Below are 144,179 nucleotides of genomic sequence, written 5' to 3'. Positions count from 1 at the left end.
ATGTTTATTAAAATGCAGTTTTATGTTTATGCCATAAAAATTTGCTTGTATTTTACATGTCTTCGGATGTTTTTCATTTACTTATTATTCATCATTTTTATTTTACTTTATAAAAGTATCAGATAGTGAAAAAAAATGATTTTTTACCAAAATTAGTTTGAGAAGCACTGGTCTAGACTGTATCTTATCTGTTGCATTTAAAAAATATGAAGAGTTTTATTTTTACTTTCAAGATTTTTCATATCTACTTGTTCTTTTTACATTTGCTTTTTCTTAAAAATTTCAGCCCTACTTTAAAAGAGGTTTTAATTTTATTTTCACTTTAAATATCTAATATATATTAATTTTAAGGTACTTTCCCAGACTTTTAATGAAGGTAATTTGATTTGAATTTGTAAATCCATGATCTGCTTGTTGATTTTCAAAAAATTCTTAGTATTAGATATTTTGGAAAATTGTTTTCAAGTCTTATTTTGAGTAGAAAATTTCCTGTGTGCTTGCTTTTTATTTTGTATGTGTTTGTTCATTCTTTCTCAATGAATGCTTTTCTGCCTTTGAGTTTTGTAGTTGTATCCCTCCAGCTCCCCTAGCTACTGATCTAGAATCAGGTCCTAGAAGAGTACATCTGGGATCCTCCACCATCATGGATAATGGGATTATGAAGATCTTATCAAACAAATACACAGCTTGGTTCAACTCCTGATTTTATGCTTTTTGTGTCTTCTTGGGTCAGCATCCTACTAAAACCACAGCAGATTATTTCCAGTGACACCAGTGGTCCTGACTTCAGATTTGACTAACTTTTCTAGCCCTTCTATCTCCCATCCATGAAGAAAACTTCTGAACTTTTCTATCCCAGGGGAACCAAATGCCTGGCCCCAAACACCTACTCCTGAATGCGGGGCCAACCTGGCCTCTCTGCTTTCTGTTCTGCTCATCATTTTAGGTTTTGTTCTATTTTGGAAATGGGCAGTGTTGTGTGTCTGGAATTCCTATTTCATACCATCATCACTATGACAAGAACAAGCAAAATTCAACCAAATTCTGAATCAATAGATCCATTTTGACAAGAAGTCTTCATTGTTTCTCATTGCAAATGTTTTATTAGGAAAGTAAAAGGTCAACTTTCATAAGCCAGCATTTAATATGTTTTTAATATTTCTTTAGTCATACAGATACCATCACCAATGCTACCTGATTCAGAGTTTCATTATTTGGTCTGTGATGATTAATTTAAATATTAAAAAAAAACTTACACCAAACAATGAAATTAAATGAACTAAAGCCGGACCCCAAATTCTATTTCACTACATGCTCTCACACTCTCAATGACTAAAATAATGTAATATGAAAAAAGCCATGACATCATAGGAATTTGTTGTGTTAATTCCTCTTAGTCACATCAGAAAAGTAGCAAAATACATCCTCCTTTTTTACGATTAAATTTGCTTTCAGTTGTTACTAATCTTTCCTTACTGACCTGTATCATCATTTTTCCCCCAACATTTTTCTGCCTATTTTCATGCTGTGATATGAAGTTTGTGGTGCATGTCAAAACCTAAATTTGCTTAAAATAGAGTTGGATAGCTAGAATTTTTCTGTGAATGAGTTATATTGCTACTAAAATGATATTTTCCTTTTTAAATATTAGCCAGTCTCAAAGTGATACGTTCATTATCTATGTTCTATGATCTACAAGATAGATTTGCCTGGTAAAGTCTCTCAAATATATTTCTTATCTACCTTTCAGTACACTTTAGAATACTTCAGTGATTCTGTGTATTAAGTATATTCAGAATAGTTCAGTGGTTCTCCTTTTCACGTGGAGACCTCATAGCCCCTCCACTTGCTGACCTCCTATTACCCCATTCCCTTCCCTCCCCTCAACCAGTCCTCCAATTCTATCACCATTTCACCCTGGTTTTTCTTCACAAGCCCGTCTCAGCCTTGTCCCACTCCAGCAGGGCCTTTTTCAGGTTCTTACCCTTCTCTTTGCTCTTCTCTGAGTTTGTTCTTGTTATAATGTAATTTAACCTTGACTCTGATTCTATAGGGTGATTCACATCCTTGGACTTCCATTGTCCTTTTTTTTAATCATGCTGTTTCCCCCTTCTTTTTTTTATTTTTTAATTTTTTTTCCATTTATTTTTATTAGTTGTAGGTTAAATACTTTACAATATTGTAGTGGCTTTTGTCATACATTGACATGAATCAGCCATGGATTTACATGTATTCCCCATCCCGATCCCCCCTCCCACCTCCCTCTCTACCCAATCCCTCTGGGTCTTTCCAGTGCACCAGGCCCGAGCACTTGTCTCATGCATCCAACCTGGGCTGGTGATCTGTTTCACCCTAGATAATATACATGTTTTGATGCTGTTCTCTCGAAACATCCCACCCTCGCCTTCTCCCACAGAGTCCAAAAGTCTGTTTTGTACATCTGTGTCTCTTTTTCTGTTTTGCATATAGGGTTATCATTACCATCTTTCTAAATTCCATATATATGTGTTAGTATACTGTAATGATCTTTATCTTTCTGGCTTACTTCACTCTGTATAATGGGCTCCAGTTTCATCCATCTCATTAGAACTGATTCAAATGAATTCTTTTTAATGGCTGAGTAATATTCCATGGTGTATATGTACCACAGCTTCCTTATCCATTCATCTGCTGATGGGCATCTAGGTTGTTTCCATGTCCTGGCTATTATAAACAGTGCTGTTTCCCCCTTCTATGAGCTTTTAATTATATTTCCTTTTATATTCTTGTGTTAATTTCACCAGGATTAACTGCATGCATGTTTGACTTATTAGAGCCAAATATTTTTAAAATTGCCTTTATCATTTGCTTTTATCATTAACTCCCTTTATTCTTTGACCTTTTCTGTTATCGTTTTCATTGTATTTCATTCCTTCATTGATTATAATCTGCACAATAAAACATTATCATTGTTTTATGTTATAAATATTTGATTTACACATGCTTTTGAATTCTTTATTAATCTTATTCTTTGTAATGTTTTACCCTTTCCTTTGGGATTGTTTATCTTTGCCTGGAGAATTCTCTTTATTATTTATGTCTTAGGCTGTTGATTGGTGATGCTTTTTCTTAGTTTTTTTTTTTTTTTTGGTATGACAAAATGTCACTATTTTATCTTTACTTTTGTAGGGTATTTTTGCTAACTCTAGAATTCTAGATCATGAGCTAACTTTCTTTCAGAGCTTAAGAGATCCTGTTCATTGTGTCTCTATACTATGCTTACTTTTAAGATGTTCACTTTATCTGTTGATCAATTTTTAAGGTGATGAACCAGCAGCAGCTTTCCTGAATCTGTGACATAAATTTTTTTTTAACTGATTTTGGAAAATTCTTTGTCAACATTTCTCCCCAAATTGCTTCTTCCCCATTATCTCTATCCTCAACTTCTGGGACCTCAATCACATGTATGTTAAACTTTTCTACTTTCTCCTCTATTGGGGTCACCAAAGTACAGTTCCAGGACTAAGATGTGCTCACCACATCTGTTTCTAAATGAAGGTTGTTGGAAGACAGCCACACCCATGTGTTTATGTGTTGTCTATGCTGCTTTTAGGCTACAACTGAGGAGCTGAGTAGTTGTGACACAATAAAACCTAAAAAGAAAAATTTGACAAACCCTGTCTCCTAATACTGTTTAGCATATTTGTGGGTGTTTTCTACTTTTTTTTTTTTTTTGCTTTTGTGTCCTTCAGTTTGTATATATTGGCCTATCTTTCAGTACACTAATCCTCTGATCTTCTCTTCTGCTGTGTCTAATCTATTGCTGAATCCATCTATTGAGTTCTTAGATTCAGTTATCATATTTTTCAGCTTGGGAATTTCCATGTAATTCTTTTTTATATATTTTTGATTTCTGGTAAAATGTTCCATTTTGTAACTTTTGTTGGACATATTAATCACAATTATTTTAAATTTCATATATTGTAAGTCAATATCTGGTATTATAATATGTATGGAACTATTTCTATTTTCTGTTTTTTCTCTTGGCTTTCATTTATTCTGCTTTGATTCATGGCAGTTTTTCTTCAAATGCAGATAAATAGTAGTTGGAAAAGTGTAGAGATACTCAGACTGGTTAAAATGATCTTCATTGACAGAGAAGTTTCTGCTTGGTGGAAAAGATTACTTCAATCCAGAATGGCATTAAGCTTGTTGGAAACTGGTCTTCAGACTTCTGTTAGAGTTGGTCCATTTTTAGGTAATTTTTATCTTACAGTGTAGTTCTTCCAAATGTCCTAGTTTGGTGCCCGGGGTATATACCCCTTCCTTCTTTGTGTATACTGAAATGAATGTGTTGTCTCCTCAGCTTCATGAAATTTCCAGTAGTACTGCTCAGTTTCGCAGTCTTTCAGCAGCCACTTTCTGATCAGCTTTTCAGTCTATCCAACTATTGATAAATTATCACAGAAGACAAGGCTGCATAATATTAGCTGTCTCCAATGAGCATCCTTTTCCTCTGTGACCCTTGTCTGCTTAAGTCCTATTTGACTTAGTAGGTTTCTGGTGGCTTCTAGTAGATTTTTTTCATGTGTGTGTAAATATTGTGACCAGCTTTTCTAGACATTCTTGGAAGGGTGGAGAGGCAGTCTGTAGCAAAGCGCTATTGCTCTCAATGAGCGAAATCCTATTATTTTTAATGCCGTTTTCCTCTGTCGCTTATTTCAGTGGATTTGGAACCTTAGATTTCTGTCTTTGGCCACCCCTTCTGGAAGAAAATCACACTAGGGTAGGTTTTTTCCCTCTGTGACTCTGTTTTGTATTGTTTGCCTGTGGGGGACATCTGTTCTGGAAAGAAGCCACACCACAGTTTGTTGATTTGTTTTAGCCTTAAAGGAATTCCTGTTGCACTGATTTTGTTTGTTTTGGCTACCTGCCCCACGGCCTGCCTTTACCTTGCCAAATTAGGGATTTTATATACAGTTATTCTGAGATGCCTCCATTTATTTCTCCAACATCCCCCTTTCCATATTTGGGGAGTTTCGAGTCATTTAGGTTTCCCTCCTTCTACACTGAACCATGAACCTTATATCGTGAAGAAAGTCCTCAGAGTTCATGGCACCCATATACCACTTTCCCCCACTTCCACTGGTCAAACAGCTTTCTCTCTGATACTGCATAGCTTTCTTCTCAACATACTGTAGATCCTTTGCTCAAATGTTGGTTTCTAAGTGAAGCTCTGTCTGATAACTTCATTTAAAATAGCAAGTGTTCTTCCTACAGACAACCAATCCCCTACTCTATTTATGATAATACTTATCATCATCTGGCTTGCTATAAATTTATCTACCCATTTATTATCTGTCTACCTCTCCTCTTCCCAATTGTTATATCACTAGTACCTGGAAGGTTGTCAGGCACATAGTAGATACTCATTAAGTATTTGCTGAATGAATGAAGGGTAGCATCTGAAAAATTAAATGCATATATTTCAAACTACTATATTTTAAACAGTGAGAAAAATCAATTAATTTCAGGGATCACTGTCCTTAATGGTCTGATGTTCAGTGTCTTGAAAACTGTTGTTTCATATATTTTTCCATTTTATGATTGTTCCTGGTGGGAGGTTAAATTGACTGCCTATTACTTCATCTGGGTCATAAGAAGGATTTCATGCTTTATTATTTATTTATTTGTTTCTCTTCATACAAATATGAGCTCCCATTTTTTTTCTTTTTTTTTTTTGTGGTTAACACTTGAAATACATTTACTAATTAAGACAACCAACACTTTTACTTTTATTTGCATTTATTTTCTGCAGCATTTATTCCTGGGCCATAGGTTTTTGTTTCTTCAGTTTCTTCTGGTATATCTTTTTCTTCGGTGCAACCTCCTCTTCTGGTTTAGGAACAATCTGTTCTTTTTCAGTAAGGATCATCTCAATGTAGCAGGGAGAGCTCATGTAGGGGCTGATCCGACCGTGAGCTCTGTAAGTCCTGTGCCACATCTTGGGGGCTTTGTTCACTTGGATGTGCTCAATGACCAGAGAATCTACATCTAAGCCCTTAAGCTCGGCATTACTCTCTACAAATATGAGCTCCATGAAGGTAGAGGATTTTTCTGTTTGATTTCATGCTGATTCCTTAGGGCCTGGAACAGTGCCCACATATAGCAGAGACACCATAAATATTTGCTGGATGATAAATGCTTATTTATTAAATAAACATTTCTTATTTCTTCCATGTCTGTGAAATAAAATATAGGTTAATATTCAATGTATTTCTGACTATATCACAAATATGACATTTTTATGACTTTTCTATAGTCTTATTCTTCCATCAAGATCTGTCACAATGACTTGTTTTCATATATATTCTATGTAACCTATTTTGTGTAATGCCCAGTTATCTGGCCACTGGTAAGATTTTTCTTTGGTACAGCCCTGAGCATATGACAGATTTATGTACTGAATCTAATTTACATGTGAATATATTAATCTTATGTGGCAGCAATGGCTTTAATCTTGTAACCCTCTTTCTCCTGGGCTAGGTGATTAGAAAGGGAATTAAGGAGACTTTATTTCCATCATATTGCCAGGACTAAATTGAATGGGACTTGCCAGTATCTTAGAGCCATCACTGTAAAATCTTTGCACAGAGGGATTTATGTTAAAAAACCTAAAATGGAAGAGAGAGCAATCTGTTATTTTGTTACTAAAAAACAGTGTGAAATTCCTTACTGCTACTGGATGCTTGGTTTATATAGTTGAACCTGAAATATAAAATGTAACAGTCACCTCACTTATGAAGTCTGTAAGAGTCAGTTGTAATCTCTTCATTTGGAAACTTCATTCAACATGTTAGTACAAGTCCATTTAGATAGCATTATTATATCACCATCCTGTAGCCACACTAGATGAGTAAGCGGCACTCCAATTGTCAAGGCTTCAGTTTTACTGCTAGAAACTATGTAAGTATAAAACTAAGAATCAGGAAACTTTCAACACATACTAAATTTATAGAAATTTCCCACCTGAATGTTGATTTTGAAAAAAAAAAAAAAACCAATAATTTAGATAATTCATTAAATCAGTGCTTACCTACATACAAGAGTTATGTTTGCTGAAGGACTCTTCTGAATCCTGTGCAAAACAAAATAGATCACTTTGAAAGGGAACACGCTACTTTGGAACATTAGACATATGCTTTGGGGTTTGGGAGACATGAAGCTTGGCAAGATACTTCATAACTCAGGCCTGGAGCTGCCTCTTTAAATGCGTGGCTAGTCTTTATTTTTAGATAACATATTGCTTTTTCAGAAAATAAATTTTAGGTTTCATTCTTTTTTGGATGCTGAGCTCTGGTTTCATGATGTTGATTATGAAATGGGTGACCTTAAAATTGTCTTCTGCATGTTGCCTAAGCCAGAATGCCAGCTGGATAACAGGAGTGTTGTGATTGCCTGGTGGTGAGGTGGTGAGGGTAGGCCTGGTGGTGCCTGGTAGTGGAAAATGGGAAACTAAGACCCTCACTGATGCAGGAGAAGATGTAGACTGCAAAGATGGTCTGATCCTGACATTTACACCTGCAGGGGACATCATGCACACACTCTGGAGTCTACTGGTGGGGAGCACACCCTCCTGATGCATTATTGGCTATTTTGCCCAGCTTTCAGTAAAGCATTTCATTTTTTTAGGATTCTTATCTAGGTAATGAAGGATTCTTAGGCATTTGATGATAGTATATTAAGCATTTATACTACTTAAATTACTTCTAGATAACAAAAATCTTTGCTTAGAGAAAATAAGGTCTTAAGACGTTGTCTGGAGTATATCCATTTTATATGAGAATAAGGTAAAATAAATTGCCCAAGACTATAGAGTTGATAAAGAACATGGAGTTTATTCAAGTACATTGTCCTACTTAGTCTTCTTAGCATCTCTGTGAGGTAAACAGTGAAGTTGGCCTAATTAGCATTTTACTGGAGAGAATATTTTGTTTCACATATTTCATTGCCTAGCATGAGAGGCACAATCAGTTCTTGAATCCAGAGCTTTCAATTCTCCCTGCAGTATTCTGTGGCCTGGCTTGTACCCATATGCAGGATGTTAATAATACTGGCCTATCTAAGCTTCCAACTGTTGTTACTAAGCCATTACTTTCCTTTCCTTGAATGAAACTTGATGCATCAGCTCACAAGATGTTTGTACTGTTATCCCATCTCTCTTGTTACTGTAATCAACAAACTTACTCTTATCAACAAGCCAAACCAACAAATAATTCTTGGAAAATTACTGTTTTCTTTCCTATCCTAATTTCCATTATCATTCTTTGTAAATTAAGTATCCATACAGATGGCACTACTGTCATCTCATTTGTTCTTGACCTTTAACCCTTCAACTTTTTAACCTGTTCTGACCACATATTGGATATTAGTTAACAGTAGGAAATCTCTGAAATCTCATGATAAGATTGGGCGCATCCAGAGTGGTATTGCTGTAGACAGAAATCTCTGAAATCTTAGAGGGAGAGTGATGCCAGACAAGAATGGAAAATGCAGGTGCAAGATGATCAAGGTCAGCATAGGTCATGTTACCGATTTTGGACTTATCCATAATGCAATAGAAAGTCATTAAACTGTTTTAAGTAGCAAAATTATAAAGTCAGATTTGCATTTAAAAAAAATTACATTGCTGTCTGGAGAACAAATTGGAGAGATACAAGAGGGAATTTGGAAACCCAACTGGGGAGTTATTAAAACCGATGCTAGTAGTTTGGATTTGGGTGATGACAGTAGGAATGGAGAGATTTTCAGATGGTAGAATCAACAGGACATGGTCATTGGTTAAACACAGGACTTGAGATAGAGAAAAGAATTAATAGAGACATGAGTATTAGTGCTTAAGATACCACAGTTGATTGTGGAACCATTTACTGAGATGAAAGGACTGGGAAAGTTCGTGTTGGGGTAACCGTGAGGGACAGTTGGAAAAGATAGTAAATTTAGGATTTGGCATATTGAGTTGTGGTAATTTGGAAAAATCTGAGTCCTGCAGTGATTAAGGCACATGAGACTGTTGTTCAGAAGAGATGATGAGAGGAAAAGGAGAACCAAGAAGATACTGCATCTCAAATGCTGAGGGTGGAGCAAGTGGATGTGGTAGAATGAGCCAGATGTGAAGTACAGATCCATTGGGTGTTGCAACGTGGAAGACAGAAATGTTTTAGTTTGAGTTCTGTCAATAGACCGGTGGAGGTGGAATCGAGAATTAAGTGGGATGAGGAGTGAAGGTAATATGAGAAAATGGAGGAAGTGATTGCAAATATTTTTTTTTAAGAAGTCAATAATGTAAGTGTTAATACAAAACCTGAAGCCTTAAAACTGCTCCTTTTATTTCCTGGATAAAATCAGTCACCAAAAACTGGCTGTTTTAACTTTTTTCAGATGTACCCCCACCATCTCCACCAGACTCCCTTCACCCAGGCTCTCTTAATTTTTACATGGGTCTCTTTACTTTGAGCCCTCCTTTAGTACATAGTTCAACAGCCACCAGAATGATCTTTATAAAATTCAGATACTACTCAAAACTCTTGTATGCCTCCACTAACCCTGACTGATGACTATTTATCTGTCTCTCTAGCCTGATCCCATGCCATCCCTGGCTTACTCAATATTCTAGCTACAGCACACTATGTAAGCTTTCTTACTTAGGGTATTCTGCTTGCTTGGTACATGCTGTTTATTTCTGAGAATGCCTTTTAATCCTTCCCTTTCCACATCACTGGGCAGATTCCCCCCTAATTCATCAAAATTCAGCTCAGATTTCACCTCCTCCAGGAAGCCTTCTTGGCTTAACCCCACAATCTACATTAGATGCTGCCAATGCACATGGTGTGCTCATCAATTTTAATAAGAACTGTTTGCTTATTTGGATTTCATGGGTTTACCTCCAGGACCTTGTACAGAATTAAGACTCATTGATATCAGCATACTGATTGATCAGCACATTGATATGTGCTGAAAGAATAAACGTATGCTTTGGAGACAAAAGGTAAAGCAATGCAGATGACCTATCATGCACCCTCCGCCCTGCTCATATTATTAATTTATGCATTTACTTGTCTAGTTTTAAATTCAGGTGAATTGAAAGACAGGATAATTGGTCTTTATATATCAGATAAATAAGTTAGTGTTTCCAGGAATACTGATACACGCATTCCAAAGTAATGTTTATGAGGAGTGAAAATACAGGTTTCATCTTGGGCAGAGTTTGTAAATCAATTAAGGTAAGATCCAAAAATAAGTATGAGGATTTTTATTCTCTGCCATCTTTTTTCATAAATGTTGAAGATTTTTCTAGACATTTATATTTTAAAATCCTATTAAAACAATGAGGCTTGGCGATTAGTTCTGTCCAGGATTAATTTCATGCAGGAATATACATCTGTAGGTTTAATTTTACGGATTTATACATACACACATACCTAGCTTAGTGGTTCCTTTGTAATTAAATAGATTATGTAGGCAATGTGAGGACTCGCGAATACGTCTCCAGTTGTTACCATGGAAACAGAATTTTTAGAGTTGCTCTGTAGAGTGGTGTGATGCTGATTAAAGAGTTTAAGCACTTCATTTTAAAATTAGTCGAAAGAGTCAGCTAGGAAGAAGCTTCGTCCTGCTGGGTGGGTGGGGCCACCCATGCCAGGCTGCCACAGCCATGGTCTAAGGCGGTCAGGAGGTGATTTATGGCATGGTGGCTGTGGTGACCCTTGCCGAAAGGTTACTAGTTATGAACTTAGCAGTTGAGAAATGCAATTATGAAGTGCTCTGCAGCTCAAGGAGGATAATATCCTGGCATTTTACATCTTGACACGAACTTCATAACCATTAAGAACAAATGCTTGGGAAATTAATGGCTGTTGGATCTTTATTAACTTGCAGTGAAATATAATATTGCTTTCATTAAACTGTATCAGTGAAAAATGATGGTGAAAAAAATGTAATCTGAATGACAGTAAAGCTGTGAGAAAGCCTAGGGCTGCTTATCTGATTACCATGGCAACTGTGATAATACACGTGCACACACGCACACACATACCCCATCCGTGTTTTCTGGTTAGAAACTTCCAAAGTATAAATATATTTGCTAACTAATTTCAAATTCATACTTTTTAAAGGAAGGTGTTATTTTTAACCTTCCTCTAAAACTGAAATTTTAGACTTTTCTTACGAAGACAGATGCAAAGTGACTGCAGGACAATTAGAATTCAAAATAGTCTGAAAAACTTTTCTGCAGCTGATTCCCACGCCCTTACCTCTGAAAACCTTCCCTTTGCTCTCTTCAGTTTCTGAAGAATATAGCAGTGTGTAATTTATGAAAATTGCAATATTTGTTGCTATGAATCAAAGAAGTGATACTTGATAAACCATTTAAAGAGAAGCTAATTCTTCATAGTTTTCATCTTCATAGTTTGTCATAGTTTTATTTTCATGGCTTTAAGGATCCTGAAAACTGTGTTTCTCAGAACATCCAGGGGTACAAGTGTATAATACCCATTTCTTCAAACATGGGTGGAAAGGTCAAATCAATCAGGATTTTTTTCTATCTAATATTTCACTGCTAAATCAAGCTGTCTGTCAAAAAACAAACAAAATGATATACATATGAGTATTTATAAGTGAATATAGACAGAATACATTCATGCTGAGGCCTTTGCCAGGGGTAAAGTAGAGTAGGTTGAACTGCATACAGCTGGAAATATACTGAGCTGAATTCATGCATTTATTTAAACTGTTTATGTAGACACTACTATTTCTGTGGTGTGTGGCAGTGATGTCAAGTGGAAACAGTCTTGCATACAGACACAATTCATATGCACACACATTCCTTTACTCCATGACCCCATGAATGATGAAAACTATGGTTCTTGTGTTGAAATGAAAAATGTTTTGGTTCTAAGATCTTTCAATCACATGTACTCTATGGTTGATTAATTTTATTTTTTTATTTTTTATTTTTTTTCTGGAAATGAAAAAGATTTATTTTTGTGTTTATACATCATTCTCCCATTCTTGAAAACACGGACCATCCCCCACTTCCCTCCCCCTCGACCTTCCCAATTTTGAGACAAATTACTGACAGAGACATGGTTTGGTGTGGTTCATCTGTCCTTCCAACCCCGGGTCTAGAGTCTCTGATTAATTTTAATGATGAGAAAAAAATTTTAAAAATCTATAGTTTCTCATTTTTTTTTTGCCTAACTCTGCTCAAGAGCTTGATGTTTTCTAATTAGAGATCAATAAAAACATTGATTTTAATCTTCTTTGAATAAATGAAAAAGAGCTACTCCTTATTTTTGTCCTACCTTTAATCTGCATTTATTGTCACCAGAAATTTTATTTTGCAAATCCTTTTCCAGTGAGAAGCACCTGCTTGTTTCAAGATAATTTGTTTCATTTTCTCCTCTTGTTCCTCCTCCAGGTCTCCCTATCTCCCATTTCATCAACCTCAACAGCACATGGTTTCAAATGTCAAGGTAGGGACATGCTTCCTGCAGGTGTCTCTGGCCACACCTTAGGTAGTATCTTTTCTTAGAGCAGAGGAGATTGCCATCATCTTCATGGGAAGTTCATGTTTAAAAATATGTGAATACAATACGCTTATCAACTAGCTCTTTCCACCGAAAGCAGAACCAGGCTGCATTCTCAGTTTATTTTGTGTGGCTTTTACCAAAAAACTTATTTGAGACTCAATTTAATGATTTAATATCTAGTAGTGATACCAATATTCACTGACCTGGGTTGTTGATACAGTTGGACACAGGTGTATATGTGCCTGATTAAACAAATACTTGTTTCTATCTTTATAGTTTTTTGAGTTCTTTTTCTTTGTTTCTATAATCAAACAGTATAGCCCTTATTTTTTCCCATGGTAAGATTCCAGTAAATGTAGGTACAGTAGACTTGGCATGGCAGCTCAAGCCAGATAGCATCTATTTTTTTATGCACTGCTCTGCTTCGTGGTTAGTATCTTGTCTCAAAGCCACATAGCCATTCTCTAATTCTAGACATTCCTGTCCTTTGAAGGGAGAGAGAGGAGGGAGATGCAAAAAAGTAGCATCTAGTTGCATCTGTCCCCCATTATTTACATTTTTTTATTTTGAGAGAAATTCTAGCCCACCAAATAGTTGCAAGTACAGTACAAAAATCTTATTTTCCCTCAGAACCATTGAAGAGTAAGGTGCTAATATGATGCCCAATCACCCTTGAAAACTTTAGTATGTATTTCCTACAAAGAGGACTTTGTTCTACATAACTAGTACCTGACCATCATAATAAAAAAAAATTAATGCTGATACATTACTACCATCTAATTGTCAGACTCCATTAGAATTTACCAGTTGCACCGACAATATTCTTTATAGCTCAAGGGCCCAGTCCAACATCACATACTATATTGAGTTGTCATGCCTTGTAAGTCTCCTCCAGTGTGGAGCAGTTCTTCAGTCTATCCTTGAGTTTTATGATGTTAGCAATTTTGAAGATTATAGGCCTGTTATTTTGTAGAAGAGCTCTCAATTTGACTTTGATGTTTCCTTATGATTAGATTCAGGTTATACATTTTTGATAGCAATACCCTGGAAGTGTTTTACGTATTTTTGACCTATTCCGTTATAGTGACAGTAGTGACAGTCAGGCTGATGAACTTGTTCAGAGTGGTATCTGCCAAGCTTCCCTGCCGTGAAGTTACTCTTTTTTCCTTGGCAGTTAGTTTGAGATCATGTACATATCCTACTTATTGTCAAATTTAAGTGTATTTATTTATATAAGTGTAGATTTCTATTTAATCTAATAGGCTGTTTTCCATTATTATTATTAGTTAGTCAATGCTCAAAGCGTCCTATATTTGGCTAGTGGAAACCCGTTCAGGTGGCTACTGTGTGTGACCCTCTGATATAACCCCATTGTTCTTTGAGCACTTCTCTACTTTTTCTACTTTCTGGAAAAAACAGATGTTCTTAAACTATCTTGTGCTTTTCTGCCCAAGCTGTGGCATCGACAGTTTCTCCAACAAACTGTGGTTCTTTTCAATATAAATGTTGTTTAGAAACTTAGATGTGATCATTAAGTGTGCTTTGTTACTTGGAAATGACTGTTCCAGCATTTCTCAGGGACCAATTAGATAATTGTTGTAGAATGACTGTGTCCCCAACAAGTTCATATTTTGAATACTATCTCCCAGCGTGATGATATTAAGAGGTTGGGTTTTGGGAGGTAAGGTTAAATTAGATGGTATCATGAAGATGGAACCTTCATGAAGGGAATTGAAGCCCATATAAAAGTCACGACAGGTTTTGCTGTTGGCTCAGGCGGTAAAGAATCTGCCTGCGATGCAGGAGATGCAGGTTCACTCGCTGGGTTGGAAAGATGCCATGGAGAAGGAAATGACAATCCACTCCAGTATTCTTGCTTGGGAAGTCCCAAGGACAGAGGAGCCTGGTGGGCTACAGTTCATGGGGTCACAAAGAGTCAGACATGACTGAGTGACTAACACGTTTCTTTCTGTAAAGGTCATGGCAGGATTTGCTTCTTCTCTGTGCCCTCTGCCACATGAAGACACTGCAAGAAATCAGCAGTCAGCAGCCTGGAAGAAGTTTCTTACCAGAGCATAACCATTCTAGCATTCTGATCTTGGACTTCTGATTTCTAGAACTGTGAAGAATGTGATTTCTGTTGTTTATAAGCCACTTAATCTGTGGTACTTTGTTGAAGCAGCCTGACTTGACTGAGATAATAGTACACATATATATGTGTAACTGTGGATATCTACATTTATGCACATTTACACATATCTACCTCTGTGTGTGTGTGTGTATATATATACCTACACATTCACATCAATGCTTCCAGTTTCAAACCAAAGCCACAAGATTTATTCTAGTTTTCTTCCTTCCCAAAATTTTAGCCCCCATCTCCAACAGTGAGACACTTGATTCCCATCATGCTTACCGTATTTTCTTATGGATCAACCTCCCTGTGTGTAACTAATCTTAGACCATATTGACCCCCCCTACACAGAGGCTCTCCTAACCCTGTTCGTCCCGGATACCCCACATCAGGCCACTCTCCCTCTGACACCCTGTGCCAGCTTGCCCCTCAGGGTGAGTTTCCATCTCCCTCAAAATCTGATATCCTGATCAGGGTCTCCCATGTTCTGCCCTACCTAATAAATTAAACTGTTTTGGAAGGGGAGGAAAGGGAAGCAAAGAAAGGAGAAGAAGAAAAAGGGAACAAGAGCAGGAAGGGGAAGAAGGTGCTTCACTATCTCTGCTGTTTTATTTCTCTGCTTCCCCTCTCAAGAGCTTGCCCTGCTTTGTATTCCTTGCCTATGTCACAGGCATCTTTTATCGTCATTAATCTTATGTTTTTACAAAACTGAAAGCCTCTGTTTCGCTACCACTGTTTTTCTTTGATCATGTTTTTTTTCTACTCAAATTCTATTCAAATTGTGATTAGTTTGAGAAAATTAACCCTGATAAAGGTGGATGATTCATAATATTCTTTTGCAAGTGCAGCTCATCCTCACCTTTATATTCATCCTCATAAACTTGACCAAATAAGTTAGTTGGCCAAAGACTCATAAATAGATTAATTGATTAAAATTATAAAAAGGCATTTTGACTACTACGTTTAGGCTACTTAGACTCCTAAATAGAGAGAGCTGAGAGAAGACTTCTTTACTCCCTTATAAGAAACTCTTTTGAGTGGGACATGGGCACTATTAGATAAGTTATTGTGTAGAGACAAATTATCATCACTTTTAGCATAGTCCTGTCTGTCAGTTCTGAATATGGTCTGTCTCTAAGACACATTGCATTCATTTAGAGGAAGATCCTCACTGGTAGTTTCAAATCAGGAAAATGTGGAAATTTTTACAAGGAAGAATCATTGAATCTGTTGGTAATAAGACAGGAGAGCTTTAGATCAGATTTGAGACAAGGAGGAATAAACTTTGTCCAGAGGCAACCTGGTTCAGAGAGGTCAGCCACATTCCTTGGGGGTGATGTCGGCCTTCTAGGAACACTCATACCTAGTTGGCCTGTTCTGACAATATTAAAGGAAACCAAAAACAAAACAAAACAAAAAGAGAGAGAGAGAAGGAAGAAACTTTGTCTGAGGTTGGACTGGGATTTAAAGGTGATCAGCTAACCCCTGGGTGCTGTTCGTGTTGTGGCAGTGGGGACAAACACGCCCCAGGGCCCTACCTAGGGTAAGAATTGAGACCGCTTGTTCAATCCTTCAGGCTTTGGTAACTGATCCGTCAGAAACTCTTTGTATACTTCAAGTCACAAAGTTGAGAATTTTGTTTTATAAATGAAGCCACTTCTGTATTATTTCCACGATCATCCACAGATATTTAAATGCAGGAGACGAGCATGTGCACACATTAAAAATGTGAGAATCGAGGGGAAGGAAGACATCCTTTCTCTAGAAACCTGCCAGGCTGCGACCTACCCTAGGGTGTCTGCCTGAGCTGCTCTTAGCCTGAAAGCTGTTCCCCAGAGCTTCTTTCTCCTGACTAACTCCTTGCTGCTCACGCCTCAGATTAAATGCCCCCTCTTCAGTGAAACCTCTCTGACTGCCTCAACTGAAACCCTTTGCTGTCTCTCTAACATAGCACATTTATATATTTCCAACTTAGCACTTATCACTTTATTATATACTCTTTCATAGTCATTTATTTTCTGTCTACTTCCACCCACTTGACTGTAAGTACCAAGTGGAGAAGATCTTGACTGTCGTGTTCACTATTATGTTACCAGTATCTCAAATGTCTGGTGTGTCAATATATAATCAATAACTACATTTTTAAAGAACAAATAATAGCAAAGCAAGTGACTAAATAGGTGTATCCTTTTGAGTTGAATCACATCAGACATAAGGGAAAATAGGGATGTAAAATGAGCTAAAGTAGTTGTTTAAACACATCTTAGCAAACTGGTTGTTATAATTTTTCACATTGACCATGACAGGCGGCTCTCTAATTGAACAGGGTTCAGTCAGGAAGGCTCTGTCTGAACAGGCCACCCAAGATGACTGTTCTCCTGCTTTCTGCACATCTGCCGCTCGACCAGCACCAGCTTCATCTCCATCCTACTCACATGACTGACCTTCCTACATACTTGCACCTGCCGGCGACCCGGCTGGTGACTGTTCTAACCTTTAGAACACCTCCACCTGATAGTTTTTCAAAGGGGCGGTGAGGAGCGTCCCGGCTAGTTTCCTTGGTAACCCATGAGCCAACTGGTGGTCAATTCCCCCTATAAATGGTAACCGTCCCCCTCCCCGCCAGCAAATGCTGCCGCCGTGTTCTGCCCTCTCCGCCATCTGCTGCACACAGTGGAGTGTCACTCGAGGATCTTGCTTCAGACGTGTAAGTTTCTCATCCATGAAGCCACTGATGTCTCTTTTGCTGACTCTGGGCTTTATTCCTGGTCTTGAAACTGTGGGGTGCAGCGCAGGGGACCCAGGAAACTCCCGTGAGCACCGAAATGTTGGGAAATAAGGATGAGGAATGGAAAGCTGCGGGGGCGTCCACTAGTTGTTTGGGGCCTGCAAGTTACAGGGGTGATCCCTAAAGTTGTGGGGGAATCCCAGGGTGGCTGTCCACGAGTATGTGGGGCCCTGGGGTGGCTATCCTTGATGAGTGGGGGAACAAAGAGAGTGCAAAGAGCTCATAGACACCTCTAGGGCTACTGAGGAGATATTGGCTACTGTTACAGGGGGGAAAGTGGCTGCAGCTGTGGGTTGGCTGTTTTTGTATTAAGGCCATGGGGGCTGAGCTAATAACTGAAGCAAATGTTGACATGAATGATTTTTGTTCTGAAAATGAGGCATGTGAATGTGAGTGAATGATAGCTATTATTATTGTCTATTATTGTTATTTGTTTACACTGAATATTTTGAAACCGAAAAAAAAAAATCCCTGTAAATTTTGTCAATGGGATTCTTCCTATTCTATAACTGGTTTTCGTATATGCTGTCTTAGGAAGTTAGCTTTCTAGAAGGAATTGGTATGTCTACTCTGCTGCCTTCAAGATGTAAGGGACCTACCTGGGCTCTCAGGAACTTTAACCCCTGAGAATGTAGGCAAAAAAGAGGTCTTTTTAAGCTCTAGTAGGACAACTGAGAGATCTCTGTCTATATAGGTACATGTATGTCTATGTATATGATGTGTCTCTGCCTCCAGATGGTGTTGCCAAGATTAGTTTGTGGATGAGCTATAATTGGTGTAAAAGAAATTAAGCACTTATATAAATTCTCAGAAATACAAAAGAGAGTTTTTAAGAGTTAAGATTATAACCACTCGTAATTCTGATCATTGTAACCAGGTTTCTTTATTGATTACATTGTGATCAGGTGTTTAACTCTGCCTTTTAAAGTCTTGGCATTCATAGACAATTGCTGTTGTACTCTGATGCTTTTGTAAAAAGTGCTTCATCATTAAGGACATTCATAGAAAGGACTTTTTTTCAAGTACGGGTCTCTGATAAATTTCGGATCATACTGCTGAACTGGGTAAGAAATTAGAGAATCCTAATGAAAAACCTTCAGTTCAGTTCAGTCACTCAGTCCTGTCTGACTCTTTGTGACCCCATGGACTGCTGCACAGCCAGGCTGCCCTGTCCATCACCAACTCCCGGAGTTTACTCAGACTCATGTCGATTGAGTTGATGATACCATCCAACCATCTCATCCTCTGTCAACCCCTTCCCATCATCGGGGTTTTTTTCAAATGAGACAGCTCTTCACATCAGGTGGCCAAAGTATTGGAATTTCAGCTTCAATATAAGTCCTTCCAATGAATATTCAGGACTGATCTCCTTTAGGATGGACTGGTTGGATCTCCTTGAAGTCCAAGGAACTCTCAAGAGTCTTCTCCAACACCACAGATCAGAAGCATCAATTTTTTGGCACTCAGCTTTCTTTATAGTCCAAATCTCCCATCCATTCATGACTACTAGAAAAACTGTAGCCTTGACTAGATGGACTTTTGCTGGCAGAGTAATGTCTCTGCTTTTTAATATGCTGTCTAGGTTGGTCATAGCTTTCCTTCCAAGGAGTAAGCGTCTTTTAATTTCATGGCTGCAGTCACCATCTGCAGTGATTTTGGAGCTCCCCAAAAATAAAGTCTGTCACTTATTTCCACTGTTTCCCCATCTATTTGCCATTAAGTGATGGGACCAGGTGCCATGATCTTACTTTTCTGAATGTTGAACTTTAAGCTAAGTTTTTCACTCTCCTCTCTTTCCTCAGGAGGCTCTTTAGTTCTTCACTTTCTGCCATAAGGGTGGTATCATCTGCATATCTGAGGTTATTGCTATTTCTCCTGGCAATCTTGATTCCAGCTTGTGCTTCAACCAGCCCAGCATTTCTCATGATGTACTCTGCATATAAGTTAAATAAGCAGGGTGACAATATACAGCCTTGATGTACTCCTTTCCCAATTTGGAACCAGTGTGTTGTTCCATGTCCAGTTCTAACTGTTGCTTTCTGACCTGCATACAGATTTCTCAGGAGGCAGGTCAGTGGGTCTGATGTTTCCATCTCTTGAAGAATTTTACACATTTTGTTGTAATATACACAGTCAAAGGCTTTGGCATAGTCAATAAAGCAGAAATAGATATTTTTCTGGAACTCTTGCTTTTTTGATGATCCAGCAGATGTTAGCAATTTGATCTCTGGTTCCTCTGCCTTTTCTAAATCCAGCTTGAACATCTGGAAGTTCACGGTTCACATACTGTTGAAGCCTGACTTGGAGAATTTTGAGCATTACTTTACTAGCATGTGAGATGAGTGCAACTGTGCGGTAGTTTGAGCATTCTTTGGCATTGCCTTTCTTAGGGATTGGAATGAAAACTGACTTTTCAAGTCCTGTGTTCACTGCTGTGTTTCCAAATTTGCTTGCATACTGAGTACAGCACTTTCACAGTATCATCTTATAGGATTTGAAAGAGCTCAACTGGAATTCCATCTCTTCCACTAGCTTTGTTCTTCCTAAGGGCCACTTGACTTCACATTTCAGGCTCTAGGTGAGTGATCACACCATCGTGATTATCTGGGTTGTGAAGGTCTTTTTTGTACAGTTCTTCTGTGTATCCTTGCCACCTCTTCTTAATATCTTCTGCTTTTGTTAGGTACATACCATTTCTGTCCTTTATTGAGCACATCTTTGCATGAAATGTTCCCTTGCTATCTCTAAGTTTCTAGAAGAGATCTCTAGACATAGGAAAACCTTATCACATCTTAAAAAGTTAACAGAAGCATTGGTTACTAAATGAACTGTGAAAATGGTTATAATTTTGTCTGGAATATTACTGATTTTGATCAGTGTTTGCCAGAAACAAGGGAACTCTTCCTATCAAGTTGGTTATGACTTAAAGCGATTTGGTAAACTACACCTGTGGCTAAAACTGAAACATTTTTCTTTTCTCTCTGCTTGGTCCCTCCAGAAATTGGGGACTCACATTCTGAGCAGCCTTAACAGGTAAATGGGAAAGACTGTCTCCTGGCAGGAGTTGGGATCTCAGTATTTTGGGGACTTCTAGGAGAAAGAAACCCACGGAGGGATGGCAAGCCTTTAACATGGATTTCCTGGCTTTGGGAATTCAGTCTGAGATTGCTTCTGAGGAGTTCCACTATAGCCGGTTAGGAGGAGCCTATATGGTCAATTGACCAGACTTCTTTTGGAAACAGATTTATCTCAATTTGGCTGTGTTCAGTGGAGGGTAATTTTCAAAAGAAAAATAATGTGTTTTAGTGGATATTAAATTTGAGTTCTGCTAATTGAAGTCTGTATTTATGAACGTTCTTGTGTCAGTCATACTTTTATCCTGATGTTCAGGATGAAAGGAGAATTCTCTAGTGAAGTTGTCACAGAGCACAAATACTCATGATGTGTCACACTGCTTGCTTTAAGTCTACTGCTGAAAATATTTGTGTAGCTATTCGGTGTAACTGATAAAATGTACAGCCTCTGAAATGTTTCCCAATCAGCATACCTCTGAACTTGTTCATGTTATCTGATCACTTTCCCTGCAACGTGTATACCTAGATAAATACAAAGAATGCCTCACATAAAGGGACATGATCTGCACCTAGGGCTGGAAGAGTGCACTCACCCTGGCTTCAAGGGACATGTACTTTGGCCTATCAAAAGGTTTACAATCAAAAAGAGAAATGATGGAAAAATTTTCACATGTGGAGGTATGGGAAAATAATTCTGGTTTACCCAGGGTTTAACTTAAACTCTACTGACCAGAGTAGCCTGCTTTGTGGCCTACTGAACATGGATTATACATCTCCTTTGGCTATTGAGGAGAGGGATTCTAGAAAGTTCAACTGGAGTAGCTGTGGTTTAGATTATTAACATGATTTTAGACACATTCTTGTATTACTGAAAACTTGAGTTTTCTGAACTATGTTGCAGACAGACAGGTGTTGTATTATCTTGGGATGGTGTTACTGCTTGTATTTTGCTTAATAGTCATGATCTCCCCTGTGCTGTGCCTGTTAGATGTCTTACATTTCGTCCCTAGCCTAAGCAGAGGAAATCTATTCGAGGACTGAGTAGCAGCAATGGCCTCACTGTGAAATGAGTCTAATTGCTGGATGAAATTAAAAGATGCTTACTCATTGGAAGGAAAATTATGACCAACCTAAACAACATATTAAAAAGCAGAGACATTACTTTGTCAACAAAGGTCTATCCAGTCAAGGCTTTGGTTTTTCCAGTAGTCATGTATGGATGTGAGAGTTGGACTATGAAGAAAGCTGAGCACCAAAAAATTGATACTTTTGAACTGTGGTGTTGGAAAAGACTCTTGAGAGTCCCTTGGACTGCAAGGAGATCCAATCAGTCCATCCTAAAGGAAATCAGGCCTGGGTGTTCATTGGAGGGACTGATGTTGAAGCTGAAACTCCAGTATTTTGGCCACCTGATGCAGAGAGTTGACTCATTTGAAAAGACCCTGATGTTAAGAAAGATGGAAGGCAGGAGGAGAAGGGGATGACAGAGGATGAGATGGTTAGATGGCATCACTGACTCAATGGACATGAGTTTGGGTAAACTCCAGGAGTTGGTGATGGACAGGGAGGCCTGGCGTGCTGCAGTTTATGGGGTCACAAAGAGTCGGACATGACTGAGCAACTGAACTCAACTGATAGGAAGATGGCACGGTTTTCCTCCTCTGGACTTCCATGAAAATTGACTTGGTTAATGTGACTGTGTGGAGGCAACTGACAACAAGAGGAAAGAACTCTCACGATTTCCTGTCCCACATGCCAGTATACCAGATAGGCCCATACTGGTGAATATTTCTGTCCCACTGATTGCCCATGAATCCCTGGGTTTATGCTGTGTGGAATGGAATAGGTCAGCTTCTTTACACACATGTTCAACTAGTGGTATTAACTCTTTTTTTTTTTTGGGGGGGGGGGAGATCTAATGGGTCCACCCCTAATGGAACTCAATATAACATGGTGGGGCAGACAGGTACTGTGACTGCTGACTCCTGGCTAGGCCACCAGGATGTTTTAAAGCTGGGACCTCCCTCTTCTCATGGTCATGGCTCTGTGAAAACAAGGAGTGGCCTTACCTTCTTTATAACTGGATAGGACACTGCTGCACTGCCTCCCTCTCCACTGACCTAGTAAGTGCTTGGCTCCAAAATTTCCTGACATCCTGGTTAGTGACTGTTCTTAGTATATGAGTTATCTTACTTTTGATACACTTTGGCTGCTGCTATCTGTATTATATTTGTGGTATCTGGTTGTAGTGATCCCTCCCTACATATCTGACCCCAGGGATACCATAGAAGAGAGTTGGACTCAGATTATGAGGGTGGCGCAGGGGGTATGTAGGGGTGGAGTGAATGATCAGGCCACACAGGATGGCTGTTATCTTGCTTTCTGTACATCCCCTGCTCAACCAGCACCTGCTTCACTTCTGTCTACTCACATGGCTGACCTTTCTATATCCTTCCCTGAACTCAGCTGGTAATTGTTCTTAGATCAGAACATCTCCACTTTGATAGCTTTTCAAAGGGGCAGTGAGGAGCGTGCCCCTCGCTAGTTTCCCTGGTAACCCATCAGCCAATCTGTTCTCAATTCTCCCTGTAACCTCTCCCCCAACCCTCCCGGGAGCAAAAGCTGCTGCCATATCCTGCCTTCTGTCTACTGCAGTTAGTGGGATGTTGCTCTGGACCTTGTTGTAGACATGTAAGCTCCCCTATTTATGAAGCAATTAATGTCTCTGTCTCTGGCCTTTTTGGTCTTGAAGCTGGGCCAGTGGGGTATGGCCCAAGAGCTCCTTGGAGCTAAATAATTTTCAATTTTGTTAAATGTCTTGTAGGCATTTAGTGTGTCTAAGATGCTCTCTACGTGATGCATTGTGGGTTGTTCTCTCAGCACTTGTGAAACACTGTTTGCTCGGCCCCACTAAGACACAGGGGATACATTGGTGAACTAGAGAGCATTTATTGCCCTCCAAGAAAACAGTCCAATGTCTGGAGTCAAGAGGTGGATGAGTGCTGAGATACTGCCAAATAGAGAGTGCTGTGGGGTTGTACTGGAAGGGCTTAAAAGGTCATGAAGTCTTTGGTGAGAATGTAAAATCTAAGACAAATAAATTTGTAGGAAGGCTACCAGTTAGCTAATCAAACAGGATGATGATGAAAAGGGCCTGTGATCCAAATTTGTACAAAAGGAGGTGAAAGATTCTAAAGTTAGTTAGAGACACTTAAGAGATTTGTAAATTTGAGCAGAAAACCATGAGAGAATGCAATGAGCAAACTTTACTTATCTCAGTGATTGTCCTGGGGCTCTGTTACACAGACTTTTGTGCATCACTGCATTTTCCAAGGGTTAGTGAGTCGACTTTTCTACTGCAATGAAAAATAAATTCTTGGTGTCACATAACCTATAAAGAAAGACCAAGTAAGTTCACTTGAGAATGCTGTTCAGTTCAGCTCAGTCATGTGTCTGAACACACACAGCTCAGCTGTGTCCGATTATTTGCGATCCCATGGACTGCAGCACGCCAGGCTTCCCCGTCCATCACCAACTCCCGGAGTTTACTCAAACTCATGTCCATTGAGTCGGTGATGACATCCAACTATCTTATCCTCTGTCATCCCCTTCTCCTCCTGCATTCAATCTTTCCCAGCATCAGAGTCTTTTCAAATGAGTCAGTTCTTCGTATCAGGTGGCCAAAGTATTGGAGTTTCAGTTCAGCATCAGTCCTTCCAATGAATATTCAGGACTGATCTCCTTTAGGATGGACTGGCTGGATCTCCTTGCAGTTCAAGGGACTCTCAAGAGTCTTCTCCAACACCACAGTTCAAAAGCATCAATTTTTTGGTGCTCAGCTTTCTTTATAGTCCAACTCTCATGTCCATACATGACAACTGGAAAAACCATAGCCTTGACTAGACAGATTTTTGTTGGCAAAGTAACGTCTCTCCTTTTTAATATGCTGTCTAGGTTGGTCATAATTTTTCTTCCAAGGAGCAAGCGTCTTTTAATTTCATGGCTGCAGTCACCATCTGCAGTGATTTTGGAGCCCAGAAAAATAAAGTCTATCACTGTTTCCACTGTTTCCCCATCTATTTGCCATCAAGTGATGGGACCAGATGCCATAATCTTCATTTTCTGAATGTTGAGTTGTAAGCCAACTTTTTCACTCTCCACTTTCACTTTCATCAAGAGGCTCTTTAGTTCTTCAATTTTCTGCCTTAAGAGTGGTGTCATCTGCATATCTGAGGTTATTGATATTTCTCCTGGCAATCTTGATTCCAGCTTGTGCTTCATCCAGCCCAGCATTTCTAATGATGTACTCTGTATAGAAGTTAAATAAGCTGCGTGACAATATACAGCCTTGATGTACTCCTTTCCTGATTTGGAATCAGTGTGTTGTCTCATGCCCATTTCTAACTTGCTTCCTGACCTGCATACAGATTTCTTAGGAGGCAGGTCAGTGGGTCTGATGTTCCCATCTCTTGAAGAATTTTCCACAGTTTGTTGTGATCCACACAGTCAAAGGCTTTGGCATAGTCAGGAAAGCAGAAATAGATGTTTTTTTTTCTGGAACTCTTGCTTTTTCGGTGATCCAGTGGATGTTGGCAATTTGATCTCTGGTTCCTCTGCCTTTTCTAAATCCAGCTTGAACATTTGGAAGTTCATAGTTTACATACTGTTGAAGCCTGACTTGGAGAATTTTGAGCATTACTTTACTAGCATGTGAGATGAATGAAATTATGCGGTAGTTTGAGGATTCTTTGGCATTTCCTTTCTTAGGGATTGGAATGAAAACTGACCTTTTCCAGTCCTGTGTCCACTGCTGTGTTTTCCAAATTTGCTTGCATATTGAGTGCAGCACTTTCACAGCATCATCTCTTAGGATTTGAAATAGCTCAGCTGGAATTCTATCACCTCCACTAGCTTTGTTCATAGTGATGCTTCCTAAAGCTTGTGACTTCACTTGACTTCACATTTCAGGATGTCTGGTTCTAGGTGAGTGATCATACCATCATGATTATCTGGGTTGTGAAGATCATTTTTGTATAGTTCTTCTGTATATCATTGCCACCTCTTAGTATCTTCTGCTTCTGTTAGGTACATACCATTTCTGTCCTTTATTGAGCCCATCTTTGCATGAAATGTTCCCTTGGTATCTCTAACTTTCTTGAAGAGTTCTCTAGTGTTTCCCATTCTATTGTTTTCCTCTATTTCTTTGCACTGATCACTGAGGAAGGCTTTTTTATTTCTCCTTGCTGTTCTTTGAAACTCTGTATTCACATGGGTATATCTTTCCTTTTCTCCTTTGCCTTTTGCTTCTCTTCTTTTCACAGCTATTTGTAAGGGCTCCTCAGACAGCCATTTTGCTTTTTTGCATTTCTTTTCCTTGTGGATGGTCTTGATCCCCGTCTCCTATACAATGTCACAAACCTCCATCCATAGTTCTTCAGGCACACTGTCTATCAGAAATAATCCCTTGAATCTATTTTTCACTTCCACTGTATAATCATAAGGGATTTGATTTAGGTCATACCTGAATGGTCTAGTGGTTTTTCCTACTTTCTTCAATTTAAGTCTGAATTTTGCCATAAGGAGTTCATGATCTATGCCACAGTCTTCTCCTGGTCTTGTTTTTGATGACTGTATAGAGCTTCTCCATCTTTGTCTGCAAAGAATATAATTGATCTGATTTGCTGTTGGCTATCTGGTGATGTCCATGTGTAGAGCCTTTTCTTATGTTGTTGGATGAGGGTGTTTACTATGACCAGTGTGTTCTCTTGGCAAAACTCTGTTTGCCTTTGCCCTGCTTCATTCTGTACTCCAAGGCCAATGTGATTTAGGAAAACACCTAATTTAGAAGATCTTCCTATTTTAATCATTGGGTGTTGTCTGCTTTCTGCCAGGCACTGTGGTTGGTGCTGCACGTAGGGTGGAGTACAAAACAGGATACACACAGCCGTGGTTTTGGAAGACAGCGCTACTGGAAGCACCTTTGACAAGGACTGTGGCGTTGTTCTGAGAAGCATTGACTGCAATAGCAGGGCTTTATGGGCAGTAACTAGTCAACAGGAATTAGGCAAAAGAGATGTTGCAGATGCCAAGCGGTGGCTGTGGCACAAAGCCTGGGGACCACATACGATGCTCCTCAAGTGCTTCTCAGAAATATTTGATTTTGTCGTAGGTGACTTTGTAATGGAAATGGCTGAGGTTCTTTGTAGGGAGAAAAAAGAATAGATGCATTACTATTGATGTTGAGGTGACTTCACATCCATAGGTTAGTAGGGCCAGATGGTCCATGGATTATTCTTGTGACCAGGTTGTGATGAATCCTGTCAGTTTTGTGTACCATGACACCACAGGTGAGGATAGCACTAGTGCCAGACTTTCCATCACAGGCACACTTGCTGGGACCTGCTGAAGGTTACCAGTGCAGTAATTTTCCTTGGTGGAGTTGAGTGTTCATACTCTGGGTTGCAGTAGGTAGACAACTCCCCTCTCGGGTAGCAAAGAAAGTGAAGCGTGGATGACTCAGCTGATCCATTCATGAGTGTGAAGTTTTTCATAAGACATTAAAGGTTCATATGCACAATTTTCAAACATTAAAGTGAAATAAGAGTGAACCAGAGTTTGTAAAACATGCAAATGTTCATGATAGTATCTTCCTTTTTCTTGAAATCCTAGAAGGAAAGACTGTTTCTAATCTAGAATTTAAAACTTGAAACATATTGAAGCATGCTGGAGCAGCCCCGGGGGTATTTTGCAAGTTTTACTTTACAAACTTTTAAGAAAAATTATATGGCAGGATAGAAAACTTCTGATGAAGAGAGCTATTAGCTTTATTTTACTTGATTGTTTAAATTAAAATCAATTTACTTAGGGGTCTATTATTTAAAGCCTGTCAGTTTGAGCTTACTTGTCATACATCTTTCTCTCTTTTGCTGAAAAGTTCATTGAAAATAAGTTAATTAATTTTAACAAGTGTTGTATGCTTTTAGGAATTGGGGAAAAAACCTACTTTAATTAAATGAAAATACTATTATTATTGCACCTGTAATCATTTCAGTAATGGGAAAATGGTGTTTCTTCAAACTCCTGCTGAGATTTGTGCAGGTGTTTTTGTATTTGCTATAAATCTGTGCCCACACAAAGTTCACTCTGTTGCAGAAAAATAAATCATCTCATTCAGGTGGCAGTGAACTTTGACTCAGGAATATTTCTCGCTTCTTTTTCCAAAATCAAAGCAATGCCTACATTTCCATTGCCATATGCTGTCTTTCTCAGCTGTTGAAGTGCTTATTATATATATTGAGTCCTTTTCCTCCTGTTATCTCAGAGACCTGATATGATCTGGAGCATGGCAATGTTCTCCACCTTATGTAAAACCACCAGATAGGTTGCTTTAGATAGCCAGTGGGGGGTGGCTTATTCCGAAGTCAAGAGGAGCCATCAAGCAGGCCTCTGGCAGATCTTGCTTTCATAGAATATTTTCATTGAAATAAACTTGGATTTTTCTTCTCTAAGGCTTGTAATCACTTTGGTCTTTGATTAAAGTCTTCTCCAGTGGGGGGGAAATGTTTCTATTTTATGCATATTTATGTAGATATTTTTTCTTTACCTATATCTCTATTGTTCCTTTCTCACAAATTTAGCATTATAAGGATAGGAACACTTGCTTTTCTAACTTGGTGGAGGGGGAGGGGCAGTAAGTGAATGTCTATGATTGTTGTCTCTAAATATTTGGATTTCAGGGTGTGAGAACTGAATTCTGGTTTCTGCTTGGTCAGTTATTTGCTTGCAACTTGAGGAAAGCCCTTTGATTTCCTTGAGAAGTCCAAGCTCCCACTTATAAATTTATGTGATTGGAAAGATACTAAAGGAAAGTACAAATAATATTTGAAGTATATTTGAAAGTGTAAAGTGAAAGTATAAAATAATTTACTGAGCTATGAAAACTTGGAACTATCAAGACTGAGAAACCAGGTAATAAGTAGATAAAATCATTTTCTTTATACCTGGGGATCTGATTACAAAGAATCAAAGCCTTAACTGAGCAACACCACCTATTTCAGCCTCCCCATGGGCAGCACCAAGTAGGGCCATTCTGTCTATTCTGAAAACAGGGCACTGTACTCTTCTGCTACTGGAATGTTCAGGGGAACAATGTTCAAGGGAAACTCTGTGTAACTGGATCTAGAAACATGGTGAGGTAAAAATGTTAAAAATTAGATATTTAAACATTTTCTTTATCCATTTATCTGTTGATGGATATTTAGGTTGCTCTTTACCTTGGCTATTGTGAATAAGGCTGCTGTGAGCTATGGGGTACATGCAGCTTTTTAAATTAGTGTTAAACATATTATTAATTTTTAATTTTATTGTGGAATAACCAGGTGATTTTTTTTATTGAGGTACAATTGACAAACAATATTGAATCACTATGGTATACACCTTAAACTAATTATTTATACAAATTTCAAAATTATTACCACAGTATCACTAGTTACCACTTGTCATCTTAACAAAGTTACTACAATATCATTGATTATATTATCTATATTGTACATTATATCCCTATGACTTGTTTATTTAGTAACTAGAAGTTTTTGCTTCTTAATTTCCTTCACATAACTTTGCCTGTATCTTAACTTGCCTCCCCTCTGGCAAGCGCCAAGTTGTTTTCTGTATCTCTGAGTCTTTTTTGTTTTAATTTGTTCATTTGTTTTGCTGTTTAGATTCCATATATACATGAACTCACACAGTAATTTTCTTTCTCTTCTGACTTATTTCACTGGTTAATACCTTCTAGGTCCAACCATGTTGTCTCCCATGGCTTGATTTCATTTTCTATGACTGAGTAATATTCCATTTTATATATATATATAACTTCTCTTTATCCATTCATTTATCGATGGACACAGGTTGATTTTGAATCTTGGTTATTGTAAATGCTGCTCTGAACATTGGGGCACAGGTATGTTTTCAAATTAGTGTTTTCATTTTCTTTTGATAAAGACCCAGAGATGGAATCACTAGATCTTATGGTAGTCCTATTTTTAATTTTTCTGAAGAAGCTCCATACTGTTTTCTATGATGAATCCACCAATTTACTTTCTGACAAACAGTACATGAGAGTTGTCTTTTCTCCACAACCTCGCCAGCACTTATTCCTTGTCTTTTTGATAAGTTATTTTGACAGGTGCCAGGTGATATCTCACTGTGGTTTTGATTTGAATTTCCCTGATGATTGGTGATGTTGAGCACCTTTCTCATGTAATTTTTGGCCATCTGCATATTTTCCTTGGAAAAATGTCTATTAAGTTTTCTGCCCACTTTTTTTCATAGGTTTGCTTTTTTAAAATTAAGCTGTGTAGTTAATTACATATTTTTAATATTAAGCCTGTATCAGATACATAATTTACAAATACTCTTCCATTCAGTAGGTTGTCTTATTGTTTTCTTGATAGTTTCTTTCACTGTGCAAAAGCTTTTCAGTTTGATGTAGTTCTATTTAATTTATTTTTGCATTTGTTGCCTTGCCTAAGGATTCAGGTCTAAAATATATTGCTAAGATTGAAGTCAAAGAGCTTACTGCCTTTATATTCTTCTAAGAGTTTTACAGTTTCAAGTCTTAAATTCAAATCTTTAATCAATGTTGAATGTTTTTTGTATATAGTGTAAGATAGTGGTCCAGTTTCGTTCTTTTTCATGTAGCTTTCCAGCTTTCCCAGTACTACCTATTGAAGAGACTACCTTTTTATCACTGTATATTCTTTCATCCTTTGTTGTAAATTTACTATATATGCAATACATGCATGGATTTATTTCTAGGCTGTCTGTTTTGTTCCACTGACCTATGTGTCTGTTTTCATGCCAGTGCCATACTATTTTGATTACTATGTGTTATTTGCTCAGTTGTGTCCAGCTCTTTGCAATCTATGGGCTATAGCCTGCCAGGCTCCTCTGTCTTTGGATTTCTCCAGGCAAGAATACTGGAGTGGGTTGCCATTCCCTTCTCCAGGGAATCCTCCCAACCCAGGGATCTAGCCCAGGTCTCCTGCATTGCAGGCAGATTCTTTACCATGTGAGCTTCTAGGGAAACCCATTTGATTACTGTAGCTTTGAGATAGAGTTTGAAATCAGGGCACATGATACCTCCAGCTGTGTTTTTCTTTCTCAAGATTTTAGATATTTGAGATCTTTTGTGGTTCCACACAAATTCTAAGATTCTTTGTAGTTCTGTGAAAAATGCCATTGGTATTTTAATAAGAATTGCATTGAATCTCTAGATTGCTTGAGTAGTATGGTCATTATAACAATATTCTTCCAATCTGTGAGGGTGGTATTTCTTTCCATTTGTTTGTATCAACTTCAATTTCTTTCATCAATGTCTAGATTTCAGTGTACAGTTCTTTAGCTTCCTTGGTTAAATTTATTCCTAGGTATCTTATTCTTTTTGATGCAATTGTAAATGGGATTGTTTTGTTAATACCTCTCTACAGAAATGTAATAGATTTCTGGATATTGATTTTGTGTCCTGTAACTTTACTGAATTAATTTATTGGTTTTAATGTTTTGTGTGTGTGTGTGTGTGTGTGTGTGTGTGTGTGGAAGGGTCTTTCAGTTCAGTTCAGTTGCTCAGCCATGTCTGACTCTGCAACCCCATGAATTGCAGCACACCAGGCCTCCCTGTTCGTCACCAACTCCCAGAGTTTACCAAACTCATGTCCATTGAGTCGGTGATGCCATCCAGCCATCTCATCCTCTGTCGTCCCTTTCTCCTCCTGCCCCCAGTCCCTCCCAGCATCAGGGTCTTTTCCAATGAGTCAGCTCTTTGCATCAGGTAGCCAAAGTATAGGGTTTTTTATATATAGTATCATATTGTCTGCAATTTGGATGCCTTTTAATTCTTGTCTCATTTCTGTGACTAGAACTTTTAATACCACATTGGGTTGAAAATAATGAGAGTGAGCATTCTTGTTTTGTTTCTGGTCTTAAGAAGAAAAACTTTCAGCCTTTCATCATTGAGTATGATGTTAGCTGTAGGTTTGTCATAGGTGGCTTTTATTTTGTTGAGGAATGTTCCCTTTTAACACACTTTAGAGTTTTTATCAAATAAATGTTGAATTTTGTCAAATAGTGTTTCATTGGGATGATTATATGATTTTTACCTTTCATTTCGTTAATGTCATGTACCACATTGATTTGAAAGTGTTGAGTCATCCCAGCATCCCTATAATAAATATTTGATGATATTATTTGTGAAAGTCCTATGTGCCCTTTAGAAAGAAATTGTCACTCGTCTCTTTAAGATGCTAGGTTTGAGGTATGTCCATTAGATCTGCTTTAAAAGCCATCATCATATTTATGTCTTCTGTTTCTTACTAATTTGTATCCACTTGAACCATCATTGACTGTGAGAAGTGAATTCAGATTTCCTATTGTTAGTATACTTCTGTTTCTCCTTGTATATTTCCCTTTTTCCCCTTCATGTATACTAATGCAGTGTTATTTGGTACAGATGTATTCATGCTCTTAGATTTTCCTGTGGTTTGAAACTCAACTCTTATCTTCTTCATCTTGTTTAATGCCTTCCGCCTCAGAAATCAATATAATACTAAAATCAAAACCTCTGATATTTACTTACATTTGTCTAGTATGTCTTTTTGATTTCTTATTTTTTAATCTTTCTAAGTAATTTCCTTCATTTGCTCTATAATGACATAAGAAATTCATTTCTAAGTAACATTGCTTTGGCTAACTACTTATGTATAACATATAGTTGAGCTTTATCTTTTGCTATCTATCATATATATAGATAATATAGATGTATAGATATATAGATAATATAGATGTTTTTTATATAAACAAGTGGCTTGGTTTTAGCTCTGTTATCATAGTTTATGTTATGCTATTTTCCTAGCTTGTGTGTGTGATGGGGGGAATAAATGAAAAAAAAAAACTTTGGAGCTTATGTTTTTGTCTAATGATTATAATGATTTAATTTTTATTTTTAGTCATGAATCTATTGATTTCCTACTGAAATGCTGCTGAACAATGATAAAATTGATATATTTAAAGTTTCTTTCCCTTCTCTCTTCCTTTACCCAGACATTTTCATTAATTCATATATTTAAAATTTATTTCCTATTTTAAATATAACTATTGCTTTTTAATAATTCAAATCTATTAATCTTTAATGTACAAGATTAGGGAATCACCATACTTATTACCTCCTATCTTCTTATTCCTTCCCTTTCTGACTTTTGTCAGCTGTTTTATTTCTACTCTGTCAAGGTTTATACTATTTATGTTCTGTTCTATCATCATAATCACCATATTTATTAGAGGAACTTCCCTGGTGGCTCAGATGGTAAAACGTCTGCACGCAATGCGGGAGACCTGTGTTCAATCCCTGGGTCAGGAAGATCCCCTGGAGAAGGAAATGGCAACTCACTCCAGTACTCTTGCCTGGAAAATCCCGTGGATGTAGGAGCCTGGTAGGCTACAGTCCACGGGGTTGCAAAGAGTCGGACACGACTGAGTGACTTCACTAATCCTAGAGTTAAGTGATTTCAGCATTCAGTATCACTCCTCTTTACAGTTGTTTATCAAACAGTTTTTCATTGATTCAAGTGTGTTTTCCAGTACTTTCTTAAAGAGGGTTCATGGAATCTATAATCCATGAAAGTGAAAGTCATTCACTTATGTCCTACTCTTTGCAACCCCATGGACTCTACAGTCCATGGAATTCTCCAGGACAGAATACTGCAGTAGGTAGCTGTTCCCTTCTCCAGGAGATCTTCCCAACCCAGAGATGGAACCCAGGTCTCCTACATTGCAGGCAGATTTTTTTCCCAGCTGAGCCATCAGAAGCAATAATACATGAGCATTACTTATTTAAATATGCTTTCTTTTGTCTTTATTTTTAAACAATTTTTCTGGGTATAAAATTATTGGGTTTTATTTTCTTGTTGACTTTGCAAGACTTTACTCAACTTTCTTTAAAGTTTACTCTGTGTCGGAGAAACTGGACACCAGTCATTCTGGCAGTGTTTTCCCCATATTGTAATCTTATGCCTATTCAACCAAAAGATTCTTTTATTATCTGTGACATATAGTAAATATACTAAGATATGTCCTGGTACTGATCATTCTAAATTCCTGGGATCTATTTCACACTTTCAGTCTTTAGATTCAACTTTTTTAAATTTTTGGAATGTTTTCTTAAAATATATATTTAAATTATTTTGTTCCATTATTTATTTTAGGACTCCAGCTATTAGATTTTTTCCTTTTTGTATTTCTTTGACCTGTAGTTCATGTTTAACATTTTAACTGTATTCCATTTTAAAACTTGACTTCATTTCCTTTTCTTCATTTTACTCAAATCCTGGCCTCTTTCTTTTTCTGTGTTGTCAGTAATAACTCTCTTTTTGGTGTAGATTCAAGTGGGGCCTCTTTTCTCTGATGGATTTGTTGTTCTCCTCAAGTTTTTAATGAGTTCAGCCAGGTTACACATTATAGTTCTACATAGTCTCATCATATTTGCCTGATACCTGATAGTTCTATGTCTCTTTTATTATAGAAGTGACTGTTTCAGTATCTTTTTAAAATTTAATTTTATAGTTACATGCTTATGAACATTTTATTTCTATATTAACAGTAACTTTTAAAAGTTAATATTCATTATTTGCTATAAGTATTTTCCTGTTTCTTTTTCTTCCTTTTGGTTTTAGCATTCAGCTTTGGTCTTATTGATGAACCAATTTGAAATAAGGTTTATACTTCTGTATAGCTATTTACAAGAATAGGGCCATCTCATGGGTAAAAAGAAATTTTATTTACAATAACAGTAATTAGTGCACTATTTTTCAGTTTATTCCTCACTATTCAAGTAAAAGTAGCAGCTATAGGGTTACTAACATTACTGTATTTTCCTCTCTAATCATTTTTGCAATGTGGACTTTTAGTGTTTTCCTGTTAGTCTCTTAACTCATAATCTTTTCATAATCAAACCAGATGTTTGGAGGCTCTCAACAGTAGCTTGCACACTTGTTTTCCATGTGGCCCAAAAAATGTTAATTGTTTTGCATATAATAGTTTTAAAACATGGTTGCACATTCTTTGACACTTCTCTCATCAAGTGTTTAGAGTTTAGGGTTCCAAAAGTTAAGTCTTGTTAGGCTTATGACTGTTTCAACTAATAGAGTACAGTGATAAATGATGCTCTGTGACTTTTGTGGGTAGGTCATAAAAGGTCACTTCTGCCTTGTTTACTAGGACACTTGCTATGAGAACGTTGAAATAGAATGTAAGAAGTCCAAGAATTCTGTGGTTACCAGTGGAGGGACCACATGAGACAGAGTGTGGACAGTTCCAGTTGACCTCAGTATTTCAGTCCTTCCCACAGGGGCACCAGACAGAAGAGTGAAACTATTTCAGACACTTCAGCCAGCTGATCCACCCGGTGGTTACAACCAAATGACCTCTGTGAAGGACAGATGGAACAGAAGTATGATTCAGTTGAAGACTTGTTCAAATTGTTGCCACAGTTTCATGAGATACAGTAAAATGGTTGTGGCTTTAAGCTGCTGATCTTATCTGGAGTGAATATCTTTGTGCTGTTGACTTGGAGACGTGCAGTGGGCCTGATTTTTATTAGATATGTAACTCTAGGTCTCCTTGAATTGTGTTTTTTTATACTACTTTAGACATTCAGAGCTTCTGGAAGCCACTTTCCTATTATTTGTAGTGAGGTTTTAGCAATCCCATGGTTTTAATAAAAATGGAGTTTCTCTTTTTTATTCTCATTTTTGCTTTCGGGTAATTATCAAAGAAGGGAAAATCTACATTTACGCTATGAGGTTGAAACTGAAAGTCTCAACCAACCTATTTTATAGAAAACCGAACTATGACTAGGAGCTCTAAATAATATGAGATTTCTAATAGAATGTTTCTACATACCAGAGCTAATAATGAGAAATCTCAAGTCCAGAATGTGAAGTGACTTTTCTAAAGACATAAAATTAATATTAAATTTAATAAAATGTCAAAATTCCTGATCCTTGTTTCTTTGCTTTTGTTCATTATGCTTTAGACACTATAAAATGTCATAGTTGTAAGAATGCCAGATATAGTATTTGGAATTTATAGAAATAATTTGCTTTCTCAAGTATGAAGCCAAAATACAATAGGAAAGGAAACCCATAGCTCCTGGGAGAGAATAACTTTGCACAGCATATTTATTTTCTCATTTAAGGCAGAAAGGAAGAGGTAAAAGTAGGTACTGCAGTGACTAAATCTAAAAGTGATACAGAGAGAAGCAGAGAGAAACTGGTCTTGATGGCTTCCTTTTCTTTGAAAGAAGATCAAAGTTGTCCATTGGGAGTGGGAGGAAGGACATAAAGACATGAAATAGGGATTTGGAGAGCAGAGTGAATTTAGAGAAGAAGTCGTCCTGGGCTCTGGGAGGGTGATCTGACCAGGAATCTGTGAAGAACCCCTGGATGCAACCAACGGTTTGGGTGAAACTGAGGATGGATGGTATTGACTAAAAATATGGTCACAACCTGAAAGTAGAGAGTTATTCTATTCAGTGGGATCTTTAAGACTCTGAGCCTGGGAGACAGCGTCTCAGTAGCTCTGAGAAAAGTGCTCCGCAGAGGTGTGAGTGGGAGTCAGGCTATATACAAGTTGCAACAAAAGGAGCAGGTGGTCTGGATATCAAAGATCAGATATTGAGTTAAGAAATTTAGTGTTCTCGGTATGGGAAGATCAAGCCTCTGGGCTCACTGAGTTCATTCCTTTCATTTGCACCTCAGCATTTGCATTCTTCCTAGCTCCTCAGCACTCACTGTGGGAGGCAGAGGCAGCTGCTGGATTGCAGTTTTGGGAGCCCTCACTCACATTTGGAGGCCAGAAATCGATGATGACTGTGACATTTGTTTATTGATATGGCAGGATATATTTTCATTTCACAGTGGTTACCTGCATTCTACATCAGCTTTCGTATAACTTGAGATCCTGAATTTGCCTTTGAATCATGATATATTTAGATATAACCCATTTATCACTGAGTCCTGTCAGTTTTACAAATTATTTCTCAAACATTCCTTTGTCATCCTTTTCCAAGGATCTCAAAATAAAAATCCATGTTTGTAGGAATCATTCCGATTATTCCAATATACATATTGAAAAATGCTTAAGTGTATTTGCAGATTATATACCAGTTCAATTTATAATCATACATAAAAGAACAGAAGGACACTCAAATATGCTAAGGCTCAAAGCTATATGTCCAATTTTAGTATTTGAGAAGAAAAATTTGAAGTTAGAATTTGAGCGGACCTGTCTGACGTCCTCTTCTTTCAGAGCTGCTTGTTCCACAGACTATAGTTTAGGGCAAATTACTGAACCTCTCCAGTTACGTCGTCTGCAAAATTAATTGACTCATCTCTTTGTTGTAAAGATGAAATAAAAAAATGCATCTAAAATATCTAACAAGATGCTGAGATGGTAAGATACATATATATGTATATATCATATATATGAATCTACATATTTCTTTATGTATTTTATCTCTCTCTCTCTATATATATATATAATCAGTTCAGTTCAGTTGCTCAGTCGTGTCCGACTCTTTGTGACCCCATGGACTGCAGCACGCCAGGCTTCCCTGTCCATCACCAGCTCCTAGAGCTTACTCAAACTCATGTCCATTGAGGCAGTGATGCCATCCAACCATCTCATCCTCTGTCGTCCTCTTCTCCTCCTGCCTTCAATCTTTCCAAGCATCAGGGTCTTTTCCAATGAGTCAGCTCTTTGCATCAGGTGACCAAAGTATTGGAGTTTCAGCTTCAACATCAGTCCTTCCAATGAATATTCAGGACTGATTTCCTTTAGGATGGACTTGTTGAATCTCCTTGCAATCCAAGCAACTCTCAGGAGTCTTCTCCAACACCAGACTTCAAAAGCATCAATTCTTCGGTGCTCAGCTTATTTTAATTTAAACAAAATTATTTTAAATGTGACTAAAATAAATGCTTCAGTTAACTGAGACATGAAACAAAATTACCAGCTAAAAGAAAGGAAAATTGTGGTGTAAAAAGACTTGCAGTGAGTATTGAAATCATAAACAAGGAATGAAGGGTTAAAAAAGCTAAAATGCAGCTACAAGATAGAAAGCAAACCCTTCTCTGAAGTCACAGATGCAGACATTAGTCTTTCATTGCAACCTTTCATCCTTTTTTCTGAAAGGTGCAATTATTCCTGCTATTCAACCCTTATGTCTTACCAAAACAATTTCATTTTCTCCCTGTATATTATCATTGAATCATTGAGGGCTCATTCAGGTGTGTCCAACTCTGTTACCCAGTTGGACTATAGCCTGCCAGGCTCCTCTGTCCACAGAACTTTCCAGAAAGAATGCTGGATTGAGTTGCCATTGCCTACTCCAAGGGGTCTTCCTGAACCAGAGATCAAACTTGTGTCTCCTGCATTGGCATGCAAATTATTTATCACTGAACCATCTGGGTCCATGTATTATCCATTAGGTATTTTCTATCATGTCTTGTCTTTTCTATGTCATTACTTTCATTATACTTTTTTTTTTTTTTAATTACTGCCTTCTTGGGACTATGTAAAACTGTTTTACTCTAGTGTCTTTCTATCTTGGCCCCTTAGCAAAAACACCAACCTGGATTGATGAATATAGTTATTAATTGCCATTGGTATTTCCAGGAGTTGTAGCTGCATGCTACTGGAGAAAATGTATAAACAAACCAATTGATTCCTCTATTAATCTAATTTTATTTAGGTCTTAATGCCTACAAGATACTCTTGTGATACTACTTTAGTCAGCTTCCTTTTCCTTTCGACACAGAAAGGCACATTTAAACATTTCTCCTCAAGCCTTTGGTTTCATTCTTTCCTTAATCTCTCTCAAAAACTTTATTCCTCTCTTACTTTACTTAGAAAATAGATGAGAACATCCTCTTTACACCATAAATATAAATCTTTTGACTTCCACAATTATCCTTTCCTTCCTTGGCCAAATCTCAGGGGGGTTCTAATCATCTACTTCAGGGTCTGTCCCCTTTCTAGTCTCTCATCTAAATTCCTTTCATATCCTTTGAGCATAAATGTGCCCAAGGCTCCCATCTTAAAAGAAACAAACAAAATCTCCACCTTTCCTTGGTAGTCTTTTATTGATTCCATTTCTGAAGTTCACCTTCCTCCCACTCTTCAGTCTGGCTGCTGAATCCACCATTTTACAGAGACAACTTTAGACACTGTAACCCCTAAATCCATGTCACCATATCCCCAGGAGAATGGTTGAGCGTTTTTCATACTGTTTCTCAGCAAGATTAAACACAGATAAACAAATATGACCTCCGTCGCCTCTCCCCTTGTAATTCATGTTAGCAAGTTCTGTTGATTTTCCCCTTGCTGACTAGTTTTTGATTTATCCTCATTCCTTCAATATTGTCATTTCTCCAGGCTGGGCCCTAAGCTTTCTGTACCTCTCCATAGGTGACACAATCCATACTCATGGGTTCAGTGATTGATTATATGCCAACCACTCTCATTTCTTATTTTCTAGTCCAGGCCTTTCCAATAACGCACTTCATTTGCGTTTTCACTGGTTTTTCAGTCCAACTTTTCCAAAGTGAAATTCACTTTTTTCTTTTGCCTTTTCCTATTCTAGTACCTATCATCTCATTTGTGTCACTACTGGGGCAGGAGGCAGAACTTGAAGATGTCCCCACTCAGGTGTAATGCTTTGTATAATCCCTGGGATAGTGAGCATGAGGGGTTGTATTCCCACGGTTGAGTTCTGTTATATGGCACAGTTGACTTTAAGTAAGGCAGATTATCCAGATGGACCTAACTTCATTACACAAGCCGCTTAAAAGCAGAGAAGAAAGCACGAGAGGGATTCGACACATCATCACTGACTCGAACATAGGATTAGTGACAAGGATTGTGGATGTCCTCTAGGAGCTGAGAGCTGCACACAGAACAATGACCAGCCAGGATAAAAGACTTCAGCCTTACAACCTCCAGGAACTGATTTACCAGTAAGAATGAGCTTAGAAGAGTATAGCCATATTCAAACAAGAATTCAGCTTAGCCATTACCTCGATTTCAGCCTTGCGATGTTTTAAGAAGAGATTACAGCCATGCCATGCCTGGCTTCTAATCTACAGAACCATGAATGAGTAAGTGTATATTGTTTTAAGCCAATAAATTTTTGATGATTTGTTGTACAGCAGTAGAAAAGCAAAACAAACAAAACAACAACAACAACAACAACAACAACTATTTGAGTCTTGAAGGTCAAAGAATTCCAGAAATAATTTTTATTTTATTTCCTCTAACTTGACATGGATTTGATCCCTGAGTCCAAAAGATCCCCTGGAGGAGGGTATGGGAACCCACTCCAGTATTCTTGCCTGAAGAATCCCATGGACGGAGGAGCCTGGTAGGTTACAGTCCATGGTGTTGCACAGAGTCAGACAGGACTGAATTGACTTAGCATGCATGAATTCTCAAGCTCAGTTCATGAGTCTTGTAGATTGTTTATAATTTGAATCCACTCATTTTTGTTTATCCCCCTGCTACCATCCTAGTCTGTCATTACTTTCTCTTGAATGGATGCCTGAAACACACTCCTTATTTGTTGCTCCCAGTTCATATCTGCCTCAATTTAATCCATTCTTCACAAACCACTGATCACATTACGCTCTGCTCACTGTCTTCATCTCACTGTTAGCAAGATAGTGTTGGTTACATCCTAAATATTTCACTGATCTGAGAGGCACTGTTTATTACATCCCCTGTTGTTTCATCTAGTATCACCTTTTATCACCATGTTCTTTCACTGCCTGCACTGCTGCGTCGAATGCTTTATTCCAACTTCTAACTCCTGGTGCTGTTTTCACCGTCAAGCTCAGACAGTGAGCTGCTTTCTTCTATGAACCTTCTCCCACCTCTACCCTTGTCTAGCTAATTCATGGTCATTCCCACGTCTTAGGTTACATATCTTCTCATCAGGACAGCTTTCCTAATGTCCCAGGATTAACTAACCTTTTGAATTTATTGTTTAGCCTTTGTGCTATTAAGTACACTAAATATTGCTTTCTTTTCAGTTCACCAGAACTCAGTAAAAGGCATTGTTAGTGAATATTTATATATGTTACTTTAAGAAAAATAATTAAAATAAGTTGATAGATAACTGTAACCCATTTCAGAAGGAACCACATACTTCTCATATCTATTATTTTAGGATGAGAATTGGACTACATAGATTTTTCTCATCACAGCTCCTTGAGTCATAGGAATGCACTCCAGCCATGTTATATACATCTATGTATTTCATAACAATTTAATATTTTAAATGATCTATTACTTCTGTTTGAGGTAATCATCCTTTATATTTTCTTCAGAGCCAGTATTCTTTATCTGTTACTTCATAGGCCCTGCAATATTACAAAAATCTGCTGGAAGTCTTCTTTAGTTCCAAATGTGTGCTTCATAATCCGCATGGGAAACATTCAAAATGTGAGCTTGGTTGTTCACCAGAAACAATAGTAAGTGGTGCCAAATTGAAATAGAAACAAACAATACATCCTATGTCAGTATTGCATGTGGAAAGAGCAGAGGGAAATTATATACCTCTCAAAGTTAATAACAAACTTTATATTTTTGGAAGTAACAAGACCACTAATAATCATACCATTGCACAAAGCACAACTGAGAAACAGATGTTTTTAAGTGAACATGCCTTATAGCTAAATTTACTAATAATATGTATATTAAAACATACCCTTGCTCCTCATTTTTTGCTTTTCCAGACTGCGTAGATCCTGTTTTTATAGCTGCCATTATGATTCAGAGAATAAAAATGCAAATGCCCTAATGCTTATTATGATCATTTGATGCTGACTTTTTGGAGTTACTTGAAATGCACCTTGGTATGCAATTAATGCAGTGTGCATGGAGATAAATTTGACACCAGTTACGTTGTTGCTCAGTTGTGTCCGACTCTGTGACCCCATGGACTGCAGCACGTCAGGCTTCCTTGTTCTTCACCATTTCCTGGAGTTTGCTCAAACCCATATCCATTGAGTAAGTGACACCACCCAGCCATCTTATCTGCCTGTCGCCCCCTTCTCCTCCTGCCTTCAATCTTTCCCATCATCAGGGTCTCTTTTAATTATGAAAATTTTTATATTTTTAGTAGATCTTCAACCATGTTTTATCTGTATCTCATAGTTTTTGTAAAAGTTAATAATATTTCAATTTTACTTAACTTTATTTTTTGCACTCATTTTTAAAAGCACACTGCTCTCACAGATAACAGAAAGCTCTTTGGATCTGTATACTATGTAAAAATTTGAACATGCATATGGGAAATAACTAAATTAAAATATTATATTATAATTTGATTAAGAAACATGAAGAACTTTCTAATGTATTTTTAAGTCATTATCCTTTGGTCATGCCAGAGAAAATGTTTAAAGATTGGTATAAATTAGGAAGTAGTGCAATCAGCCTGCACCCTGGAAACATCTGCTGAACTTATTCCAAGAAGTTAGGGATGCCATGTCTGTACTTCTTTCAACATTTGAATTGTTAAAATTTCTGTTGAGTAAGAGTCGCTGGACTAATTGAAAGTTTATTAAAGACTGCTGCTTTATTTGGATGAACTCCTACTCAGAGAGTTGTTTCATTTGAAAATGTTGAATGAGGTCAAATAGAGGAACACTACTATTGGAAGAAACATAAGTCAATCTGTTCTTTGACAAATATTCTTTGTAAAGTTTTTATAAATGTAAATGTGATGGTCAAAGTATGTGCTTTTACATAGGCAATTGGGAATACTTTCCACATTTCTTGAAAGAAGTTTTGAAAGTTGAGGGACAGGTTTAAAATCTAACCAAAAGATTATAATGAGATTAATCATCTGCCGAGGTCTGTGAAGTTCACTGAGTGTGTCTCATCAGGGGATGACTGGAATGTAAGCCCACATTTGCAGATGGTCTTGTGGTTACATGAATCTCATTTGGGCAGCTAGATCAGGAAGGCAGTGGTAAATCAGATTCAAAACCTGCAAATATGCTTGTCCTGGTTATGCATGGATTATCAAAGCCCTGGAAAGAGCAGAACAAGACTTTTTCATTATCATCTTGTGCAGTTTTTCTGTGCAGACCGGTCATGCTGACATACTCTATCACTCACTGATTTTTTTTTTTTTTTTTTATTATCTCACAACTAATTTGAAAAGGCTGACAGAGTTTTGAGAAAATCCTATAGTCTATTTCTATCCTGTATTTTGCTAGCAGTAATTTTATGTTCTTTATATTTATCTGAACTCAAAAGTGTGTAAAGTTGTACTTCAACCCAAATTTTAATTTTCACAATTAAAGTTAGCAGTGTTTTCTGCAGTAAAGCATTATATTTCTACTTATACCTAAATTTCTGGGCTTCTACTTTAAAACACTAAGTAGTTTAGTTTATTGAAGTTTCAAACTACATTTTTATGTCTTTATAATTTAATTTTCTAAGTTTTATTTACTTGGTTCTGATCATGTAGTACAAAATAAAGAAATGTAAAGGAATGAAATGGATTACTTTGCCAACAAAGGTCCATCTAGTCAAAGCTATGGTTTTTCCAGTGGTCATGTATGGATGTGAAAGTTGGACTATAAAGAAAGCTGAGCACCGAAGAATTGATGCTTTTGAATTGTGGTGTTGGATAAGACTCTTGAGAGTCCCTTGGACTGCAAGGAGATCCAACCAGTCCATCCTAAAGGAAATCAGTCCTGAATATTCATCGGAAGAACTGATGCTGAAGCTGAAACTCCAATTCTTTGGCCACCTGATGCAAAGAACTGACTCATTTGAAAAGACCCTGATGCTGGGAAAGATTGAAGGCAGGAGGAGAAGGGAATGACAAAGGATGCGATAGTTGGATGGCATCACCACCTCAGTGGACATGAGTTTGAGTAAGCTCCAGGAGTTGGTAATGGACAGGGAAGCCTGGTGCTATAGTCCATGGCGTTGCAAAGAGTTGGACATGACTGACTGAACTGAAGTACCTGTTAATACTTAACACTAAGTACCTCACACACCTCACAATTCAGTTCGCACAACTGAGCAACTGAACTGAATTGAACTGAAAGGAGTGAAATGGATAACGTCTGTCAGCAATTAGTGGAAGCTCAGCACTAACCCTGAATATTTTCGAGTGGATATATTAACAGATTTCAGATCCTTAAAAATTAAGTGGCAAATGGCTAAATAGTCCTCAAATTAGAACTTATAATAGCTTTGATAGTCTCTATTAATTCTTTATTTAATCAGTGTGGGGTTAGATGACTATGAACTAATTTTTTTTATAAGTTTATTGGTCACTCGTACAATTTGTTACAAAACAGACTCGCACTATTCCGTTTGCTTCTATGCCATGAAAGAACCCATGAAAGAACCCCACAGGACCCAGTTAGTCAACTAAAGAAAAAGCTAATGTACATGTTGATGAATTATAAAAGCAGTTGTACATTTCATTTAATTACATTTAACTTAATTTAATTAAATTTAATTTAATAATTTGATAAATGTAGTTTAATTATGTTTACATTTAATTGATTTAGATAAATAATGGATAGTATTCTCCCTTTGAAGACTTTAAATTTTAGTCAAATTGAAATAAGTAGTTGTATAGATTTTGGAGTATACCATTTGTGCTGTAAGAAGGTCCTGGTACACTAACAGCATTTATTTTCAAATGATATGAACAGTTTCATGGTGCAGAACACTTAATAGATTTTTTATAAGTCAGGTTTGTGGAGGTATGATTTACCTAGTAAAATTCACTTCTTTAGATTCATGGTAATGTTCATTTTGACAAATACAGAGAATCCATGTACCATCATCACAATCAGGATACAGATCATTGCCATAATTCCAGAGGGTTTGCACCGCCCTGTTGTAGAGTCACCTTCCCCTGTGTCTACTGGCAACCACTGGACTTTTGTTTCTTCCAACAGTTTCCCCTTGTGAGAATGCCATGTAAAATGGAAATAGAACATGGAGCATTTTGAGTCTGGTTGCTTTCATTTAACATAGTACATTAAAGATTTATCCATGTTATTCATGTATCTGTGGCTTATTTGCTTTTCTTGCTGAGTAGTATTACATTATAAAGATGTATCGCAAAATGTTTATCTATTTACTAGTTGATGGACATACAGACTACTTCCAGTTTATGGCAATTCTGAATAAAATTTATAAATATTAAAATACAAGGTTTTTTGTGATTATGTTTTTATTTCCCTTGCAGAATACCTAGGAGAGGGAATGTTGGGTTGTATGGAGTGATTGCTTAACTTTATAAAAACCTCTCAAACTGTTTTAAAAAATACCTGTGCCATCTTGTGTTTCTATCAGCAGTGTAAGAGTGATCTAGTTCCTCTCCTTTATCAAGATTTAATGTCATTTGAAAAATTTTTGTCATTCTAGTAGGTGTGTGTATCTAGTTGTGGTTTTATTTGTCATTCCTCAAATGACTAGTGATGTCAAGTATCAATGTGTGTAATTGTCATCTTTGTATCTTTTTTTGGTGACAGGTCTGGTCAGAGTTTCGGTGAAAATTTTTATAAGGAAAGAGTTGCTTACCTTAATGTTATTGAGGTTTAAGAGTTCTTCATTTAACCTGGATTCTAGTCCTCTATCAGATGTATTTTCTGCAAATACTTTATCTTAGTCTATGTTTATCTTATCATTTTCCAAAAAAATGTCTGAAAGAATGGACATTTTCAATTTTGATGAAAACAGTTTTAAAATTTCTTTGTGACTCATGCTTTGGTGTTGTAGCTAAGAAATCTTTGCTTAATTCAAAGCCACAGAGATTTTCTCCTATGCTTTCCTTTAGAAGAGTCTTAGTTTTAGAGTCTGTATTTAGCATTAAGAGTTAATAATACAGCTTAAGATACATCACATTTCTTTTTTTGAAAAAAAAAAAAAAAAAAGAGAGAGAGAGAGGCCATTTGTTGAAATCAATTGGTATCCTTCTCCATGAAATAACCTTGACATTTTTATCAAAAATTAATTGTTCATATATGTGGGTCTGTTTCTGGGCCATCTGCTCTCTTCAATTGATCTGCCTGTCCTTTTACAAATTCCATTTTCCTTTGATTTCTGTAGCTTCATGGTAAATGTTGAAATCAGGGGCAATGAATCCTCTAACCGTATATTTTTTTCAGAAATCATTTGGTTATTCAAATTCCTCTGCTTTTTCAACTTCCTTTGCTTTCCCTATAAACATTAAAATTAGCTTGTCATTTTCTATAAAATTATGCAGAATTTTTATTATAATTACATTAAATGTCTAATTTTGTAAGAGTTGATAATATTGAGTCTTCTCATGAACATGGTACAGATCTCCATTTAGTTACTGTGTTTGATTTCTCTAATGTCTAGTATATATTTTTTAGAATTGTATTTTTTAAGGCCTTGATGTTTTTGGTGCTAACATACCTATGTTTATTAAATTTCCAAGTATTTTTTGCTGGTATGTTAAAGTGCAGTTGATCTTCCTATATTGACATTAAAACCTGCAACCATGCTGGACTCACTATTTAAATCTAATAACTTTTTGGAGGATTTTTCAAGATTTTCTATGCACACAATCAGATCTCAATAATGCGCTTTCATTTCTTCTTTCCTGTCTGTGTGCTTTTTATTTTATTTTCTTCTCCTTGCATTGGGCAGAACCTCTAGTATGCTGAATAGAAGAGGTAAGAAAAAATGCTGGTCTTGTTGTTCTTTCACCTTTAAGCATAAGGTTAGCTATAGGTTTGCATAGATGCAATTTGTTGATAATTATATTGAGGAAGTGGCACTTAATGTCTAGTTTGCTTATTCTTTTTCCTTTTTTAATAAAAAGTATTGGATTTTGTCAAATACTTTATCTGTTGAGATCATTATATGGTTTTCTTTGAAAGTCTGTTGGTATGGTGAGGCATGTTTCTTGATTTTTTTGATTTTAGAACCAAATTTGTATTTTCAGGATAAAGCTCAAGTTATGAGGTATATATACTCTTTACGTATTTCTATATATTTCTGTATTCAATTTGTTAATATTGAAAATTCTGAGACACGTTTTTTTTTTTACCATTTTTGTTTTGAATTTCATTTTTTTTTCTGTTCTCATTTTATTTATTTTCTTCTGCTTTTAATTTGCTCTTCTGTTTGTAGTTTCTGCCACACACCTTGATTCTGGGCTCAATATATCTTTGCTTTGGCCAGTGTGATACTAGAAGATGAAGTGAAAGTCACTTAGTCATGTCCACCTCTTTGTGACTCCATGGACTATAGCCACCAGGCTCCTTTGTTCATGGAATTCTCCAGGCAAGAGAAAACCCACTGGAGTGGGTTTCCATTTCCTTCTCCACAGGCTCTTCTAGACCCAGGGATTGAACCTGAATCTCCTGCATTGCAGTCTGATTCTTTACTGTCTGAGCCACAAGGGAAGTAAATTATCTTTTGGCCATGCCATGCAGCATGCAGAAGCTTAGTTCCCTGACCACGTATCGAACCTGCACTCCCTGCAGTAGAAACTCAGAGTTTTAACCACTGGACCACCAGTGAAATGTGATGAAAGCATAACCTAGAAAAAATGTTTCCATGTTTTTGCTTTTATATTTTCCTCTGTAATCACCATGAAATCACGTCTGGGGCAGCTTTCTAGAAGATGAGATTCATAGAATACATTGCTGAGGCCTCATTATTTAGTCTGCTGCTGCTGCTGCTGCTAAGTTGCTTCAGCCAGGTCCAACTCTGTGAGACCCCATAGACGGCAGCCCACCAGGCTCCCCCGTCCCTGGGATTCTCCAGGCAAGAACACTGGAGTGGGTTGCCATTTCCTTCTCCAACGCATGAAAGGGAAAAGCGAAAGTGAAGTCGCTCAGTCGTGTCCGACTCTTGGCGACCCCATGGACTGCAGCCCACCAGGCTCCTCCGTCCATGGGATTTTCCAGGCAAGAGTACTGGAGTGGCGTGCCATTGCCTTCTCCATTGCCTAGTCTCCATCTGACTAAACTCTCATGTCAAACACATTTCAGTAGAACTACCCAGCAGACTGGTAAACTTAACAAATAATGACAAACAAGTGTTATTTTAAGCCATTGTTTTTAAGTGGTTTCCTCTTGCTTATATAGTTTTTCTTGTGCTTGCATCTCTGAAATCCCCACAAAAACATAGCCAGAGTTACATGCTGAGAATATCCCCAGGTTAGCCTGCAGAGCAGAAAGTTAAAGGAACAGCACAGTTGCCACAACCAAAATCATCCTATCCCAGCTGACCTACAGTTGATCTGAGATGCAGGAGTGAGTGAGCTCAGCCTAGACTAGAAGAACTTCCCAGCCGACCCCAGCCTCAAATACTGACCTGAGATCTGTTAGCTACTTAAATTGCTATTGTTTTAACCCCACAAAACCATAGCTTTTGGGGGTGTTTTGTTATGTAGCATTATTGTGGCGACAGCTTGCTGATGATACAAGCTAATTGTCATTTGCTCTGTGTTAAAATATGAGAACTATTGCAAAGAAAATGGTTAAGGATTGTCCTACATTTTACATGATTTCTATAGAGCAGTAAAGAAAAAAAGGAAACAGCAGGGATGGTTGAGTTGGTATAATCATATCTTTCTTCTCACTCTGCTTCCAAAACTGAAAGAAGCTATAATGCAGATTTTAATGACATAAAGGTTACAAAATGTAGTGTTCATATTTTATTAAATCTTGTAGCATCTCTAATTCATCATTTCTGGTATTTGTCATTTAGTATTTTTTTAATAATAACTGTAATTCTTTTTCATGCCTTTTTGGATACAAATTTTACTCTCCTGGAGGAACACATACTTTCCATGGAAATACATTTGCAGTTTGATAATGAGAACCACTGGAAAAACAGGCCAGGCATGCAGTAATTTACCTGTAGGCAATTATTCTGGGACATAGTTTAACAGAAATTGAGAAATTCTTACAATACAAAATGAATGCCATCTCCCTAAATTTGCATAGAAAGCATAAGGTTGAGCTTTCCTTCTGATTAGATCCTTTGCAAAAAAGCTCTTTCTCCCAAAATCTTAGCAAATGTCATAATACAAAAAGGTGGTTAGAATGTAGGAACTCAGTTGTAGAGTTTAACTACTGCGTCTCATTTTTATATAGTGATATTATTATTAATAATTGCAAGAACTTTAACTTATTTGCATAAGAGAAAAATCTTTGGGAAAATGTAAGTTTAAAGTTTTTTTTTTTTAAAGAGAAGCTCAAATTGTGTATTTGTTTCTTTTTATATTTATTGTATGAGCCAAAAATAAACTGAAAAAAGGATCAGTTTATTAAGTTTATCTTTGGTGTCAAACAGCTATGTTTTGACAGATTAAATTAATTCTATATATTTGTATTAGACCTGGCCTTTCTAAACTTTGTTCCTTATGCAAAGTTATTTCTATTTTACTTAGGCAAATTTTTGGTAAAACCGTAGTTTCCTTTTCCTCATACTGTTTTATGTGGATCATTATTCTCTGAAAAAATTTTTGCAGGCTTACTGGATGAGCATAGCAAAAGCATTGGGGTGGTGTGTTCAGTGCTGCTGATATTAAAAGCACAGGCTTATATTGTAAAGGAATTTGACTTCAAAGAAAAAGTGCAGTTAAGACTAAGTTGAAAGATCTGGGTTTGAATCACAGCTCAAAATTTTACTAGCTGTGTAATAGTTGGAGATTGACTTAATTTCTCTCATTCCTCAATTTTCTGATATGAATATGGGTATAATGGAGATATCCTTTTCAAAGGATTAGTTTAAAGGTTTAATAAGGCAGGATTTAAGCTCTTCTGTTAGATTCACGGTGGGTGGCTGGGGTAATGGTAAGATGCTGGAACTTTAGGAGCCTGGGAAGGCAAGAGAGCTGCATTGACCATAGAGCAGGGAATAACCAGAGGAGTCAAGAGTAGTCACAGTTAGGGACAGGAAACAGAAAGCCTTTGTGAAGTATTCAGTAACAACAATAATAGAAGAAATAATGCTATTGTGCCAAATTTAAATAAATATATTTTCCCCTTTAATCCTCACAAAAATCTCATGAGGTGGATAGGACTATGCAAATGAGAAAATTGAGTAAGAAAAAATGAAGTTTATCTCACAGCTATCAAGTGGTGGATATGAAATTTAACCCAAGAAAAACCCAATCTTACAATGACCCCAGAGTGAATGCTTTCAGCCACAATGCTATCCTGACTTCATACGAATACAGAGAGGTTCAGACAGAGAAGAAAACCTGAGCCCAGTCAAAAGTGAACAAGTAGGATTAGCATTTTAAGTAGGTAGGATGAAGTGCCCATCCATTTATTCACTCAGTTATACATTCAACACATATTTGCTATGTATTATAGGCTAGGAATAAAGCTGGGAGCGAAAAACAAAAAATGGAAAATGTCCATGGCCTCATGGAACTGCATTCAAGTGGAGGAAACAGACGCTAACCAGGGAGGTAGTTTCATTTCAGAGTGTAGTTAAGTATTAAGCGTAAAATACAGGAGAGGAAGGGGTTGGAGAGGGGCTATACTATAGAGTGATCAAGGAAGGCCTCTCTGAGGAGATTCACATTTGTTCTGAGTCTGAATTGTCAGACAGACCCTTGTATTTAAAGGGTTGTGAGGAGACCTTTAGCAGAGGGAACATCGAGTGTGAATCCCTGGTGTGAGAACAAGGCAATACACGTGAAGCACTGGGGCTGAGGAAAGGGCTGAAGATTAGCAGGGCCAGGGTATGGTGTGCTCATGGGAGTCCGACAGAGAGTCCTGGGGATACCTGAGGAGACAAAGAGCCGGGCCCTTTGTTATAATGGTCCTGAGGGGGAGTTTCTGCCATGGGTGGGAGGGACTGTTAAAGGTGCTCAAGCACTTAGAAGGTTGTGAGAGTTGCACTGACATAAGAAGTATGTTATCCAAGTCATCAGAAGTATGTCATCCAAGTGGTAAGAAGTATGTTATCAAAAGTCACTTGTTTACTTCTCGTGCCTTATTTATATTTTTGACAAACATTTATTACCTAAGTAAAATGAAGTGGACATTGTCTGTAGATGCCACTACCAATTAGGTGCCTGATGCTGGGCGAGTAATAGAATTTCTTTCCATCTTAGTCTTCTCATCTGGAAAACAGAGGCAGGGTTTGGATTACTTGTTATCTAAAGTGCCTTCACAACCAAACTCCTGTTTTCCAAGTTTCTGAGATCAAGACAGACAACTGAATTTACCTCTAGAAAATTCACTTATTTTTTCTTTAGTGAATAAAAAAAAAAGTTAATGCTTACAGCTCTCAAGACAGCATTGCCACAAAGTACAATGGATGCACAAACAGTGTACATATTCTATTAATTGTAAACTTCTTCCACATCTTATGTTTTGGTTTACCAAATACTCCCTTTTATTCCAGAAAGCAAGGTGTGCACAAATTTATCTGGGAGCCTCTGATACATCCACTTTGGTTTCTTTCTCAACGTGATGCCATGCAGGTTTACTGGCCTTCTGCTCTGCTTCATTCCACTTACCTGTCATCCAGTTGTTGGTTTGTTATTAACAGGCCCTTGATGACAAGGAGCCCTACCTTTTCTAGGGACAGAAAATTGAACAATGTCTATCACAGGGAATTAAACCTCTGAAAACCTGTCACCTTCACCAAATGGAGGATTAAAAAGAGCTTTAAAAGTGAGTTCCCATTGATTAGATAGAGGATTTATATTAGTTAGACTTTTGTTTATTTGAAAAGTCACCTTTGACAGAGTGTCAGAATATATTTGGTTAAACTTCAGGTATGCCCATCAGATACTAATTTGAAGCTTGTTTTTAAAGAAGAGGACTTTGGTTTGTTAGATGTTGAAGAACACAGTGGCATCTGCAATGTCATACCCTTCTCCCAGAAGGATCTCCTCTGGAATGAATTGCATTTCTGAAAAGCTACCTCTTGTTGGAATTGATTTAGCTCGGTAGGAGACCTGTTAGTATTCTTGGTAGTTGCTTAGCCCTGTGGTGTTTTGTGAGGACTGGTCCTTCATCAAATTTTCTAGTGAAAGTGGGTTCCAGTGTTTATATAGCTGGAGTGTATCATCCATTTACTTCCAACTGGAGCACTAAACATTGAAAGATAGCAGTGTTCCTGAATTTTATTTTGGTTGCGTTATCAGTGTATATCATAGTCAACTATATTTGTTAGCAAATCAGGTTGGCAGTTTCTTGGGAAATTAAATCCAATTTGGAATTTGAATAAGTCTTCTTTTTAACACTTTTAAAAACATTTACCCAAGAGTTAGCCACACTGATTTAGTGCACACCACCTCCCCTTCTTTACCACTCCCTTCGCTGGGAAGCCCAGGTGGTGCTCATGGTAAAGAGCCCACCTGGTAATGAAGGAGATGTACAAGAGACATGGGTTCAGTCCCTGGGCTGGAAAGATCCCCTGGAGGAGGGTGTGACAACCTACTCCAGTATTCTTGCCTGGAGAATCTCATGGATAAAGGAGCCTGGCGGGCTATAGTCCATGTGGTTGCAAAGAGTCGGACACGACTGAGCACACACACCCCCTCCCCATTCTGTGCTTTGTTCTGGATGGACACAGAGTTTGGAAACTTGAATTAAAAAAATAGGAAATGTGCTGGATCTTAGTTGCAGCGTGTTGGATCTAGTTCTCTGTGCAGGGATAGAACCTGGGCCTCCTGCCTTGGAAGCACAAAGTCTTTCTGGATCACCAGGGAAGTCCCTAAAGGAACGTTTTCTACCAAGCAGATGCTCTAAGACTTAAGGGGTACCTATTTTGTTACACATTTTCCTTTGATACCTCATCCATTTTCTTTTTTTTTCTACAAAAGATTATGTGATTATTGTCAAATTAGCCTCCAACTAATAAAAATAAATGGAAAGGAAAAAAAATAAAAAAAATAAAACTACACATAAGCTCCCAGAAAAAAAAATTTAAAATATCCCAATGTCTTTTTAACTTAACAAAGCACCTAGTGCCTGGTGGATCAGATGGTAAAGAATCCACCTGCAATGCAGAGACCTGGGTTTGACTCCTGGGTTGGGAAGATCCCCTGGTTAAGGGAGTGGCTTCTCATTTCAAAATTTTGCCTAGAGAATCCAATGGACAGAGGAGCCTGCTAGGCTACAGTCCATGGGGTCACAAAGAGTTGGACATGACCTAGTAACTAAGCAAACAACTAAAAAACGATAGCATCATCTGAAGCTCCCTGGGTACCCACCCCTTCTCAACTAGAGCAGTCTCACTTTTATCTGTCTTACCAGTCAGGTGCTGTGAAAATAATTTTTAAAACTACTGTACTGGAAGTAACTTAATAGACTGATAGCACAACACCTAAATTCAGGAATCACACAAACCCTGCTGTTCTTTGATGTTGTCCATGTTCCCACTTCATTCTCCCTTGGAGTAGTCTGATCCCATATACTGCTTGCTTTCGTGACCTCATTCAATTTTTGTGAAAATAAAATACAGGGAGGTTTGGTTGCTAGGCAACTTTATTTCACTCTACAGTTTTCCTTGATGAAAACTTTAAGACCAGTTAACTTTCTTCCTAATGTTTGAAAACATCTAGTGCTTCTGTCACCTGATTTCCATAAATATGCAATTGGATTTAGTTTCTGTTATGTTTTGTATATACTAGCTGGCACTAAACTGCTCTTTTTTTGCACTATTTGTGCATTAGTTTCTGTTTTCCTTATTCAAATCTTTTCCCCCTCAAATACACTTATTTCTAAGGTACCATTTGAATTTGAAGGCACCAATATGCCATATTCACATTTTCCCCTCATCATTTCACTCTCCAGGGTATTTTTTGTGGTCTCACTCTTCTGTTCAGGGTCCTCTCTTCTTCACGTCTGTTTCTTCTGTAGGTTCAGTGCTCTCAAGTCTGTGCTGTCCATCTGGCTCAGACTCTCCATAGCAGACCCAGTTTCTGCAGAACCCCAGCGGTACTTGTACTGTCCCTGAATTCCTGGAACTCGGTTAAGACCTTGCAAACGATGGTGGAGATTTTGCAGTGAATGCCACCCGGCAAAGGCAGATCTCCAGGCCTCTTCACTGGTTTGACCTGCAGGGCCTCTGGCTTTCCTACCATCTTCATTGAGAATACAGATGTTGTACTCAAAAGTGCAGAGGAGTAATATGCTGCCTCGATAAGAGGACTTTGATGGAAGCCAAGGACCATAGAGAGCCAGCAGATAAATATTTTCTCCTGGCTGGTCTGTTCTGAGTGCAATAGTTCTTATGGCCTCTCTAGAGACATCTGCAAGCAATCAGCTCTTCAGCTTCATAATATCTCCCCAACATTTACTTTTTCTTTCCCTGTTTCATCTCCCTTTCCTGTTTATTCCTACTTCTCTTGCATTTTATTCCCCAGTAAAATGTAAGGACCATATGCTTTTGTTTCAGGCTTATTTTCTAGGAAACCTAGTCTAAGATACTCCCACATTTGTATTTCTATCTTACTCCTCTGTGTTGTAAAGCCATATATCCAAGTGTCTGTGTGGTTTCTTTATTTGGACCTCTTATTGCAACTCAAAGCCTAGGATCCAAAACACTCCCTTCAACCTTCCAGCAACTATAACATTTCTTTTTTCAGTGTTCCTATCTTAATAAATGATGTTCTCAAACATCCAATTACTGGAAGCTGGGAATCATTATTATTTTGCTGCTTAATTTCATGTATATGCTCAGTCGTGTCCAATTCTTTGTGACTCCATGGACTGTAGCTCACCAGGCTCCTCTGTCCATGGAATTCTACAGGCAAGAACACTGGAGTGGGTTGCCATTTCCTTCTCTAGAGGATCTTCCTGACCCAGGAATCAAACCTTGGTCTCCTGCATTGCAGATGGATTCTTTACTGTCTGAGGCACCAGGGATGCCCATAACTAGTCCTTAATCACTATTAAATGTATTTCTTAAATATCTCTAACCTGTTCATACATATTTATCTCTACTGCTGCCACAGTAATTCAAGTACCATCTTCTACCCTGAGTAGTGTAGTAGTTTCTCAATTTGTCTTCCTGAATCCATGCTTGTGTCCTTCAATTTATTCTCCAAATGGTAGCCCGAGTGCTTTTGTAAATAGGATGTACTAGATGACATTCCTATCTACAAGCTGTCATTAGCTTCCTCGTGCCTTGGAATAAAATCTTAAGTCCTTATTATGCTGTCCAGGGCCTGACATGGATATGGACTCAACACATAAGTAACATTGTCTCACCTTTTCTTCCTTTCCTTCTTGCTCTCCATACTCCAATCATACCAACTTCTTTTGGTTTCTCCATCAAATATGCTTTCCCTCATCAATATCTTAATAATACCTTCATGCATACCTTCACCCTGAAATATTTATCCCCATCACGTTTTTCTGGATAATTCTTATTCTTTCAGATCTCAGATTAAGTGCTAATTTATTTGGAAAGAGTTTATGAGCTTCCAGTTTGTATTCTGTGTGTTCACACTCAGTCACTCAGTTGTTTCCGACTCTTTGCAACCTCATAGACTGTAGCCTGCCAGGCTCCTCTGTCCATGGGGTTTCCCAGGCAAAAATTCTCAAGCGGGTTGCTGTTTCCTCTTCCAGGGGATCTTTCTGACCCAGGGATCAAACCTGCAGCTCCTGCACTGGCAGGTGGATTCTTCACCACTGAGCCACCTGAAAAGCCCTTTTAAAGGGGATGTGAGACAGAATTTTTATGAGAGTCTCAGGAATGTATGTATGTTATCATGTCTGCAATTGTCGTCATAAAGCTTTTATATATTAGGTCTGAGGAAATGCTTCTCTTTTAGAGTGTTTCTGTTCGAGATTTTTAACTCCCATATCATACCAAACTGGTTACTGTATCACTTATCATACTTTGGATCTTTTGCTTAGTTTCTGTATTTGCAGCTAGCTTGTAAAGTTCGTATAATCAAAGACTGTATTTTGTTCATTGCTATATTCAGGCTGGCTAAAAGTTGTTCTCCATCCTGTTCCCTCTGGCCATGCTGCCACTGTTTGGTGGGGGCAAGTAAAAGAAAAGATTGAGTGCTAGGCCAGGCAGCTAAAACTTTGAGAAATTTAAGTACTCATAATAGCTACCACAAGAATTAGATCTGACATTACCTAGGACATCTTTTGATTTGCTTTGTTTTACTTTGTTTCATTTTTTATTTCATTTTTGATGGGCTGAAGAGACACTTGGGATAGATGAGTTCATCTCGAGGTCAGAAGAATCAGAGCAGAAGAAGAAACCAAGATAAATTCCAGCTTGCTAGCTCAATGCACTCTTTTAAAATTTTAACTCAAAGCATTCTCCCATCTGATTTTAGCATCTCAGCCATCATCCTTCTTGCAAACTCTTCCTTACTTCCACTCCAGTTCCTCCCTCTTTCGTGTTTCATAAATGTTAAAGCTATACTGTCTCTTTTTCTGTATCATTCTTACATCTCTATCTTGCTCAGTGAGATAAGCTCCTTTGGTTTTATTGTTCAAATAAAACCATTTCTCTAGGATTTTATTCCTCAGTAAAGTGAAAGGACATATGCTTCTGTTTCAGGCCTTTTTTCCCCCCCAGGTAACCTAGCCTAAGCCATTTCCAAATTTATATTTCTGTTTACTCCTCTATACTCCAAAGCTATATATCCAATATCAAACTGTGTTTTTGGTTTTCTCCACTTGGACCTGTAGCTGCAACTTAAACTTGTCCAGAACACCTTCACTCTATCTTTAACCATAGAACAAAAGATACAGAATGTTAAAAATATCTGACTTTAAACAGTGCCTTTTAAATGGCCCTTTTTCCATTCATATTAAAGATATTATTTCTTTAAATTTCTGTATTATTAGTGCTAATTACCATTTTGCATATTGTCTTACTGTAAATAGTATTTGAGAATAAATACATGTATATAATATTCAGTGATGATGAAGTAATAGAATTCCTATCAGAATGAAATAGCCCCTTGTCCCCTTCCTCTCTTCAATTCAGTTATCTGTTACTAACTGCAGATATTCTTGGGTTTTATGAAGTTAAATCAAGTTATGTAGTAATGTAGAGGAAAACTGCTGAGGTATTTTCCACATTGATAACTTTGTTTGATAGTGAATTTTATTGTCTTAGTATACTTTCTCTTTTTTCCTTATAATTTCACATGTGCTCCTCTCAAAGTAATCTATTAAGTCACAGATGACAATCCTCAAGGATATAAGGGAAATATTCTTTAATACATAGTATGCTAAAATGTTAAAGAATCTACTCACAATGCAGAAGACCTGGGTTCACTCCCTGGGTGGGGAAGATCCACTAGAGAAAGGAATGGCAACCCACTCTAGTGTTCTTGCCCAGGAAACCCCACATACGGAAGAACCTGGTGGGCTGCAGTCCATGTGGTCACAGAGAGTCGGACATAATTATGTGACTAACACTTTTCTATAGTATAAATCCTCATAAGAATCTTAGTGATATATAGTGGAGCAATTTGTGAATAGTCAGGACATCAGTAAGATGGGGAAAACTGAAAGGGAACAGGTCTTGATGGAGTATAGAGAAAAAAGAAATCTGGTTTGTACATTTTAAGATTGAGAAACCAATTCTATGGAGAAATATCACATAAGGAGTTAGATAATTGAGATGAATGTTCTTGGGAAAGCTGAGAGCTAAAAGTATACATTAGGGAATTGTTGACCTATAAAATTGGCTTTTGAAGTCGTAGGATTTAATGTTTCCATTTAGAGCATGAATTTAGTTAGAGGAAAGTCTAAGATATGAACCCTAGAGCCTCCCAACTCCTAGACATCAGGGAGAGAAGGAATATCCAGAAAAGGATACAAGGAAGAAGTGATCAGTGAGTTGGAAGGAAAACCAAAAGTAACAAAAAAATGTCCTGGAAGTAAAGATAAGTAATCTGCTATGTCACATGCAAGCTGATGGATCAAGTGAAGGGAGGAATGAGAACTGGCTCTTGGATTTTTTCAGCTGGAGGTTGTGGGTGATCTGGGAAAGTTTCAATGGAGTGAGTGATGGAGGTGTTAGTATGAATGAACAGTGTTCATGAGATAACAGGAGAGGAAGAGTTGAGGACAGAAAGAATAGAAAACTCTTTCAGTTTTCATCTAAAGGGGTTCAGAGAAAGAGATGGTAGCTGGAGGGGGAAATATGACTAAGAGAGGGTTTTATTCGTAGTTTCAAAAACAAGGAAGTAATGTACACCTGTAATTTACAGGTCTTAAAAATACAGTCCACTTAAATTTTGATCAGTGCATACACTCATGTGACACACACTCCTATCAAGATATAAACTTGTTCCTATCAGCTCAAATATTACCTAGTGCCCATTTCTGTCAGGGATAATTACTATTGCACTCACCCTCATCAACTACACATGAAGCAACAGTTACTCTGATTCTGTCACCACAGAATACTGTTGCCAAGTCCGGGAGTTAATAGGAATGGAATCACATGGTATGTCCTATTTTATATCTGTCTTATTTCAGAATGCTTTTGAGATTCATGTTCCTGTATGTACCAATAGATCATTTCCTGTTAATTATTGAGCAGAATTCAGTATATATTGTATGTATCATAAATATTGATGGCCATATCATACATTGTTTCTTCATTCTGCTACTCATAAATACTTATGTTGAAGTGGGGTTTTCTGTGGTCATGAGAAACTTATCCCATTACTCTAATAGCTCTTATTGGTAAATAGTTCTGTCTTGCATAGAGGAAAAAAAATGCATTTCACTACAACTTCTTAACCACTCATCCTAGTTACATGCCCTGAACCCAAATGGAAAAAATTATTTTCCTCATGTTTCCTCATCCAGTATTAGCTTCCTCAGTTCTTTCAAATGTTTCTGATACAGCATTCTGCTGCTGCTGCTACTTCATCACTTCAGTTGTGTCTGACTCTGTGCAACACTATAGACTGCAGCCTGGCTGGCTCCTCTGTCTGTAGGATTCTCTAGGCAAGAGTACTGGCAAGATCCTCCTCTAGGGAATCTTCCTGACCCAGGGATCGAACCTGGGTCTCCTGCATTGTAGGCAGATTCTTTACTGCTGAGCCACAAGGGAAGACCCTAATATAGCATATGACCCTTCAAATCATCTAGGTTTTGCTCCTGAAAACGTGACGATGTATGTCCCTTGAAGTGGTAGTGTTAAGACTAACCAATATTAGTCATTAAATAAACCAGATATAATTTGGTCAATAAAAAGATTGGAACTATCACCACTTCTTCTACCTAGTATATTTTTAACGTAGCCTAGAATCACATTAGGTTTCTCTTAGCCAGATAATTTCTTTTAAAATTTTGAGATTATTTTAAATAATTGTATTTCAATGCATATTCTCTTGTTATATCTCCTAAGTTACAAATTTTTAAGTTCGTTTATTTGAGCAAATAGTGACCCTTCACCTTTTTCCCTTCTAAGCTTATTTAGATTGATCGAATAGTTCTAATGGGTTGAGTCTTTTTCAGAATCGTAATTATCTTACACAATGTGTTTTTTGTATTGTTCGATGTTATACATGTAATTGGTACTTCATGAATATACTTATCAAAATCATTGATAAAAATATTGTATAGGCTGCGTGGTACACTTAAATGATCTTCTCAAGATTCAATTCAATCTCTCTTCAGTTCAGTTCAGTTGCTCAGTCTTGTCCAACTCTTTGCAACCCCATGAACCGCAGCACGCCAGGCCTCCCTGTCCATCACCAACTCCCAGAGTTTACCGAAACTCATGCCCATTGAGTTGGTGATGCCATCTAACCATCTCATCCTCCATTGTCCCCTTTTTCTTCTGCCTTCAATCTTTCCCAACATCAGGGTCTTTTCAAATAAGTCAGTTCTTCACATCAGGTGGCCAAAATATTGGAGTTTCAGCTTCCAATGAACACCCAGGACTGATCTCCTTTAGGATGGACTGGTTGGATATCCTTGCAGTCCAAGGACTCTCAAGAGTCTTTTCCAACACCACGGTTCAAAAGCATCAATTCTTTGGCTCTCAGCTTTCTTTATAGTCCAACTCTCACATCCATAGATGACTACCGGAAAAACCATAGTCTTGACTAGGCAGACCTTTGTTGACAAAGTAATGTCTCTGCTTTTTAATATGCTGTCTAGGTTGGTCAGAACTTTCCTTCCAAGGAGTAAGCGTCTTTTAATTTCATGGCTGCAGTCACCATCTGCAGTGATTTTGGAGCCCCCCAAAATAAAGTCAGCCACTGTTTCCACTATTCCCCATCTATTTGCCATGAAGTGATGGGACCGGATGCAATGATTTTAGTTTTCTGAATGTTGAGCTTTAAGTCAACTTTTTCACTCTCCTCTTTCACTTTCATCAAGAGGCTCTTTAGTTCTTCTTCACTTTCTGCCATAAGGGCGGTGTCATCTGCATATCTGAGGTTATTGATATTTCTCTCAGCAATCTTGATTCCAGCTTGTGCTTCATCTAGCCCAGTGCAATCTCTGTTAAGCACACTTTGTTTTTAGCCTTCAACAATTTCAAATTCAGTCGTTTATACTATTAGTTTACACACATTTCTTTAGTGTATCCAGTGAAAGATTATGCCTTTTTGGTGTCCAGGTTCATGATTTCTGAATGTTCCTCTATGCTACCTCTTGAGCATCCTTGAAAAGTAAACAAGTAGAATTGTTTGGAATTACTTAGAATCAGCAAACTGTCTTCTACTGATCAGTAGTTACTTATTCCAAATGTTAAGGAATGTTTTAAAAAAGTATATGTTTTGGAATCTAACCAAGCAACATGGTATATAAACAGCCTTCATGTTGTAGTGAAGATAAGGGAAAGGCTTTTTAATAAAAACAGACCTGATTTCAAATTCCAGCTATATGACCTTGAAAATAATTTGAATTTTCTTTTATCTTCAGATCTAGAATTAGGATAATTATTTCTACCTGTCAGTATTCCATTCAGAATTAAGTAGTAATGGGATGCAGAGTGAATGTTTGATACATGTATGGTATTGTTATCTGTGTCTGTCCCCATGTCCTTGGTTACGCACATACATCAGGGACCACCAAGGGAACATAGAGTCTGTGAGGCTGCTTAGGATTTGTAGTTGGATTTATTTATGACACAGGACCTAAGCCTTTTAAAAGCAATTTCCTAGACTCTACACTTTACCACCTTCACTTAATTTTTGAACTTCTGTTTCCTTATGCCAATACTTGTTCTATGGTTTTCAAACTTACTTGTTTCTAATGTTTTTAATGCTTTTGTCTAGTGATTGTCATTTATTTTTATATGTACCATGAGCCAAACTTAGTAGTTCACATTTTATTACAAATAGGATGTATTTCAGACAGCATAGCATATGCTTAATTGTTTATGGTGGAAAGAAAAATGCAGAGTTCCTACACCATTAGACACATCTTGTCACCTTAACAGAAAGTAATTATTTCAATAGTTTAAAATCATTAGGCCCATGGGAAATGATGAAAACTTATGGTAGAATTTCTCATGAAATTACTTAGAATTTCATGCCTCTTTCGCTTATGGATTCTCTGCTTAATTTGTACTAAAATCTTTACAGTATTGGTCAGATTTGAGACCTTGTTAAAATAATAATGTAAACAATAGCTATTAATTATTGAGAGACAAATTCTAATAATTTCTCATAATTTACCTGATTTAATTCCATTAGAAAACCTATGAGGTGATTACTCATTTATTCTCATTTTACAAAATAGAAAATTGAAGCACAAACTGTTAAAGTAACTTTCCCATGTTCATATAGCTTGTAAGTGGTGAAGTTGAGATATGAATTCAGACTCTGAAGGTTAGCCTTATTTGCTGCTGTTAAAAGTAGTGAAAGAAAAAGCTTTCCAAAATAAGATATAATTAGGAAGAAAAATTGTGGTTGGTAGTGGGTATAACAGCTATGGAGTAAATTTGTGTGGATCTCTGTTTCCATGAAGAACTGGCTCCCAAAGCTGACTCATGAGGTCTGGAATTTTGGCACACATGCATCCATGCACCATGGTTTATACACTGGCTATGGTTCTGTCCTGGTAAAGGAGGAGTGCTCCCTGGCTTCTCCTAACATCCATCGATGGAGCCAAGATCCTCACATGCTAATTGTGGATGAAACTATCCACCAACCCTTCCTAGTGACAGGAAGGTGGAGAGCAAAGACAGTATCACACACCCTTTTGGGACACCCTTACAAAGTATAAAATCCATGTATGGTTTATTTCACAAGACTGTCCAGAAATTTTGTGAAATTAATCCAAAGTAGTTCAAGGGTGGGCTGCTTATTTGTGGCGATGGTTGAGGACCTTGGGAGCCCACATCCAGTACTGTAAATGTTACCCATCAGCCATGGGTATAAAGGAGACATGCCTTTTCCATGATTTACCTTTCTGTCTTCAGATTAAAGTCTCTATGAGCTTGAATTGCAGACATGTGACCTTATTAATGTGGGTCTTACCTTGCCAGCATAGGTGGCCGCTTGACATAGGCCTGTTACGATAGTCTGCTTGATACCATATATTCACAACTGCTTGTGTGGTGTTGCTCTTGTGGGCTTTTTACCCCCATCACTAATACACACACACCCACTCCCCCAACACACACACACATGGCAGAGTAAATGTAGTCATGTAGGCTCTCAGTTGAAGCCATAACATTTATGGTAGAGTCAAATTGCTTGTGAATCCCATTCCAAATAAAGAGAAATCAGTAAGGCAAGTGGTTCCTTTGTTTCCATTCAGTCAGGTAAGCTTTGCAGGGATTTTAAAGGCTCTTTATCTTGCTAAGCATTTCTTTATGACACATTTCTGAGTGAATTAAATTACATAAAGGGAAGGATTTATTTCTCATACAGATCACTATTTGAGTGAAATGTTCAGTGCAGCCCTACTGCACATCAGATATGTGTATATTTTCACAAGGTTAAGTTTTTATAGCAATTTTAGTATGAAATGCAAGATGAGGCTTTCTGCTTTACTAGAAATGTGTACTAATTTCCTTTTACTTGGTAATTTGTCAAGATAGAGAAAGAAGGAATCAAGTATTTTGAGGACAAAATTGAGCCTTTAGTAACAGGCAGCGCAATGACTCACAATTTTGCAGATAGTAATAGCTTATCCTATGCTTTGATGGATGGATTAATCACGAAATACTAAATGTCAAGACACATTAAAGAAAAATAATCTCTTATTTGGTTTGATGTGATGATGAAAATTCTATTTAAATCAGTTAAGCCAGTGAAAAGTTGTCCATCTTATAAAAAGATTTTTGCTGGTTTGCTATTGGGTGGTTGTGGTTTGTTGAAATCATGTGTTCCCTGTACACTGAGTCATGGTCTGTTGAGTCATTTGTGAGTGATGTTCAGGTAGGCTAAATTATACACCTGCATTAGATGAGGTTTTATGTGTAAAATGCCTCAGAAATAGGGAAATATTAAATTTCATGAGGCAATATATGAAGATTCTTTTATTTTCAACCATAAAGATATGGAAATAGATTTCCATTAAAAAGGGAAAAAAGAAAATGCTACAATTTACCATAATTCGAGAAATTAGATGTCTCTTGCACTTAGCCAGTAGTTAGCAAGATCAGGAGTCAATTTGAAAAATGATGTGATGATAAGGAAAAAAATGTCTCTCTTGCTATGGCTTATGAAAGGATTCTTTTCTCTTTTTATCTCTCTGCTACTCTTGGTATGCCACCCTGAAGCCTCCATAATACTCACATTCTCTGATCTGTGCAGATTCAGTACAGAATGATTTGGCTGCTTTGAATGGGTCTTCTTCTAGAAAGGAGACAGCATCAGAGTGGGTAAAAGTGGGTGAAAGGAGATTCTGGGTCCTATGGAAAGCTTTTATTTTAGCAGGCAGTAACCATATTCAGGTTTAAGATGTGGGGCTTGATGTACTTTTGTGGACTGTGGTTCAGTGGTTTAATTTTCAGGGCCTTTATGGGGTTGTCTGGTCTGCTGCTCCCACTGATCCTCACTGGCATGTCGAGGAGGAAGAAGTTCCCCAGGCCTGGCTGTCAGGAGCCTCCAGTTGGGGGATGGTGTCCCCAGACTAGGGGGACAGACCACATGTTCTAGGTTGGTCCCCCTTCTGTGGTGGGCTCCCTCTTGCTATTGCCATCCTGCATCTCTGGGTTTGGATGGAGGCCCTCAGGAGAAGGATAGCACTGGCCCTGGTTCTTCTTATCTGCAGGGCCCAGTGAACCCCGCTCACTTGTTCTGCCAGACCTGCCTGGTGTTTCTAGCAGGAGAGGAGTGGGCCTGCTTGGCCTATCTCCTATTGCTGTGCTGAGGGTCTGGGTACACCAGGCCTGGATAGTCTTCTTTGAGGGTGAGGGGTCACAGGATGACCTATTGTTACCTTGTTCCCCCCAGTCTTGAAGTCCCTATCCAAATCACTGCCTTCTTTTCCCTTTCCAGACTTTTCCTTTGATTGTCTCTTGCATTATTTGCAGGGCTTCTAGTTGTTCTTGCCAGCATAAAGCAGGTAGAAATGACCCCCTGCCATCTTATGTAGACTGAAAGCTTACTATAATTACTTTTTGAGTGAGATAATAGTATGTCAATATAAGATTACACGATTTTAGTTTAAATGAATTTTTAAATAGGAAAAATTCTCATCTAGAATTTCTAATCAAAAAATAAAAAAAACCCAAACCTCTTTTTTATTCTTCTCATGTCCAATTAGGTTCTTAATGCTTTAAGAATTTTCTAAGGTCGAATCAATAAAAATTGACTGGCAATATACAGACTCTACTGATGCTTGTCATTTGTGCATGGAACACATCCTTTTGTGAAACTGGATTAAATGGACAGAATGATTTTAAGTTGTATGAATTAATCATCTAGACAGTTGTCTTAATTTTTCACACATCTAGTTCTATCTCAAGCCCCTTTATTCAATCTTGACCCCATTCCAAAATGCATATACATAATTCACTGACATTGACTGTATCACAGTAGCAAAAATTACCTGGGAAGACTTTGAAAAGGAAGCTATTCTGTTATTTTTATTTTTAAGCAGGAAGAAATAAACTAATTTTAGTCTTTCTCATTAAATATTTAGCCGTGTGACTTTTCCCTTGAATCATAAGGATTTGACAGATACTATCAAAGCTTGTATTAATTTACTGAATGTCAGAAGTTTATGTGGGACTTTGTGAAAGGAAAAGATGAAAATACTAATAAGTTTTCATTGCTAGATTCTCCTGTGCTTTCAGTGTTTCACTATTTGGGATTAGCTTATAAGAGCAGAATGTCACCTGACCTGTCATTTCCATGGTGTTGCTTTATTTCCATGATGGGATTGTGGATATGATGGCAGGGAAGCTTCTGTATCCAAAATCTTTGGCCAGTGATAAGGCAGATCATCAGGACCTACAGGCTGGAACTTCTTCAATCTATAATGTTTCTTCTTTAAAAATTTCAAATTAAAATTTTACATATAAATATTATGTATAATACATACTTTAGAAAGCTTATGAATTTTTGCCTCACTAAAAAATTTATGATGTTTTGATTCCACTTGTTTGACTAAGTATGAATAGAATGATAGATTTCTAATTTATGTTCACTTAAAATTGATACAATCTGGCATCTAGTATTACAGCTAAAAGCCTGGAAAGCTTTTTATCTTAGTGACTTAAAAAAAAATGTGAATTAGGCTTCAGACTTCTAATCCAATTCTGAGAATATAAAGAAATACTATGTTGTAAAACAAACAAAAAAGGAAATTAACATGTGATACAGTATTATTAACTAAAGTACATATTTTGTTCAAAATGCACAAAATTTTATGCTAGTGTCCATTATTTGTTTTCATACCTTATTCAAGATCCCATGTTGTTTTTAGTTGCATTGAGCAGCTTCTGTTGAATGCAACAAATTCTGGTAAATTCTCTTTTCACGCTATTCTGTTACAGATAGTTTCTAATTTTCCTTGTATTGGCTTATTAGACACAGCCATCATTTAAAAGTGGACATTTAATTTCCAAAGTCTTGGGGTTTTAAAAGTATCTTTGATACTAATTTCTCATGTTGATATTAACTTCTCATTTAAATGCTTTCTTCTCTGCAATCGCCCTCTGTATTTTTTTCAGTCTTTTAACTTTATCGAGATTTTCAATGGCCAAGTCAAAGATCTCTCTTGGTAAATGTCACATTGCACTTGAAAATATGTGGGTTGTTTTCAAATATCTTTTGATACTGATTTCTAACATAATTACACAGTGATAAGAGAACAGACTGTATGAATTCAATACCTTTAGACCATGAAATTCTTGCATCTTTTATGTCCCTGGATATGTTCCAGTGTCTCCTGGTTTATAGTCTGTGGGAACTTGAATAGAATTTGTATCCTCCTGTTGTGTGAAAATTGTATAAATTTTAGTTATGTTGAATTTGTTCAAGGATATGAACCATATCCTTCTACTTTTCTGTCTATGCATTCTATTAATTTTTGAGAGTTTGATATTGTAGCTCCGACTAAAAATCTTAATTTATCTACTTAAAAAATAATTGTAACATATAGTGGAACTGTATGTAACTTTGTCCTGTATTTTCCAAGACTCTTGTAAATGTGTTGTCATACTTTTGTAATTTAAAAATAAAAAATTCAAATTAAATCAAAACATTATATAAAATATGGCTATAAAAATGTTATGACAATACTTTTATCAAATGAAGTATAGTGGATAAAATTTGTATTAACTATATACCCTATATACCACTATTAAACCATGAACACACAAATAATTAGAGTGAATGTATCAAATTTTAAGTGATTTCTGTATAGGATGTGCTTGATAATTCTGTCCTGCTGGATGAAAATTTAGGAATAATCCCAACAATGTTTATGGTTGTAAAAGACTTGCAAAAAGTTGTAACACACAGAGGTTTCACGCATGTGATTATTTTAAAAATGTGTGTGAATCTATTTTTAAAGATGTTTCAGATAATTAAAATTCAGGAGTGACATTTGAAATAGCTCTTCATACTGTATGTATGTTATTTGTGGTTCTGTGAAAAATAACTTTGTTTGAATTGACTTCAGATTGGTTTGACAAAAATAAATTGGCCTATTTTGGCCTTTTAAAAATTAAGCAGAATACATCAGTATTTATATTTATATTTTCACAGGCACTTTTTCTTCACTGTTATTTTTCTGAAAGAATGAAACAGTTTAGTTTTAGAACTCTACTAATTATAAAGGAGTAGAAGAAATGATAATGACCTTATTGGTCTTAGAACATCAGTGTTTCCCAAAGGTTTCCCAGCAAAGTGGAAGATAGTGCATGAGGACTGTATGGAGAAACTAATAGGGAGATATTTATTAATGTTCTTTGGAAGCTTAAAAGTTTACTGAGGATCTGAAGAGCTGTTAGCATGTCTCTTAGAGACATCTGACCCTTATTCTCATTCTGAGACTCTTCAGTAAAGTGTGGGGCCTAGGATATGTCATCCTGGAAAGGACGAGCATGGTACATGAGCCTTGGTTCATGCTCAACTATTGCATTGCATCCAGGTGTACTGTAAAAGCCTGAGACTTATCAGGTCTGCCTGGCTCAGGTGAAGCAGCCTCTGATCTACGTCTGGTCTGGCTTCCATGCAGAATTACTAGAATTACTATTTATTAAAAATGCAATCCTGGGCTTCAACGCGGCCATGGAGCTTCCAGTGGAACTTGCACAAGTTCCTATGTGATCCTTATTTAGATGCTATACTCTAGAACCATATACCTACCTGGTGAGGACTGGGTGCTGGAGTGTTAACCTCTATTTTCTGTTGTAACTTCCTTTAGATAAGAAAACCCTATTTAACCAAGTGGGCTTCCCTGGTAGCTCAGATGGTAAAGAATCTGCCTGCAGTGCAGGAGACCTGAGTTCAGTCTCTGGGTTGGGAAGATCCTCTGGAGGAGGACATGGCAACCTACTCCAGTATTCTTACCTGGAGAATCCCAAGGGACAGAGGAGCCTGGTGGGGTTGCAAAGAGTGAGATACAACTGAGTGATTAAGCACAGCACAGCATTTAACAAAATTGGAGTCTCTATCTACTCTTTCCAACAGTCGGCATCTTCTACAATACAGTAGTGCTGCATAAATCATACTGTCTGTTCTAGAGTAAAGACTTCACTCTTTTTTACTTAAGTGATTTGCCATCGGATCCAGCTCTGCTTGGTGTTGTGTCACAGTGAGATTAAGATTTATTGATTGACAACCCTTTGAGCAAGCAATTAGCAGAATATTACTCAAAGGACTAGAAATGCAAAGTAAGACCAGACTTTAATTAAAAGATGATTAAAATTATTATATACTCCTGAGATAATTAATATAAGAGATAGAACTTATTCATAATATATTTAAATGAATGAGCCTTAAAATATAGGGTATGAAAAGATGCCTACTTTTCTAGTTTTTCAAATATTTTTTAGACTTAGTTATTTAAGAATTTAAATTATACTCTCTTAAGTACATAAGTATCAAAGCTATTGGAGGAAATATTAGGTGATTTATAATGCATTTTTATTCATTTTCACTTGCAAAACTATGTAAAAACAATTACTTCATGATACAAAAAGATATTTTATCAGTTACTTATTTATAATTTCTAGCTAAATTATAACTTTTTCTCTTAAATTTTGTCTTTCAAATTAGTGAAATTATCTATGACCCATACTCATTTGATTTGACTCAAGTTCTGCAGCATGTTTATTCAAATGTCTAATTAGGTTTAGGAGAAAACCAATATAACTTTCCTGAAAACTTCATAATTCTTAGCAGGGAGTAATACTCGAAGATGGTGATTTCATGTGCTCTGATTGAACTTACATTTCACTTACTTACATTAATATGTTACATGCAGTGATCTATATCTTGTGACAGCATATATTCATTTATAATCTCAAGCAGAAAGAGTAAATCTCATATTTTGGGAGTTGTGACTTATGTATCTTATAATATGTATCAGATGCTTTAAGTCCTTATTTAACTATCCATTAGTTATGTTTAATGTTACCATTTAGACAAATACTCTGAGCCAATCAGAAGAATTGTAAAGAATGCCAAGGATAAAATAATAATAGTTAATATTTACTGACTACTAACTGTGTCCAGCACAGTTCAAGTGCTTAACATGTTTGTCTCTTGGCCGCTACTCATTCTCTAGATACCACTGAATGACCATAGGCAACCCCAGGGTCTCTGAGAACAGAAATTCAAATGCTGACTGTTTGGGGGGCACATAACGGAGATCTTCAGCGGGTGTGAACTGGGGTGGAGGTAGCGGTTGTGGCTATAGAGTGCTCCCGAGTGAATAACGGGGGATCTCTTACAACTCTGTCTCTATATGCCTTTGCCATACGTACACCCACTGTTCTCCCTACCAGCCTTTCTCTGCTGGGCTCACTGCCCAGAAGCCTGCCTTCTTGGATGAGATACCAACAGGCTGGCTCAAGTCCAGACACTGGTATTAGGCACAAGAGACAGACACATCCTCTGCTTTAGTAGAAATCCCACAGAAGACAGATGCCAATGCCAGCTTCTAGAGGGCACTCTCAGTCTCTCAGTGTGGTTCTTGGGTATGCTCTTTCCATTGACTTGAAGTGTGGAAGGAAAATTCACTAGATAGCCTGTGAGGTTGGGGATTCATAGAGCTGACGATTCCTTTTTTTCCTTCTGCAATTTGCTGCTTAAGTGGATTTATGGGTGGTGGGTGTAGGTGTGTGTGTAGGGTGTGTATGTGTCGGGTGTGCAGATTATGGCAGGGAGGTTCACATCTGAGTTGCCTTTATAAAGGGAAGTGCTTGGTGGCCCTTGTTCCCAGCTCTCAGCCCTAGTCATCAATTCCATGGCAACAGGAAAACGTCACTCACTGTCCTGATGCACTCTTATAAGGATAAATTAGCGAGCTCATGAAGAGGACTAGTGGGAAAGTTTATAAGTTAGATTGAATTTAGATCACAACCCAATCTTGAAACTAGTTCAGCCTCCATGATATAAACAAATGAAAGAATAATATTACATTTTGTTATGTTAAACTCTGAAGTCTGGATATTTTGCTCTTTTCTGTGATGGTGATGTCAAAAGAGAGTTATCTCTGTTTTGTTCTATAGTAGGTCTGACTTCTCAGTATACTGTTAGTTTTGAAAAGATAATGTGTCCTCCCGCAGAAGTGTGATTTCTCTAAATGTTATAATTGTAGTTCAGATATACAACTAGCTTATTGAAGGACTATTACTGACTAGAATTTGTGTCTCCTGAAGTTATTTTGTACAAGTAGTTAGAGAATGGTACTTAAAAGACCACCAAATTAGTGGCAGGCATGATGAATCACTGCATTCTTCTGGGTGCAGTACACATTGAGAAATTCATTTGCTCTCATTAGAAGGCAGAATCAAGCTTTAGGATCTCATGCTTGTTTATTTCTGTTTAATCACGTGGTCCAGGTGGTTCAAAGGTGATATTTGTAATGTTAATTAAAATTGCAATGGTTTGTCTGAATTTGTTTGTTCCCAAATCATTTTTTCCATGTAGTTGCTTGGGAAGATCCAGAGGCTTTAAACATGAGGGAATTTAGATTTCAAATATGAATAGCTTGCTTCTATATAGCAGATAATATCTTTCAGGATAGTTACGCAGAGTTTTGCACTTGCTGCCCAGACTACAGTACTTCCAGCTGGGACTTGCCACCATGACAGAATCTCATTCACAGTCAGAGAAAACCTTGATTTGGCTTTTGGACTCATGTCATTCTGAAATCATACCATTCTGAAATCATCTTAATACCTCTTCCAGGTGTTTTTCTTTTAACTTTTGGCCTGTTTATAATTCCTCTTCATGGGGTGTCATGAAATTCCTGGTTCAGATCTTTTAAAATTTCTAACCTCACAAATTAAACAAATTAAATGTAAAAGAACATGGAACATAAAAGGAAAGTAAAAATGCTCATCAGAGGAGCCTGGCGGGCTACAGTTCATGGGGTTGCAAAAGAGTCAGACATGCCTTAGCGATTAGATGACAACAACAAAGCATAGTTTAATGCATTCCTTGTAGTCAAGACAAAGCAAGCATGTACTAGTGCTCAGAAAAATAGTATGTCAAACATATAACTCACTAGTTATCAATTTAAAATCTCATCCTTTTATTATAAAAATGCAAACATTAAATATGACAGCCAGGTGGAAGCTCTGCCTTCTCACCTCCTCTTTTAGTTTTCCTTAAAGACAAGAAGGTAAATCCAACTGGCAAAATTTCAGGGCACTGCAGCCCTTTTCTTGAAAGTAAGTAGTCTGTGTGTCTCTCTCTCCACCACTTTCTCTCCCTTCCTTTCTCCCTTCTGCTCCTACTTTCTAATACTTCTCTGATCTTTTTCCAAGTAGGAGAAATAACCTGTTCTGCATGGCGAATTTTTGAATAGATGAATAGAGCTAGTCTATTTCTCCTTAGCCTTCTTAAAGATAATTTCTTTTAATTTTTTCTTTTGTCACTGGCTGTAAACCTTTTACAAACATGATTGCTTTATTTATACACATTCAGAACTATTAATGTTTCTTAGAAACAATTGAGACTCTAACACACTGTATTGGACTTCACTATCAAAGTGAGTAAAGGAACTCTAATCTAGAGTTGTAAAATCTCTAATACTAACATTATATGAGCTCTTTTATCTGCTATAAAGATTGATTTACATTAAATGTGTCAACTGAAAACTAGATATCTGATTAGCCAATTTTTCTTCATTTTCTTTTTTTGCATTGGGCCTTAGAATTGTGTGCTATTTCTGATTCTTCTGCTTTCACGTTATCTTTTTAGTTTTCCAGAAACTTTCTCTTTTACAGTTTCTCAATATTACTGACAATTCCTTTGAGATAAAACCTGTCCTACTAAATTACTACTGTTACCTGGGATAGTTTTCCCAGAGATGGAAACTTAAACTCATTTAATATGCTTCTATATTCACTGACATTCTTTTCACTGTTTTGAATTTCAGTTTCCTCTTTATGCTTTTTATCTTACCCTTCAACTTCAAAACCACTCTTTCTCAAGAAGATGTATACAAACTATTGAGTGATTTTTTTCATTTTCCAAATTTCTTCACATTATTTCTTTTTCTTTTATTGGTATAAACATAACTAAGATCTCTTTCTCTGGCTTTTAGAATTTCCAAGATATCTGGGAATTTTCCTTTTGTTGGACCCCCTTTCATTCACTTTTGTAATATTTTCCTTTTTGAACTTTCATCAGTATTTCTCTTTTTAATGTACATGTATTAAATATTTCAGGCTTACTATAAAAGGGAAGGGGACACCTTCTCACTGAACATGGAAGACTGGTCAGCAGAGGAGTGGGTGTGATCACAGTGGTGCTCTAGGGAGATGAATCTCAGATGGGGGCTGCAGGGTGTCAGTACATCCCGCTGGGAGATTAACTGATGGGGTAGACTGTGGTCTGTGTCATACATTTTCCCACACTTTGAGAATTGTTATGGAAGTATAGACAGGTGTTTGTAGTGCAGCTTGTAATTGGACACAGTGGCTAGTAAAGCACTTGACTAAATACTACTAAAAAGAAATGTATGAAGAAACCTAACCAATCAAATTTCCAGGAAAATGTAGATCAGATGTCAATATAGCAGCTAGTTTTCAGCATTGTATCACTAGGACTCGAAATCCAGCTTTTTAAAATTTTCATGTGTGGGCGTGCTCAGTCACTTCAATTGTGTCAAATGCTTTGCAACCCTATGGACTGTAGTTCACCAAGCTCCTCTGTCAATGGGATTCTCCAGGCAAGATTACTGGAGTGGGTTGCCTTGCCCTCCTCCAGGGGATCTTCCCGACCCAGGGATCAAACCCACTCTCCGGCAACTCCTGTATTACAGGTGGAGTTCTCACCACTGAGCCACTGAGTAAGCCCCTTAAATTGTCAAGTGTCATTTAAAGAAAATTGGGAAATCACAAGCTTTAAACTAGGATTCCTCAGAGGCACTTTTACTTGTGAGAGCTTTCTTAAAGCAGTATTATATTTTGTTTTGAAGAGTTCACAGCTTTCTGTACATGTACATTATCAACATTTATCTACATTTGGGTATGAAGACAAAGTTGACAATACTGCTTTAGAATAAATATATTTTAATATATTTATTTTTTATCTTTCTCCAAAAATATTATTTTTTATCGCTAGATGATTGGGTAATTAAGAGTGATTAATTTCAGATAGTGACCATTTTACTAAATTAGCACACTCTTGTTGAGTAACATGTAAATGATGAAATGGCTTTTTGATTTAAAATGTAGGAATGTCACATTAGCAAGTAATGCACAACACAAAAATACTTGGCTTCAGTTTAATGTTAACTTTCCTTTGGATGTTGTTCACTTCAATAGGTAATAAATGATAAAAGGAGCACTAAAAATTTATTTATTTACTTAAATATTGAGTGTCTATTGTATACACTAGAAATTATACTAACTAACAGAAATGATACAAAATAAACAATTTCTCTTACTTTGCAGTTTGTAATATCCTGAGGCACAAGTGGACAGTTGTAATAAATTATAAATTACTTAGAAGATTAGCAAATCAGAAAAGCACCTAACTGTACTTTGACTATTAAAATACTTCCTAAAATAAGTGACACCAACCTGATCCCTTGAGGAAGGTAAAGAACAGATTTGATGGCGTATAACCAGGCATAAGTCACTGAAGGATTTAAAGCATGCATGATCAGATTTGCATTTTATAATTCTCATCTTGGTTTAAGAGTAAGAAATGAATAGTGATGCTAGTAGGAATTGGAAAGGAGACTGCAGGACTAGCCAAAAGGTCCTTCCAGTTGTCCATGAAAGAGATGGTAGTGACCTGGATTAGGGCAGTACCAATGAAAGGGATGAGTTATTGGCCAGGAAGATATTTTGAAGTTAGAGCTATAGAGCTTGATTCTTGATTTGGTGAGGGCACTGAGGTGGTAAAGAACTCCAAAATACTGCTCTGATTTGACTTGAGAAAATGAATTGGGATTGTGTCTTTTGTTTGAGATAGCAAATGTCAGAGGAGAAACTGAATCTAATCATATAAATCCTCCCCTCTCCTCGCCTCCCTCCTTTATTCTCCTCCCTTCTCTTCCTTTCTTCCTTCCTTCTGCCTCTCCCTCCCTGTTTTCATCCATTCTCAACGTTGAATCTTTAGTTTAAAATTTGCTACCCCTTGAAGTCACTGTCTTCTATGAAGCCCCAAATTATTTTGACAAGGAAAAGTCACTTTAACTTCTGTACTTAAAGCTAATCCTTGGGTAAAAATAACAGCAACCTATCACCTTGCCAAGTCATTTCAGATAGACTTAAGTGCTTAATCAAAGGCGACAGAACATTGATGTATTTAAGGAAAATTGCCAAGAGTATTTTTTGACCTTATTTAAAGTTTGAAGATGGAGATAGGCAAATTATTCAGTGCACAATAAAAGTAACCAAGGAATATGTTGGAAATTATAGGCTGCCGTGTAAATATATTTTTCATAGATTTTTTTACCTTTAGTACTGAAAATTAAGAAAGGAGTTTTTATGCTTTTGTAATGCAGCACTGCAAATGGGAGAAATATGACTTAAAATAGTGTCTACAATGAAAATAGCTGAATTTATTGTCTTTTTAAAAATCCGAGGTGACAGAGTTAAACTTATCTAATGTGGAACTCCATTCAGCAGCTCAGATGGTGCTGCTGGTCTCTTCCTCACCCCGCTTTCTCAGACATCAGCTCTGGTTCTTATTGACTCTGGTTTGTGTTGGCTCTTCTCTCTTGCTACAGATGGCTCTCTCCAGGAGGGGACAAAAGGGTGATGGTGATGGTTAACATTACCTCAGCTAGTGTCCACAGAGGCATGAGAGAATTCTTTGCTGCCAGCAATCACATCTGAAACCCCAGAAGATTCTAATTGGTCTGGCTTGGGTCATGACTCCAATGCTTATTTGGCAGTTGTAGTAAGGAGTGTAAGGAACTGTGGCAACCTACCAGAATTATCTAGTGTCAAGTAGTTCTCCCAAAGGAATGAGGACAGGATGTCTGCTGTTTCCAGTGAAGGGGATGCAGAATACTGGGCAGACTAAAACAGCTGTGTCTCCTATTTTCACCATAAAAATCTTTGCCTTAAGCAGTTTGCCTCACAACCAATTGGCTATAAGGCCATTTTACCGTAAAATATTAAATAGCTATAATTCACAACAGTCTTCAAGAATGTTAGTTATTGATTCTTTAGTTAATTTAGATACAGCAGCAGCTTTTTCTCTAAGGCCATCTTTATTAAACTTAGTACATTCCGGCAATGCTAGATTATGGAGGCAAAAGAAGAATCAGGCTCCTCCTATTCCTCAAAGAATGGCAACTTGATTCCTGTTAAGTACAAGTTTTTTTGAAAATGGTAAACAGTTTTTGGTTTTTAATGGTGTAGAAATTTGGTATTTGGCACAGAATCTGGCTTAAAGGAGTTGGTGAAATATAAGGACTAGGCATGTGATGGAAGATTTAAATGTAGTCTGTGCTATGCGCAGTCACTTCAGTCATGTCCAACTCTTTGTGACCCCTTGGAACATACCTGGTCAGGCTCCTCTGTCCTTTGCATTTGCCAGGCAAGAATACTGGAGTGGGTTGCCATGCCATCCTCTGGGGATCTTGCCAACTCAGAGATTGAACCCACGTTTCCTACATCTCTGTATTGCAGGTGGGTTCTTTACCTCCTGAACCAATGGGGAAGCCCAAATTACAGTCTAGAAATGTACTACTAATTATGTGGGTTTACATGTATTGATAAGAAATAGCAGTATCCCTTCCAAAGAAATCTGAAGAGACTTGCTGCAGGTTTTTATTTTTTTTCATCATGAGGAACTTATATCAGACATTAGCTCTTGTATTCCTAATGATCAACTTTTAGAAAGGAAGTATCATTGCTTCTCTAAAATACACCTGAATGCAGCTATAACCATAAATCTACACACATTTTAACTGTATTCAAATAATTTTTATATTTTCACTTTTCACAATAAAATTGTTAAAGAATGTTGTTATTATCCATGTTTCATTATCCCCTTTTCATTTTTCTTGTTCTTTTTATCTTTTGGGCCAAAATTGTCTTATGGCCAGTTGTGTGGCAAAAGTGCTTGTGGCAAAAATTCTTATGGAAAAAATACCTTGACTACAACAATAATGACCATTACATTGCTATGAAATGCTTTGAAAATTGGCTCCATTTTTCACTGTAAATTATTAGCTGATTTCATTGTGTCAATGGCTTAAGTAGACAACTAAAAGAAATTGAACATAAAGAATTATTTATTTAACTCACTAGACATTATTAAATAAAAATGTTTCAGAAAAGGCTTCAAACTTTAAAAGGCTTTAAAACTTTCCTTATAATCTGAAGAAGGGTTCTAGTTATTGTAGTCATTTAAGGCTGTCCCTGGCATTTTCCTTTTGTAAATTTCATTAGCAAGTGCCTTGATGCTTTAGTTTTAGCTGGACAGTCTTTTGCTGCCTGTTTCATAGCCTGTAGTTGGGTAATCTTCTTACTCTGTAGTTCACAGGAGCAAGAATATAATGGACATCTTATTGACATTGACATTTACAAGTAGCTCAGTCCTATCTGACTCTTTGTGACCCTATGGACTGTAGCCTACCAGGCTTTTCTGTCCATGGGATTGTCTAGGCAAAAATACTCTTATAACACTTGTTTTAAAATGTGACTTATCTTTCTTCACTTGTGTTCAGCCAGGAGTAAGTTGCTATATATTTTTTATTTCTGAGAAGAAATTCTTGCTTTTTCTGACCCGATAGTTTCAGTTTGCCTATTAGTGAATAGACATTAGAAAAACTCAAGGAGATGTGTTTATATTGTGATTATAGTTTGTTGTTGTTTTTTTTTAATATTAGGTCCCAACTATCCTGGTAGTTTTAGAACAGGCATCTATGTGCCAAGAAATACAAAGCTGAATTGTGCATTATTTATTTTTTACTTCTATCAATAAAGAGAGACAAGGTATTTGCTTTTTTCGATGATTTCCCTGCCACAAGTCACCCAAGGAATCATTTTCCTAAATTTATTTTCATAGTTAAGGATTCTGTTAATTTCAAAAATCCCCTTGAACATATCAAATTTGTTGGTGAACCTTTCACTTTTGCCAACTAAACCTCAGAAAATTCTGACTCCTTTTCTGTAATAAAAGCTTGGCTGTTCTGGGGGAAAAAAATCTCACCATTAATATAAAGATAATTTGGCTACCTAGATGTGCACAGTATATCTTGTGCTTTCTTATTATGGCTTCACATTTATTTCATGAAAAAAAAAATGATCCTAGCATGTCATTAAAACTAAAATCCTCACATTCTGAGATTCATGGCTCTATTTATAGCTAGATCATCTTTATTGGATTATCCTGACTTTTCTTAAACCTGTTACTTGACAAATAGGTCCTCTGCTTGTCCAATTTGCTAGGCTACTGCACATTGCCTTGACAACTCAAGGAAAGACTCTTCCATCACTATGGAAACAAGTCAATATAAACATCTTCACATTTTATTTATAGACTAGGTAATGTAAAGGGCATCATGAACATTTGCTGTGATCTGAAATGAAATATGGTAGATGTTTCTTGTTTTTAATTAATAGGATTAATGGTTGACACTGATGTACAGCATCCTCTCACAACTAGGGGGATGAAACTGAAATTGCCACTTTATTTTATGTGTTGCTTAGTTAAGTTTTTTTTTTTTTTTTCATTGTTCAAGGTTAACATCTAAACTTGTGATAGAAAGCCTAGCAGATGTCACTAATGCATAAAGGGCACTTATGGACACTTCTACCAATGAGAGAAGTACTCAGAAATACCTGTAAGCTGTCACAGCAATTTCATACTTAATATTGTCTACATTGGAGTGAGGAAGGAGTAATTCCTCATTAGATTAAAGATTCCCCTTTAGATTTTACTGTGTAGTAGAAGGAACACAGGATTTGAGTCGGACACTAAGCAGTTAAGATTTGGGGAAGTCACCTCATTTTGTTTTAGTTTTCCCATCTATAAAATGGGTATAGTAACATTTCTCTGCTGGATTATTGTAAGGATTACAAGTGTTCTGAAAAGATGGGTGATTCACTAACCAAAGTATGGGAGGTTTATTGTTATTATATGTGATTTTTAAAATGCTTAAATGATTTACCAATCTTCCCTAACTATGCATTTCTCATTGGCCATATGGATAGATTTTTGTAGCCATCTTACTAAAATCACTGATTTGGCAGAGATGGAAGGTAAAATGTTCTATTTGTCATTTTTAAAATTTCAAATATAAATTCAAATGTTATCCTCTAAGTAAAAGGAGAAATAATACTGTTTGAACAATTATTAGTTACTTATTTATGCACTTATTTTTAATTATAGAATCTATCATATAATCTTGCCACTTCAAGTAAGGAGTGCCTGAGTATATAACTTCATTGGTGTCTGAAAAATAATATTCATCATGATTATTATCATTTAAGAATTTTGTTCCCTGTGAGTCTGGCAAAATCTAGAGGACCTAAATATCTTTCCAGTGTGTATATGTGTATTTGTTCTTAAATATGACTTAAATATTTCTTGCTACTAAATTAATTTTGAGTAAAAGTTCTCTTTATCTTTTAACAATTAAGAGACCAAAAAGATCAACTCTTTGATATCAGAAGAATATACTAAGGTACACCATTTATTGTGGGAAGTTAGATGATAACCATTCCACAGAGCAGTTACTGGTTTAATTTTCATCCTGCACGAAGCTTCTCTTGGCTTTAATTCAGTTTCAAAGGCTTAAGATTATAAATTTATGTAGCTTTGGATAAATATATTTTCCTTATTCATCAAATATTTTTCTGGAATAACTGTTTCTAGTTAAAGTACTCTGGTAAGTATGAAAATACCTGAGTTTATACAAATGTACTGAAGTCTTCATCCTTTGCTTTTAAAAAAGATTCTCATCCAGCAGCTAGATTACATAAAAACAAAAAAGCCTGCTAGCTACATAGACATGTGTTTTTGTTTAAAATAAGAATTTCCTTTTATGTTTCTCTGTTTTATGTAAAAAAAGCAAGAATTAAATGTTGGCAGATTGGAGAATATCTCTACTACCATAAAGAATATAAATGCTATCTCAGGGGAAAGGAGATAATAATAATTAATTGTGTGAAGGGGACCATGATGTCAATTTGGTCAGCTCTTAAGGTTCTTGTGGGTTCTACTTCTATGAATGTGCATGAAATTGTTCATTAATAAACAATTTCTCCGTAACTCCCACTAGCATATGAAAAGAATTAGGCCAAAAAATGCAAAGGGGCTTCATCTTGGTGCAAATTGCTCAAAGGTCAATATCCTAGAATTAAGCTTAGTTTTTAACAAAGGAATTTAGTTAAAAATAAATGAACGGGAGAGAAAGTGACATGTTATTAATAAAAAATAAAACCATAAATATCCCAGTAATGTTTACCTTTCTACACTGATCCTTCTGTATTAAAGAAATGCATACAAAACAGTGATACAAGTGGTTGACAGGTAATGCAGTAGACTAAGGAGGAACTTTAAAAATACTAAAATACACACAAAGACACACACACAAATAAGCAGTTGTATCACTATTTCATTAATATAGGCTACAATTTCAGTGTTGTGTTCATATTCAACAAATTCCTGTGGAGGGATCCAACATGGAAAATGAATGGGTGTCTCCCATTTAAGCTTATGTTAAGACTATTTGAAAAAGTGAAGATTGACCATGTTCAAAGCAGAACATTGAGAATCTCAGGTCATTCTAATATTACATTAATAGATCACCCTCTTGTTTTAGAAAACTCAGCTGGCTTTCATGTGGGGTGGTAGGCTGTGCTGTGTGTGTGCATTAGGCTATACAGTCCATGGAATTCTCCAAGCCAGAATAGTGAAGTGAGTAGCCTTTCCCTTCCCCAGGGGATCTTCCCAACCCAGGGATCGAACCCAGGTCTCCAGCATTGCAGGAGGATTCTTTTCCAGCTGAGCCATAAGGGAAGCCCAAGAATACTGGAGTGGGTAGCCTGTCCTTCTCCAGTGGATCCTCCCAGCCCAGGACTCGAATCTGGATCTCCTGCATTGCAGGTGGATTCTTTACCAACCGAGCTATCAAGGAAGCCCAAAAGTTCAATAGAGACCTACATTGTAGAACATACAGTTTACCTTGAAGTGGGGCTGAGATCCTGCTTTCAAGGTCTTAGCACCAAGAAGAGCTGACAGCAGGTGGTAGAGCTCCCACCACATAGAAAAGTACAGGGACTGGGTGCTTATTCTTGCAAGGGCCATAGCATGGAGTTTGGAAGCCTAGGAGGAAGAATTAGGAATTTGAGCAGATTATCAGGGCTAGAGTTTTAACAAAACAGAGAAGATAAGGAAGCAGTGACTACAAATGAAGTGGAAGATCAGGAAAAAACCAGCAGCAAGAAAAAAATGGTCTGCTGTAGTCTTGAGTGGTTGAGCTGTTTCTTCCTTCCAGTTTACCTTGTAGTGAGGCTTGATTATAATAACAAGTCAAGTGGTCCCAGATATTGAAATAGGATGAGCCAGGGGAACAAGTCATGGTCTGGCAATGGAGACCTGGATCCCTTCAATGTGAATTATCCTCATAAGAAACTGACAGAATCTGAAAGGGTCTTTTCAGGATGGGGTTTGAGGGAGTGATAAACACATGCATGATGGTACTTATAAGAAAAAAACAAAAAGCTGATTTAAAGTGAAATAAATGTGCTGCCAGCTTTCCAAGATAGACAATAGAATAAGTAGGTGGTCACTTGTGTTAGGTAGCCTTTGTATTGGTACAAGTTTACCAAACATGAATTTTTTGAAAGAATTATTGTGAAAATTCACTTTCCTTTCCTCAGGGCTACATTTGGGTCTCATGATATTCTAAGACAGGCCTGCCCTGTCTCCCGCCGCAGCCTGCTTCAGGTCTGTTTCCCCATCTCTCTAGAAGGGATGCTCCCATGCTCAGGGATGGTCAGTTGTCTCCCCTCCCCTGTAGCATAAACTGGAACTTTTTATAATCTGACCCAAACCTTATTACCTTTCCAACGCCCTTTTCATATTACTCCTCTTTTTGAAGCCACCCTTTCAACAGAACTTGTCTTATTTAGTATAATGAACTTTATGACCAGCAGTGCTGAGCTTAAATCATCCTCTCTTTCTAGCTGTGTGGCCTGGGCCAATCTTTGTTCTATCTGAGCACTAGTTTCTCTGTAAATATATGTATTGTTTGAAAATTTAAATGAGATGCTTAAAAGAAAGGAATATTCAGAAATAAGACCAGTGTATTTTAGTTCTGCTTATTCTTGATAAATACTGTGTATGCTTTAGCCTCCCACTGCCTGACTCTTCTCCTTTTCTGTGTTCTCTCTGTGAGTATTATGGTTCTTCAAAACTTATGTCAAATTCTACCTCTGCTGAGAATTTCTTCCAGACTTTCAGCTTGTGGTGATCTATTCCTTCTCTTGTAGTATATCCATCATTTAGTGTGGTTGCCCTGTATTACTGTTTATCTTTTAAATGTACATTTTATCTTTCAGACCAGATGCAAAACTTTTCAGGACACAGACAACAGATAATAAAATGTTATATGCTCATTACCTTGGGCAGAACCTTGTTTATTGAAGGGGGTTATAACAACCCCCTCCAATATTCAACCCCCTCCAATATTCAGCCCACTCCAGTATTCTTGCTTGGAGAATCTGATGGACAGAGAAGCCTGGTGGGCTCCAGTCCATGAGTCACAAAGAGTCAGACATGACTGAGTGACCACGCACGTAAGGGAGTTCAAAAGTTATAGAGCCTAACTTCTTGTGTGATGATATGGTGATAATGGCGATGATGAAAATGAACATTATGATTGAACTAAAAACCAAATAAAAATGTATTTACTTATGAATCTTAAGTTGGTCTTATTTTTTTTAATATTTTTCATTTTCTGCAAGTGTATTAATGCGTGTGAGTATATATTAAATAATAAGGTAAGGAATAAATACAAAAGATCATGCTCATGATATATAGATTCACATATACTTTTTTCACATATGCTTTTAAATTCACATTTTCATTTTATATTTTGTTTTTTGATGAGCAATATTGATCAGCACGTTCTCTGATGCTCATGATGTATTATGAGAAGATAGTTTCTGTAGCATTATCAATATATAGCATTAGAAGTGAAATAGCAAGAGAATTTGAAACTGAATCTAGACTGTGATCAGGAAATATTTTCTCTAAGAGGTCAGATAATACCTTGATTTTTACAGTCTCTCTGGAAACTTGTCGATTCTGCATTGCTACACAAAAGTAGCCGTAGACTAGGTAAATGAAGAAGCATGGGTATGTTCTAGTAAACCTATTTACCAGATTAGGCATGGCTTGTGATCCATAGTGTGTCAAGCTCTGATAGATAATATCTAAATCAGCATGTTAGTTTTCTATTTGTAGTGAGTCAGTGACTTTTGTTTTCCAGGGAGCATGTTTTACTCTGTAAATAAACTCTCAGAATAAAATCCCTAGAGTTTATTTGATTTTCCCTAAATCTTCACATGAAAATTTTGGTTCTTTTTATGATTGAAGTCTCTTATGAAAAGAATCCTGAAATACTTTGCCAGCTTTCCATTTATATTTTGCTTAAAGTTGATAAAACTTTTAAAGTCTTTTGGACTTTATAAAGGTATTTTTATGCATATAAAGCAGTATATTTTCAGTTCAACCCACAAGCATCTGTTTGAGCCATTATGTGATGAATTTTATGCCAGTATCTCAATAAAGTGTTTATTTCTTTCCTATTTCTTAAGATTAGATTTCCTTAGAAATATTGTCAAAATATAGTCAAGCTGTGAAGTTCCAATTTTCTGTTTGTGTAATGTAACTTGAGGCCATTTCCTAGGGAAGTGGTCTCTTTTCAAAAACATTTTTTTTCCTAATGTTTTCACAGTATTATATTCCGCCCGTGAAAAGAGTATATTTTATAATCGATGTGAAAAAAGTCATTCTTATTTTAAAATGGAGTTTTATTTTTCTTAATGGTATGAAAATAATGGGATGGCTCACAAAAAAAGCAGATTCAATGAAATACAGTAGTAGTGCATGAATGTTTATACTTGGGAGCACAGTGGAGCTACTCAGGTGACAGATTAGGAAGCCAGTGTTAAAGAATAAGGCTTGCAGTGAGATCAGCCCGGCCTGTGGTCCAGCCAAGATGGCTAGACAGGCAGTTTGACATGATTGATAGGACCATTAGCCTAGCAACTCTTTGTTCTCCCCTCTTAAAATCTCCACCCCCTTTTTATTTCCTATGCTAGTTATTTGTACTCCTATCCTCTTTGCCATCCTCTCCATCTAACAGCGTGAGTCATCCTTTTGTACTTTCTCTTTCTTAACTCACCATGTTGTGTCAGCTATGAGGCTCCGGTTGATATTTATGAAATGTTTCTCATTAAGGTCCTTGCCTCCTTTTCTGATTTGAAATTCATCACCCTAGGTTTGTTGTTGTTGTTGTGCTCATGCATGTCTGACTCTTTGTGACCCCATGGACTGTAGCCCACCAGTCTCCTCTGCCCATGGAATTTTCTAGGCAAGAATACTAGAGTGGGTTGCCATTTCCTACTCCAGGGGATTTTCCCAACCCAGGGATCTAACCTGAGTGCCATGCATCTCCTGCATTGGCAGGCAATTTCTTTACCACTGAGCTACCTGGGAAGGTTAGCTCTTTGTTATTGTTTATCTGACTGGTAATTGACAACTTCACATCTCATATCTCTTTCTTAAAATTCACACATTTAAAAAATACCAGAAATATCCTTTTAGAGAAAGAATCTGTTCATCCCCCTCTTCCCAAATCTTTGGGGAGCATCCTCACTATCTACAAAGTAAATCTAAATTTTCTGAACATTTTGGCTAAGGCCTTTTGCAACTGGACCCAAATATAATGAGCTTAGGGTTCCAAATCTGAAAAGGCATACATCCGGGTATATACTGTCACCCTGTTTATTTAACTTATATGCAGAGTACATCATGAGAAATGCTGGGCTGGTTGAAGCACAAGCTGGAATCAAGATTGCCGGGAGAAATATCAATAACCTCAGATATCTAGATGACACCACACTTATGGCAGAAAGCGAAGAGCTAAAGAGCCCCTTGATGAAAGTGAAAGAGGAGAATGAAAAAGTTGGCTTAAAACTCAGCATTCAGAAAACAAAGATCATGGCATCTGGTCCCATCACTTCATGGCAAATAGATGGGGAAACAGTGAGAGAATTTATTTTGGGGGTGCCCCAAAATCACTGCAGATGGTGACTGCAGCCATGAAATTAAAAGGAGATTGCTCCTTGGGAGAAAAGTTATGACCAACTAGACAGATTAAAAAGCAGACATTACTTTGCCAACAAAGGTCCATCTAGTCAAAGCTATGTTTTTTCCAGTAGTCATGTATGGATGTGAGAGTTGAACTATAAAGAAAGCTGAGAGCCAAAAAATTGATGCTTCTGAACTGTGGTGTTGGAGGAGATTCTTGAGGGTCCCTTGGAGGAGATCCACCAGTCCACACTAAAGGAAATCAGTCCTGAATATTCATTGGAAGGACTGATGCTGAAGCTGAAGCTCCAGTACTTTGGCTACTTGATTGAAGAACTGACTCATTTGAAAAGACCCTGATGCTGGGAAAGACTGAAGGTGGGAGGAGAAGGGGATGACAGAGGATGAGATAGTTGGATGGCATCACCGACTTGATGGACATGAGTTTGAGCAAGCTCTGGGAGTTGGTGATGGACAGGGAAGCTTGGCGTCACAAAGCCTGGTGTCCATGGAGTTGCAAAGAGTTGGACACGACTGAGTAACTGAACTGAACTGATAATGAGCTTAGAAGAGTGAGGGTCCTGTGGCAATAGCTCAGTAAATTGGGGTGATAATTATAAACAGTATTGGACTTAAAGAATTTTCTGATTATTTGTTTATGCAATGAATCAATCAAGATCCAGGGAGGAGACGGGAACTGCATCAGTTATTTGAAGAAAACACTAGTTTATAACTAGTCATGCATTTATATACTGGAAAATAAAAGGATTAGAAGAAAACTGAGGAATCAAAGAGCAAGCACTGCAGGAAGTCTCTGCTCCTTAGGGCTAAGGGACAAAATGGAACAAGCTGAAGTTATTAAAAGTTAGATGCGTGGAGGAGAGCCTCTTTTGAACTGAAGCTTGGATATTTGGGAAGAGGGTGCTGCTTGACTGGTATAAAGTTGGATTCTGGGAGCGTTGCTAAAACTGCACACTGGATTAAAATGCTGCTTTGGGAATGACCTGCTGTTGGTGGGGTCAAGAAGTATTGCTGTGGTAACTTGCATCTGAACCTGAGACCCCAGTTTACAAATAGTTTACAAATGGGATTAAGCACGTTCGTTTTTCCTCTTCCAGCCTTGGTGCACCTCTGTAGCTCCTCCCATTGGCAAAGCCTAACATCTGTGTCAGCTGGCAAGGTCGAAAAGTGGTTTGCAGAGCTCCAGATTCACTATGACAAAGTCATAGTGAAGGATTTGTGAATCTAGGAGATAAATGCTCACCAGTTGGCACAGTCTGTCTCTTCAGCTGCATGTCATCTATACTCATTCTTCTTACAAACTGAAATTTCACACAGCAACAAAAAATATAAGTCTCTGTTTCAACCTAATAATATGCAAACATCCTTTATACAGTGGAAGTTCTCAGCCTTTTCCAAAAGTAGAGGCATGTTCCTTACATCTTCGTGTTCATCATTGTTGTATGTTAATTACTACTCAAATACAGTCATAGGTCTGTCTGAATATTCTGTAAATCTCTACACTAAATTGCAAAGTTAACCTGAAATGAAATTTGTATAAAATAATAAGAATATGCTTTAAAGAATTTTCCACTTCTGCTAATTTCTATTTTTAAAATATTTTTCAAAAATGGACACTGATTTTTTAAATAATTAAATGTATTTATTTTTACTTGAAGGATAATTGCTCTACAATATTGTGTTGACTTCTGCCAAGCACCAACATGAATCACACCTGTGTCCCCCTCTCTTGATCCTCCATCCCCCTTAAACCTCCCTCCCCACCCTACCTCTCTAGGTTGTTACAGAGCCCCCGTTTGAGTTTCCTGAGTCACATAGCAGATTTCCATTGACTTTCTATTTTACATATAGTAATGTATGTTTCCATGTAACTTTCTCCATACATGCCATCCTCTCTATCTCCCCACCATGTCCATAAGTCTGTTCTCTATGTCTGTGTCTCCATCACTGCCCTGCAAATAGGTTCATCAGTACCGTCTTTCTAGATTCCATATGTATGTGTTAATACATGACATTTGTGTTTCTCTTTCTGACTTCTCTTTCTGTATAATAGGCTCTAGTTTCATCCACTTCGTTAGAACTGACTCAGACATCTTCCTTTTTACATCTGAATAATATTCCATTGTATATATGTACAGCTTCTTTATCCATTCATCTGTTGATGGACATCGAGGTCGCTTCAATGTCTTAGCTATTGTAAGTAGTGTTGCAATGAACATTGGGGTTGTTTTTCACTCAGTCAGTCGTGTCCGACTCTTTGCCTCTCCATGGGCTACAGCATGCTAGGCGTCCCTGCCCTTCACTATTTCCTGGAGCTTGCTCAAACTCATGTCCATTGAGTTGGTGATGCCATCCAACCACCTCGTCCTCTGTTGTCCCCTTCTCCTCCTGCCTTCAATCTTTCCCAGCATCAGGATCTTTTCCAGTGAGTCACTTGTTCGCATCAGGTGGCCAAAGTGTTAGAGTTTTAGCTTCAGCATCAGTCCTTAGGTTCCACTTGAGCTTCCCTGGTGGCTCAAATGGCAGAAAATTTGCCTACAGTACACGAGACCTGGGTATGATCCCTGGGTCAGGAGGAACTCCCTACTCTCTTTTTCCTGTCCCAGTTTTCTTTCCTGGAGAATTCCATGAACAAAGGGGCTGTATATCCCATTGGGTCCCAAAGAGTTGGACGTGGCTAAGTGATACCCTTCACATACTCTTGGGTCTTCCCAGGTGGCACTTGATATAAAGATCCCACCTGCCAATGCAGGAGAATTGTGCATTCTAAGAGATGTGTGTTCAGTCCCTGTGTTGGGAAGATCCCCTGGAAGAGGAAATGGCAGCCCACTCCAGTATTCTTGCCTAGAGAATCCCATGGACAGAGGAGCCTGGTGGGCTACAGTCCACAGGATCTCAAAGAGTTGTTCATGGCTGAAATGACATAGCACAGGTCCCCCTTGTTTATTTTTGTTTTTATTTCCATTCCTCTAAGAGGTGGGTCATAGAGGATCTTGCTGTGATTTATGTCATAGAATGTTCTGCCTGTTTTCCTCTAAGAATTTTATAGTTTCTGGTCTAATATTTAGGTTTTTAATCCATTTTGTGTTTATCTTTGTGTGCAGTGTTAGGAGGTATTCTAATTTCATTCTTTTACATGTAGCTGTCCATTTTCCCAGCAGCAGTTACTGAAGAGACTGTTTTTGACCCATTGTATATTCTTACCTCCGTTGTCAAAGATAAGTCTTCCATAGGTGCATGGGTTTATTTCTGGGCTTTGTATCTTTGGTTTATGTTTCTGTTTTTGTGCCAGTACCATGCTGTCTTAATGACTGTAGCTTTGTAATATAGTCTGGAGTCAGGAGGGTTGATTCCTACAGCGCCATTCTTCTTTCTCAGGATTGCATTAGCCATTTGGGGTCTTTTGTGTTTCCATACGAATTGTGAGATTTTTTGTTCTAGTTTTGTGAAAAATGCCCTTGGCAATTTGATAGGGATTGCACTGAACCTGTAGATTGCATTTGATAGTATAGTCATTTTCACAATATTGATTCTTCCAACCCAGGTACATGGAGTATCTCTTCATCTGTTTATTTCATCCTTGATTTCTTTCATCAGTGATTTATAGTTTTCTGTATACAGCTCTTTTGTCTCCTTAGGTTCATTTCTAGGTATTATTTTTGTTGCAGTGGTAAATGGAATTTTTCCTTAATTTCTCTTTCTGATTTTTGTTAGTGTATAGGAATGTAAGTGATTTCTGTGTATTGATTTTGTATCATACAACTTTGCTAAATTCACTGATTAACTCTAGTAATTTTCTGATAGTATCTTTAGGGTTTTCTATGTATAGTATTATGTTGTCTGCAAAGAGTGAGAGTGAGTTTTCTTCTTTTCCAATCTGGATTCCTTTTATTTTTTTTTTTTTCCTCTAATTGCCATGGCTAGGGCTTCCAGAACTATGTTGAATAATAATGGTGAGAGTGGGAATGCTTTCAGTTTCTCACCATTGAAAATGTTTTCTGTGGGTTTATCCTATATGACCTTTATCATGTTGAGGTAGGTGGTTCCTTCTATGCCCAGTTTTTGAAGAGTTTTTTTTTTTTTTTTAACATAAATTGTGTTGAATTTTGTCAAAGGCTTCTGCATCTATTGAGATTATCATATGATGTTAATATGGTGTATTACATTGATTGATTTGCATATATTGAATAATCCTTGCATCCCTGGGATAAACCCAACTTGATCACTGTGTATGATCTTTTTAATGTGTTGTTGAATTCTATTTGCTAAAATTTTGTTGAGAATTTTTGCATCTATGTTCATCAGTGATATTGGTCTATAATTATTTTTTCTTGTGTTTGTCTGGTTTTGCTATCAGGGTGATGGTGGCATTGTAGAATGAGTTTGGAAGTGTTCTTTCCTCTTCAATTTTTTGAAAAAGTTTTAGAAGAATAAGCATTAGCTCTTCTCTAAATGTTTCATTAAATTTAGTGGTGAAGCCATCTGGGCTTTTGTTTTGGGGGAGATTTTTAATCAGTTTAGATTTCAGTGCTTGTAATTGGCTTATTCATAATTTCTGTTTCTTCATGGTTCAGTCTTGGAAGGTTGAATTTTCTAAGAATTGTCCATTTCTTCCAGGTAGTCCATTTTATGAACATAGTTGCTCATAATAGTCTGTTATGATCCTTTGTATGTTTGCATTGTCTGTTGTAACCTCTCGTTTTTCATTTCTAATTTTGTTGTTTCTTCTCTTTTTTGATGAGTCTGGCTAATGGTTTATCAATTTTGTTCATCTGCTCAAAGAACCAGCTTTTCATTTTATTAATCTTCACTGTATTTCCTTCCTTTATTTTTCAGTTATTTCTGCTCTGATCTTTATGATTTCTTTCCTTCTACTGACTCTGGGTTTATTTTGTTCTTTGTCCAGTTGTTTTAGGTGTAAAGCCAGGTTGTCTATTTGATGTTTTTCTTGTTTCTTGAGTTAGCATAATATATTTCTATAAACTTCCCTCTTAGAACTATTTTGCTGCATCTGGACACTGATTTTTTTAAAAATTATCAAATTAGGAAATTTCTTTAATGTCTGTAGCTATTTTCTCCTCTTTTTGTATATTGTGTACTTGATGTGCTTGCTATATTTTTATGATTAGGCTGGCTAACATCTTATTTTTTCTCTCAAGATTTATTGATTTATTTCTCTCTATTTTACATTTTTCTGTTTTCTAATTGATTAATTTATGTTCTAAATTAGTTTCTACTTATTTTTTCAGATTATGCCATTTTATATCTGCCTTCTTGAGTTAAATAATCAATTCATGATATTCAATCTTTATTTTAATTATGATCAGTTACTAACAAAATAACTATTATAAGCTGGACTTCAATTTTTTTGACCACTGCTTTGGCTATATGGCATAAATTCCTTTAGATTATATTTTCATGATCATATTGTTCCAGATAGACCATAAATTTGGTTTTGATTTTCTTCTCGGATAGAAGAATAGATCATCAGCCCAGGTTGGATGCATGAGACAAGTGCTCGGGCCTGGGGCGCTGGAAAGACCCAGAGGGATTGGGTGGAGAGGGAGGTGGGAGGGGGGATCGGGATGGGGAACACATGTAAATCCATGGCTGATTCATGTCAGTGTATGACAAAAGCCACTACAATATTGTAAAGTAATTAACCTCCAACTAATAAAAATAAATGGAAAAAAAACCAAGCTAAACGTGAAAAAAAAATAGATTAATAGAACATCTTAAAATTTGAAGATGATTGAATTGTTTTGTCTTCTTGTTTTTTAAAATTTCCAGTTTAAGTTTAGTCTGAGTCATTTAAATTTAATTAAATCTAGTTTTTCTATTTCTAGTTTAAACATTTTCCTGTATTAGCTTTAGGTTTTCTGTCCTTGTGTCTATCAGTATGTATGTATGTAGGTATGTGTGTATGTTTTTTGTCTGTATCCATATATTTGTGTGTAATGTGTTTGGATAGATAAGTGATGTATGTCACTTGAAAGAACATATAGTTTGTATTTAGGACATCCAGATCTGATACACTAGTGACATTATTAATTATATCTTTATTTTAACTTTTTGCCTGAATTTTATAATTAATTTTGAGGTGTCCTGGGCTAAAAGACTAATTTTATCTTTGATGGGAAATCAAATTTTAAAGTTTATCAAATTCCTTAAGGTATTTGATAACATTTTGCAGATATGCAATATTAAGATCATCACCTACTTCACTGATATTATTAAATTATGTAACACGTGATCACTTTCTGTACAAAATGTGTTCTTCTAAAGTACTAAATTTTGCATTTGACTTTATCTGCTACTGAAAAACATTTTGATATTTTTCTTGTATGGAAATATTAAGGTCATTAAATTGTGGCTGAGACAATTAAGAGTCTGCACACAGTGCAGGAGACCCCAGTTCAACCCTGGGTCGAGAAGATAACCTGGAGAGGGAAGTGGCCCACCCTCTCCAGTATTCTTGGCTGGGAAATCCCATGGGTGTAGGAGCCTGGTGGACTGCAGTACATGAAATTGCACTGAATCAGACACAACTGAGCAACTAACACTTTCTTTCTTTCAAGTTCCCAGATAAACACATAAGTTAGTCTGGCTGAGTACTGCACAACTATAAAACATTGAGAATAAACTGTTTCACATTTTTATTCTATAGAAACCTTAAGATTTTATTTTCTAATTTCTGAAATATTTTTTCCCTTCATAATCATTCCGAGGATATGAGTTGTTTATGTTTAGTAAACTGATAGTTTTTTTTTTTAACTGATAGCTTTATAAAGAGACAAATCTGGAACTTAATATACTATTTAACCTTTATTTCATAAATTTTATTGCACTACTAGGTGCATTGTGAGTTCTATTGACATCATTTTTACACAGCAGTTTCTCAAAATGAAGGAAACAGTGTAGTAGTAGTTTATATTCAAATGTTAACCTGGTTGCTGCTACAGGATATTTTACTGTCATTGTAACTGTGTCATCAGAGCCTGCTACTACTCAAAAAATTAGTTGATGGTCTTTTCCTGTCTATAAAGTTCAGTTCTAGATGTATTTATTGACAATGAACTAAAAAAAAAAAAACTTTTCCTTCATAGCACCAACATATTCAAGTTACCTGTATACTAAAAAATAATTGCCATGTTAGCAATGTCTGTGTATTTGTCAAGGGGCTATAAAAATACTTTGCCAGTGTACTAGTTTTATGACCTGGTTTGACACATAATTCGTTAGATCTTGGAGTTACATTGTCATTGGAAAGTGCTGCTTAATTCTTTGCCCAGATTTACCCGATATTCAGAACAGTCTCTTACTAATGTAATCTTTAACCATTTATGTCAGCCATTTCATATGGGTATTCAATCTTAGCAAATTTTAGTGCTGCTTTAAAAGTGGAGAAAGGAATAATATTTATACATGGAATATTGCATATCTGCTTTTGTAAAATTACTAATCGGCATCCCTCCTTTTGAAATACTCTGTTTTCAGCTTATTTCCTTATGTTTTATATGTGTGTGCTAGGTTGCTTCAGTTGTGTCTGACTCTTTGCATCCCAAATGGACTGTAACCCACTAGGCTCCTCTGTCCATGGGATCCTCCAGGCGAGAATACTGAAGTGGGTTGCCATTTCCTCCTCCCATATGTTTTATATATGTCTCCTTAAATTGAAGATTGCATTGTTTATTAGCCAATTCACAGCCATAGAGAACATACTATTGTTTTAGTATTTCATTATCAAAACTACCAAGCTTAATGTAATATATGAAGAATCATACATCTGAGTGAAAATACTAACTTTTACTTATTTCTTTTTATTGTTTTAATTGGGGATAATTACTTTACAGTATTGCAGTGGTTTTTGCCATGTATCAGTGTGAATCAGACACAGGCGTACACGTGTCCTCTCCATCCTGACACCCGCTCCCACCTCCCTCCCCACCCTGTCCCTCCAAGTTGTTACAGAGAGACACAGGTGCCCCACTTCATACATCAAACTGGCGCTGGTTATCTGTTTTATATATGGTAATGTATATGTTTCAATGCTACCCTCTCAAATCATCCCTCCCTCTCCTTCTCCCACTGAGTCCAAAAGTCTGTTCATGTCTGTATCTCCTCTGCACTGCACGTAGGATTGTTGGCAATGCAAATCAAAACCGCAATGGGGTATCATCTCACATGGGTCAGAATGGTCATCATCAAAAAGTCTACAAACAATAAATTCTGGAGAGGGTGTGAAAAAAAGGGAGCCTCCTTACAGTGTTGGTAGGAATGCAGATTGATACAATTACTATGGAAAGCAGTATGAAGATTCCTTAAAAAACTAGAAATGAAACTACCATATGACCCAGAAATCCCACTACTGGGCATATACCCTGAGGAAACCAGAATTGAAAAAGACACAATATACTCCAGTGTTCATTGCAGCACTATTTACAAGAGCTAGGACATGGAAGCAACCTAGATGTCCATCAGCTGATTAATGGATAAAGCAGCTGTGGTACACTTAGTTTTTGTTTTGTTTTGTTTTGAATAATTTCCATCATCATCAATTCATCATCATTTGATTTATGACTCTTACCACATCGGGGCTTCTCAGGTGGCTCAAGTGGTAAAGAATCTGCCTGCTGGAGACAAAGGAGATGTGGGTTCAGTCCCTGGGTGGGGAAGATCCCCTGAAGGAGGAAATGGTAACTCACACTATTATCCTTGCGTGGCAAATTCCATGGAAGAAGGAGGCTGGAGGGCTACAGTCCATGGGGTCGCAAAGAATCGCACACAACATATTGACTATGCACTTATGCCACATCCAGAAAAGGTGTTTCTCTAAATAAAGTAAATGTAAATTTGTCTCGGCCATTAGAGTTAAAACATATTAGGGAAATTCTATTTATATTATTATCTAATGGTTTTGAGTCATAAATTTTAAAATATATTTGATTTAAAATAAAGTGATTGCAAATGATATGTTTAATATATAAATGCTGACATTTTAAATATTTTATTCACTTCGGGATCATAGTTGGGAAATATCACTTGTTGAAAAAATTAAAAACACAACTACCGTCTGATCAAGCAATCCCAGGCCTGGGTATGTTTCAGAAGGAAATGAATCACTATCTCAAAGAGATATCTGTAACCTGATGTTCGTTCCAGCATCATGTATAATCTCAAAGACATAGAAACAATCTAAGTGCCCATCAGTGGATGATTGGATAAAGAAAATGTGATATATATTATATGTATATAGTATATATATTATTCATTCATATATGTTATTCAGCCAGAATAAAAGGAAATCTGCCTTTTGAGACAATGGGGATAGAACTTGACATTTTGCTAAGTGACATAAGCCAGAGTAAGACAGATACTGTATGCTTTCATTTAATAATTGGAATCAAATCAAATTCTAGAGAGTAGAATATTGGTTGCCAGGGGATAGGGGATGGAGGAATGGGGAGATGTTGAAGAAAGTGTATAGATCTCTGGCCATAAGAGGAATTCGTTCTAATGTACAGCTGGGTAACTAATGAATGACAATGTATCATATATTTGAAAGTTGTTCAGAGAGTAGAACTTAAAAGTTAATCACCTTATTAGTTATCTATTTTATATGTAGTAGTGTGTATATGGGAGAAGGCAATGGCAACCCACTCCAGTACTCTCGCCTGGGAAATCCCATGGACAGAGGAGCCTGGTAGGCTACAGTCTATGGGCTCATGAAGAGTTGGGTACGACTGAGCGACTTCACTTTCCTTTTCACTTTCATGCACCGGAGAAGGAAATGGCAGCCCACTCCAGTGTTCTTGCCTGGAGAATCCCAGGGATGGGAGCTTGGTGGGCTGCCGTCTATGGGGTCACACAGAGTTGGACACTACTGATGAGACTTAGCAGTAGCAGCAGCAGTGTGTATATGGCCTATATGGAAAAATAATATAAAAAAGAGCAGATATATGTGTATGTATAATTTTTTCACTTAGCTGTATGCCTAAAACTAACCCAACATTGTGAATCAACTTTACTCCAATAAAAAAAAAATTTTTAAGTTAATCCCACACACAAAAATGGTAATTATGTGAGGGGATATAGATCTTAACTAACCTTATTGTGGTAATGATTTCCTAGTATATACATTGTCAAGTCATCACATTGATTATACATATTAAATTTATTATGTTGTGTCAGTAATATCTCCATAAAGCTGGACAAATGTCATTTATTAAAACATCTTATTTTTCATGATTAGTAAGCAACTCAGGAGATGTGAGACTTATCACATGACCTTGAGCAGCTGAAATAGGCTATGAAGTGAAAGTAGTGAAAGTGTTAGTTGCTCAGTTGTGTCCAACTCTTTGTGACCCCATGAACTGTAGCCCACCAGGCTCCTCAGTCCATGGAATTCTCCAGGCAAGAATACTAGAGTGGGTATCCATTCCCTTCTCCAGAGGATCTTTTCAAGCCAGGGATAGAACCCAGGTCTCCTGTGGTTCTTGCATTGGCTGGCAGAGTCTTTACCATACTCTTCCCAAGTAGGCAAGTCTTCCAGTCACTCAGTTGGATGCTATAGCAAGTTTGATTTGCTGTAAAAATTTTAGAACACTTCATTTTCAATTCTTTCCACAGCCGTTACTATTCCCAGTGAATTCATTTCCTGAGGCTGCTGTAGCAGCACAAGTACTACAAACTCAGTGTCTTAACACAACAGAAATTTTTCCTCTCACAGTTCTGGAATCTCGAAGTCTGAAATCAAGGTGCGGGGGCATGCTTCCTCTGGATGCTCTAGAAGAAGCTCCATCCATGCCTCTCCTGGCCTGTGGTGGTGGTTTGCCACCCCTGGCTTGTAAACATCTCACTCTAGTCCCTCCCTCTGTCTTCACATGGCCATCTTCCTTTGTGTGTCTGTTTCTGGGTCTTCTCTTTTTACAAGGACAACAGTCATATTGGATTTAGGGCCTACCCTGATCTAGTATGAAGTGAAATGTTAGTTGTTCAGTCGTGTCTGACTCTTTGCAATCCCATGGACTGTAGCCCACAGGCTCCTCTGTCCATGGCATTCTCCTGGCAAGAACACTGGAGTGGGTGGCCATTCCCTTCTCCAGGAGATCTTCCTGATCCAGGGACTGAAGCTGGGTCTCCTGCATTACAGGCATACTCTTTACTAGCTGAGTCACCGGGGAAGCCCCAATCCAGTATGATCTCATCTTAATTACAACTGTAAAGATTCTATTTCCAAATAAGGCCACTTTCTGAGGTTTCAAGAGTGACGTGAAGTTTGGGGGAAGGGTATAGTGTTCAACACAGTAGACCCAGTATGTACAACCTCCAATTGTGTATCTCCTCCTTTGCTTACAAAGGTATTTGGCTCTTTTCATCAAGCACCCTAAGATGTACCATCTGTATATTTGTCTGACCATTTTACTTTGACTGCCATGCACACTCGGATATCCATTTAGGGTAAATGGAGGAAAAGAAGAGCACAGAGGATCAGGAAGGACTACAGGGAAGTAAGGTGTGCTCTAGAGGAACTGAGAAAAAACTCCCTTTACGTTAGCAAATTATTTTCCTGTCGTTATGTTTTATTTTTATTTTAGTCAATGTATATCCTGCTCTGAAGCTTGGTCCAGGGAAGGAGAAGAGGTAAAGACCTATTACAGGTCCCTGGGAACCATCTGTGCTAATGCTATATACTGTACCACACTGAGATTCAAAAGTACATTTTGACATTTCTCTCCATCAATGAAGATATTAGTGAAAATTCATTCTACTCTTGAAAATGGTCGATTCCCTCCTTTCATCTTTGCCTTTATAATGCTTTCGTATAATTTTAGTGTCCTCAACCCCTTCAACATACAAGGCTCACACTTGTAACTAACATTTTCATATTAAAAACAAACAAAAGAAAAAACACTCACACTTGCCAATTGATGATTCTGTTCTCTTGGTTAATAATTATCAGCTCTTTCTAGAAACTTCACTTTTCAGCTGTTCTTGGTATTTGTTCCTACCAGCTATTGTCTTATGTTCAGGTAAGTTCACTCCAGCCATGGTTATTACCAAGGCAGGATTAGAACAGAAGCAAAAACAGGGGCAGGGAAGGTAAGAGCCAGGACATATAGGCAAAACAAGAATTTTAAAAACATTCTACAAAAGTTGAGAATATTCCATTGTCAGTGAACTTGCTTACATCTCAGTTCAGTCACTCAGTCATGGCAAACTCTGTGGACTGCAGCACACCAGGCTTCCCTGTCCGTCACTAACACCCAGAGCTTGCTCAAACTCATGTCCATCGAGTTGGTGATGCCATCGAAACACCTCATCCTCTGTCATCCCCTTCTCCTCCTGCCTTCAATCTTTCCCAGCATGAGGTCTTTTCTAATAAGTCAGTTCTTTGCATCAGGTGGCCAAAGTATTGGAGCTTCAGCATCAGTCCTTCCAATGAATATTCAGGGTTGATTTCCTTTAGGATGGACTAGTTGGATCTCCTTGCAGTCCAAGGGACTCTCAAGTCTTTGCCAACACCACGGTTCAAAAGCGTCAATTCTTTGGCTCTCAGCTTTCTTTATGGTACAACTCTCACATCCTTTTCTCTCTCTCTCTCTCTGAGGTTATTGATATTTCTCCTGGCAACCTTGATTCCAGGTTGTGCTTCCTCCAGCCCAGCGTTTCTCATGATGTACTCTGCATAGAAATTAAGTAAGAAGGTTAAATAAGAAGTTAAATATACAGCCTTGACATACTCCTTTTCCTATTTGGAACAAGTCTGGTATTAAATTTTGCTATTTCATTCATTGCTTTAACCTCCTATTCATTTTAAATGTGATTTTAGCTGGTCATATCTAGTCATAGTATTTATTGCTAATATAAATATTATTGGGATGACTGTACTTATTTTAATCATAGAAGAGTATCAGCATTTATGAGTGATTTCTGAGTACTTCTGAGTAAGAAAATAGTCTTTGGATAAAATTTTAAGGATTTCTTGTCAGCACTGGTCTGTTAATGCCCTAATTGTTGAATGTAACTGAATGCCAAAGCTCTTTATATTAATAAGCTTGTTACAAGAACAACACTACAGGAAGTATGGTTAGCTCAAATAATTCAAAATACAAATATTTTGTTCTGTTTTCCCCACTTGTTTTGTGTTATCTGGCAATCGATTTCCTGCTCACTTTCAAGCACATCAGGTTTCATAAAAGCCTAACTCTCTATCTCCTTACTTCTTGTTTTTTTGTTATCCTGGAGAGGTAAAATCAAGCAAATGATGATAAGCTAAAAAATGGTCTGAAAATGAACCTTCCACATTAAGAGCCTCCATGAGATTGGGTTCACCCGTGGGTTTAAAGAAAGTCATGATTCATTAACCATGGCCTGTAACAATCAAATAAACAAAACCATGCTCTAAAAGGCATCCATTAGCACATTGAAGTACATAAATCACTTCAGCCCATGTGACTCAGGGCTTAACCATTTGCCAAAACAGCTGTTTTCTCAGTTCAAATAATGATGAGAAAAAACAGCTGAAGCCAATTAGTAGCTAAGCATTCATTCCCAAATATCTGCGACAGTTGAGTGGTTTATTTTGCAGGACAGATATGTTGTTATTCAGATCCAAAGAAGAAAGCTCCTTTTTACAAAAAATTGAAGGTTTTACATTAACCCTTGTTTGTACTGGGCTCTCCTCCAAAGAGCAAGCAGAGAAATAAACAAACAAGCAAACAAACAAACAGCTAATTAAAATCTGGTGTACTTGAAAGCAGAGCAGTGAATTATTTACTTAGGATTGTTTGTTTCTTTGCTCATAGAATATTTTAAGCATTCATGAGAACCAGGAATGTGAACATAAGATTCTGATGCAAAGCAAAATATCTGATTTCAAACAGAAATTATGTTTACCAAAGAAAAATGATCTATCAAACAGAAATAGACTCTAGAAAAGACTGAGCATATTTTCTATATTCAGATTTTAAAAGAACATCTATTCTCAGCCAAGGAAAGACTTTAAACACATTGTGTTCTAGCTTGGAATCTATACTATTGTTAGCAAAATCATTGAGTTTTCAGCGGGAATCCTCCAGTAGTGGATCCGGAGTTTCTCCTGCTACAATAAAGGCAATACCCTGGAACTTCCCTTTCTTTGACAGTCCTGCTAACTGCTAATAAAAATTTACAAAACAGATTCCTCAAAGGAATCAACACCAGGCCAGCTCTTGATAAATAATCTTCCTTTTAAAGTTGGCCTCGATACAGACAGAAAGCAGTAGGGCTTTGCAATCACATGGCTGGGTCCTGAATATATAACATTTGAAATCCTTCTGAAACTTCAGTTCCTTCATCTATATAGCGTGGATAATTCCATGTTCCTCACAGACTCACAAGTCTGTGTTATGATATTTAAGTAAGCCATTTATTTTTTGATGAAGTAGAAATATGGTAACACACAAGTTAATCCTAGAGAAGGAAATGACAACCCACTACAGTATTCTTGCCTGGGAAATCTTGTGGACAGAGCAGCCTGATGGGGTCCTAAAGAGTCGGATAAGGCTTAGTGACTAAACAGTGAGCTTGTTGCTGAGTGAAATGTGAAAATATATTTAAAGATTGGTTAACACTCATAGAAAATGAGCATTCATGATAAACAATCACTACTTTTAAATTTCATTTTTAAAAGTTTTTATTTTATATTGGAGTATGGTTGATTTACAATGTTGTGTTAGTTTCAAGTATACAGAAAAGTGATTCAGTTATATGTATACACATATCCTTTTTCAGATTCTTTTCCCATATAGGTTATTACAGAGTATTAAGTAGAGTTCCCTGTTCTATGCAGTTGTTCCTTGTTGATTATCTATTTTTTATATAGTAATATGTATATGTTAATCTCATACTCCTAATTTATTCCTCCTCCTCACCTTTTCCCTTTGGTAACCATTAATTTGTTTTCTAAGTGAGTCTGTTTCTGTTTTGTAAATAAGTTCACTTGTACAAGATAAGCAGTGACTATTTTCATTATTTATGAAGTTGTTATGTCATGGGTTGTCTGAGACTGCATCTTTGTAATTGAAGAATGGATTAACCATTTAAAAAGTCACAGAAGTTTGAGCTTCTAAGATAAAGACATGATTTCACACTTTTGGAGGAAACTCTGGCAGAATCTTATTAATTATGCTGATTTAAGACAATTACCTGTGTGCTGACCTTGTAGGGAACTGAGGATGGTGCATTAACCAAAATGAGTTACTTCAGAGAAGATGAGAAATATTATATTGGGGTTAGCTTGTCCTTGTGAAGGCTTGGGGAAAGTCAAAGCACAAGATATTAGAGATATGAAGCTTCCATCAAGAGAATGGACAGTTTAATTGTCAGAGATTCTAAGTGAGCCAAAAAATAAGGATTTATAGGGGAAATAGAGTTTATTCATTTTGGAGTCATGAGGCATTCTCTCCAGATAGGAGAGAGTTCATGAACCATTCCCCTGTGGGGAAGATAGGCTGGCTGGCATGAGATGGTGGCCAATCTGGGAGAGGAAGAAAAATAAACCTTACTAGAGGAGGAGGAGGAGGAGGTCCGGAGCCAAGGAACTCAGAGGAGAGCCTGGGGCACCTGTAGCACCTTGGCAATGCTCCATCCTCTCCAACCAGTCCTGAGTTCATGACTCTGTGGCAGTACCAGTTATTCACAATGATAAATAAAATATTGGCTAATTTTATATAAATACAGGATATCATCTGATAGTTATTACTTAGATATGAGTGGTAAGACCTGCTTTATTTTGCTAACCGCTTACATTTCTTGAAAAGTCTTTATTCCTTCTCAGGCCCATGTAGGGCTTCCCTGGTGGTTCAGACGGTAAAGAATAGGCCTGCAATGCGGGAGACCTGGGTTCACTCTCTGGGTTGGAAAGATCCCCTGCAGAAGGGAATGGCTACCCGCTCCAGTATTCTTGCCTGGAAAATTCAATGGATAGAGGAGCCTGGCAGGCTATAGTCTGTGGGGTCACAAGGAGACATGACTGAGTGACTGTCACTTCTCTTCAGGCATGGGAAAACCAACCTTATTCTGGAGACTCAGAACAGGTTTTAATCCAGTTCAGTTATGAAAATTTTGACTTCCCTGGTGGCTCAGATGGTAAAGAATCCAGCTGCAATGCGGGAGACCTGGGTTTGATCCCTGAGTTGTGACAATTCCCTGAAAGATGGCAAGGCAACCCACTCCAGTATTCTTGCCTGGAGAATTCCCATGGACTGAGGAGCCTGGCGGGCTATAGTCCGTGGGGTCACAGAGTGTCAGACACGACTCAGCACAGCACAGTCCTCTATCTAATATGAAGTCTTCATCTCAGAGCTTCCTTATTTTTTTTTGTCAGAGTTTACCCTCCTTGTCTTCTGGCTGATATTTGCATTTCGCAGGGTTTGTTGTATGTTGGTTTCCACGTGTCAGGAGTGAAATGGTTACACCTAGCCTGTGTGTCTTCCCTTCTGGCTGTGAGCACTGCTGTCCTCTAGTCCCTGGAATGGTAGAACTGAAGGTAGTAGCAAGAGGACAGAAGACTGTGCAAGTGGAAGGCTCAGCTGCCATGTCGTATCCAGCTTGTGGGCAGGCAACAGAGGATATCTAACTGTGCTTTAAATGTGCAGTTTTGATTACTGTCACAAATAAGGATAGCACCCCCTCCCTTGATGGCTTGCATTCATTTCTCATTTTAAGATTTCTGTTTTATTTTCCCTTTTATCTACTGTGGTTTTCAGTTTCAATTTGAATCAAAATTTGGTATAGAAAGGATGTTAATGCTTTAAAGTTTAAAAGGCATTCTTTATAAAATAGCTTAACAGACTATTTAGAAAATCTAAGTTTATGTACACTAATGGAACTTAACAAAACTTAATTTACAATGCAACAAAGCCTAAAAGAAAACAGATTAGGAAAGATATTCTCACTTAATAAGATGGATAATAACTATAATGTAAACAATAACTCATTTGGATTGTAAATAAAATTCAATATTCAGTATGAAGTAAACTGAGAATTTGAACTAGCAGTTCATAAAAAGGAAACATGTATGGTCCCATACATATACTATTCATAATTCCAGTAATATCGTTGTTTCATTGACTGCTTTTGTATAAATAAATGATATTTTAAAGTGTGTGAAAAAAGTTTCGTCTACCTAAGTTTTTAAAAAAAATCTCAGCTAAATAAAATATAGCTTAATATTTAAGCAGTCAAATTTTTAGGAGAGTCATAATTGTTAAAAAATTCTTCTGAGGGTGCTACCCTTATAAATTTTTGGTAGAAATGTAATTGGGAAAAACTTTTAGAAAATAAATGTAGGCATTTGTAAAAGGAATCATAAGTAAATATCTTGATGTGGAAATTTGAGATTGAAGCATGCATACTAAGGAAATAATTCTGAAGAAGCAAAAAAGCTACAAACTATACATATACTAGTGTTATTCATGATATCTATAAACAAAATATAGAAATGGTTTACTTATATTATGCAATATTATTTGATATACCATTTTTCAACAACAAGAGTATTATATACCTATTAATAATTGTAAACATTGACAGAAGTAGAAATTATGGTTGAAAGTTAAATGAAACTAGCAAATACAAAATGGCATTTACATTGTCTTGAACAGTGAAAATATGTGCACTCAGGAAAGAACATGCTAAAAAAAGTTCTATTTGAATAGTAGAAAAATTCACTTAATGTCTCAGTACTTTGATTTTTTTCTTCAATGTTCTTTATTTCCAAATAATTTGTAAGATATAGGCATACTAACAGGATAAGGAATAGTAGAAGCATGTGTATGTTTGGCTGTGACCATGGCACTTCCTGACACTTGTCTGAGTATTTCCTTTGATGATTAACATCTCTCACCAAACAATTTCCTTGTCTCCATCAGGAAGTCCGAATAACCCAAATATTAGGATTTAGAATTCACTACACCATTTAGGGTACTTTTCAAAGAATTTTTGATGCATTCCCTAATCCTTCACTAGGGCAGACCCATTATCCCATTATGTGCATTTGAATGTGCCTTTGAAGAATGGGGGAGAGTTGTCTGGGATTCTTGCTTTGGTGTTTGAGTTAGAGAATAAAAGCTTCAGAACAAGACTCTTTATTTGGAAATTTTCTTTTGGATTCTACTTAAAAGGCAGAGAAATGATCAAAATAGCATCCCACAAGCATCCTTGGCAGGGTTGTGGTGTGTTGAAGTTTTCTTTATTCTCCGAATTGGCATTCATTGAAGAGGTTTTTGAAGAGTCAAAGATAGTAGATCCATTTAAGTAGGTGCTCACAGCTTCAATTAGTGTGTGATTGAATTAATGAGTGTGATTTTCTGACCTCTAGATGGGTTTCGGGATGACATTAATTATCTATAAAACCTCTTCACCTCCTCTACCCTCTACACCAGCCAGGAAAAAAAGTCTTCCGACAGAGTACCAGGGAGATTTTTTTTTTTGGCTCTTTATGGAGTTATACCTGTAGCATAGATAAAATTTCATAAGGCATTTAAGAATTAGTTACTTAAAACAAAGTGATATTAGTCATTATTATTACTATTATTTTTCATGAAAGGGAGGGATGAAAAAAAAATGAGAACCGTTTTGGCAGGTCTGCTGTTGGCTTTCCTCACTGGCTTTACTTTAAAGGCATTGCTCCAGCCCGAGCTGCTTTGATTTATGTCCACTTGAAGTGATCCCTAATGCCCTTCTTTTGTTCCTATTTCCTATTTAGTTGCCAACCCTTCCAACACAGTCTACTATTCTGGAATTGGTTTAGTTGTGGTTGAAAGGAAGTTTGGTTTATTTGGTTTCAGAGCTCCTCAAATTTGCTTTTGTGTGTATAATAAATGTAGGAAGAGCTGGAGTTCTCTGTTTCACTGTAATAGTTTTTACAGTCCCCTGGATCCCTTAAACTTTCTGTGTGATAGTATTTCTTTTTTTCTCTTAATCATACTAGTACAGCAGTACCCTTCATGGAAAATTTGGAAGCCCTAGTAAATGTATTTAAATCTTTAAACTGAAGACTTTTTACCTAGGTTTTACAGCACTATACTCATTTCTGTTATGCAGAAAAAATAGTGGTTTTGTAGGAAATTGGTCCAAACTTAATAATTTTTCCACCAAAACCCATAGCTACAGCCTTTATTTCTTTATATTTATTTTAATAGTTTGCAGTCCAATAGTGTATCTAAAGGAATAGAATTTTAATATGAATTTTAAGAAGAAAAAAAAAGGCCTGTCCTACTTCTTGTTAGAAGCACAAGTGACATTTAGTCCCAGACTAAGCATCAGGCTTTCATTCTTCATTGGCTCAAGGCCCCTTCTAGAATAAACAGGAGAAATCATTCACTAGAATTGCTTCCCACTTTGTGTGCATGCATTCTTATATATCCTCAATATCATTTATCAAGAAGCAAAAAATGTTTTACTTTGTAAATAAAAATTCAGGAGTCTTTTGGTGGAAAAAGTAACTCGGTAACAGGATCAGTCAGAAAGCAAGGTGGAAGGCTGCTTTGAGGTTAGAAGTCAGAACAATAAGTACAGTTGTGACAAGTGAGATGGTAGTTTGAAGGATATATCAATTTGTGCTAAAAACAAGAATGAATGAAATGATAATATTTGTGCATAGGCAAGAAATAGAAAAAAATACTGTAGATCTAACTTGATTTGGTATTCCCAGTAGACCAATTAGGATAGACAACCTGGTGTGATTGTAGCTATCATTTGAAATGTCTTCTGACAGAGCTGTGCCTCTGTATATCTCTGTATAGTGTACAATTCCAGGGACCACCATCATTCAGCTAGACAAGAGGTGAATGGTGCTTCCTGAGATTGTATAATACAACATCATCTTTGGCCTCACCCATCTGACACTCAAAGCAGTATACTAATTAAACATTTGGGTTGTTAAAACTGCAGACATGGTCTCCAAAAGAACCAGGTTCCCATCTCCATCTTCATCTGTTTGGCCTTAAGTCTGTTGCTTTTAATCAAAGAGAGATGATCCATGTAACTTCTTGCCCTGCGTGAGATGGAGTTAAAGGTGAGGGTGCCTAATAAGAAAACTCAACCAATATTGTTGTTTAAGGGCCTACAGGTTGCCTCTCTTTCACGTAGCGGTTCTCAAGTCAACTTTTCAGATGTGTGGGCACTCTGCTCTACATGGTAATTCAGAGGTTCAGCCTGATGATGGATTTGCTGCTTCCAGCAGGTGACTTGCAGGATTGCTGTGGCCATTGCCTTTTCATTCACTGAAGAGGAAATGCAGTTTTAAGTCAATCAGAAATTACACACATAAAATTTGCTCATGTTTTATTCATCAGAGCTAGCCGCTGTCGTAAGCAGCTGCGGAGAAGCTGGAGATGACTGCTATAGGTAGGACTGAGGGGTTGGGCATGTCCCAGCAACAGCTATTAATACTGTGATGGAAATAGGAAAGAAAGCATTTTTCAGGACAGTATCTTTGATATCTTCTAAACATGAGACCCCTTTAGTGCCCTAAAATGAATGCTTTTTAATTTAACTGAAAGTTATCTGCTACATGGGTAGGCATCTCTCTTCTTTAAGCTACTGCAGTCTAATTGCCCAGAAAAGAACTAACTGGCCTGATGATTCTCTGATTTATTCCAATCAGTAGAGTCTATCCCATCCCAGTATGCATGAGTCAGCCCAAGCTTTCACAAAATCTAGCAGTATAATTATTACAATGCCACATTTTATACTGGTTTGGACAATAAGGGCTTCCCTGGTGGTTCAGATAGTAAGGAATCCGCCTGCAATGCATGAAACATGGGTTTGATGCCTGAGTCGGGAAGATCCCCTGGAGAAGGGAATGGCTACCCACTCCAGTACTCTTGCTGGAAAATTCCATGGACAGAGGAGCCTCAAGCGCTACAGTCCACAGGGATGCAGAGTCGGACACGACTGAGCGACTAACACTTTTACATTGCACAATAAATGTAGAGATTTTCTCTACCCATCTAGCATTACACAAATTACTTTGAATTACTGCAAGATATTCTACTGAGGAATCTCTGAGCCCAGATTGGAGAACTAGAGCTCAAAACCCCATTCCAAATTTCCAAGATTTCTGTCAGACTGAAAGGATGCCGCATATATGTATTTCTGTTGTATCCAATATAGACCAGGAAATGACAGTTTTTAAAAGATTTCTTGCATATATACATTGCCCCTTTCCACATATGCTATTGATTTTTCTTAAAATATTAATTTCAATATCAGTTGACTATGGGGTCTTTCTTTGAAGCATAACTGAGTAAAAACTGAACTTCAAAAGGTGGATACATGGAAAAGATCTCTGGATAGCAATTTTCATTTACATCAGACACTACTTAAAAATGGGAGGAGGGAGAAGGTAGAAAAGCCTGAACTTCATCCATAAAATGCTTATCATTTGCATTATCTATCTTGATGACTTATTTATTACTATAAAAGTTTTGAGCATGACCACCATTTTGCTTTTTAAAATACTTGGTATCTTAAACATTGAGTCAATTTTTGCCTCTCATTGTTCAATGAATGGCTTTTATAAAAAGTGCTGAAATATTTGTTATTGGACATATGTCAATTTAGTATTAAAAAAAGAGCCACATTTTCCTAAGAATGTAACAAAATTATAATGCAAGTATATAGAAGGATATTTAACTTAAAATAGATCTTTCTGGTAGCAGTCCTTAATAATCTAATTTGAATTAAAATTTGTGGTAATTTTTAATATGATTGGATGTATATGGGACAGAACTCTATCAATGTGAAAACTTTGGGAAAATAAAACAATATCCTGTCACTGTTAGGAAAACTGATTGGCAAGCAAGAGCTAGAGTAAAGCCAAAATTGAGTTATATTTGTCTCTATTAATAAAACTAGATCTCTACCAAACATATTCATGTTTTCTCCCCAGTTCCTATATGATTAACATTCACACTTCAGAAACATATGCTGAGAGAGAATTTATTTTCCATCAAAAATTGCCTTCTTTCAGGAAGATGCTTCTGTTGCAAAGTAAATTAGTTGTCTTGAAGGATGTTAGTGTATTGAGGTTGGGATGATTTATTCAGTCTCTTGAAACTCAAACTTGGAGTAATGTAAGTAAAATATCCATCACCAAGCTGTTTGTACTCAGTACTGACGGCACAGAATTGCTTTGAATATTATTTCTGGTGTCCTGCCAGAGCCAGGTGTTGGTATGCACAAAAATGAGAGCATGAGATTAAAGAACACGTGGACCAGGAACTTCAAAGTGCATTTGCCTATTAGGTTCCTGATAGCAAAATACAGCTGTAGTCATCTGACAGGTAAGTATTTGCTATTCAGTTCAGGCCTCCAGAAAGTACCAAGATGTACATTTCGTAGGATTTATGGTCAGGCTCTACTTTTTGCTTTAAATCTGAACGTCTCACAGAGATTGCTCTGATTTATCAAAAAGGTAATTTCCATAAGTGACTTCACATGTGAATGTTTGATGTCCACGTTATTCTACAGCATGCTTCCATGCCCTCTGCTTCCCCAGAGTTACCACATTCTCTCATGGTAAAAGGTCATGCTTGTCTGTCATTTTCTTACATAATCTTCACCTTAGAGAAGCAGGTAAATACACTTGTGTGCATGCTAAGTCACTTCAGTTGTGTCCAACTCTTTGTGACCTTATGGACTGTAGGCCCCCAGCCTCTTCAGTCCATGGGATTCTCCAGGCAAGAATACTGGGGTGGGTTGCCATGCCCTCCTCCAGGGGATTTTCAGAACCTGAGTCTCCTGTGGCTCCTGCATTGCAGGCAGATTCTTTACCACTGAACAATCGGAGAAAGACGCTGGATTATACTTATTGAAGGACATTTTTCCCCATAAATAACACAATAAAGACAAATAATATCTCAATTTAAAGTGATCATGGGGTCTTTGAAAAAGTCCAATAACTCCAAAAGAATGCTAAATACATGAGTAAAGTTTAATGACTTGAATTAAAATTTTAGCCACCTAAAATACTATTGCATTCAAACTGTGGGACTTGTATGCAGTAGACTAATATTGAAATGGTGTGTGTGTATGTGTTGAAGGGGCATGTGGGTGTTAAGTGTTACTGACTCTGCTCTCATACCATTTATGAAACTTAAAATTGGAAACAAAGTCCTCTTTGTTGTTGTTCAGTCGCTAAGTTGTGTCTGATTCTTTGACCCTATGGACTACAGCATGCCAGGCTCCCTGTCCTTCAGTATCTCCTGGAGTTTACACACTCATGTCTATTGAGTCAGTGATGCTGTCTAACCATCTCATCCTCTGCCATACCCCTCTCTTTTTGCCTTCAATCTTTCCCAGCATCAAGTTCTTTTCCAATGAGTTGGCTTTTCTCATCAGGTGGCCAAAGTACTGGAGCTTCAGCATCAATCCTTCCAATGAATATTCAGGGTTGACTTCCTTTCGGATTGACTGGTTTGATCTCCTTACAGTCCAAGGGACTCTCAAGAGTCTTCTCAAATAAAATTTATTCCTGAGGCATTGAGTTTTCCAGTTTTCCATTCATTCTGTAGGTATTTGTTATCACTATCCTGTGGTAACTACCTTCCTAGGCACGGTCCCTGGTTTCCTGGAGCTACTAGTCAAGAGGAGGAGAGAGTCAAGATAGTTTCAGAGCTATAAGTACAATGAAAGAAAAAAAAAAAAGGGGGCACAGAATGTGACTTGGGGAGGAGAAGTTTCTAGGGGTTATTAGAGTTAAGGTGGTCTGGAAAGAACTTTGAAGAGCTGATGCCTGAAAAGCAAGAAACATCTAGCTGAATACAGAGGCAGGAGGGTGCCCCAGCAGGGGACGGTGAAAATGCAGAGATCTTCAAGGGGAGGTGCAATTAAGGAGCTATAGGAAGGTATCATGTTTAGTAGCAAGTGAAAGGCAGTGAAGTGAAATGGATTGGAAAGGTGGGCTGAGCCAGAGTATTAGATCCCTGTAGGCAGTGATCAGGGTCCCCGGCTGAGTTCCAAGAGGCAGTCTCTAAGAGAGAAATGAGTATGATGAAAAGTGCTCTTAGGATCAACTTTGGTGGGCAGGGGTGCCCAAGGTGGGGGCAAAGGGAGAGAATGAGCTCTACTGTAGTTCTGACAGAGCTGTCAGCCACGCCCATGGGGGCCGAAGTGCTGGGCTGGCCCTTAAGAGTTGTCCCCAGCCACGCTGGAACATTGATTTAGGCACTGAACATGGGCTGCTCTTGAGAGAAGGAAAAAGCAGCAGCAGCAGCAATATTCTTCAGCCAAGCCATCCACAAGGAGTCAGCCTGAGGGTTGACTTGGCCTCATTCCCAGCAGCTAGTGAAGTGAGTCCTTTGTTGCTGAAAGGAGATCCAAGCATATGGATTTTATTTCAAGCACAATGGGAAGCCGCTGAAGAGTTTTCAAAATGGGGTGTCATAGCCTGATTTACATTTTCATATGAGTACTCTGGCTATTTTTTGAAGAATACAAAATGCAGGAGTATAATCAGGGAAATAAAGTATAATATTTGTGTAAAAGCAAAGGGCTTGGTCAGTTTTGCCCCATGTTATTTCCTCTTGATGGCTGAGTCATAAGATTGGGACAAATCAAAGGGAAGATTTTTTATTCAGAATTACTGATATCAGGCCTAATAAGAGAACTGATATGATTTAATTCAATGTTCTTTCAGTCAGCCTCTCCTGAGAATTGTTGAAATGAGAAACTATTCATAACTGTGGTTTGAGTGAATGCATGAGTGTGTGTGAGTGAGAGGTTAATTTTTTATTTCTTCCTTATAAGGTTAACCTGGAATTTTGGCTTTAAATTTCAGCCTCTTCAAGTTTTTGGGTTTGTATTCTCACTTAAGAGGTCTATGATGGATCACATATGATAGATCCTCACAATGGACCATTGGTTCCATCACTTGGAAAGACATCTCAACATCTGAATCTAACTGGCAAGCTTGCAGAGTGTGTGCTAGACTCACCTCCATTCCAAGAGAGATAAATGTTCATTGGTTGATCAACCTACTGATGGAGAGGACGGTGTGGCTCTCAAGTGGAAGCATGAAACATCTTCATGGTATTGGAATAGTTCTGTATTCTGATTCTGTACATGGTTACATGTAATGAATTGACATAGAACTATATACATTCGTTGTACCAATGTCAGTTACAGGCTTTGATATTTTACCACAATTATTTAAGGTAGAACCATTGGGAGAAACTTGGTAATGACTATATAGGACTTCTCTGTACTGTCTTTCCTTTGAATTTGTGACTATTTCAAAACAAAAAGTTTAAAAACTTCTCTCCGACAAATACCAGGCATGCCAGCGTACATTCCTTTTGCGTCTTTGCACCTACTCTTATATAATGACTACAGCTACCTTGAGGACCTGGAGACCTCTCTTTCACTCAGATTTCTCCCCCAGAGTCCACGGCCATCTGGCTGGCCCATGGCACCTCAAATTCAACATGTTCAGTGTTCTTTCCAGTTTCTCTAGTGGTTCAGCGGTAAAGAATCCGCTTGCAATGCAGGAGACCCAGGTTTGATCCCTGGGTCAAGGAGATCCCCTGAAGAAAGAAATGGTAACCCACTACTATATTCTTGCCTGGAGAATTCCATAGACAGAGGAGCCTGGACGGCTACAGTCTGTGGGGTTTCAAGAGTTGGACACGACTTCGTGGCTAAACCAATACCACCACCAGTGTTCTTCTTCTTCCCCTAACCAACAGTGCTTTCAGTCCTCAGTCTATGTCCCAACTGCAGTGAAATCCTTCAAGTTCTCCAAAAGTTCTTCCCTCTTAGCTTTCACTTTTAGCTTTGGAAGTGATCTCTGACTTTTCTGCATGGTAGATTCCTACTCAACTTTCCAGATATTCTTAAATGCCTCTTTGAGGAAGGCCATAATGGATCCTGTATCCATATTCTCAAGAAGTCTGAGACTTTACATTATTGACTGTAACATAATTACAATGCCTGTTTTCCTCACTAGATTATGGAGGAAGTTCTAGATTATTACTTTAAATTGTGTATTGTGCTTGAAACAGCAGGGATAAATACATTTTTGTTAAATGACCATATGAATGACTAAATTAAATGATCAATCTATACAATTGCAGTTGGTGACCACAAAATGGATTTTATATTGAAAATATATATATTTTGAGTTCCCAAAACACTTTAAAATATTTACCTTGTTTGAGTCTCACAACATCCATCCTCATTAGCTGACAGAAGTATATTATCCTAATTTAAGTGAAAGTTGCTCAGTCGTGTCTGACTGTTTGTGACCCCATGGTCTATACAGTCCATGGAATTCTCCAGGCCAAAACACTGGAGTGGGTAGCCTTTCCCTTCTCCAGAGGATCTTTCCAACACAGGGGTTGAACTCAGGTCTCCCGCATTGTGGAGAAGGCAGTGGCAACCCACTCCAGTGTTCTTGCCTGGAGAATCCCAGGGATGGGGGAGCCTGGTGGACTGCCATCTATGGGGTCGCACAGAGTCGGACACGACTGAAGCGACTTAGCAGCAGAAGCAGCTCCTGCATTGCAGGTGGATTCTTTACCAGCTGAACCACCAGGGAAGCCCTATCCTAATTGAAGAGCTAAAGAAATGGGAGAGAGGTTTTGTGTGACTTGTCTGAGTGCAGACCATGGTTAATAGTGTGGAAGAGTCAAGAGTAGAACCCACATCTCCTAATTTATACTGCAGTGTTTTGCTCAACATACTACTATTGGATCTTTGATTGGTATAACATATATAGTTAATTTAAAAGTAATATATTTATACTTTGTTTTCTAAAGCACTCAATTAAGTAGTTCCCAAAAGAAACCCATGTGAAGTTGGTTCCTATTCTTAGCCTCTTAAACAACTAAGGCACTGAAATGTAATGCTTCTGATCACTTATTTGGTCTATATCACTGAATTTAGCTCTTCCCCTTTGTACTTTAACGTTAGGTGGTGGGGTACTTAATATGACAAGGTATGGCATGCAGCTTTTCGCTTTCTCAGGGCTTTATGACCAAGGGGAGAAATTCACATTTTTACAGAGGAAAAAAATGAAATGCAAAGTCTCTGACATCTGTTTCCCTCATTTAGTTGGATCTTTTAAGATCAGCTTATCTCTCTTGGCTCTTGGAATCTTGAAATGGGAAACATTGCTTTGATTTATGGATGCTGCCATGATTTATGCACTGTTAAAATGAATATCAGATGGTTGTACATTTTTGCAAAAGCAATAGCCCAAACAGGTAGATTTTATCTTATCATCTGAAAACCAAGATGCTGAGACATGGCTATCAGATAGCATTGCTTAATTGTTTTAACTACCTCAATAGTTTAAAGACTTGGCCTTAATGAAAATTAATTTAAATTGTAGTTGTAAGACATACATCCAGCACGCAGTTACTCAATACTTGATCATAGACATAGGGAACTTGGAGAGGCCTTTCACCAAGGCAGTTAGGCAAAGATCCAGATAAAGTCTATTTTAAAGGGAAGCAGATGACTGGAGGAAACTACCACCAAAGGGAAAGATACCCTTGAATCTTAAAACTATGAAATGACCCATGTGACAGGAAGAATCCCTCCAGAGAGAAACAATCATCAAGTGAATACTAAACATTAAGTAAAGGCCTCAGGCAACTCTTGTAAGATACTCTCCCAGGAAATTCAAACCTGATGAATCACATGAAACCTGCAGAGGTTGCTGAAAAATCTTGATTTCCAAAATGGTTCCTGTTTCTTTTAGAGGAATGACTTGATGACATAAAGTCAGAAGATATCAGACACGCACATGTCCCTTAATCCACTGTTTCAATAGTAAACATGCTCCTCTTTCATTTGACTAGTGAATAGCAGATGAAATAGCCTGGTATTAATTTTATTTAATGGATGCCATATCTGAGGTCAGGATGGCATGTGCGTATGTGTGTATTGGGGGGTAGTTTGTAAATAATGCAAATGTATGTTTTATCATTGCACCCCTAGGTGGCAAATACCCAAATTCTTATGAAATCATACTAGGATTTTATATTTGTTTGTGTTCTGCTGCATGTAAACCCAGGTTAGTAAGTATGAAACGCTATAGCCGTAGCTTTCCAAGTGAAACATGTGGCCCCGTTACTCTTCAACTCAAAAATGTTCACCTCTTGAACTAAACATTGCCATACTTCTTATGGATATCTCTAGAAGCCTACTTGTGATAGGAGGCTTGTTGATATGGCACGTATCTATACATCCAGATTGTGGAGACTTGAGACTTCATCACAGCAAGACCCGATGTAATCTTTGTGGGACCTTACTAAATAATCCTCCTTCTCCCTCAGAGATAGTCCAGAAGAATTTTTATATTGTATCAGGAGCACGGGGTTGAAGCAGAGCAGTGTAGGGGTGAGGTTGTAGGGGGAGAACAAAGGGAACCGGAAAGGATGTGGGCCTGGGGAAGTGGTCACACTCTCAGTCTTATACATCTACTCAAAAAATTCTAAAAGTGAAAAGTGGTGAGGGGATATGACTCCATGAATGCGACTGAAAGGAAAAGAGGAAGCCAAGTGGCTCCAGCAAGTCACCTGGCGGGATGTCTGTCCCTCAGGCCTGCCCTCTGTCACCGCCTCTACCACACACCCAAGTCTGTGCATGACTCAAGTGTAACTTGACTCAGTTTTAATACGGGAGTATGGTTTGGAGAGGATTTCCTGAGTCTAAAATGCTAACATTTCTCTCTTTCAAGAAATGTTCATTGGTCCCAAATAATAAACTTGCCTTGGGAACTGCACTTAGAATTTCCTGATTTATGACAAATATATTTTTTCCTTGTGGTACAGAAAGTAAAAGAATAGAAAGATAAGTCAGAGCCAAAAAAGAAAACAAAAAAAATCAAAGCAGCTAACATATTTGTATGTCTGTCTTCTGTTACCTGTGGGTGAGTGATTATTTAGGGAAATACTCCTTGAATATCTATATTGATTTTGCTGTGAAAAAGAAAACAAAACTATGATTGAGCTTCTAATTGAAGCTAGCTAAAATGCACGTATTGATTAACTTGATAATAAAATACTGATTTGAACATTTTTAGACTATAGAAAGATGACATTTTTTGTTCTATCTGTATTTTTTTTTCACATCTGGTTAATAATAATAAAACAGTAACAACATTTCCAGTAACCTTACATTTATTTATTTATTAGTTTTATTTACTTATTTACATTATTTGCTTATTACTAATTACTTATTAATTACTTTATTTACTTATTTTCCAGTGATGAATTGTTGATTAATGTATGTACACAGGAGACAAATTGAAAAAAGCTTATAGGGTATTTATAGCTGTATTAATTCAGAGCTATCACCACATGATATTAGTAACCAGATGAAAACAAAAACTTAAAAAAAAAAATCAAACTTGAACAGGACAAATAAGGAGATTTTGATTACTTTGTTTCAATCTTCCTGAAATGTTTCTTATCATGTTTCTTAACCTAGAAGCAAAATTTAATAGTAGTCCTTTTTTCTGCTTCCAAAATGGATTATAATTTTGATTTCTGTAATTTCCAAATTAGTGTGATCCTAAGTGTGAGCTAGTATTTCTACCCCCAAAGTTTTTAACATTATGCTGTCAAATATCTAAATATGATCTCTATATAAAATCTACTCAGTTTAGAATGGTTAATCTGAATAATTCCAAATATTTATACTGAAAAATTGATTAAACTGTGGACATTTTTGATACCCAAATATTTGCTTTGAATGTTTGCTTTACATATTTTCAGTTATCTAATACTTGTATTATCTATACTTACTTACATTTATTCCATTTAGACCTCTTGGCACACTGCTTATTTTTTTTAATGCATTTTTGGTAGGATTATAATAATTTTTATAATGAGACATCAAGATGATTTCCCAGAGAGATGGTTTCATACTATGAATTCTGCATGCTTTGGTTCCCACCATCAGTATCAGGAGGTATTAATGGGAAGTATAGAAAACAAGTTGCCTGAATTTTATTTCAGACTATTGGAAATAGATCTTATTCTTGTTTTTGATATATGGAAATATAACCAAAGTATTATGATTATTTACTTTAAAGAGTATTGTGCAAAATACTGAAATATAATATATGTCCGTCTTTGTTTTAAGGAAATAACAGACTGTTTTCTGAAATATTTTATTCAGATTTGAGCAACGCACAATGAGGAAGTAGTGAATACTTATTTAAAGTGCAGCAGTGATTTAAAAAGTATGGGGGCAGGACATATATTTGAGCAGATATATTATCTTATGATTCCTATTTTACTGTAATCCACTTTCCATGGTATTAGGCAAAGTGTAACAGAAAAGGAAGAATAATTGGTAGGTCTGATCATATCCTCCCTGAATTACTCCATCAAACATGTAGTAACCCTATTATTGTATAGATCTTAAGGCAGGCCTGAATTGAATTGCTGCTTTAATACTCAATCTCTTTTGAATATCATTATTTTCCAAAATAGGTAGATGTGGATACAGAGGAAAATTAATTTACTTTGAGCATCCAGACCATTTAATCATCTAGACTGCATAGTGATAAATAACGTCCTTGGGGGTTGGGGGAGCAAAGAAATTGTTCACCTTCTTTTTTCCATCCATGATTATTTAGAAAAAACTATTATAAAGAGATGTTTTACATGAAAATCTCAGATTTCAGGAGGATTAAGTGAAAAGCTACAATTCAATAAACATTTCTTAGATAAATGTTAATCTGGAGTATTCAAACCAGTCTAATAATAATTCAGCCCCTGTCCATACCTTAAACTGTGACCCAGATTGATAAATTTGAATCTCAATTTTTACAGAAAGAACACCTTTTAAAAAGTGTTACGCTCATGGCAGAAAATACATTAAGAGAGGCCCCCCCCCCATTACTGTTGCCCTGCCAGCACCAGACAGGAATGTCTGTATCTTGTGTTACAAATATTTTGCTATAGTGATGAAATGCACATATATATTCATTATCTTTGAGCTTAAAAATGCTTCCATTTTTCTTTTTATAAGGTAATAAAACATAACTATACAAATATAATAATACTAATAGCATGTGTATCAAAGACAGTAGTTTACTAACCACTATTTTGTTCATTATTTCATTCTTACAATTGGAATTCATGCATACTTTATTTTCCATCACTAATATCCACCAGGGTTACTGATAAAATTAGTTCTCTAAGTCATATCTCTGAGTGCTGAAATGGAAACTTTACAGTAGAAATGATTATTGCTAATTCATGGGTGAAGAAACTGGAACTGTAAAAATGAGGCTGCTTGCCAAGCTCATTTTTGTATTAAGTGCTCCAGTGACATTAGGCTGGGCCTTCTTAGGTCCAGGGTCATTTTCTTGCCTCCATTCAAGCTGTAGTTTATAGTGACTTCTAGATGTTGATGGATAACACATATTTTGCTTATACTTAGATCCTAAAGACTCTCTACAAAACAGTCTCAAAAGGGATACTCGCAAAAACAAAATTTGTTTGGGGAAATTAGCATGGGAATGCAAGTTAACCATTGAAACTATATGTTCATTTTTATTTCATATAAAAGCAAACATTTTACTATTAGATATTCAACATTAGAAGTATATAGACATTTGTAGAAGTAAAGCATTCTAGCAGCATTAATTTTTCCTATTTTTCCCATAATGCAGATCCTCCTGTAATTACATGAGGAAAGTAAATATGAGTGCATTTAACTAGTAATATCTACAGTTGAATAAAATAGTAACTAATTTCTTTCTTTATTACTGAAGAAATAATGTTTGTTAATGAACAGTATTGTCTTAGCTTTAGGTATACAGCAGAGTGATTCAGTTATATATGTGTATGTTTATATATATATATTCTTTTTCAGATTCTTTTCCATTATAAGTTATTGCAAGACATTGAATTTAGTTCCCTGTGCTATAGGGTATATCCTTGTTGTTTTTCTATTTTGTACATAGTAGTGTATATATATTAATTCCAAACTCCTAATTTACCTCCCATCCACCACTGCCCCCTCTGGTAACTCAGTTTGTTTCCTATGTCTGTGGGTCTATTTCTGTTTTGTAAATAAGTCCATTTATATAATTTTTTAGGTTATACATATAAATGATATCATATATTATTTGCCTTTGTCTGGCTTAACCTCACTTAATATGACAATCTCCAGGTCCATCCATGTTTCTGCAAATGGCATTATCTCATTCTGTCTTCATGGCTGAGTAATATGTATCACATCTTTAGCCATTCATCTGTTCATGGACACTTACGTTGCTTCCATGTCTTGGCTTTTATAAATGGTTCTGCTGTGAACATTGGGGGTGCATGTATCTCTTTGAATTAGTTTTCTCAGTTTCTTTTGAACTAAAGAGGTTAATTTCAGCTTTATTTTTTAATCTGTCTATAATGTAGCAATCTAAGGTAAAATCATGTCCACCTTGAAAGTAAGATTTAATGAATAATTCATATAAGCAATTACATATCTTTTGTATTATGAACTAAATTGTCAGTTTTAACCAACTTTGCAAGAATTATAGAGCCATTGAAATCAAAGCCATAAGGGTTTGAGGGATCATGTCTGCTTAAATTATGTTAATCAACAGTAATTGCCAAGAGCTTCTGGAATGTATATTCACATAATTAATACAATCTTAAAATCTTGGGTCAGTCATTTTTAAAAATTTTATCCAGTTTTCAATTATATTCTGATGCACTTTATAAAAATCCTAAAAGAATCAAGTTTTACTCTAGAAAGATGATTGAAAATCTAGTAGAATACTCAACAAAGATTTGTTGGATGGTTGGATCAATGAAGGGATCCATGATCATTTCCCATACAGTTTTAAATTTTATCTTGCATGGAGAAACTGAGGCAAACATGTTGCATGAGACATGTAGTATAATCTTAATACAACCCTTCTTTCAATAGAAAGAGCAGATTGTAGTGGAGGAGAACATAATTCCAGAAACATGGGTAAACATAACAAAAGCTCATTTGCCTTTTATTTGATCCAAGTGCAGCTGGGAATCTATAGCGTGCCCACCATACCTTCTCTTGTAGATACTGTTCATAGTAACACCCTCTTAGCTCCCATATGATGATACTCAGCATGCTGCAGTCAAAGAATCAGTACATTGGAGCCTTTCACATTGTGGAGTAGAGAAATGTATAAATATTATTTTAAAGCTACATCTCTTGCTTTGCTCTAGCTCCCTTCCTCCTAGCTTCCCCCAGACTCTTCCTCAGACTTCTTACCCCCCAATCAATTCAGTTCAGTTCAGTTCAGTCACTCAGTCGTGTCTGACTCTTTGCGACCCCATGAATCGCAGCACGCCAGGCCTCCCTGTCCATCACCAACTCCCAGAGCTTACTCAAACTCATGCCCATCGAGTCAGTGATGCCATCCAGCCATCTCATCCTCTGTCGCCCCCTTCTCCTCCTGCCCCCAATCCCTCCCAGCATCAGGGTCTTTTCCAATGAGTCAACTCTTTGCATGAGGTCGCCAAAGTACTGGAGTTTCAGCTTCAGCATCAGTTCTTCCAATGAACACCCAGGACTGATCTCCTTTAGGATGGACTGGTTGGATCTCCTTGCAGTCCAAGGGACTCTCAGGAGTCTACTCCAACACCACAGTTCAAAAGCATCAATAGATAATCTTGCAGCTAGGGCACCATAACCTGGAGCATTCATAGTTGCACCTGGGCATTCAGGAACAGCTTCATGCTCTTTGAGTTCATACTCTTCATACTCTTTGCATGCCCATGAAGCCAGCTCTGTGGGAGACCACTATCCAAGAGAAACGCCCCTGTTTTTAGGCCCAGGAGACCTGATTTGGGCATCTGTAACCACTAGAGCCCATTTCACTCTAGGGGAGCTGTGCTGTGCCTAAGGAAGAGAGGAGAAAATTCATTCAATCCACAGAGTTACTATGTCTGCATAACCCAAATCTGTGCTTGTTTAGGTTTCAAAAAGTTGATACCATTTTTCAAATGCCAATAGCAGACATTGTATTTCTCTCCACTATCTAAATGATTGTCGGTCATTTTTAGGTCTGATTTTATTGTCATTTTATGGTCATGAAATTTTGAATGAGCAACAAAGTCAACATAAAATGATAATCATTTTAACATATTTTATATTGATTTCTGACCATATGCATATGTATGTATATTATATATGTAACATGTAATGTCCAAGTCTTAACAATGGGATAAAAGAGCATATTGCATTTACTGAGATACTACACAAAAATCTAACACTCCAGTCACTTGATTACCAAAACTGCAGCCTTTCCTTAGTTTTCCATTCTCCAGTTATTCCTTCTAAAAATCATTAGGATTGTGAGTGTGTCTCTGTGTGTGGCTGTGCGTGCGTGTGTGGTGAAACTGGCAGGGGTGGGGTTCAAGGGTATACTTGGAGTTTCTTCTTGATGCTCTGCCAAGAGTGGTCACTGGTGTCTGGTTCTTCTCCACTGTTAAATTATAGTAGCTCTGTTGCTCCATCACCAGCCTCTAGACTGTGATAATCTTCTTATACTCTGGTCACAAAGACACTATTTCTACACTTCAAAACCAGGGATCTTAGTTTGAGTTTTCCAGAGCAGGCCCTAAGTAAAAGATTTAAATGAAAACCATTTATTTGAAAGGTGAAGGAAACATTTTAAAGAAAAGATAAAACGAGAGTGGAAAAGGCAGGCAGCCCATAGAGGAAGTTTTATCATGTAAGCTGCCACTATGGCCACTTGAACTTGATGCCACGGGGGAATATCCTAGCACAGCACTGTCAACTTCAGTTAAGGTCGCTTAGATTGCTGGGCCGGAGTGGGGTTGAAATGGACTACTTAGACCAGCAGTTCTTACATCTGGCTGGTTATTGATATCAACTTTAGAGCTCTGTAAAATTACCAGCTCCTTGGGTCCGATCACAAACCTATTGAATCAGATTTGGGGAGGCAATATTGAGGAAAAGTTGAGGTAGGAATTAGCATCACTAAAAGCATGTCCAGGTGATGGCCATAGGTAGCCAGCTTTGGGAATTACAGGCATAGACACAAACTGGTCATTCACATAGTAGATAGTTTTCTGTTGTATTTAAAATATAAATGATAACAGAAGTGGTCTTTATTTGTCCCTTTCTTTCCAGTTCTGTAGTCACCATGCCAGATCCGTTCTTCACGGGCACTTGCCTGGATTATTTAACAACCTCGTAACTGGTTTCCTCTGATCCTCATTCTACTTGGCCTTTAACTGTTGTGGCCCCCAAGACTCAGTTCTAGGTTCTACTCTGCCCACTCTAAACCACGTCCTTGGGACATCACATCCACTTATGTAGAGATGATGCCTGCTTTTCTTTCTTCTGTACAAATTTTTTAATTGAGTTTCTAATTCATTCTTACAATTGGCATTTGCTATGTCCTTGTTTAAATGTTTTGAAATTCAGTGTAACCAAAATGGCTATGACCCTCTTTTCCCCAATACCCTCTAAACTTTCTTCAAGTAAAAATCAGTCTTCTGGGCCTAGAATCCACATAACTCTACCACCCAACTGTAAGCAGCATTTCAAATTTCATCTTTCCTTACAAGCCTGCAGCTAGCTGCTAGACACATCCAGCTGAATGCTCTTTCCTCCCACTCACTCACTATCTGCTCATCCTCTACCTTCCTAGTACTCTTGAGAAGTCTTTCTTCCAAGCCTTTGCTGACCTTAGAATAGTCCCTTATTACCTTTTCTGTGCACCAATGTAAATATTTTACATGTTTTTGTTTAGCCTGTATACATACTTTTATATAACATTTAATTTTTTTTTTTGCTATCTAAATACCTGTTAATTTCTAAAGCCATCGATATAGCATTGTACTGGTTATAAACACCAGTACTGTGAGGAATGTTTCAGAGATTTTTTTCAAATAACTTAAAATGGGGAAATAACTATGAAGGTTTTTACTCCTGTGATTCAATATGTGAATGATCTTTATCAGTCCAAGGGGTTATGAAAAACTGGGCAAACATTTTCCAGAACATCAGAAGAAAGGCCTCCTATAACTAAGCATTTTGGTTCTAATAAAACATTGATTCAGCTGTTCATCATTTATTCATTTATCCACTGAGAAAACTGTCCTAGGCTGTAGAAATACAGCAATGAACCAGATTCATAGGTTGTTTGCTACCAAAGAGCTCATATTTCAGTTAAGGAGATGCACAATTCAAAGGCACAATAGATGGAATGGAGTGTTTTCACAGCCTTTTACTGAATACCTAGTATGCTAGAGGCCAGGGAGTAATTGGAACTCAATTTTTTAAAAATTACGGTATGAATCCAAGGCCATCACTTGGTAGTAAGGTTATATTGGGCTCATGAGAATCCCACAGATCTTAGTTTCTCCGTCTGTAAAGTCAGTTTCTTAGGAGGAAAAACACATCTAATATTCTTAGCAAACAGTGGACACATGGGAAATCATAGAAGTTGTGATAATAAGAGTAACTATAGTTGTTGTTTTGATAATCTTTTGGTTTCAAGAGGGTGAACAATTTCATTGGTGAGTGACTTTCATTTTCACACCTCTAGAACTTTTAACTATATTTCTTAAAGAATTCGCTGGGAATGAAATAATGCTCTGCTAATAATTCCTTACATGTAAAGAGACAGATGTTGTTTCATTTGACATTCATAGCCTCTTTCTGGTATAAAGACTTTGCTAATAGATGATACAACTACAGTTCAGAAAGAATATCTTGCTAAAGGTCATGTAACAAGTACTTCAAACTGTTTTGTATTATTCTAAGCATGCTAGATGTTTCTGACCTCAGTTTTTTTCCCCAAAAGGCAGGATAATCCTGAGTGGAAAAGAGGAGTAAGTCATTTAAAAAATGTTAATACAGATAATCCTCATGAGGATGACTTGCTGGCCTTGCTACTTATAGGTCTCTGTATTGTTAAACACAGACTCAACAGGCAAGCTTGAAGTGTGAACAGTGCTGTAGAAGAAGCTCCTTAATATAGCCCATATCAAGGATATCTTGGGTATTCTCAGAGCTTTTTTTTTTTTGCTTTTTAGAATAGCTTGTATAGGTCTTTTATTAATTCTTACAGCATCTTTGGATGCCTATTTTTTGAAAAATTCAATTTATGACTCTGGGAATCAGAGAGTTTGTACAGGCATTACTTAAGAAGAACTAATATAGGAGAGCTTTCTAGGTTATATTCCCAAAACATCTTCCTGATTTTTCTCTCTGCATCAGTGGCTGTCTGTTCAGTTTGACCAGGCAAGATAGAATTAGTAAGAGGAAGAGGAGAGATTGTGGGGAGAAACAGTTTGTTTGCTTGTTTCATACTTTTATTTTCTTTCTCTTTGCCTGCCTCTCATATAAAAGCAGAGCATCAAATTCCCAGTCTCTCTTGTAGCTGCAAGTAGCCAGGTTCTGCCCACTGTCTGCCATTGCCTTCCTTCCCTTCCTTTTTTCCTTTTTCCATAGTAAACAGGTGATTTTTGGAAGCAAGCAGTGTAAAAGCGGTATAGAAAAAAAGTTAGAGGCAGTCGAACACTGTCTATCCCTAGACCTCTTGTATGAAATGAATACACTACGTGTTGGAGTTCGATAAGCAGCTTTCTGCAATTTGCAGCTATCTGAAATAGTCAGATAAGAGACTACTTAACTCTCAAAACTCTGGTCCAGATGCAATGTTTAATACTTAGGATTAGTGCGTGAAGCACCTGATGGGTATTGTGGGGAACTATTTAAAGACAGTATATCAGAAAGGTAAAGAACACATTGATCCTTCACAATAGGTACTCAATAAGTAATGATTGTTTTGCTGCCTGAAAATAGAGATTTCTCCTCTTCTGGAGGGAAGTGATAGTTAAGAGCAAAGTGCTAGTCACTTCTTATTCAAGAATAAGATGCATTTAAAAGAAGACAAACTTTTTAAAAAGATATGTAAAGCCAGATTTCATTGTCCTCGATGGCAATGCCAGCAAAAGGAAGGCTAATTTTGGGAAAAGGACTTTCCAGAGGTGGCTGAGAACCTAGAAAACTGAGCTGTGTTTTGAGTTCCACCAATTTCTTTTCCTACATCTTTGGCTAACTCGAGCACAGCTTTATGTTTAAGTTTCCTTATATTTTGAATATTATCCATAGTGCTCAGTCTGTCCCATCTCTTGCTCTTAAGAGGGTAAATGTGTGTTGTGCACTTTTGAGTATCTTTGAAAGGGAATGGTGTTCATGTGTCAAGAATGTGTGTGTGTGATTAATATTATGCTAGCACATATCTCAGGAAAAATAACTCACCTGGTTACTGTCAAAACAGATTAAAACATTGGCCAATCCTCACATTGATATTTAGTGAAAACAAAATATGTTCTGTTCCAGCCTAAGCTGTGGCTAAAGATCCATCTGCTCTGAATGGTAGAAGCAAAGATCGGGGATTCTGCTGCAACTACGGTCAATGCATCTGTCAAAATCGTTTTTTATATTTTGTCATTTAGCTAAACAAATTTTAGAGGTGAAAGAGCATTGAATGTTAGTAATAGAACTGTAACATACTTGTAGAATTTATTCACGGTTAAGATTTCTACCCCCTCTCCCATACTCAGTCTTACTCAGTATTCCTTGTGCCAGTAAAAAGACCCATCAGCCATTAAATCTGCAAACCAGCAAAGGTAATAATGATAATAAAGTCATCACTAACATGTCTGAAGAAAACTTCAGTTTATAAATTCTATAGATGTATCTGCCAATTTGATTATTGATCATTAAAACATCAGTGAAACCTAGGGCTGAGAATGGAAGCCAGATGAGCAGAACTCCCTGATTTTCTAATACAACAGGCTAGCAATCTAGAGAAGGAAAGCTGTGTGGAAAGTGGTGGGATGCATTTGAAATAACGTCTGTATGGAAAGTCAGGTGCATGAGGATCTATTTCATTGTTGTTCTTGAATTTTAATGGAATTTTTTTCCTGCTTCCTATAATTATCTCCAGCAAAGAAATGAGGGCTCTTGGGTTGATATAAGACTATGGGTTTTACAGCAAGATGACAAAGGAACAGATGGGTCAAGGGAATTTGGGTTAAAGTAAGAAGATTTGTGAAATAGTATACCCTGAAATTTAAGCCTGATATATTGTGGAAGTAAAGAGAGGAGAGGACTGATAGCTTGATAAGCAATTTAGGTATCAATGTATGTGTCATGAGCTCCCCATGTCGTCAGAAAGCAGAGTGAGAACAATTGAACAGAAAGTTGAATGGAGGCTTTGGTCAAAGAAAATGTTTGAATTAGTGCTTTTTGAGAATGAATCTTTATGGTAGTGACATGGCCAAAGATATGGCAATGGGAGAAGAGTGTGGTAAGCTATGGTGCTTGGCCATGAGGGTATTGAAGTCAACTGGCATGATGAGAGACTATGGTTCAGATGACAAGGTGTCCAGTGAATCAGGGAAAATTTCTTGAGCTTATTGGTGAATAACAACAAGGAAGATAATGGCATAGATAAATAATAATAGAATAATAATACTTATACATTGGGCATTCACTTATATGTGAAATACTGTTTTACATGTTTATCATACATTGTTTCATTAATATTCTCAATAACTCCATGAGTTAAGTAAAACTATTTTCCCATTGCACATTTCCTGTACTATGGTGTTAAGTGGATGATAGACCAATTACTGAGAATTCATCTGAGCCGCACAAGTCAGAAACCTAGAACTGATCCTCAGATCCATCTTTCTTCCTGCTCTGTATTTCATCCATTATGAACTTAACAAAATTTCTCATTTATTTGCATTCCCTTATTTCTGTCTCATCCTACTGCACAAAAGCGAAAAGCAAAGGAGAAAAGGAAAGATATACCCATTTGAATGCAGAATTCCAAAGAATAGCAAGGAGAGATAAGAAAGCCTTCCTCAGAGATTTATGCAAAGAAATAGAGGAAAACAATAGAATGGGAAAGACTAGAGATCTCTTCAAGAAAATTGGAGATGCCAAGGGAACATTTCATGCAAAGATGGGTTCAATAAAGGACAGAAATGGTAGGGACCTAACAGAAGCAGAAGATATTAAGAAGAGGTGACGAGAATACACAGAAGAACTGTACAAAAAAGATCTTCACGACCCAGATAATCATGATGGTGTGATCACTCACCTAAAGCCAGACATCCTAGAATATGAAGTCAAGTGGGCCTTAGGAAGCATCACTGCGAACAAAGCTAGTGGATGTGATGGAATTCCAGTTGAGCTATTTCAAATCCTGAAAGTGCTGCACTCAATATGTCAGCAAATTTGGAAAACTCAGCAGTGGCCACAGGACTGGAAAAGGTCAGTTTTCATTCCAATCCCAAAGAAAGGCACTGCCAAAGAATACTCAAACTACCACACAATTGCACTCATCTCACAGGCTAGTACAGTAATACTCAAAATTCTCCAAGCCAGACTTCAGCAATACGTGAACTGTGAACTTCCAGATGTTCAAGCTAGTTTTAGAAAAGGCAAAGGAACCAGAGATCAGATTGCCAACATCTGCTGGATCATCGAATCAGCAAGAGAGTTCCAGAAAAACATCTATTTCTGCTTTATTGACTATGCCAAAGCCTTTGAGTGTGTGGATCACAGTAAACTGTGGAAAATTCTGAAAGAGATGGGAATACCAGACCACCTGATTTGCCTCTTGAGAAACCTGTGTACAGGTCAGGAAGCAACAGTTAGAATTGGACATGGAACAACAGACTGGTTCCAAATAGGAAAAGGAGTACGTCAAGTCTGTATATTGTCACCCTGCTTATTTAACTTATATGCAGAATACATCTTGAGAAATGCTGGGCTGGAGGAAACACAAGCCTGAATCAAGATTGCTGGGAGAAATATCAATAACCTCAGATATGCAGATGACACCACCTTTATGGCAGAAAGTGAGGATGAACTAAAGAGTCTCTTGATGAAAGTGAAAGAGGAGAGAGAAAAAGTTGGCTTAGAGCTCAACATTCAGGAAACCAAGATCATAGCATTCGGTCCCGTCACTTCATGGAAAATAGATGGGGAAACAGTGGAAACGAAAGCTGACTTTATTTTTCTGGGCTCCAAAATCAGTGCAGATTGTGATTGCAGCCATGAAGTTAAAAGACGCTTACTCCTTGGAAGGAAAGTTGTGACAAACCTAGATAGCATATTAAAAAGCAGAGACATTACTTTGTCAACAAAGGTCTGTTTAGTCAAGGCTATGGTTTTTCCAGTAGTCATGTATGGATGTGAGAGTTGGACTATAAAGAAACCTGAGCACTGAAGAATTGATGCTTTTGAACTGTGGTGTTGGAAGAGACTCTTGAGAGTCCCTTGGACTGCAGGGAGATCCAACCAGTCCATCCTAAAGGAGATCAGTCCTGAGTGTTCATTGGAAGGACTGATGTTGAAGCTGAAACTCCAATACTTTGGCCACCTGATGCGAAGAGCTGACTCACATGAGAAGACCCTGATGCTGGGAAATATTGAGAGCAGAAGGAGAAGGGGACGACAGAGGATGAGATGGTTAGATGGCATCACCGACTCAATGGACATGGGTTTGGGTGGACTCCAGGGAGTTGGTGATGGACAGGGAGGCTTGGTGTTCTGTGGTTCACGGGGTCGCAAAGAGTTGGACATGCCTCAGCGACTGAACTGAACTACTGCACAATTTCAGGCTTTCATATTAGTCCCTCTTCAATCTGCTCTTCACATTATAGCCAAAGTAAGAACCAAATTTTAATACTTTCTCCTCCTTACATATATTATGAACCATTGACCCTTTGATTTCTGTGACCTTCATTGTCCACCAAGTATTTTATCATTCTTCCTTTTCTAGCCACTCTAACTTTTTCTATCCCCCATACTTACTATGTTCCTCATGCCACAGTTCCTTTGCATGTTCTGTTCAGTCTATTAATGTACTTCCTTTCTCTTTTCTTCTGGGTTCTTCCTACTTATTCTTGAGATATCAATTCAAGCTTCATTCCCTTCTGGAGGCCTCTCTTGACCTTTCTCATTGGACAGAACACCCTAGTGTAGGCTCTCATATCCTCTCTGTACATCAGCCTCATATTCTGTGTCACAGTGGATTTGTTTTTTTGTCTTTTCTACAAACACTGCTAGATCCTCTGGAGCAAGACCATGTCTTATTGTTGTCCACTGTCACCAGTGCCTAGGTACAGTGGCTGCCAAACAGTGGGCATTCTTATAGCAACACTTGGGAGAAAAGATTCAAAAGTTACTTCATTCCACTGGAATCTAATCCTCTGTAGAATGAAAATGTCAAAAACAAAACACAAAACAAAACAAAAAGAACACTGGCCACCAGAAGCTTAGTATCCTTCATTGTTAAAATTGGGCACCTCCTCTTTGTTGTGCACATAAACATAGTCTAGACATTGAACACCCTGTATGCATGCACTGTTTTTACAAGAGATTCTATCTCCAAAAAAGGCCAATATACCACCAAGAAGTACAAATGGGGAAATAGGTAAAATGCAACCAGCTTCTTGTGTTCCAGAGGTCAAGCCATGACAGCTTTCTCTCATATATAGTATCTTGCACATGTTACCCAACCAAATTTGGGTCTGCTTCCCATATAGAGTAAAGCCAAGTCTACTGACACCAGGTTGTGGTGAAGAAAGGTACATTTATTGTAGCGCACCAAGCAAGGAGAACAGGTATCTCATGCTCAAAGGACCCAAACTCCTTGATGGCTCTCAGGGAAGGAATTTTTAAGGCAGTGTGAGGGAGCGGGCTTCAGGGTGTGTGATCCGATCATGTACCATTCTCGGATTGGTTGGTATCAAGGTGAAGTTTCAAGCATCATCAACTTTCTGGTTTCAACTGGTCTAGGGTCTGTGCTTTTCTTGTCAGCAGTTTTCATCTGGTGGGGTGTCTGCTTCCTGTAAAAACAACTTAGGAATGTGTGTCAGGCCTTTATCTATATATCTTTCAGGGAACTGAGAGTTTGGTGATTCTGCTGTCTGGCAGATTTATAGTCTAAATTGTTACCAGTTTCCTGGCCCAACAGGTATTTTCTGTTTCTACATCTTCACATTTCCTAATTATTAACCCTTGAGACAAGGTTTTGAGATTCAAGGGAGACCTATGAGACTAAAGCAAAAGACTTCTACTTCAGAGGACGAGGACACAGCTTGTATACAGTTTCTCATAGATGAACTCTAATCATACAAACATATGACAAATCACTGCTACCCTGTCCTTGGCCTGATAGGCTCTGACTGAATGTAGCATGCATTTGGATTTAGCTAAATATGTGGAAGGTGGCCGGGTCAACCATGTGGAATACAGTACTTGGTCTTGGAGTAAAATAATCTGGGTTTGAGTCAGATCTGGCATTATTGTGCTATCTGTAGCAAGTAACAGGAAATTCATGTTTTTTGGGCGTCTGTCATGGAATAGGGGCTTCCCCAGTGGCTCAGAGTAAAGATTTCACCTGCAGTGCTGCAGGAAACATGGGTTCTATCCCCGAGTCAGGAAGATCCTCTGGAGAAAGGCATAGTAATTCACTGCAGTATTCTTGCCTGGAGAAACCCATGGACAGAGGAGCCTGGCAGGCTACAATCCATAGGGTTGCAAAGAGTCAGACACGACTGAAGCCTTAGCATGCAAGCATGCTCGTCATGGAATAGATACTTTTGTGGGCTTATTATTAACTTACATATTCTTTTCTTACTCTGTGTTAGAAATGATCATTACCGTATTGTGCTGATGAGGAAAAAAAAGTGAATTGTAAAATTCACAGAACTCAGAAAATAAGGCTCAGAAAATGTGACTCAAAATACAAGCTCTATTTCTTGTCTTCTTTCTCTTGATTGCTTGAGATCTTAGAATCTACATGTCATTGTGTATAAAATGAGCAGGATAATAATTCCTTTATGAGAAGATTGTTGTGATGTTAAATTAGAAAATGAGATGAGACATTTAACAGTGATAGGAGTTTATTGTTATTCAGTAAGTTTTAGGATTAAATTAATAAGCACAGTGAAATAAGTATAGATGCAATTGCCAGAATTCAACTACAAAATATCACTTACCAAAAATTATTTAAAATTTGGTGCTAATTGTTTCATTAGCAAAATACTATGTGCATGATATATGTATGTATGTATGTATATATGTATTTGAAACTACACAAAACAACCACTACAAAACAATAGCTGACAATTCCTGACAATTATAATATTTGAAGTTTCTATTTAATGGTGGTCATAGAATAAAATTTTTTTAAAAATAAAAGAGAAAACTTCAAGTCATTTTTAAAGTTTTGGAAATTTTTTTCACATATTTTTTCAATCTAATCCTAAAATATGAGATAATTTTTCTGACGAAGAAATATTGTGATCTTCTTTGTTGAATCAATGGACAGTCTAGTATTCTGAAATTGTTTGGAGTTAACAAGCAGAATATATATGATTTGGGGAGAAAGCTCTGATTATTTAACTATGGGAATACCAACGTTCTGAGATACTGTTTGTATAAATTACTGTAGTTTCCCATTCATATTAAAGATTTTTTCTTTTTACCTGTATTGGAGGTGAATGCTTGTGTCCTGAAACCAAATTAATTGTCCTTGTCTAATATTAGCAGTAGGAAATGTTATCAGTAACAGTATAATATTGACAATTGCACAAATCACATACTGTATAACACTTGTATTTTTATTGGACTATAACTGCTTTACAGTGTTTGATGGGGGCTTCCCTAATGGTTTAGACAGTAAAGAATCTGCCTGCAATGCAGGAGACCTGGGTTCCATCCCTGGGTTGGGAAGATCCCCTGGAGAAAGGAATGGCTACCCACTCTAGTATTCTTGCCAGGAAATTTCCATGGACAGAGGAGCCTGGCTGGCTATACTCCATAGGATTGCAAGTTTCTGCTGTATGATGAAAAAAAATAAAATAAATAAACAGTCCCCCAGTCATGTCCAACTCTTTGCAACCCCAAGGACTGTAGCCCACCAGGCTCCTCTTTCCATGGAATTCTCCAGACAGGAATAGTGGAGTAGGTTGCCATTTCTTACTCCAGGGGGTCTTCCCAACCCAGGGATCAAACATGGGTCTCCTACATTGCAGGTAGATTCTTTACCATCTGAGTCACCAGGGAAGCCCAGTTATATGTATAAGTATAGCCCCCTCGTCTTGGACCTCCCTCCCACCCTCACCCCATCCAACCAGGTCATCACAGAGCACTGAGCTGAGCTCCTTGTGCTAACCAGCTGCTTCCCACTATCTGGTTTCCACATGGTAGTGCATATATGTCGGTCCTCATCTCCCGATTCATCCCACCCTCACCTTCCTCCGTTGTGTCTACATGTGTATTCTCTACATCTGTCTCCATTCTGCATGTCAAATAGGTTCTGAACCTTTTTTTTTTTTTTTTAGGTTCCATATACATATGTTAATATATATTTGTTTTTCAGACTCTCCTTCACCTGTATGACTCTAGATCCATCCTCATCTCTACAAATTACCAACCCAATTTCATTCTTTAAATGTTTGAGTAATATTCCATTGTATATATGTACCACATCTTCTTTATCCATTCATCTGTTGAGGGACATTTAGGTTGCTTCCATGTTCTGGATATTGTAAATAATACTGCAAAGATCATTGGGGTGCATGTAATTTTTTGAATTATGGTTTTCTCAGGGAATGTGCCCAGTAGTGGGATAGCTGGGGCATATGGTAGTCCTATTTTCATATTTTTAAGGAGCCTCCATACTGTTCTTCATAATGGCTATGTCAATTTACATTCTCACCAACAGTGCAAGAGGGTTTCCTTTTTCTCCATACCCTCTCCAGCATTTATTATCTGTAGATATTTTTGATGATAGCCAGATGACCAGACATTTTGACTGGTGTGAGGTGATAATTCATTGTAGTTTTGATTTGCATTTCTCTAATAATTAGTGATGTTGCACATCTTTTAATGTACCTCTTGACCATCTTTGTGTTTCCTTTGGAGAAATATTTCTTTAGATCTTCCACATATTTTTTGATTGGGTTGTTTGTTGTTTTGATATTAAGCTACATGAGCTATTTGCATATTTTGAAGATTAATCTCTTATCAGTTGCTTCTTTACAAATTTTCTCCCATTCTGGGGATTGTCTTTTCATCTTGTACGTGGTTTCCTTTGCTGTGAAGAAGCTTTTAAGTTTAATTATGTCCCATTTATTTTTGTTTTTATTTTTCATTACTCTAGGAAGTGGGTCAAAAAAGATCTTGCTGTGATTTATGTCAACAAGGGTTTTTCCCATGTTATCCTCTCAAAGTTTTATAGTGTCTGATCGTACATTTAAGTCTTTCATCCATTTTGAGTAAATTTTTGGGTATGGTGTTAGAGAATGTTCTAATTTTATTCTTTTACATGTATCTGTCTGTCTAGTCTTCCCATCACCACTTATTAAAGAGACTGTCTTTTCTCCCTTTTATATTCTTGCCTCCTTTGTCATAGATTAAGTGACTGTAGATGCCTGGGTTTATCTCTGGGCTTTCTGTCCTGTAGCATTCATGTGTATTTCTGTTTTTCTGCCAGTACCATACTATCTTGATAACTGTAGCTTTTTAGTATAGTCTGAATTTGGGGGACCTGATTCTTCCAGCTCCATTTTTCTTTCTTAAGATTGCTTTGGCTATTCTGGGCCTTTTGTATCACCATACAAATTGTAAAATTTTTTGCTCTAATTTTGTGAAAAGTGCCATGGGCAATTTGATAGGGATTGCACTAAATCTGATTGCTTTGGGCAGACAGTCATTTTCAATATGTTGATTCTTCCAATCCAAGAACATGATATATCTCTCCAGCATTTGTGTCATCTTTGATTTCTTTCATCAGGATTTTATAGTTTTTTGAGAACAGGTCTTTTGCCTTCTTAGGTAGATTTAACCCTAGGTATTTTATTCTTTTTGTTGCAATGATAAATAGGCCTGTTTCCCTAGTTTTTATTTCTGTTCTTTCATTGTTAGTACATAGGAATGCAAGAGTGTTATAGCACTGTAAATGAGCTAGAACACTTCTGATAATTGCAAAATTAAATCCCATAATTAAGATCATTGGCAAAGATACTGAAACCAAAAGGTCTAAGCTGTTAAATGTTTTGAAAGAAATATAATAGAAATATTTTCAAATTCATATTTTTACCTAGGCTTCCCAGGTAGCACAGTGGTAAAGAATCCACCTGCAGATGCAAGAGACATGGGTTCAATCCCTCTGTCAAGACAATCCCCTGGAGTAGGAAATGGCAACCTGCTCCAGCCTGCTTGCATGGAAAACCCCACGGACAGAAGAGCCTCTCAGGCTACTTTTCATGGGTTGCAGAGTCGGAAACTTAGCGACTAAGGACACAAGTCAACCCTGGACCCGAGAAATGAGAGAGGGCTAATGCCTTGGTTTTCCAATGGTCCTAGAAGGTTTTTTTTTTTTTTAATATTATAATGGCTCAATAATACAATACAACAATATTTCAAAATGAAATATGGGTGGCACATGCCTCTCTATATAATGCTTGAGACCATGCCAGCAAATTTGGAAAACTCAGCAATGACCAAAGGACTGGAAAAGGTCAACCTTCATTCTCATCCAAAAGAAATGCAATGCCCAAAATGTTCAAATTACCAGACAATTGCATTTATTTCATATGCTAGCAAAGTAGTGGGGCTTTCCTGGGTGGGTCAGACAGTAAAGAGTCTGCCTGCTATGCAGGAGACCTGGGTTTGATACCTGGGTCAGGAAGATCCCCTGGAGAAGGGAATAGCAATTCTTTTTAGTATTCTTGCCTGGAAAATCCCATGGACAGAGGAGTCTGATGGGCTACAGTTCATGGAGTTACAAAGAATTGGACAGAAGGCAATGCTCAAAATCCTTCAAACTAGGTTTCAACAGGACATGAACCAAGAATTCCCAGATGTACAAGCTGGATTTAGAAAAGGCAGAGGAACCAGAGATCAAATTGCCAACATCTGTTGGATCGTAGAGAAAGCAAGAGAATTCCAGAAAAACATCTACTTTTGCTTCATTGACTATGCTAAAGCCTTTGACTGTGTGGATCACAGCAAACTGTGGACAATTATTAAAGATATGAGAATACCAGGCCTAAGGAACCTGTATGCAGGTCAAGAAGCAACAACACATCTATCAAGATAATGAAAACATCAGTCACATACAAACCTTGTTCATATGCCTTTATATTCCAACCCTCTCTTTCAACTATACCCTCAGATTACCACTGATTTATTTTCTGTCACTATAGATTAGTTTGCATTTCCTAGAATTTTATATGTGAAGTAATATTCTTTCACTAAGCATAATCATGGAGAAATGGCTAAATCATATGGTCAGTTAGTCAGTTCCATCACTCAGTCATGTCTGACTCTTTGCTACCCCATGGATTGCAGTACTCCAGGCTTCCCTGTCCATCACCAACTCCCAGAGTTTGCTCAAACTCATGTCCATTGAGTTGGTGATGTCATCCAACCATCTCATCTTCTGTCATCCCCTTCTCCTCCTACCTTCAATCTTTCCCAGCATCAGGGTCTTTTCCAATAAGTCAGTTCTTCATGTCAGGTGGCCAAAGGATTGGAACTTCAGCTTTCGCATCAGTCCTTCCAGTGAACCTTCAGGACTGATCTCCTTTAGGATTGATTGGTTTGATCTCCTTGCAGTCCAAGGGACTCTCAAGAGTCATCTCCAACACCATAGTTCAAAACCATCAATCCTTCAGTGCTCAGCTTTCTTTATGGTCCAGCTCTCACACGCATACATGACTACTGGAAAAACCATAGCTTTGACTAGACAGACCTTTGTTGGCAAGTACTATCTCTGCTTTTTAATATGCTGTCTATGTTTGTCATAGCTTTTCTTCCAAGGGGCAAGCATCTTTTAATTTCATGGCTGCTGTTACCATTTGCAGTGATTTTGGAGCCCAAGAAAATAAAGTCTTTCACTGTTTCCATTGTTTTCCCATCTATTTGTCGTGAAGTGATGGGACCAGATGCCATCCGATCATATGGTAGGTGTGTGCTTAAATCATATGGTAGGTGTATGCTTTCCAGTATTCTTGCCTGGAGAATCCTAGGGACGGGGGAGCCTGGTGGGCTGCCATCTATGGGGTCACACAGAATCAGATATGACTGAAGCGACTTAGCAGCAGGTATATGCTTAAACTCAATTGGATTTTTAACATTTTATACTTCTACAAGCAGTGTATGAGAGTTCAAGTTCTTTCACTCCCTATGTAATATTTGGTATCATAGATCTTTAAAATTTTAATTATTATAATAGATGCATAATGTCTTTGTGGTTTTAATTTGCACTTCCTCAATGGTATTGAGAAACTTTTCTTGTATTTATTTGGCATTCATTGTTCTTCATTGCTAAAGCTTCAGTTCAAATGCTGTGCTCATTTCTATTGAACTCTTGGTTTACTTATCATTGAATTACATAAGCTGTACGCATATTCTGGATGTAAGTCATTTGCTGGGTACATGGTTGATGGTGCTATTTCCCAGTTTCTGGCTTGCCTTTTCACTTTCTTTATAGTACTCATTGAATTTTTAGTTAAAAATCTTTTCATATGAGAAATGTGAGACCTAGATATATTCACTGCAAAATAGAAATAATAATATATATAGAAGTAAAATATATGAAGATAAAGGAATAAAGGCTGAGTGAAGGGTAAAGAAAGAACTATTTTGTAAAGGCCTATGATATATATGAAATACAATGTTACTTGAAGGTATACTGTTATATATGTTCTAAACACACCAATTAAAAAGCAAATACTGTCATATTGGATTTTTTAAAAGCTAAAATTATGCTGTAATAAAATATGTATTCAAATAAAATATATAAATATGGTAAGAAAAGTCTAGAAAAAAATTCCAATTTTACATAAATCAATAGAAAGTTAGAATGGCTATATTCTAATGAAAAATATCAATTTTAGGGCAAAGACTATTATGTGGGATTAAAACAGTCATTTCTTGATAATAAAAGGGTTAATCCATAAAAGATTCATAACAAATATTGGGCCACATGATAGCAAAGTTTTAAAATATATGAAGCAAAACCTGATAGAACTGAAAATAAACTCACAATTGCAACCTGAAATTTCAATGCTTCTCTTTCAATATTTGATGGAACAAGTAGACAAAAAGTCAATAGGGATACAAAAGATTTGAACAACGACGTAAACAACTTGACATAATTGACATTTATAGGACATCCCACCATAAAGCAGAAAGAAATCTTTTCAAGTGAAAATAGAATATTTATGAAGATAGATTATTTTCTGGGCCATAATATAGGTCTAAATCAATTTTAAATAATTTAAATATGTTCTCTGAATAGAACAGAATTAGATTAATAATCAACAATTGAGTGATATCTGAAAAAATCGATAAATTAAAAAAAAACTAAATTACTTCCCTATAAATAACACATGCGTCAATGAAGAAATCACCAAAGAAATTACAAAGTATGTCAAATTGAATGAAAATAAAAGCACAGCATATCAAAGTTTGTAGAATGCAGCTTAGGTACTGCTTAGAAATTTTAAAATATTTTATATTAATTATACACATATCAACCAAGGTAAAAGGCCTCAAACCAATGACCTTAGCTTTCAGTTAAAAAATCTAAAAAAAAAAAGTGAGAACCCAGGACCCACTCCTGTACATCAGTATACCAGTCCTATTCCCAGGAACGACAGAGATCCTGGGATCTGGCTTCACCTACCAATGGGTTATACTAGCCCTGGACCAGCCTTACCCACTAGTGGGTAGGCACCAGTCCAGGATCCATGGCAGTCAAAAGGTACAAACTTCCAGTTATAAGATAAGTACTAGGGATGTAATATTGCTCATGATAAATATAATTAACACTGCTCTATGTTATATATGAATGTTGTTAAGGGAGTAAACCCTAGAAGTTCTCATCACCAGAAAAGGGTTTTTTCTATTTAATTTTATATCTATATGAGATGATGGATTACTATGATAATCATTTCATGATGTATGTAAGTCAGATCTTCATCTAAACACCTTAAACTTCTACAGTGCTGTGTGTCAATTAAATACCAATAAAACTGAAAGAAAACAGATAAAAAAGAGCAAATTAGGTACAACAAAAGAAGGACTGACATAATGATAGAAATATAATAAGTAATAGAGATAAGATATAAAATTAAATAGCAGATAATTTAAATATAAGAACAAATATAAAGCAAAACAATAAAGTCCATGAAACCAAAATATCAATCCTTAAGACAATCAATTGAATTGATAAATCTCTGGTGACACTGATAAGGAAAATGAAAAGTAGACACAAATCCACCAATATCAGGAAAAAGAGATATCAGATTCTACAGACTTTGAAAAGATAATAAATATTCATGGACAACTTTATGCTAGGAAATATGAAAACTTATATGAAATTGTCAAATCACTCAAAGGAAAAAAGAACACAAACCAGCAACTACTAAAGTTCGCCGAAGAGGGGAAAAAGCAACTTGGGTAACCCTATTTCCATCAGTCATTTAAAACCTTCTCACAGAGAAAATGCCAGACCCAGAGGTCTTCATTGTAGAAGTCTATCAAAGAAGAAATAGCATAAGTTGTACCTTAATTCTTTTAGAAAACTGGAGATGAGTGGATATTTCCAGCTCATTTTTAGGACCACATTACCTTGATACTAAAAACAAACAAAGGTATTTCAAGACATAAAAGCCAGACACCAGTATTCCTCATGAATACAGAAGCAGAAATTCTACCCAAATTTTAGCAGAGTCAAATGATGTATAAAAATGATAATGCATGGATGAAACTGGAGCCCATTATACAGAGCGAAGTAAGCCAGAAAGATAAAGACCGTTACAATATACTAACACATATATATGGACTTTAGAAAGATGGTAACGATAACCCTATATGCAAAACAGAAAAAGAGACTCAGATGTATGGAACAGACTTGTGGACTCTGGGAGAAGGAGAGGGTGGGATGTTTCAGGAGAACAGCATTGAAACATGTATATTATCTAGGGTGAAACGGATAACCAGCTCAGGTTGGGTACATGAGACAAGTGCTCGGGCCTGGTGCACTGGGAAGACCCAGAGGGATCGGGTGGAGAGGGAGGTGGGAGGGGGGACTGGGATGGGGAATACATGTAAATCCAGGGCTAATTCATATCAATGTATAACAAAACTACTGTAATGATGTAAAGTAATTAGCCTCCAACTAATAAAAATTAAAAAAAAAAAAATGATAATGCATCATGAACAAGTGTGGTTTATCCAGAAAAATGCAAGTTCAACGTTTGAAAATCAACATATTATATTAATATAGTAACAGAATAAGGAGAATTTTATGATTTTCTAAATAGATGCAGAAAAAGCATGTGAGTTAAATGTTTGTTTATGATGAAACCTCTTAAAATGCTAGGAAAAAAATAAAGCTCCTGCAATCTGATAAGCAGCATCTATCAAGCTCTGGAAGTTGGTGATGGACAGGGAAGCCTGGCATGCTGCAGTCCATGGGGTCGCAAAGAGTCACACATGACTGACCAACTGAGCTGAAATGATGAAAAACTTGGACAATAAATGCTTCCAGTAGCACCCTACAAATTCTTGCTGGCTTCAAAATCAAATGTTTTGTTGGTAGAGAACTTCTTCAGTATTATTTATCAGGTCACTGGACCATAGGACATGCCACCCAGCTTAGGATGATCTCCAAGGAAATCAAAATTAGACTGCTTACAACTGAAGGTTATTGACCATAGGTCTTGTCTTCTGCAGTGCTTACTTGGATGCCCCAGTGCAGAGAAACTCAGCATCTCCAAGCCCCTGTGTAACTCTGTCAGTTCACAGCAGTGGATGTGGTCCATTGCTGGGAAGCTTGACCCCTAGAATGCAGGTTCCTTTAAATGAAGATGTTCCTTAACCCTTATCCTCATTCTCTCATGACACCAAACACGGCACCTTGACATAGCTTTTAACCTGTATTTACTTATTACATAATTATATTTGGTGGGTTAAAAGTGAGAAATAAATGATAAAAATGTTTTCTTTCTCACCAGTACAACAATTCCTCCTGATAACTCTTCTGTATCCTAGATCTGTAGACTTCTGGTGGAGGTTGTTGTTCAGTCACTAAGTTGTATCTGATTCTTTTGTGACTCCATGGACTGTAGCCCACTAGGCTTCTCTGTCCATGGGATTTTCTAGGCAAGAATACTGGAGTGGGTTACCATTTCCTTCTCCATCCGGTGGAGGTTAGGGAGGAATAAATAAGGACTATCTTGAATGGATGTGAGAGTTGGACTGTGAAGAAAGCTGAGGGCTGAAAAATTGATGCTTTTCAAGTGTGGTGTTGGAGAAAACTCTTGAGAGTCCCTTGGACTGCAAGAAGATCCAACCAGTCCATCCTAAAGGAGATCAGTCCTGGGTTCATTGGAAGGACTGATGCTGAGCTGAAACTCCAATACTTTGGCCACCTCATGTGAAGAGTTGACTCATTGGAAAAGACCCTGATGCTGGGAGGGATTGGGGGCAGGAGGAGAAGGGGACGATAGAGGATGAGGTGGCTGGATGGCATCACCAACTCAATGGACATGGGTCTGGGTAGACTTCGGCAGTTGGTGATGGACAGGGAGGCCTGGTGTGCTGTGATTCATGGGGTCGCAAAGAGTCGGACATGACTGAGCAACTGAAGTGAACTGACCTGATCTTGAAAAGAGGTTGAAATTACCAATTCCTCATTGAAAATAAATTACACTGCTGAAAGAAAACCCATAAGTTAGAGTTTAGTCTCTTTCCATCTCCCCCCTAATCATTATTCTTTAGTTACTAATAAACTGATTCTTATAATAAAATGTGTGTATTTTTTCTCTATAGCATTTAGAAACCTAGATGATCATGAAAATTTTTGTTTGTTTGAAGTGCTTCTTCCTATGTTGTGTGCTGTGAACTTTGGATAAGCAACACTGGGACTATAAAACACTTGTCAGATTAGTTTGTGGATTGGCTTGATTTTTCACTTTTCATCTGGTTGTTTTTAGTAACATAAAGACTCTACTTTTATTTAAGAATGAATTCCACTTAGTGACCCTTCTGCAAGCATGCTCTGACCTTTCATAATCACAGCCAAATATGTTTTTAGTTCATTATCTGCTATACTTTATTGTACCACAGGCTACATGAGGAGCCCATGCACTCTCAGTGACCTTCACATGGAAATGAGTTTAGAAAGGTGCACAGATGCCTTCACATATACACACAAATATATATATATATATATAAATTTTAATAAGTTGAACTAGTTCAAAATGGAAACTAAATTTTATTTAAGAAACTTTCAATAAATAATCTTTCTTTTTCTACCCCCATATCTATTATCCAGAGATCCTATTGTATGATTTTAGGAGAAAAATGTACCCTAGAAATGTGAGCTTACATTTTTATACACCACATATCCACACAGATGCAGGAGCATACTCTCCTTTATTTGGAATTAAAAATACAACCTCAGAAGTTCCCTATTTTTTTTAAAAAAGCATGATGATTTCCTAACTGACTACTATTATTCATCCCCTCCAGGAGTGACCTCCCAGGTTGAGAAAACAAAGCCTGAATAGAAATCCAAATAATCTACACTAAATTAAATCCTTACATACTTGAGGAAGCAGCTTGAGATCAGCTAACAAATTAACATATAACTTCACCTCCAGATGTGCCCTCTTGCATTTTTAAACCTATACAGCACCAGTTATCTAATTTTATAGAACCTGTTTATATTAACAGCTACTAAATTACATTTTTTGCAACTTTTCTTAAACTCAAAGTTTATTTTAAATACGTAAATTCATTGATATTTAACATGGATCAGGCAAAATTATAATTGGAGTCCTAATTAATGTTTTAAAAGTTGAGACCAAATATTCAGTAGTAGCAGCAGGCTCTGATAATTCTTAGAGCCCCCCAAAATATCCTGAGCAATCTGCATGTTGCATTTCTCTTGGTCTATGGAGACAAGTGGCAAAAGTAGTTGAAAGTAAATGAGCTGTTCTTTCAGTTTAATTCAAGATGTTTTCAGTAGTCTAAATACAAGTCTTTAGAAACTGTTATTTTTTTCTTCTGATCTTTATAATGCCCCTTGAATTAAAAGCTAAGCTGGCACTTTAATTGTGGGCAGTCCAAAGCCGTGTATTCATAGACTGGAATGAATGCTAATTTGTCAGCCAGGAGAAATTATGCGTGTCCTTCTATCTTCCAATTTCCCATGACTGTTCACAGTTGGAGGTTGCTTTTCTATCCGGGTTCCACTGCCTTCTCTAGAAATCTTTCCAACTGAATCACTGAGATGCTTCCTGTTAGCAAGAGCTCAGCTTCTCTCTCTCTCCTCCATCTCCCCCCACCGACCCCGCCCACAAAGCTTCTGCTTTCTATAACATCTGTGAGTGCTGTACATGAAGGAGATTCTATATGGATGTCAAAGAAAAATTTATTTACGGTGGCAAACAAAATGGGAAATAAACCATTTAGTAATCTACAATGAGCAATACTGAAGATCCTTACTCATTCTGGGAAAGGGTAGAGGAATCCTGTTTGAAATTTATCATAAACTTTATTAACAAATGTGTGTTAAATTTTATTCTGAATGAGAAGATTTTTAATAAGTTGCCACTTCTATATATGGTTGGAGAAAAACTCTACCATTGCAAAGCAAAAGTGGTAAGTAAAATAGTAAAGACCGGTAATTGTGGAATGATATGCCAGGAATCCCCAAGAGCCAGTGAATTAGATGAGAGAACCCCAAGCAATGGAGTCACTCACAGTCAATCAGAGGAGCCTTATTTTGGACTGATAGTTCTAACTTGAGATTTTTGTGCAGGATTCTTAATCTAACTGCCACTATACAAACAAAGTTTTGAAAACCATTGAATTCAACATGAAGACTGTACAAAATAAATAAATAAATGTGGAAATTACGGAAATAAATGTGCAGACAGTTCTGATCCTTGCAGCATGATATCAGTGTTTCTTGAAGATGAGGATCCTGCTTTATTTTGCTCTTGCTTACTCTGTAGCACAGTGACACTTCCAGACTTGTTATTACCCTGTGTGTCGTCTTAGCCAGTATCTTCCTAGTAGAAAGCTGTTAAGATTTCTAGCAAGTCCGATTCAATGTGATCCTCCAGTCGTCCTCGTCACTGGATGGATTCAGAGCATAGAAAGCGTGAAGCCCTGACTCGGGTCCTCAGGTTACTCCTGATTGGACAGGAATCACCCCTGGAAACAAAGATCTCCTTTTTTAGTACTGTGGGTTTTAGAAGTCAATGATTAAGCTCCTTCGATAGCTCAGTTGGTAGAGTGGAGGACTGTAGAAGCAGTAATCGTTTAGGGATAGAACACAAGGAAATCCAAAGTGAATACACTTATGGGAATTTGTAGGAATCCACTATTATGAGGACTTGAAGATTCTTTCAGTCTTTTGAGGGTGTGGTTATATGTCAAGTATAATCAAAATACAATATAATCAAAATAATACAAAATGACCATTTTCTCACCCCACCTCTCTCTCCCTCACTTTGTCTCACATACATTTTGTCAGTGATATGAAGATTTTAGCTCTGTGACCCAGATTTTCAGCTTTGGCTCTCAAGGAGTTATTTTATTCGTTAGGTACTGCTCTTTCATTTTGGATTCAGTATCACAAGGGAATGAAAGAATTTGGATATACACAACAAACAGACCTGATCAAAATAAGAAATATACTTTATTTTCCTAGTCCAATATTTTAAAACTGTGCATTAAGTATCATGTGTATTATCAATTTAAAACATTTAGTCTGCAGTAACATAAAATGAAATTTTCATGCAGCCCTTGGTCTTGTATGCTCCTAGGATATTATAGGGATTAGAAAACTATGGGCCACATTTGGTCTGCAGCATATTATATAGCCTGTCAGCTAAGAATGATTTTTGCATTTCTAAATGTTTGGAAAAAAATAAAAGAAAAATCATATTTTATTATGCAGGAAAATTATATGAAATTCAAATTTAGCATCTATAAATAAAGTTTTATTGGAACATTTGGGTATTGCCTATGTCTACTCTCACACTATAATGTTAGTTGATTAGTTGCAACCAAGACCATATGGCCTGCAAAACCTAAAATATTTACTGCTGGTCCTTTACAGAAAACATCTGTCAAACCCTGGAATAATGGATGCTTTTATTTATAGCTGACTCTCCATCTTAATTTGGCATCATTCACTCTTTTCTCTGCTGTCTCTTCCTCTAACTTCCTGAGATTATCTTTTCTCCTTAGACATGTTACTATTTTCCCTGAGTTAGCTCATGTTAACTCTGTTCTGTCATTTTTTTAAAAATGTGAGGGAAAAGAAAGAAAAATTACCAGATTCCCTGTGCTTTGAGGGGACATAGAATCAGAGCTGTGATTTAAAGGTACATTCAGATTTAGACACTCTCCATCAGATGTGGGCTATCCTCACATTTTCTGTTTCTTGAAAAAGTGAAACATTTTCTCCTTTTGCTTTGTAATGCATGCCTAACAGCTTATCAGTTGCTCAATAGTTTTGTTTCAGAGAAGTCTGAAGTTACACCTTGCAAGATATTTAGAAAATACAATGACAATCTAGCAGTCATTTAAGAGATCCCTTAAGATGCATAGTGATCCATCCTTTATGCTTCTTTGTGGTTTAAGATATAGTTTTACCAACAACAAGAATTTACTGTAGAGCAGAGGAAACTATATATATTCAATATCTTACAATAGACTATAATGGAAAAAATTGGAAAAAAGAATATATACATATACACACACACCCACACACACACCCACATACACACACATATATGTGTAACTGAATCACTGCTATATACCTAAAACTAACACAATATTGTAAGTCAACTATACTTCAATTTAAAAAAGAGATATAGTTTGCCATTTGATATAGGACTACTTACTAACCTATCATTTTCTAGCAGATATTTTAGTGATATGATTTCTTATCATCCAGATACTGCCTGTCCTAAAAGTCATGCTTGATTGAAATGAATCTTGCTTCCTGGAGAAATCAGCATGGCATAGTAGCTTTGCTATTTGTAAACTCCCTTTGCATTTATCTATAGCACAGTAAAACTAGGAATAAGCAGCAATATGGCCACACTCAACCACATCCTCCTTAGGTGTTTCATCCACAGGAACAGTTTTGGAGCTGTGAAAGCACTTCTGTAAGTGTTCTGAATTTAAATATATGCAGTGTGTTAATTATTACTCTATTTATAGAATGCTTTTTAGCTCACATACATTTTGAAGAAAAAGATAAGCTTACTGTATGGTATTTTTAAATGTATTGCATCCCCAACAAATGTTAGATAGTGGATCAACTTTTATAGCACAATTGGCTATTTTCAAGTACAAGTAGCATCCACTATTTTTCTTGAATGTGTTAATATTCCTAAAGTTTATAAATATATCTTTCATTTCTATTAAAGGATTGTAGTAAAAAATAAAAAAACCCAAAGTCCAATGCAAATAAAATATTTGTGATGGTGAAAGATTAATTATTAAAGGGCTTTATAACACTGTCCAGTACTGAATTTACATGCTTGAGATTGAGGAAATCTAAGGATCACTGAGAGGGTTGGCAGGGGTGGCCCTTGGCAAGGCTGGAAACAGGGGAGGGGGCAACAGGTCTGGTCGGGGGAGCAGTGCTGTTTCCAGAGACCTGCCTTCAAGTGGCAGTCCTGTCCCAGGTCCCCGCCATCCAATTAGAACTTAGGGGTGGTTTGGCTTCTCCAGGGATAGATGCTTGGCCCATTTTGAGAGATGATGATCTATAGGAACCATTTAGAAGACTACCAGGGCTGTGCGTGTGTGTGTGTGTGTGTGTTTAATGATCAACTAATTCATCAATTAAAAATTTTGTGGCATGCAGGATCTTACCATGCAGTGGTCCCATAGGGAAACCCACTCATTAATTAAAATACTGCTCATCTGAGGGTGGCATATAAGAACTGGTCATTCAGTGACCTGAGCAACCATGGTGGTCTTAGATTGCCAGAGGTATAAGCTGAGACACATAAGACAGGCTGAAACGACTTTGGGGTAACTCCTGGAGCAGTTAAGCTCGCAAGCAGCAAACGGGCCCACTCTACAATTTCACTAGTAATTTTTATCCCTGACAAATTCAGCTTAAAATGGGAAACAGTATCTCTCAAAAACAGAAATGAGGGGTGTCAGAAAGCCAACCTCTGACTAAGACCCCAGCCAGATTCATGTACAGTATGTACGGAGCTCATACTTGCAAGGCTTCCTGGGTAGCTCAGCTGGTAAAGAATCTGCCTGCCATGCAGGAGACCGCAGTTCAATTCCTGAGTCAGGAAGCTCCCCTGGAGAAGGGATAGGCTTCCCACACCAGGATTCTTGGGCTTTCCTGGTGGCTCAGCTGGTAAAGAATCAGCCTGCCATGCAGGAGACCCCAGTTCAATTCCTGAGTCAGGAAGCTCCCCTGGAGAAGGGATAGGCTTCCCACACCAGTATTCTTGGGCTTCCCTGGTGGCTCAGATGGTAAAGAATCAGCCTGCAATGCTGGAGACCTGGGTTCAGTCCTGGGTTGGGAGGATCCCCGAGAGGAGGGCATGGCAACCCACTCCAATATTCTGGCCTGGAGAATCCCCATGGACAGAGGAACCCAGTGGGCTACATCCATGGGGCTGCAAAGAGTCGGACACGAGTGAGTGACTCAGCACACAGCACGTATAAAAGTTTGGTAAGAGTTCCTGAAACTGACCACCTTTTAGCATGGTGCTTTGATTGCTCTTATTTTGCTAAACTGTGACATCCAACTAGAGGCTAACCAGCTTTCTCAGGTTAGAGTTCTGTCTTGCTACCCTTTAATCTTCCAGAGGCCAGAGATCTCCACAGTCTAGTATATTATTGCTGTTATCTTAGTAAGACTAAGGTAGGTTAGGCTGTGATAACTAGAGAACAAAAACTATGCCAGATATTCTCTTTTCATTATTGCATTATCTCAGATTTTGGTTTTACTCTTTATGGCTTTTGAATAAGAATTTGATTTTTTATACATATAATTTTCTAT

Source organism: Odocoileus virginianus, chromosome 19 (genome assembly GCF_023699985.2).
Source record: "Odocoileus virginianus isolate 20LAN1187 ecotype Illinois chromosome 19, Ovbor_1.2, whole genome shotgun sequence".
NCBI lineage: Eukaryota > Metazoa > Chordata > Mammalia > Artiodactyla > Cervidae > Odocoileus > Odocoileus virginianus.
Note: the sequence above shows the minus strand (reverse complement) of the source record.